We start from the raw sequence: 127,659 nt of genomic DNA, 5'->3' as shown, positions 1-127,659 counted from the left end.
TGTATTTTACTGAATTTACAAATTTCCTTACTGATAAATATGTAAGCTCTAATACCTAAGTTTTAAACTGTGTATTTTCCCAGTTGCCAGGGGTCTTGCCTCTTTTTGTTTTTAGTCCAGATGAAGCTCTTTTTGAAATTCATGTTCGAACATATTTTGGTTGATTTTCTATTACACTTACGTCACTCACCTTTCTCTAAGGGCCAGGGGAGGACTTCCTGTCCTCTCCCACCCACTTCTCTCTTACAGGGGCCCTCAGGTCCCCAGGGTAGAGCAGCCTCGCACCTCCTGCAGAACCAGGGAGGCCGCCCTCAGCCACCTGCTCCCTCAGGCCTCCTGCCTGATGACCGCAGGGGAGGCCGCTTGGGACGTGTCCTCCTTCTCAAGGTCAATTCCACTTCGGCCCTTGAGCCCCCTGATTATTGCTACAATAAAATCAGTAATGCCACCCCGTTCTCCTCCATCCAGACTCCCTTTCCTGACCTTCCCAGATGTCCCTCACAGTCCCTGCCCTCAGAACACCCCCTGCCCCGGTCTGGGGAGAGGACACGGGAGCTCCCCGTGGACGTAAATGCCCGGATGGAGCAGAGGCGGGGACCACGGGGGGAGGCAGCTCCTCATCTCACCCCCCAGCCCAAGGAGCCTGCCTTCAGCTCTAGCGTGTCAGGCCCGCTGTCCTCCCAGCAGCGTCCAGGTGGGGAGGGGGGCTGCCTGGGGAGAAACAGAAAGGACAGTCCCTTTTCCAGGGGCCACTCGGGAACCAACGTCTGAGGGTCCTGAAGTCACCACACCCTCCTGAGGAAGTGTCTGGGTTAACAGCAGCCTTAGAGCATTTGCGTCCCTCAGATCTTTGTCCCCAAGTGTCCCAGCTGGTTTCTGAGGGCCCCAAACCAGCCTGGTCCCTTCCCGAGCCCTTCCCCTGTGGCGCCCCCTGCAGGGCTCTCCTCGCCTTCTCCTGACAGCTGGGGGTGCTCAATCCTGGCTCCCAGGCCCCCCCAGCGCCCTCCACCCCATCATAACCTGCCAGCCGCCCTCTGTCTAGACCGGCCCCTGCCTCCAGCCCGGGCTTGGGGCTCAGGGAAGGGGCACAGGGTCTGCTGGGCATGTTGGGAGCTGCCCCCCAGCCAGGACCCTCCTCGTTGCCAGAGACCTGCCATTTTCCCAGTCGCTCCTCCCCCTGCGTGTCCCCTGGGACTTGGAGACGCTGAGCCCAGACCCAGCTCTGGGAAGGGGCCTCCGTGGTGGTGGAGGAGTGTGAGTGTCCCCAGGAGGCGCCTGTCCTGGTGGGTGACACTGCAGGAATGGGCGTGTCCCCCCCATGGGCTGGGAAGGGACAGGGGAGGTGTGGCTGCAGGGGAGGGGGAGGGCTGTGCCCCCAGGTCCCCCACCTGATGGGATGCCCCCCCAGGGAGGCGGAGCCAGAGGCAGGCGGGGCTGCCAGTGCAGAGCCCCTGGGCGATGCCACCCCGAAGTGCCCCTTCCCGCCCCAGGAGTGCTCCCTGTGCTCCTGGTTTAAGGTGTTTGTGGGGGTTTGAGTGACTGCAGCACAAACATCCCCCCTTCCAGGTCCAGGAATCCCAGGACAGAAAGTGCTTCTAAGTTGCTAAAGAACAAGAGGAGTCTATTTTGTGTTCCAGCCCCACAAGCTGAGGGGACCTGCTACAGCTTTGCTTTTCTGTGGAGAAAGGGCTAAATGGCCAAAGCCTCCAATACCAGTGTTTACGACTGGTGATAGCCAGTGGGTCCTGCTCTTGACATCAACGGAGCGCTTCTGAAATCTCAACAGGAAAGATGTTTTGCTGGAGTTTTGTTTTGTTTTTTTGTTTTGTTTTTTTTTTTGGTCTTTTTGCTATTTCTTGGTCTTGGGCCGCTCCCGCGGCATATGGAGATTCCCAGGCTAGGGGTCCAATCGGAGCTGTAGCCACCGGCCTACACCAGAGCCACAGCAACTCGGAATCCGAGCCGCGTCTGCAACCTACACCACAGCTCACGGCAATGCCGGATCCTTAACCCACTGAGCAAGGGCAGGGATCGAACCCGAAACCTCATGGTTCCTAGTCGGATTCGTTAACCGCTGCGCCACGACGGGAACTCCTGCTGGAGTATTTTTAATAGCTGAGTTTATGACATTAAACTTGTTTCCTCTCATGACCAGTGTCAAAGAGTTTGCTTACATCATCCACAGCGATTCAGTCGGGTTCAATCGAATCTTTTTTGTATCATTTGAGATATTAATATGAATTTCAGTGCTTATTCTATCAATCAGAAATTGCTTTAATAGATTTTCTGATTTTTGATTTATCTTTTCATCCTTAGTATAAATTCTTACTTTTTAAGAATATTTTTATACTACCAAATTCTGTTACAAAGTTCTGTCCTATTCTATTTTTTTTTTTAATTTTTTCTTTTTAGGGCATAATGCATTTCCCCGGGCTAGGGGTCAAATCAGAGTTGCACCTGCCAGCCTACGTCACAGCCACAGCAATACTGGATCTGAGCCTCATCTGTGACCTACACTGTAGCTTGTGGCAACTCTGGATCCTTAACCCACTGAGCAAGGCCAGGGATCAAACCCACATCCTCATGGATATTAATCAAGTTCTTAACGCACCGAGCCACATCGGGAACTTCCTATTCTATCTGATTTTATTGTACATCTATATTCATAAACTAGATTGCCAAACATTTCTTTCCTGTACTGTTCTTGCCCATTACTCATATCAGATTTTACTTATAGCAGATTATTCTAAATTTGTAAAATGAGTTGAGTGGCCTTTTTCCTTCCACTAAGATATTTTGAATAAGATAACAATGATTGAAGGCAGTGGTATTTCCTTGTAAAATTGTCTGGAACTATGGTCTTTTGGACCAGAAAACTTTTTTTTTTTTTTTTCATTCTCTGGATCCATGTCAGGGCATCTGTCAGCCTATTTTAATTTTAAGATGACTGTATTACCTTTTTTTCCTCTCCAGTTTTGTCAAAATAAAATTGGCATGCAGGACTGTTTTTATTTAAGGAGTACAGCAGAATGATTTTCCCTACACACGTCATGAAATGACTCTCACAATAAGTTTGGTGTATACCCCTCAACTCATATAGATAACTATATTAAAGACATAGGAACAATTTTTTTCTTAACTTATATTTATTTTAAAACTGGGAGTTTGAACCTTTGGATTTCCTTCATCCAATTCACCCTCCCCACACCCACTGCCTTTGGTAAACTTTAATCTGATTTATTTTTCAATGCGTTTGTTTGTGAGGCATAGCTAATGTATGATAAATGTAAGTTTCAGGTGTACAGCATAGCGATTCACAATTTTAAAGGGTGTATTTCATTTGGAGTTATTATAAAATGTTGAGTATTGCCCCACATTTTACTATATATCCTTGTAGCTTATGTACTTATGCATAACAGTTTCCACCCCCTAATCCATTACCCTTATCATGCTCCTTCCCCCTTTTCTCACCTCACTGGTAACCGCTATTTTGTTCTCTATCTCTGAGTCTGTTTCTTTCTTATTATGTACATTGGTTACTTTTATTTTTTAGATTCTGCACTTAGGGATATCATAAACTATCTGTCTTTTTCTGTCTGACTTATTTCACTTAGCAGAATACCCTACAAGTCCATTTGTGTTGCTGCAAGTGACAAAAGTTCATTCTTTTTTATGGCTGAGTAGTATTCCATTCACAGCTTCTTTAGCTACTCATCTGTTGAGGGACACTTAGTTTGCTTCCATATCTTGGCAATTATAAATAATTCTTCAATGAACATTGTACTGAATGTATCTTTGCCTTTAGTTTTTTTGTAGGTTTATGCAGGGTGATATACATACCCAGGAGTGGAATTGTTGAATTATTTAGTAGTTCTCTTTTTAGTTTCTTGAGAAGTAGTTATACTGTTCCCCATAATGGCTGCACCAATTTACATTCCCACCAACTGTATATGAGGATTTCCTTTTTTCTATATTCTTGTCAACATTTGTTATTTGTTGTCTTTTTGATGATAGTCATTCTGAGAGGTGTGATGTGATATCTCTTGGGGGTTTTATTTGCATTTCTCCAATGATTAATGATGTTGAGCATCTTTTCCTTTGCCTGTTGGCAATCTGTGTGTCTTTGAAAAAATATCTATTCAGGTCTTCTGCCCATTTTTAAATCAGGTGGTTTGTTTTTTGATACGGAGTTGAATAAGTTGTTTATATATTTTAATTTTTTATTATTTTTGTCTTTTTAGGGCCACATCCATGGCTTATGGAAGTTCCCAGGCTATGGATCGAATCAGAGCTATAGCTGCTGGCCTAGCTTCTGCATGCTATAGGTGCAGCCAAAAAACAAACAAAAACCCCAAATTAATATACAGAAATATGTTTCACTCATATACACTAACAACAAACTATCAGGGAAATTAAGAAAACAATCCTATTCACAATCATATTAAAAAGAATAAAATACCTAAGAATAAACCTCAAGTGGTAAAAATCCTGTACTCAGAAAACTATAAGGCACTAATGAAAGAAACTGAAGACAACACAAATAGATGGAAAGATATACCATGTTCATGGATTGGAAGCTCCTGAGCCAGGGATCAAACCCACAACACAGCAGCAACCCAAGTCATAGCAGTGACAATGCCAGATCCTTCACCAGCTGAGCCACCAGGGAACTCCTGTACATTAATTTTGTACCCTGAAACTTTACCAAAGTCATTGATGAGTTCTAGTGTTACTTGGATGGAGTCTTTAGATTTGCTATGCACACTATGATGTCATCTAGAAAGAATGACAGTTTTACTTTTTCCCTTCCAATTTCGTTTCTTTTTCTTTTTTTTTTTTTTTTTTTTTTGTCTTTTTGCCATTTCTTAGGCTGCTCCCGTGGCATATGGAGTTTCCCAGGCTAGGGGTTGAATTGGAGCTGTAGCTGCTGGCCTACACCAGAAGCCACAGCAATGCGGGATCCGAGTTGAGTCTGTGATCCACACTACAGCTCATGGCAATGCCAGATCCTTAACCCACTGAGCAAGGTCAGGGATCGAACCCGCAACCTCTTGGTTCCTAGTCAGATTTGTTAACCACTGTGTCATAATGGGAACTCCAATTTGGTTTCCTTTTATGTCTGTTTCTTGTCTGATTGGTGTGGCTAGGAATTCTAATACTGCATTGAATAAAAGTGATGACAGTGGGCATCCTTGCCTTGTTTCTGATCTTAGAGGAAACACTTTCAGCTTTCCACCCCTGAGTATGATGGGCTTCTCACATATGACCTTTATTATGTTGGGGTATGTTCCCTTTATACCCACTTTGTTGAGATTTATATTTCTTTATAAAACTGTCAGGAATTATGGTTAGTAATTCCATTTTTTAGGCAAACAATAAATACTTGTTGGATCAAAGAATTAATGAATAGATAAAACATATTTTTAAAGAAGTCTGTCCCATTACCCTTGTTTTAATGAGACTTTGAAAAAATATTTTCAGCTGCACAGTAAACTTGAGAGAGAGGTGCAAAGATTTTTCACATACCCCACGCCTCACAAATGAACAGCCCCCTGTATTATCATCATCACTCACCAGAATGGAAAAAGTGTTACAATTGCTGAATCAAAATTGAAACATCATAATCATCTGAAGTCCATAGTTTAATAAGGGTTCATTCTTGATATTGAACAACTAAGGGTTTGGACAAAAGTATAATGATATATACCCATCATTATAATATTACATTTTACAGAATATTTTCATGGGACCAAAAATCCTCCATGCTCCACATACTCATCACTACCCCTCCACTGATGAACACTACTGATTGTTTTAGCAACTACTCTTATTTCGTTTGTTTGTTTTTTTGTTTGTTTGTTTGTTTGTTTTTTTAGGGCCGAACCCACAGTATATGGAAGCTCCCAGGCTAGGGGTTGAATTGGAGCTACAGCTGCCAACCTACAACACAGACACAGCAACACAGGATCTGAGCTGTCTGTTACTTATACCACAGCTCACAGCAACGCCAGATCCTTAACCCACTGAGCGAGGCCAGGGATGGAACCCACATCCTCATGGATCCTAGTTGGGTTTGTTAACAGCTGTCTTAATGTCTTCAGTTTTAGTTTTTTCAGAATATCGAATACTTGAATCCATAGATGTGCTTTCAAAGGGAAGTGAAAATGGAATTTGGATTGTGTTTAGGTGCTTGTGCTGGATGGCAGAGGATGAAGTAGAAGAGACCAAGATAGACTCTTTCCTAGAATCTATACCATAAGCAAAGAAAACCCACCTCCTGAGAACTCGTTTGAGAAAACAAAATCCCATTATGCCTCTCTGAGTTGTTCTCATCAGGATAGTTCAGACACTTGTAATGTTGTTCTACAGGGAGTTGGTGGCCCTGCCCAAAAGTTTGCGAAGAGACCCTCAAACCTTCAGATCTCCAAAGGAAATAAGAGGGCATACAGTTGAGGGTAACTTCAGCTTTGGGGGTTGTGCTATTCAGAAGGATGCTATGCTTTTTTTTTTTTTTTTTTTTGTCTTTTTGCTATTTCTTTGGGCCGCTCCTGCGGCATATGGAGGTTCCCAGGCTAGGGGTCGAATCGGAGCTGTAGCCGCCAGCCTACGCCAGAACCACAGCAACGCGGGATCCGAGCCTCGTCTGCGACCTACACCACAGCTCACGGAAACGCCAGATCGTTAACCCACTGAGCAAGGGCAGGGACTGAACCCGCAACCTCATGGTTCCTAGTCGGATTCGTTAACCACTGCGCCACGACGGGAACTCCTGCTATGCTTTTTGATCCTACGAATGTCACGTACTGCAGGAAAATGTAGCCTGAGTCTGATGACCCCACAAATAATGTGGGCTTTACTTTTATTCTTTTCATAACTTTTTAGGAGACCCCAGTGTAGTAAAATCTACTGTTGGCTAGTGGGAATCAGAGGAAATTTAACACATCATCACCTAATGTCTTTTATCATCCGCCACATGGCCAGAAAGTTTAGCAGAAAGCCAGGATAGCATCCCCTTTCTGCGTGGGTAGAAGTTTTTCTTGGGCAGGCAAGAAAAATAGGCAAGCCTCAAACAAATGAGAATCCCTCTTATTTTGAAGACCTTCACAATGGGTTCCAACCACTCTTACTGATGCCTGAGGATCCAACTTGTCCAATTTAAACTAAAACAAACAAACAAACAAACAAACAAAACACAACAAACAAACAAACTCAGGCTCAGATAAAGAGCCTTTATTCAAAATGTTTATAGCAATTAGCAGAATGATCAAACCACGAGACTGGCAACATCGAAAGCTCACGAGTAAGAAATTTACTCTTGCAGGGAAGAGACAGAAGACTGGAGAGGTTGGGGTGGGAGTGTTGATGGAGTGACCAGATAGATGACCAGGAGATGTCTCTTCTCATGGTCAGTTGATTCTGGAAGTCTTCAAGGAAGATTGTTCTCATTTGCAATGATTGTCCACCCCTAGGTGTGAGGCAAAGATCACTAATCTGTCAGATGGAGAGCAGTTGAAGTAGATTTTGGTTAAGTCAATTTAACTAGCATTTTCTTTGAATTAATAAGTTGGGGGAGAATTCAGCTATCATTAGATATAAAAGACACAATTTTGAGGCACTGTGTCTGGTTTTTCCTGGGTTATATATTTAGAGTGTATATCACATAATACATTAATATATTAATATTATGTAGTATATTATAATATATAAATTATAATTAATATTAATATTTATATAGTGAACATAATGTACATTTCATATAGTATGCCACATATGTACCTTCTCCCATAACCATGTATCTTTGTTACTTATCAACATCTGCAATATATATACATATCTGCTAAATACACATTTAGTATAGCATACTATGTGCATTACACATTTTAAATATATACACTAAAGTATCAAAGGTTTTGCTATAAGATCAAGAAAGGGAAATATTATATTGGGGGGAAATCTGAGACACTATCAATGGAAAAATAAAATTTGTTAAAGAATTCTCATGTCTGGTCTTCCCACTCCCAAGATCAGGGAGACAGAGATGCTGCGATAGAACTGGTGTCTGTTTCCGCAGAGGCTCACTGATCGCACGGACGTCCCCACCCAGGGATGGCCAATCTTATCTAACATCATGTAGGCAGCCTCACACCCAGCTCCCACACAGCCATGCACCAACTGGAGAAGGTGCATGAGCAGGCATCCTGCCCCCTGACACATACCTTATGAATCCCCATAGTAATATATGTCAAAAGAAGATGCCAGGTGGCCAGCCGTTCTGCTGTACTTGATGCTCAAGGCATTGGAAGAAGATTGATAGGTGAGGCCTATACCTGAACAGAGCTTCCCATAATTACCAGCACCTGGCAGTCCATCTTGGACTTCCACATACTCCTTTCCGCAGGCGAGGCTGGTGGGCAGAGGGAAAGGCAGCATCGGCATTGGGATCCTGGTCCCTCCTGCAGGCAGCCGCCCCCTCCTGGGACTCGACACAGTCACCCCCCTTTGCTCAGCAGACCTTCCAGGCCTGGTGGCCCCCAGGGAAGGAGAGTCAGCCTTCGGAAGAGGGGACAGTCGCCCAGGGCCCTCCCGCCTCCCCCTGAGGACTTGCCTCCACCTGGGCTGCAGGGGACTCCCACATCCCCTGGGCAGCCCCACTTATGGCTCAGGGAAGCCCACGCAGGATGCTGGGATCAGGAGTCACTGTCCCTCAGGCCACTTGAGCGTCACGACACAGCCCACCCCGTGGAGTGTTTCCTTGGGCAGCAGCCACTGTGTCAGGTGAGGCCTCAGACATGACATGTGACACCACTGCTGGTTCCCCCCTGCATCCCGATACATGGGGCCCAGCCCCCCAGCTTGGCCTCCAGGACCAGCAGAGGCGAGAGGGGCGTCCACCTCCACGTGCTTGGGCCAAGTGCACGTGGATGGTCACCCTCCTGCTCAGGCCTCCCGTCTCTGTCTCCTGCCCCTCAGACCCGACCCCAGCCTGTCATCCTCACTTAGCCACCAGCGTGTCCCCCACACAGGAGGGGCCCGGGCCTCTCTGGGCTAAAGCAGGACACGGCAGGGACGTCTCACCAGGACACACACTTGGCTGACTTTATACCACTTTGCTCTGGGACAGACTGATTCCTTTCTTGGAGCCAAGGATGGTCAGATCCAAAATCAGTCTTTGCAAAAGTCCACTGGACAATAAGGGGAAGTTTTCAGAATAACCCGTCCCTCTGACCCTTCTAGAAATGGTGATGCTTTTGATAATGAAAATGATAACACCTGACCCCCTCACCCTGATGTGGTCTGGGGAGACGGTGTCAGCCCTGCTGTGAGGCAGCATCTCTAGTTGTCCTCATGCTGCCGAGCAGCCCCTGAGCCTGGTGGAGGTCCTCGCCCTATGTCTGGAGGGGCAGGAGTCCTGAGTTACAAGGTAACCGGAACCAGCTCAGCCACCACTGTCACCTAGGTCACTTGGTCTGAAACTGATGGAAATGAAGCTTCCATGTTAAAATCTATGAAAACAAACCTAGTATAGAAACACTGCAACTTATTGCTACATTGGTAATTCCTCTAAGACCTTTATATTTCATTCACTATTTCAACTGTTTATTTATTCTTACAATCATAAATTCATTCATTGTTTTTTTTTTTTTTTTAAAGTCTCCCATTCCAGGAAAGGCAGACCAAGACTTGATAGGAATAATATAATGCTGTGAATTCCACCCAGAGTCTTGCCTGGAATCATGGATGCAGACAAATCAGAGAAAAATCTGTCCTCCTATAGATGGAGTCAGAAAAGGGGTATCGGGTATGTCCTTGAGTAAAATCATGAAACAGAAAATGAGGCCTCTAAGCAGCAGGCAGGTGAGTCAGGAAGAGGTGGGGGATGATTCCGGGCCGAGGGGACCGTGGGAGCAAAGGCTCAGAGCTGCCCCACAGGGTGCTGGGTCCCCAGCTCAGGGTGCGATGGCTCAGCTCAGAGAGGGTGGGGGAGGGGAAGAGGTGAGAAGGGAGGGGGGATCCAGGGGTGTCATGAGGGCTGGGAAGGTCCATGTAAGGAGAGCAAACTTCATCCAGCGGGCAGGGGCCACTGAAGGGTGTCCAGGGGGAGAGGAAGGAAGTCAGGATGCATGTGGATGAGTGTGCGGGATGGTTCAGGGTGAGCTGGAGGAAGCCAAGAGCCACCCCTTTCCATAAAATGACAACATCAGCCAAGGAAACTCACGCCCTGAGCACTCACTTGAGATATGGTATTGCCACAAAAACTCTGCTGCCCGGTTTTGCCAGGATGGTCCAGATGCAATCAGTTTTTGGCCCTTCATAAGTGGAGATCCTTCCAGAGAGGTCTCTGAGGACACCCCCACATTCATGAGGCCCTGCAACGGGAGAGAGGGTTCAGGTGCCCAGAAGCAGCACCTGGCCCCTGGGGAGGCTGCGCCATCCCTGAGCCCTGCAGCCCTGTGGATTGTCCTTTCTCCACGTCCACCAGTCACAACCCAGCATCCATCCTCCAAGTCTAATGATGCACAACAACACGGTTTTAACGTTTTACTCTTTTCAGAATCTTAGAGGGGGCGTTCTGTTCATGGCTCAGAGGTTAAAAAACCTGACTAGGATCCATGAGGATGTGGGTTCGATCCCTGGCCTCAGGGGGTTAAGGATCCAGTGTTGCCATAAGCTATGGTGCAGGCTGCAGATGTGGCTTGGATCCCTCATTGCTGTGGCTGTGGTGTAGGCTGACAGCTGTAGCTCCGATTTGACCCCTAGCCTGGGAACCTCCATATGCCGCAGGTGCGGCCCTAAAAAAAAATTATAAAGAAAAATACCCATTAGTACTATTTCTTTTGACCACTGAAAATAGAAGAATTTATTGCTTCTTCAGCAAACCATTCATTGTCATTGACAGTGTCTCCAACGGGAGGTGAGCCCATGGAGACAGAGCCCTCAGCCTGACCCCCTGCAGGGCATCCTCCTGCAGCCAGAGAATGAGCAGGAAGCGAGTCTCCTGCCCCAAAGGACCCTAACCCCTCAGAGCCTGAGCCCCACTCACTGTGGGGACCTGCACGGAGGGGCTGCAGCGCCTGCTCAGCGATGCCCCAGCTCACATCTGGGAGTGAGCAGACAGAGGGCACTGCCCCAGGCCTGGGGCCCCTGCGGAGCTCAGGCGCTGAGGGGCTCAGCCAGGCCTGGACCTGGGACCCCAGGTGCACCCCCACTCTGCCTCCTCCTGCCCCGACAGGAGACGCCCCCGCCCTCTGCCCCGACCCCTCACCATGACCCCTGTCCTCTCCCTCGAGGTCCCATTTCTGACCCTGAACGTGGTGCCGCCCCTCGGCCTCCTGAGTCCAGCCACTTGGGGGGCTCCCTCCCCTGTGACGCCTGCGCTGCGGAGACCAGGCTCCTTCTCCTTTCCCCCTGAGCTGCTGCTGGCTCGGGAGAGGGGCGGGTCGGGGTCTTCAGAGGCCTGGGGAGGTGGGCTTAGGGATGGTTAAGACCGAAGCAGACTGTTAGGTGGGGAAAACCACGGTCTTTTGGCCAAACGGGTTCCTGGTACATTGGATTCCCTTGTGGAGCAGCCGTGTGTGTTCGAGCTCCGAGCACATCTCTGTGTGAGGAGGGGACGTGGGGACGTAACGTTGTCAGCACTTACTTCTGTTCCGTGCACCTGAAACCAGTGTGGCTGAAAGACACCAAAACAGAAAAACACCACGACAACGGGCAGTTAGAGACGGAAACTGCACACTCCGGGGAAGAGGACCCGAGCGCCCGCCCGGGATGGTCTGAGCAAGGGGAGAGACGTCACTGTCCTCATCCCGGGGACCGTCCTGGTCTCACAGGCGAAGGGCGGGCGGAGGGTCTGGGGCTCAGCCTCCAAATCTCACGCCTTCAGCTGTGGTCTCCTTGCTAGTCCAGCCCCACTCAGTGGAACCGTCACCTGCCCTCTCTGGAGCCGCAGTCAGAAAAGTCAGCTCTCAGGAGGGGGACGGACTTGTCCCATAAGCCTGGGGAATTTCCTGGTCTCAGCACCCATGGTCTTTTCTCCCATAAACCAAGATGATTGGTCGCCCTTAAAGAACCTGAACATTTCTTGCCTATTCTTGGAGACCAATGATGAATTTGAGATTACAATAAAAACTCTGAATAAAATTTTCAACTGATTACAATAAAAATTCTGAATAAAATTTTCAACTCCAGGAACCCTCTGAATGCGTGGGAGTTTCACTTTGTCATGGACCCAAATTGGGTGCTTGGATCAAGGGTCGTGATGGCAATCACACAGCTTGTGAGGGCTCCCTGCACGGTGGCTTGTGCTTCTGAGGTGACAAGTGGGCACAGATCTGGCGTGGCTGTGGCATAGGCTGGCAGCTGCAGGTCCAATTCGACCCCTAGCCTGGGAACTTCCATATGCTTCCATATGCCACAAGTGAGGCCATTTAAAAAAAAAGAGCATAAATGTCAACCAGGACACTGACAGTCCATCTCCAGCTGCCCCTCCTGGAACATAAGGTGCATTGGATCAGGGAGCACCAGGGAAACCTCCCCACATTGGGGTGTCTACCACGGCTGCTCTCAAAAACGTAAATCAAGGTTGGCCTTACAGCAAGTCTCAATTGCAGAACAGAGACATCCCATCACTTCACAGGGTGTCTCTCGATAGGCCCACATCCATTGTGAACTCCCTGCTGAGAGTCTCAGGTCCAGGCTTCAAAACATAGAAAACGTGCAGCCCCTTGTGTGAGTTTGGGATGTGTGACCCCGAATATAACACTCTGGCAAACTGATGACTTGAACTGAAGGCACTTGAGAAACAGCAGATGCAGGAAGGGCCCTGATGGACCTGATTCTCCATAAAAGCTGCCCAAAACCCAGAACAACTCCACCTGAACCTGGAAGAGAGGCAGGTCCTCAGCCCATGAGCCTGGAATGGAGGCCGACAGGGACCTGAGCTCACACCTGCCCTTCCCCTTGGCCCCCATGGCTCCTGTCACCACCCACAGTCCTCTGCCTGGGGAGGGGGGCGAACAAGGAGGAGGAGGAGAGCCTGGGGAGGGGGCAGCCCCTGAGCTGAGTGCAAAGGGCAAAGGTGAGCAGGGGGAGGGGGAGGAGGGAGGAGAGTGAGGACAGATGAGAAGAGGCGCCTGAGCAGAAAAGGGGGCAGAGGATGAGGGGGACAGAACTGCACAGAGAGCAGCAGGGAACCGCAGGCAGATGCTTCCCTGAAGAATGGGCGCCCGTGCCCCTCCCAGCATCCACAATCAGAGCGGGTCTCCCTGGGGGGGTCCGGGCAGTCCCAGAGCCCAGCCCCCTGCAGGGGAGGGACTGTCCCTGTCAGCACAGCCTCAGCCCCTGCTGGGAGCTGCTGCTTCCCACTCCTCATTCCTCAGCATGTCTTGCTGCCAAGTCTCATCCTAGGGCAGAGGCAGAGCACCTCCACCTGCCGGGGGCTTCTCCAGGGGCCCCGCTTCCCCCTCAGATGCCCCCGGCCCTCAGGTCAAGCCAGGGTCCCCCCTCCAGCACCCACATAGTCACCCCGCTGAGAACACCCCAAAGCCCAAGCTCCTCTGCTTCACCTCCTCATCCAGGTCTGGGCTGAGCCCTGGCTGCCCCCCCCCAGGGCATCCTGGGACTTGTGTTAAGGCAGGAGGGAGGGGGCAGGGAGGGCAGGGAGCCCAGGGGAACCCAAGGACACAGGGGCCCTGAAAGGGTTTCCAAACCCAGGGTCATAGCCAGGCTGTTGGCCCCCTCCTCCCCACCCAGCGTGAGGCAGGCGTCTTGTTGGAGGGGAGTGCCTTGCAGACTGTCACCCCCAGAGCTTCTGGGTCTGCACCAAGCACCCTGCACAGACCCCCTGAGCTGCAGAGGAAGCAGAGAGGGGCCAGGAGCAAGGGCGGGGCCCGCCTCACCTGTACTGAGCAGTAAGGCCCAGGGGATGGCGCTGCCCAGCTTCATCTCAGCAGCCTGGCCCCAGCCTCAGCAGTGAGCCTGGCCCTGGAGGCTGGGGCTATATAGACCAGCCGCTGCAACCTGATCTCCTCCCTCCCCCTGGGGCCCAGGCCAGCAGGGCTGCAGGGGCTGAGGTGCTGGGGGCCTTGGCTTGCTCAGAGGGAGGGGTGCCTGCTCAGCACCCTGGCCTTTCTCACTGGGTCCTTCCCCATCTAGGCTGGGACACAAGGCCTGCTTTCTTCTCTTCTTGTCCCCTTTCTGTCATCCTGGATGAAGGGTAACAGACTGGCCACAAGCACCAGGACCTCCTTCCTGTTGGGGAGCCGCCCTGCCAGGGGTTAAGCTACTGCACTTTCACCTCCGTGAACCTGCATGAGCCTCACACCACCCTGGACAGGACAGGAACTAAGAAGACCCATAGAGACCAAGGCACTCGTCCAGCGTCACAGGGTGACAGTGGCTGAATCAGGTCTGAGTTCCCGGGCTGCCTGGTCTCTCTAAGAGCCGTCCCGTGTCCCTCAGGGCAAAGCCACACAAAGAGCCCCCAGTCTGCTCCAGGTGTGGGTCGGCACTGGCGGGGCAGCTGCAGTGCACACCCCTGTGTGTGGGCGTGTCCACAAGGATGACACGTGTGCAGGTGTCGCCACTTCCCTATTTATACTGAGACCACATGGCTCTGTCCCTGAGAGCTCCCCAGTTACAAGAACCCAGCAGACCTGCAAGTGCAAGACAGTTGAGCAGGTTCTCAGCACCTGTCACAGGGTTTTCCACCAGGTGTTTCCCCAAGGAAATGAAGACTCGGGTCCACACAGGAAATTTCCGGGAATATTCACAGCAGAATTACTCCAAAAAGAAAGAGAGGAGAGACAGCCAAAGGTCCATGCACTGCTGAAGGGATAAATAAATCACGGTCTGCCTCTAGAACGGAAGTCATTCAACCATGAAAAGCCATGGCCACCAACAGCCTCCAAGGACCGTCACCACCTACACGCCAGCCAGGAGGCAAGAGAGCCCATTGTGCCGACATTAAACGACTCTGAATTTTACCAGTCTTTCCAAATGCCTTGCTGAATAGAAAGCTTCAAAATAATAAATCTTTTTAAAATACGTATTTCTCCTGCTGCCTGTGGACTTCATCTCCTTTCTTATGCACCTAGTTCAACTGCTGCTTTTTTGTGAAATACGGATTTATCCATATTTTTGGCCAGCTCTCTATTACTTTTTTTTTTGGCTGTGCCTGTGGCATGCAGAAGTTCCTGGGCCGGGGATCAAGCCCAAGCCATAGCAGTGACAATACCAAATCTTCAACTGCTAGGACACCTGGGAATCCAATTTTCCATTACACGTCCATCACTCACCTTTCTCTAAGGGCCAGGGGAGGACTTCCTGTCCTCTCCCACCCACTTCTCTCTTACAGGGGCCCTCAGGTCCCCAGGGTAGAGCAGCCTCGCACCTCCTGCAGAACCAGGGAGGCCGCCCTCAGCCACCTGCTCCCTCGGGCCTCCTGCCTGATGACCGCAGGGGAGGCCGCTTGGGACGTGTCCTCCTTCTCAAGGTCAATTCCACTTCGGCCCTTGAGCCCCCTGATTATTGCTACAATAAAATCAGTAATGCCACCCCGTTCTCCTCCATCCAGACTCCCTTTCCTGACCTTCCCAGATGCCCCTCACAGTCCCTGCCCTCAGAACACCCCCTGCCCTGGTCTGGGGAGAGGACACGGGAGCTCCCCGTGGACGTAAATGCCCGGATGGAGCAGAGGCTGGGACCACGGGGGGAGGCAGCTCCTCATCTCACCCCCCAGCCCAAGGAGCCTGCCTTCAGCTCTAGTGTGTCAGGCCCGCTGTCCTCCCAGCAGCGTCCAGGTGGGGAGGGGGGCTGCCTGGGGAGAAACAGAAAGGACAGTCCCTTTTCCAGGGGCCACTCGGGAACCATCATCTGAGGGTCCTGAAGTCACCACACCCTCCTGAGGAAGTGTCTGGGTTAACAGCAGCTTTAGAGCAGTTGTGTCTCTCAGATCTTTGTCCCCAAGTGTCCCAGCTGGTTTCTGAGGGCCCCAAACCAGCCTGGTCCCCTCCCAAGCCCTTCCCCTGTGGCGCCCCCTGCAGGGCTCTCCTCACCTTCTCCTGACAGCTGGAGGGGGTGCTCAATCCTGGCTCCCAGGCCCCCCCAGCGCCCTCCACCCCATCACAACCTGCCAGCCGCCCTCTGTCTAGACCGGCCCCTGCCTCCAGCCCGGGCTTGGGGCTCAGGGAAGGGGCACAGGGTCTGCTGGGCATGTTGGGAGCTGCCCCCCAGCCAGGACCCTCCTCGTTGCCAGAGACCCGCCTTTTTCCCAGGCGCTCCTCCCCCTGCGTGTCCCCTGGGCCTTGGAGACGCTGAGCCCAGACCCAGCTCTGGGAAGGGGCCTCCGTGGTGGTGGAGGGGTGTGAGTGTCCCCAGGAGGCTCCTGTCCTGGTGGGTGACACTGCAGGAATGGGCGTGTCCCCCCCATGGGCTGGGAAGGGACAGGGGAGGTGTGGCTGCAGGGGAGGGGGAGGGGTGTGTCCCCAGGTCCCCCACCTGATGGGACGCCCCCCGCCCCAGGGAGGCGGAGCCAGAGGCAGGCGGGGCTGCCAGTGCGAGCCCCTGGGCGATGCCACCCCGAAGTGCCCCTTCCCGCCCCAGGAGTGCTCCCTGTGCCCCTGGTTTAAGGTGTTTGTGGGGGTTTGAGTGACTGCAGCACAAACATCCAGGAATCCCAGGACAGAAAGTGTCTCTAAGGTTCCTCCGGGAGCCTAATTAGAACAAAAACGATCTTCTGTTCTTGCTGCCAAGATGGAGCATCAGTGCCAGCTCTGCTTTTCTTGCGGAGGAAAGGCGACAAGGGCTAAAGTCTCCAATCCAACATATACTGAATATATTGACAGCCATTCTGCTTACTCTCAGCTTTAATGGAATTTAAAATTTAACTTAAAATGCCTTCTGAAGTCTCCATTCTAAATGAGATGTTTGGCTGGGTGTTCTTCGTAGTTGTGCTTTATGAAATGAAACTTGTTTCCTTCAGGGTCTAGGGTCTAGGAGATTTTTTTTTTTTTGCATCATTAATGCCTTTTGCATTTTGTTGGATTTGTTTCTGCATCCACTGAGGTGTTGTTATGAATTTCAGGGTTCATTCTCTTAATGTGAAAAATTACTTTTAATAGATTTTCTGCTTTTGAATCACCTTGGCAATCTTAGGATAATCCCTAAGATTTTTATAGGATATTTTTATACTACTAAATTCACTTTCCTAAAGTTCTACTCTCTCCTATTTTACTGGATCTTCTTTTGCATCTCTATTCATAAACGAGATTGCCTAAGCTTTCTTTCCTGTACTGTCCTTGCCCATCACGCATATCAGATCATACTCACATCAGATTATTCTACATTTGCAAAATGAGTTGGGTGGCCTTTTTCCTCCCACCAAGATATTTTGAATCAGATTATGATAATCATAGGCAGGGCTATTTCCTTGTAAGCCTGTCTGGCACCATGGCTTTGGGGCAGAAAACTTTTTTACTCTCGATACATTTGGGGACACCTGTTATCATATTTTAGTATAAGATCACTGTATTCCCTTTTCTCCTCCAGTTCTACTGAGATATGATTGGCACACAGGACTGTATAAATTGAAGGGGTACCGCCTAATGATTTTCCTTACATACATCATGAAATGACTATCACCATAAATTTAATAAACATCAATAAGTAAAGAGATAGGAAATTTTTTTCTTCCTTGTGAAGAGAGTTCTTGGGATTTATCCCCTCAGCAGCTTTCCTATGTAACCTACAGTAGTGTTAATTACACTTATCGTGTTGTTCTCTAGATCATATTTATTTTAAAACTGGGAGTTTGTGTATTTGGACTCCCTTTACCCAATTCCCCCTCCCCACATCCTCTGCCTCTGGTAACTATTAATCTGATTTCTTTTTCTTTTCTTTTTTTCCCCCTTTTTAGGGCCACACCTGAGACATATCGAAGTTTCCAGGCTAGGGGTTGAATCGGAGCTATAGCTGCCAGCCTACACCACAGCCACAGCAACACAGGATCTGAGCTGCATCTGCGACCTACACTGCAGCTCATGGCAACACTGGATCGCTGACCCACTGAGCAAGGCCAGGGATCAAACCCTCATCCTCATGGATACTAGTCAGGTTCATTTCCGCTCTGCCACAGTGGGAGCTCTGTGATTTCTTTTTCAATGCGTTTGTTTGTGTTCAAAGTATAATTGACTTACAGCACTAGGTTAGTTCCTGGTACACATGACAGTGATTCAATATTTCTACACATTTCAAAATGATCACCAAGTGAGCCTAGTTGCATCCACACCATAGAAAGATGTTGCTTAGTTATTGACTGTCTCTACACTCTGAATTTCATCCCCTGATTCATTTATGTAGTGACTGCAAGTTTGTATCTCTTAATCTCCCTGGCTTATTTCTTTCCTTTCCCCCTCCGCCTGCCTCTCTTCTGGCAACCACCTGTTGTTCTCTGTACCTGTCTGTAGCCCTGGGTCTGTTTTTTTATGTTGTTCATTTGTCTTAGATTACACATGTAAGCAAAATCAAACACTATTTGTCTTCTCTGTCTGCCTTATTTCCCTTAGCATAATACCCTCTAGGTGCATCCGTGTTGTTGAAATTGACAAAATTTCATTCTTTTTTTAAGATTGGGGTGTAGCTGATATACAATACCATATAAGTTTCAGGGGTGCAGCGTCGTGATTCAGAAACTTCAAGGTTGTATTTCCTTTGGAGTTATTAGGAAATGTTGAGTGTACCCCCCATGTGGTACTATATATTCTTGTAGTTTATTTATTTATGCATAGTAGTTTGTGCGTCTTAATCCATTACCACTATCGTGCCCCTCCCCCTTCTCTCTCCTCACTGGTAACCACTTCTTTGTTCTCTATTATCTGTGATTCTGGTTCTTTCTTGTGATATACACGAGTTGGTTTTGTTTTGTAGATTCCACCTATAAGTCATATCATCCAGTATTTGTCTTCTTCAGACTTATTTCACTTAGCAGAATGCCCTACAAATCTATCCATACTGCCGTAAATGACAAAAGTTCATTCTTTATATGGTTGAGTAGAATTCCACTGTGCGTGTATACCTACATACATCTAAGTATATATAAACATATATATCACATCTTGAGCTTTATTTGTTCATCTGTTGAGGGACACTTAGTTTGCTTCCATATCTCGGCAGTTGTAAAGAAGGTTGCTGTGAACATTGGACTGCATGTTTCTTTTCCTTTAGTTTTTTGTGGGTTTGGGGGATATAATTGTTGGATTATCTGGTAGTTCTCTTTAGTTTTTGAGACGTGTTCTTACCGTTTCCCATAATGGCTGCATCAGTCTATATTCCCACCAACTGTGTACGAGGGTTTCCTTTTCCCTACATTCTCACCACTGGTTTTGAAATTTTTGAGTCTGTTTCTGTTTTGTGACTAAGTTCTTTTGTATAATTTTCATTAGATTCCATGCATTAGTGATATCAAAAGACAAAAGTTCATTCTTTTTAATGGCCAAATAATATGCCATTGTATATATGTACCACATCTTCTTTATCCATACATCTGTCAATGGACTTGTCTTGATCTCCATGTCTTGGCTATTGTAAATAGTGTGGCAATGAACACTGAGGTGTATGTATCTTTTAAAATTATGGTTTGCTCTGGATAGATGCTCAGGAGTGGGATTGTTTGATCATATGCTAGTTCTATATTTAGTTTAAATTTTTTTTTATTAAAGTATAGCATATTTACAACATTGTGCCAATTTCTGCTGTACAGCAAAGAGACTCGGTTATGCATATGTATGCATATGTATATTTTGTGCATGTATGTGAAATCAATCTAGCTGGAAGAGTGGCTTGCTTTATTAATTCTTCTCTTTCCCAGAATAAGTACAGCAATTGAATATCAGTTAAGGGCTACTCATAAATCTGATTGAATTTTATTTTCTGAATAGAAATTAAAATAAATTAGGTATAGTTGATCTACAGTGTTGGTTCATTTCTGTTGCACAGTATAGTGACCCAGTACATATATATAAACATACACACACACACACACACACACACACACACACATTCTCTTTCTCGTATTATCTTCCAGCATGGTCTATCCCAATAGACTGGATAGAGTTCCCTGTGCTGTACAGTAGGACCTCATTGCTTATCCACTCTAAATGTAATAGTTTGCATCTACTAAACCCATTTCCTGCATCAGTTGGCTGAGGGCTTCTCAGAGGTATGAAAGCCACCTCCCCTCCTGGGACAGCTCAGACGTCCTCATACCAATGTTGCCCAGGACCAGAGGCCAGTCATGCTCAGCAGATGGTCTGTGAAAGCCTCACCATCACCCTGGAGGTGTGAGGACTCTGGCGTGTACATGGCTACCTGGAGTGTCTTCTGGGACTGTGCTTCAGGCAGCCGTGCCCTCGCAGGCTCACCAGCCTCCTGTTTATCACCTACCTCCATCCCTCCATCTTTCCCTGCTCCCTACTGCTGATCAAGGTGCTTCCTGGTGAACTGTTTACCATGAATTGTTTTTTCTAGGTAGATGCCAGGGGGGACCCACATAACTCACCCATCGAGACTAGAGGAGCTGTATTTGCCAACCACATCCCTAAAAGGAGCTGCCCACATGACGGAAAATTCAGGTAAAGTTGAGGAGTGGGAAAGATGAATGGATCTTTCTGCAGGAAAAACAGACAAACAAAAAACATACCCTTTGTTTTGTCCTCAGAAACAAGACGCTTCTTCTTTTTCCACCCCCCCCCACCCTGGAAAATGAACTTGTTTTTATTAATGAATGACATTCTGAATATTTTTGCTTTAGATACATATAAAAAATGAAATGAAAGACCATATATTTTTAAGTGATCCATATGGCTTTAATGAAAATATTCTAGACTTACATCTGTAAGATAGTTAACATCTACCCAGAAATGAATTGAACCCAGAATATTAAAGAATTAAAGTACCGCCTGTGGAGTACATGGTTTCATCTGAATTAATTTAAATTATTGAAATGTATTTGAGGGCAAAGATACAATGACTTGTTTTCTCACTGGTGAATAAAACAAGAAAAAAACTCTGGAGTTCCTGTTGTGACTCGGTGGGTTAAGAACCCAACTAGTATCCATGAGAATGTGGGTTCAATCTGTGCTCTTGCTCAATGGGTTAGGATCTGGCATTGCCAGTGGCAGCGTAGATCACAGATGTGGCTTGTATCTGCTGATGCCATAGCTATGGTGTAGGCCGGCAGCTGCAGCTCTGATTCTACCCCTAGCCTGGGAACTTCCATCTGCCGCTGGTATGGCCGAAAGGAAGGAAGGAAGGAGGGAAGGAAGGAAGGAAGGAAGGAAGGAAGGAAGGAAAGAAAGAAAGAAAGAAAGAAAGAAAGAAAGAAAGAAAGAAAGAAAGAAAGAAAGAAAGAAAGAAAGAAAGAAAGAAAGGAAGAAACAAAGAAAGAAAGAAACAAAGAAAGAAAGAAACAAAGAAAGAAAGAAACAAAGAAAGAAAATTCTGCTTAGAGATTTACTGCAGAGATTTCCTGGGAAATAGACCATCCATGGTTGCAAGCTTTATTATTTATATAATTTGTTCAGGACAACCAGTTATGATAGAGTGTCCAGTTTCCCTTGGTGAATTGTCTATTTTATTTTCTTTTTAAAAATTATATATATATACATAGTTCTTTATTAAAGTATAGTTGATTTACAATGTTGGGTCAATTTCTGCTGTACAGCAAAGTGACCCAGTCATACATAGGTATACATTCCTTTTCTCAGATCATCCCCCATCATGTTCTATCCTAAGAGATTGGACCCACTTCCCTTTGCTGTTCTCTCCTAAGAGATACCCATGAGAATGTAGCTGCTGCTCCTTGGTTTCTGCTGCTCCTCCCCTGGCAGATGGGATGGGAAGACAGGTACATGGCTCCAGCAGCCAAGCTCGTCCTCCAAGACCAGGGCCAGAGGCACACGTTGTGTCCGTCTCCATTGAAGGTGAGACAAGGAGCTGGTAGCCTTCTCCTCGTCCTGGGGAGGTCCCTCCACTTCTCTTTCTGGCCCTCAGAGCCCCTCTGCTCTTAACCCCTGATCTCCCTCCTTCATCCGCACTTGGCCACAGCTGTTTCCTGCTAATGGGAGTGAGCCAGCCAGTGAGGATACATCCAACAGGAACACACTTATGGTGACTTTTCTGTACAAGTTTTGCTGTTGATCCCACCTGAGCCTTCTCAGAGGCAAGGATGGGAAGACCCAAGCACCTTTGAAAAGGGAAAGGGCCAATGCAGAGAAATTTGCAGAAGAGTCTGTCCACCTGAAGTCTCCAGAAATCACGTAACACACAGGAAGTGCCCAGCGCCTTCAACCTCAGCCTCGTTTTCTGTGTTTCACAATCTTGATTCTTGCCCTTACTGTCTTTTTCAAGTTTACACTGGCAAAGTCTGCACTGAGAGGCTAAATCCTGTTTTTGTGGCTGCCTTCTATAAGGTGGGGGTACATCTGAGTCACTTAGTGTAGGTCCTGACCCCATGGTAGGTCTGGAGGAACAGGGCTCCCTGGGCACGCAGATGGCATCATCATTCTCGGCATCTGTTATGGGCTATGTTTGGCTAAAACTGCAGTTGAGGGAAACGTGACTCCCGTGTTAACATCTGCGAAGACTGGGAGAAACATCCAGGACCTTGCCAGAGCACTGAAAATGCATCTGTAACCCTGCACCCATTCACTCATTCATTCATTAAAGAAGTACAACTTGGAGTTCCTGCTGTGGCTCAGTAGGTTAAGAACCCAGCTCGTATATATGAAGATGTGGGTTCAGTCCCTGGCCTCGCTCAGTGGGTTAAGGATCCAGCGTTGTCGTGAGCTGTGGTGTAGGGCAGCAGCTATAGCTCCGATTCGACCCCTAGCCTGGGAACTTCCATGTGCTGCAAATGTGGCCCTAAAAAGCAAAAAAAAAAAAAGAATTACAACTAGGATCCTAAAGCTTAGAGTATCATCAAGCAGATGACAGATGATACTGTACTTAACCCACCTAGAGATTTACATGAGGCAAGTGAAGAGGCAGAAGGACAGAGGCTGGTCCACCAAGAGTCAGGAGGATGGGGAGGTGGAGTCGGCCCTTCAGCTCAACCTGATGCCCTTATGGGGATCCCAAGCCCTGGGCAGCTGAGTCTGGAAGTGTTGGAAGGATGACTTCCTGGCCGAGGGAACAGGGTGAGCAAAGGCACGAACCTGCCCAGCAGTCTGCTGTGTCCCAAACTCAGTGTGTGGTAGCTCAGCACTTAGAGGGGACAGAGAGGAGAAGAGGTTAGAAGGGAGGAAAGGATGGGGGGTTGGGGAGAGATTTTATAAAAGGATGCCAAGTGGGTAACCGTATCCTGAAGGCAGGGGTCCACCGAGGGGCTTTCAACAGGAAGGGCAGATGGAATCCGACAGTGTTGCGATGCCTGGGCTGGTGGTGGAGGGTGAACTGGAGGAGACCAAGGAAGGAGTCTTTCCTAGAGTCTGCAACCATATTAGCAAAGAAAACCCACCTCCAGAGAACTCACTTGAGGAAAAGAAATCCCACTGTGACTTCCTGCTTTGGCCTCTTTGGGGTGGTCCAGACACAGGTCGTGTTGTTCCCAGCCCAGGAGTTTGTGAAGAGGCCACCACAGTACCAGACCCTCCAAACTTTAAAAAAGAACATGGAGACAGCTGAGGTCAATTCCAGTTCCATGGGGGCTGTGCCATTCGGGAAGCCGGTATCATTTCAATCCTTCTAACTCTCAATCTGATAATATGCAACAGTGAAAACCTGAGTCTGATGACCCCACAAACACTGTGGGCTTAATGTTTTGCTGTTTTTTTTTTTAGGGCTGCCCCTGCATCACATCGAAACTCCCAGACTAGGGTCGAATTAGAGCTTCAGCTGCCGGCCACAGCCACAGCAACATAGGATCTGAGCTGCATCTGTGACCTACACCACTGCTCATGGTAACACTGGATCCTCAACCCACTGAGCAGGGCCAGGGATTAAATTGCATCTTCTTGGATACTAGTTGGTTTTGTTACCGCTGAGGAATGACAGGAACTCCTATGTTTTACCCTTTCCAGAACTTTTTAAGATACACTGATGTAGTATAATTTATGGTTGGCTGGTGGGAGTCAGAAGAAATAGAACATGTTTCAACAATTTTTTTTTTTTTTTGCGTTTTAAGGCTGCACCTGCAGCATATGGAGGTTCCCAGGCTAGGGGTCTACTCGGAGCTACAGCTGTCAGCCTACACCACAGCTATAGCAATGTTGGATCCTTAACCCACTGAGTCAGGCCAGGGATCAAACCCTCAACCTCATGGTTCCTAGTTGGATTCGTTTCCGCTGTGCCACAATGGGAACTCCTCAACAAATATTCTTTATCACCAACCACGTTGCCAGAAAGTTTAGCATGAAACCAGGTCAACATCTCCTTTCTGTGTCTGTAAAGGGATTTTTCGTGCAGGTGAGAGAAATAGTAAATAGACAGCCCTCCTGTGTCAACATAGACCCCAGACAATGAGACTCCCTCTGATTGTAAAAATCTTCAGAAGGGGTTTCAACTGCTCTCTGTGATGCCTGAGGATCCAGCACAGTGGCATGAGGATTTTCCAATGAAAGATAAAGAAATCCAGACTCAGCAAAAGACACTTTATTCAAAATGATTATAGCCATAAGTAGAATGATCCAACCAGAAGATTGGCAAGGATCTAAAGCTCAGATATAAAATGTAGCCCTTTGCAGGGAAGAGATGGGAAGCTGGAAAGGATGGAGGAGACAGACAGGGACGAGCGGATGTGATCAGACAGGTGACTGGATGTCTGTCCTTGTGGCCAGCTGATTCTGGAAGAGTCTTCAAGGAGTATTTTTCTCTGTAGCAATTACTGTCTGCCGTTCAAAGTAAGGAAAAGGTAAGGGGCCTGTGGGGAGGAGAGAAGCTTAACTGGAGTTTTGTTCGGCCAATTAAATAAGCATTTTCTTCCAATTGATAAATGAGGGATAAGTTCAGCTAATCATTGGTGAGAGAAAGAAACAATTTTAAGGGCCTGTGTCTGGTTTGCCCTAGATTCACTGAACATTTATATACATTTCATGTAGTAAAGTACATATCTATTCTGTTATATTATACCTACCTGATACATATATGTACATTCTGCATAGCATGCTATGTATAATACACACTTAAATAAATACCCTACAAAAAATGAAGGGATCATAATAAAATGGAGAGAAAGATTTTGCATTTTGAGAGCGTATGCCAAACAAGCGACGTTCTCAAAGAATTTTTAATATATGTCTCCCCAGCCACAAGATCAGGAGATGCAGAGAGGATGGGATAAAACAGCTGTATGTATTTGGAGAGACAGGGTCATCCTGAAATCTATCATACATCCCAACCCAGGGACCGTCACCCTTATTTCAGGGTCAGGGGCACAGCCTCATGCCCATCCCCCACACAGCCAGGCAGGAACAGCGGAGGGCCCATGATCTGGTCCCGAGGCCCGGCCACTTACCTTCTGGATCAGCATAGTAATATATTTGGAAGGGAGAGGCACGCTGGCCTGATGTCCTGAGGTACTTGATAGTGGCGATGTTGGAAGAAGATCGAAACACAAGACTTATGCCTCCACAAATCTTCCCAATGGTCTCAGATCCTGGGGGTCCCTCTAGGAGTTCCACGTACTCCCTCCCGCAGGTTAGGCTGGTGGGCAGAGGGGAAGGCAGCATCAGCATTGGGATCCTGGTCTCTCCTGCAGGCAGCCGCCCCCTCCTGGGACTCGACACAGTCACCCCCCTCTGCTCAGCAGACCTTCCAGGCCTGGTGGCCCCCAGGGAAGGAGAGTCAGCCTTCGGAAGAGGGGACAGTCGCCCAGGGCCCTCCCGCCTCCCCCTGAGGACTTGCCTCCACCTGGGCTGCAGGGGACTCCCACATCCCCTGGGCAGCCCCACTTATGGCTCAGGGAAGCCCACGCAGGACGCTGGGATCGGGCGTCACTGTCCCTCAGGCCACTTGAGTGTCACAACACAGCCCACCCCGTGGAGTGTTTCCTTGGGCAGCAGCCACTGTGTCAAGTGAGGCCTCAGACATGACAAGTGACACCACTGCTGGTTCCCCTCTGCATCCCAGGCACATGGGTCCCAGCCCCCCAGCTTGGCCTCCAGGACCAGCAGAGGCGAGAGGGGCATCCACCTCCACGTGCTTAGGCCAAGTGCACGTGGATGGTCACCCTCCTGCTCAGGCCTCCCGTCTCTGTCTCCTGCCCCTCAGACCCGACCCCAGCCTGTCATCCTCACTTAGCCACCAGCGTGTCCCCCACACAGGAGGGGCCCGGGCCTCTCTGGGCTAAAGCAGGACACGGCAGGGACGTCTCACCAGGACACACACTTGGCTGACTTTATGCCACTTTGCTCTGGGACAGACTGATTCCTTCCTTGGAGCCAAGGACAGACAGATCCAAAATCAGTCTTTGCAAAAGTCCACTGGACAATAAGGGGAAGTTTTCAGAATAACCCGTCCCTCTGACCCTTCTAGAAATGGTGATGCAGGAAATGCCTGACCCCCTCACCCTGATGTGGTCTGGGGAGACGGTGTCAGCCCTGCTGTGAGGCAGCATCTCTAGTTGTCCTCATGCTGCCGAGCAGCCCCTGAGCCTGGTGGGGGTCCTGCCCCTGTGGAAGGTCTGGATGGGAAGGGTCTCAGTCACAAGATAAGATCACTCATCAGAGCCACTGCTGCCATTGATGGAAATGCGGCTCCCGCGTTAAAATCTGTGAAGACTAACCTGCTGCAGACATGCTGGAGCTATTGCTACATTGGAAAGGCCTTCGGCGGCCGTATCATTTCATTTGCTCTTTTAATCATTCATTTGTTCTTCCGGTTGTTCATCCATTCTTTCACTCATTCATACACAATAGTTTAAAAAATATTCCTTTACCCCCAAAGTTAAGTCTCCCTTTCTCATAGGCACAAACTCAGACATGGGCAGGAGTGATATGATGCCGTGGATTCCACCCCAGGTTTGGCATGGGGTCAGGGATGGGGACACATCAGAGACAGATCTGTCCCGGGGCCAGAGTCGGAAAAGGGGTGTCGGGTGTGATGGAAAATTCCGTCCTCAGGTGAAGTCATGAAACAGGAAATGAGGCCTCTAAGCAGCAGGCAGGTGAGTCGGGAAGAGGTGGGGGATGATTCCGGGCCGAGGGGACCATGGGAGCAAAGGCTCGGAGCTGCCCCACAGGGTGCTGGGTCCCCAGCTCAGGGTGCGATGGCTCAGCTCAGAGAGGGTGGGGGAGGGGAAGAGGTGAGAAGGGAGGGAGGATCCAGGGGTGTCATGAGGGCTGGGAAGGTCCATGTAAGGAGAGCAAACTTCATCCAGCGGGCAGAGCCATTGAAGGGTGTCCAGGGGGAGAGGAAGGGAGTCAGGATGTGTGTGGATGAGTGTGCGGGATGGTTCAGGGTGAGCTGGAGGAAGCCAAGAGCCACCCCTTTCCATAAAATGACAACATCAGCCAACGAAACTCACACCCTGAGCACTCACTTGAGAGGCGGTATTGCCAGAACAACATGGAAGTTTGGTTTCACCTTGATCGTCCAGACACAGTCCTTTTGGGGCCCATCAGAGTTGAAAATCTTCCCAGGAGGGTCTCTGAGGACCCCGCCACAGGAACGAGACCCTACAAGAGAAGAGAGGATGCTTGGAGCCCAGAAACAGCGCAGGCCATGGGGGCTGTGCCATCCCCTGCACCCTCATTGACTGTTATAACCTCCCAGTTCCTGAAAGCACAGGTGAATATCCGGGATCAAAGCCTGATAACTCATAAAAAGATGTGTTTTTTGTTTGTTTCAGTATTTAAAAAAAATTTAACAGCCCCATACCCATCATGACCATTTATTCTGACCACTATGATAGGAAATTCAACACGTCTTCAGGAAACCATTCATTGACTCAACAATGTCCTGGATCAGAGGTGAGCCCATGGAGACAGAGCCCTCAGCTTGGCCCCCGGAGAAAGAGCAGGAAGCGAGTCTCCTGCCTCAAAGGACCCTGACCTCTCAGAGCCTGAGCCCCACTCACTGGGGGGACCTGCACGGAGGGGCTGCAGCGCCTGCTCAGCGATGCCCCAGCTCACATCTGGGAGTGAGCAGACAGAGGGCACTGCCCCAGGCCTGGGGCCCCTGCGGCGCTCAGGCGCTGAGGGGCTCAGCCAGGCCTGGACCTGGGACCCCAGGTGCACCCCCACTCTGCCTCCTCCTGCCCCGACAGGAGACGCCCCCGCCCTCTGCCCCGACCCCTCACCATGACCCCTGTCCTCTCCCTCGAGGTCCCATTTCTGACCCTGAACGTGGTGCCGCCCCTCGGCCTCCTGAGTCCAGCCACTTGGGGGGCTCCCTCCCCTGTGACACCTGCGCTGCGGAGACCAGGCTCCTTCTCCTTTCCCTCTGAGCTGCTGCTGGCTCGGGAGGGGGGCAGGTCGGGGTCTTCAGAGGCCTGGGGAGGTGGGCTTAGGGATGGTTAAGACCGAAGCAGATTGTTAGGTGGGGAAAACCACGGTCTTTTGGCCAAACGGGTTCCTGGTACATTGGATTCCCTTGTGGAGCAGCCGTGTGTGTTCGAGCTCCGAGCACATCTCTGTGTGAGGAGGGGACGTGGGGACGTAACGTTGTCAGCACTTACTTCTGTTCCATGCACCTGAAACCAGTGTGGCTGAAAGACACCAAAACAGAAAAACACCATGACAGCGGGCAGTTACAGACGGGTCAGATCAGAGAATGCAAAATGCACACCGCTGTGCAAGGACCCGAGCGCCAGGGACGGGGCTGAGCAGGAGGAGCGGTCACTGTCCTCATTCCGGGGACCGTCCTGGTCTCACAGGGGAAGGGCAGGCAGGGGGTCTGGGGCTTGGCTGGCAGAGACCCGCCCGTTCAGCTGTGGTCTCCTCATCTCACGTTTCCTTCAATGGAACCTCGATGAATGGTCCTTCTCTGGAGCCGCAGTCAGAAAAGTCAGCTCAGGAGGGGGACCGACTTGTCCCATGAGCCCGGGAATTTCCTGGTCTCAGCACCCATGGTCTCCTCTCCCATAATCCCAGACGGCTGGTCGCCCTCAAAGAACCTAAATATTTCTTGCCTATTCTTTGAGACCAACGAAGAATTGAGGTTGGCGTAAACACCTTGAATTTTCAGCGGAGGAGGCATGGAACCATCTGAATGTGCGGAAGGGTCACTGTATCATGGGCCTGCGTCAGGCGCTTGGGTCAAGGTCATGACTGCCTCACATAGCCTCCGAGGGCTCCCTGCACTGTGGCCTGTGTTTCTGGTGGGCAGAGATGCCCCTGGGTCACAATCCTGTGGGCATGAGAGCTGGACGGCTTTGGAAAATTTATTTACTTTCCCTAAGCCTCAGTCCATTCATCTGTAAAATGGGAATTTAGTAGTAACTGGCTCCTTGGGTTCCAGGTAAGAATCCACACGCACATGGCTCAGTGCCCAGCCTGGTGGGGACTCTCCACTCAGTTACTGGCCATCGCTAAATTTTAAGACATTCATTTTATGTCATAAACTGGGTGACATTTCTTTCTTTTTAGGGCCACATCCATGGCCTATGGAGGTTCCCAGGTCAGGGGTCGAAGCAGAGTTACAGCTGCTGGCCTACACCGTAGCCGCAGAAACGCAGGATCTGAGCCGTGTCTATGACCTAGACCACGGCTCACGGCAACGCCGGATCCTTAACCCACTGAGCAAGGCCAGGGATTGAACCCAAGTCCTCATGGATACTAGTCAGATTCATTACCTCTGAGCCACGCTGGGAACTCCCTGGATGATATTTCTTTCCTCAGTGAATTAGGAATCAACAAATGCCCTGAAAACAATTCTATATCTTTCAACCACAGCACTGGGAGCCCATCTCCAGCTGCCCTTCCTGGGCCCTGAGGCTGCACTGGTCCTTTGGGAACAAAAAAATACATCTCCTCGTACCCGAGGTGTCCATTAAATCTGCTTGCAAATTATGAATCAAGGTTTTACGGTAAGCAGGCCTCTAGGGCAGAATCCAAAACTTCCCTGTCACTTCAGAAGGCATCTCTGGATGGACCCTCATCTACGGTGAACTCCTCTGCTGAGACCCCTGGGACCAGGCTCCAAAACAGAGAAAACAGGGCTGCTTGAATGGGTACAGGCCACCGCATTCCAAATATGCCACCTTTGCATAGTGATGATTTGAACTGAAGACGCTTGAGGAACAGCAGGTGCAGGAAGAGCTCTGATGGACCCACTGCTCCCTACAAGCTGCCCACAGACTTGCCCAGGAGAACAGCCCTCCCTATACCAGGGGGAGAGGCAGGTCCTCAGCCCTCTAGCCTGGGATGGAGGCTGACAGGGACCTGAGCTCACACCTGCCCTTCCCCTTGGCCTCCCATGGCTCCTGTCACCACTCACAGTCCTGTTTCTGAGAGGAGAGGACAGGGACAGGGAGGAGGAGGAGAGCCTGGGGAGGAGGCAGCCCCTGAGCTGAGTGCAAAGGGCAAAGGTGAGCGGGGGGAGGGGGAGGAGGGAGGAGAGTGAGGACAGATGAGAAGAGGCGCCTGAGCAGAAAAGGGGGCAGAGGATGAGGGGGGACAGAACTGCACAGAGAGCAGCAGGGAGCCGCAGACAGATGCTTCCCTGAAGAATGGGCGCCCGTGCCCCTCCCAGCATCCACAATCAGAGCGGGTCTCCCTGGGGGGGTCTGGGCAGTCCCAGCGCCCAGCCCCCTGCAGGGGAGGGACTGTCCCCTTCAGCACAGCCTCAGCCCCTGCTGGGAGCTGCTGCTTCCACTCCTCATTCCTCAGCATGTCTTGCTGCCAAGTCTCATCCTAGGGCAGAGGCAGAGCACCTCCACCTGCCGGGGGCTTCTCCAGGGGCCCCGCTTCCCCCTCGGATGCCCCCGGCCCTCAGGTCAAGCCAGGGTCTCCCCTCCAGCACCCACACAGTCACCCCGCTGAGAACACCCCAAAGCCCAAGCTCCTCTGCTTCACCTCCTCATCCAGGTCTGAGCTGAGCCCTGGCTGCCCCCCTGGGCATCCTGGGACTTGTGTTAAGGCAGGAGGGAGGGGGCAGGGAGGGCAGGGAGCCCAGGGGAACCCAAGGACACAGGGGCCCTGAAAGGGTTTCCAAACCCAGGGTCATGGCCAGGCTGTTGGCCCCCTCTTCCCCGCCCAGCATGAGGCAGGCGTCTTGTTGGAGGGGAGTGCCTTGCAGACTGTCACCCCCAGAGCTTCTGGGTCTGCACCAAGCACCCTGCACAGACCCCCTGAGCTGCAGAGGAAGCAGAGAGGGGCCAGGAGCAAGGGCGGGGCCTGCCTCACCTGTACTGAGCAGCAAGGCCCAGGGGATGGCGCTGTCCAGCTTCATGTCAGCAGCCTGGCCCCAGCCTCAGCAGTGAGCCTGGCCCTGGAGGCTGGGGCTATATAGACCAGCCGCTGCAACCTGATCTCCTCCCTCCCCCTGGGGCCCAGGCCAGCAGGGCTGCAGGGGCTGAGGTGCTGGGGGCCTTGGCTTGCTCAGAGGGAGGGGCGCCTGCTCGTCACCCTGGCCTTTCTCAGACCCTCTCTGGGTCCTTCCCCATCTAGACTGGGATACGATGCCTGGTTTCTTCTCTTCTTGTCCCCTTTCTGTCATCCCGGATTAAGGGTGACAAGCTGATCACCGATGACAGGTGTTTGGGGAGCCGCCCTGCCAGGGGTTAAGCTACTGCACTTTCACCTCCATGAACCCACGTGAGCCTCACAACACCTTGGACAGGACAGGAACTAAGAAGACCCACAGAGACCAAGGCACTTGCCCAGCGTCACTGGGTGACAGTGGCTGAATCAGGACGAGGTCTGAGCTCCCGGGCTGCCTGGTCTCTCTAAGAGCCGTCCCGTGTCCCTCAGGGCAAAGCCACACAAAGAGCCCCCAGTCTGCTCCAGGTGTGGGTCGGCACTGGCGGGGCAGCTGCAGTGCACACCCCTGTGTGTGGGCGTGTTCACAAGGGCGACACATGTGCACGGCCGAATTTCTCTGTATTTTTGATGCCGAGACCACAGGGCTGAGTCCACTGAGAATCACAGTCATGGGAACCCAGCAGACGCCCCTGTGGACGACAACCTGTCAGGGTCTCAACAGCTCATACAAGGGTCTCCAGGGGGCCCAGGGTTTCACTGGATATTTACCTGAGGAAATGAAAACATATGTCCACGCATAAAACAGTTCATGAATATTCAGAGCTGCATTATTCATAAGAGACAGAGCCTGGAAACAACCCAAATGTCCATCCGCTGAAGAAGGGACAAACGAAACGGTCTGTCCATACAGTGGAAGTCATCCAGCCATGAGAAGCAGGGGCCGCCCGACTGGCTTCTAAGGAGCATCGCCCACCTACACACCAGCCGGGAGACATGCGAGTCCACTTGCCTGAAATCTAAACAGCTCTGGATTTTACCAACTCTTTCCAGATTTCTTGCTGATCAAAAATTCTATACATAGCAACAAATTTTTAAAATTTTGTATTTCTCCAATTGGTAGGAGACTTGGCTTCTTTTTCTGTTTCTAGTTCAAGGGCAGGTCTTTTGTGAAATACCTGTTCATCCATATCTTTGGGCCAATTTTTCGCTCATCTGTCTCTTAGGGACAGGGGAGGACTTCCTGTCCTCTCCCACCCACTTCTCTCTTGTAGGGGCCCTGAGGTCCCCAGGGTGGAGCCGCATCCCACCTCCAGCAGAACCAGGGAAGCTGCCCTGAGCCACCTGCTCCCTCAGGCCTCATGCCTGATGAATGAAGGAGGAAGAAAATTAGGAAGCTTCTCCCTCTCAAAATAACAGAGCTAATCTGCCTCCGTGCTTGAGCGCCCTGGTTATTTCTACTATAAATGCAATAATTCCTCCCAGATTCTTCGCTCCAGACTCTCTTTCCTGATCTCCCCAGATGCCCCTCACAGTCCCTGCCCTCAGAACACCCCCTGCCCTGGTCTGGGGAGAGGACACAGGAGCTCCCCGTGGACATAAATGCCCGGATGGAGCAGAGGCGGGGACCATGGGGGGAGGCAGCTCCTCATCTCACCCCTCAGCCCAAGGAGCCTGCCTTCAGCTCCAGTGTGTTGGGCCCACTGTCCCCCCAGCAGCGTCCAGGTGGGGAAGGGGGGGCTGCCTGGGGACAAACAGAAAGGACAGTCTCATTTCCAGGGGCCACTCGGGAATCAACGTCTGAGGGTCCTGAAGTCACCACACCCTCCTGAGGAAGTGTCTGGGTTAACAGCAGCTTTTTTTTTTTTGGCATTTCTTGGGCCGCTCCCGTGGCATATGGAGGTTCCCAGGCTAGGGGTCTAATCGGAGCTGTAGCCACCGGCCTATGCCAGAGCCACAGCAACGCGGGATCCGAGCCGCGTCTGCAACCTACATCACAGCTCACAGCAACGCCGGATCGTTAACCCACTGAGCAAGGGCAGGGATCGAACCCGCAATCTCATGATTCCTAGTCGGATTCGTTAACCACTGCGCCACGACGGGAACTCCAACAGCAGCTTTAGAGCATTTGCGTCCCTCAGATCTTTGTCCCCAAGTGCCCCAGCTGGTTTCTGAGGGCCCGGACCAGCCTGATTCCCTCCTGAGCCCCTCCCCTGTGGCGCCCCCTGCAGGGCTCTCCTCGCCTTCTCCTGACAGCTGGGGAGGCTCCGTCCTGGCTCTCAGGTCCCCCAGTGCCCTCCACCCTATCACAACCTGCCAGCCGCCCTCTGTCTAGACCGGCCGGTGGACGGCGTCCTCTGCCTCCAGCCCGGGCTTGGGGTTTAGGGAAGAGGCGCAGGGTCCATTGAGCATATGGTAGTGCTGTATTTATTTTTTAAAGGAATTCCTATATTCCTTCCCACAGTGGCTGTGCCAACTTACATTCCTACCCGCAGTGTAGGAGGTTTCCTCTTTCTCTACTCCCTCCAGCATTTATTATTTGCAAGCTTTTTAATACGGCCATTCTATCTAATGTGAGGTGATATAGCTCATTGTAGTTTTAATATATATATATATCTCTAATAATTTGTGATATGGAGCATCCATTCACGTGCGTATTGGCCATCCGTATGTCTGCTTTAGAGAAATGTCTATTGAGGTCTTCTGCCCATTTTTTGATTGGGTTGTTTTTTCCTCGATATTAAGCTATCTAGCTCCTCACACTGTCTTGATTACTGTGCCCTTATAGTAAATTTTGAACTCAGGTTGTGTTGGGCTTCCAATTTTGTCCCCTTGCAATATTTACTGGTCTCTTTGGAGTCATTTGTCTCCACATAAAAAGTTTTCCAAAAAGATGAGAAAAAAAAAAAAAAAAAGGAGTTCCTGCTGTGGCTTGGCAGGTCAAGCAGCTGACATAGTTCTGTGACATAGAGTCTTTGCAGATGTGGGTTTAATCCGTGACCTTGCTCAGTGGCTAAGGATCCAGCATTGCTTCAAGCTGTGGCATAGGTTACAGAGGCGGCTCAGATCCTGTGTTCCTGTGGCTGTGGTGTAGGCCGGCAGCTGCAGCTCTGATTCAAACCCTGGCCTGGGAACTTCCATATGCCAAAGGGGTAACCCTAAAAAGAAAAGGGAAAAAAAAAAGTTTTCAATCAGCTTTTCCATACCCACAAAATAACTTCTGGGATTCTGAATGGAATTGCATAAAATTTAGGGATCAATTTGGGAAGAATGAAGTCTTGACCATTTGGGGTCTTATTGTCCATGAACATGGATTATCTCCCTTCACTCAGCTGTCTTTAACTTCACTCAACAGACCTTTGTAGTTTTTCTCATACAGATTGTTTGATTAAAACCTAAACATTTCATTTGGTGCTAATGTAAATTATATATATTTTTTTCAAATTTGGCTTGTTCGTTATTAATCTATGGGCAAGCAATTGACTCATATATTAACCTTTTTATTCAGCAGCCTTGCTATAGCCATTATTACTTTCGGGAGTTTTTTTCTTTTGAACAAGTCTTTCATGTTCTCTAAGAGATGATCATGTCATCTGTGAACAGAGTTTATTTCTTCCTCACCAATCGGAATACTTTTATTTTTCTTCCCTTGTTGCACATCAGAAGCAAAGCTTTCCAGGATGATGTTGCAAATGAGTGGTGGGAAGGAATGTACTTGGCCTGAACCTGACATTCATGGGACAGATTTGTGTTTCTCATCAATAAGTATGATGTCAGCTATGGGGTTTTTACACATACTTTTCATCAGGTTGAGGAGGTTTCTCTCCACTCCTTTTTTTTTTTTTGTCTTATTGCTATTTCTTTTGGGCCGCTCCTGCGGCATATGGAGGTTCTCAGGCTAGGGGTCCAATCGGAGCTGTAGCCACTGGCCTACGCCAGAGCCACAGCAACGCGGGATCCGAGCCACATCTGCAACCTACACCACAGCTCACGGCAATGCCGGATGGTCAACCCACTGAGCAAGGGCAGGGACCGAACCCGAAACCTCATGGTTCCTAGTCGGATTCGTTAACCACTACGCCACGACAGGAACTCCTCCACTCCTTTTTTGCTCTTGAGTATTTTTAAGGAATGAGTGTGGAATTTTGTCTTTTGTTTTTCAAGCATTTTTTTTTTTCACCTTTCTGGAGTGGTAGGTTACAATAATTGACTTTTGAATATCCTATCAGGCTTGCGTCCCCATAATAAATCCCACATGACTGTGTGTATAATTGTCTTTAACACATGATTGGATTCAGTGTACTTTTAGTGAAGGATTCTTGTCTATACTAGTTTGAAATTATTTCAAAATAAATTATGTTTTGGGTACCAGTAGTTAGGTCTTCAATGATACCATTGATCACCTTCAGGATTCCTATTACCGTCGTTGCTGGAGTACTATTAAAAATTAATCTGGAGTGACTAGGTGACCCGTAGAGGCAGAAGCAGATTGGTGGTTGCAAGAGTCTCGGGTGGAAGGGAAAGAGAGGACCATTGACGGGCCCAGGGCTTCATTTAGGGCTCATGAAAATGCACTGGAACCAGGTCGAGGGGTGGGCACACAACATCTGCCCACCAAATTCCCCCCGAGGTACACTTTAAAGTGTTCCCTTTATGTTATGTAATTTCACTTCCTTTTAAAAAGATTCCACCAACAAACTAATCCAGAGTGAACTGCTGCTCCAGGTGTGGATTTTGATGGCCAACATGCCTAGCACTTTGTTAATTTCTTGGGTTGTAATTGGGTTTCACATGTCCATTTGGAGTGGGATGTTTCTTTTTTTTTGTCTTTTTTGTTGTTGTTGTTGCTGTTGTTGTTGCTATTTCTAGAGCCCCTTCTGCGGCATATGGAGGTTCCCAGGCTAGGGGTCCAATCGGAGCTGTAGCCACCGGCCTACGCCAGAGCCACAGCAACGCGGGATCCGAGCCGCGTCTGCAACCTACACCACAGCTGGCAGCAACGCCGGATCATTAACCCACTGAGCAAGGGCAGGGACCGAACCCGCAACCTCCTGGTCCCTAGTCGGATTCGTTAACCACTGCGCCACGACGGGAACTCCTGGAGTGGGATGTTTCTGACCCTCTGTGTCTCTCTGCCTCCCCTCCCGCAGCCCCGTCCCCATCCTCCACCCCCACACTCTCCTTTCCTGGTGTTATTGATTTTACAGTCCCCTCCATGTGCCTGTTTCCTGGGCCGAAAGCCCAGACCCAACTGAACCTCCTGCAGAGATACTGAAGAAAGGGCAGATCTAATTGGAGATCTAGTCAGAGATCCCGGAGCCCCTGGGCTGTGTCTATCTTCTGCCTCCCACAGTGGTGGCCCCAGTTCCAGCACAAGATTTTCATCAGCCTCCCTTGGCTGGTGGTCATTGGGTGGGTCCACGTGCTTCAGTCCCCTGGGGTTTGCTGGCTGCTGGCTCTTCCAACACATCCTATCAGGGGAGACACAGGGCTCCCCGCTCCCACTCGACCCCAGAGCGTCACCCCACTGGCCATTTGTGTCTCATCAGTTTTTCCAGATCTTGGAAACAGTGCTCTTCTATTTAAACCCATGTGAACTTTTGCTTCTTTCCTATGTTATCCGCATAGGTATGGGTTGAATTTCAGGGAGGTTTTTACCCAAAGTCAAAGGAATGTTTCTCAAAGTGGCTGGAAAGGCACCTCCTTAAAACTCACAGTCGAGAACAGTAAGGATTTGAAATCACTGCCCGGCACCAGGTCAACCAAAGGGGCTCTTGATTCAGTTGTTTCAAAACCAAGTAGTTTTCAAACAACTGAATCAATTTAAAATCAGTTTGAACCTATTTTCATGTTTACCCTGAAGGAATTCAGATCATGCCACCCCAAAGTACGTTTTGCATATTGACTATTTTGATTTAAAAACATTTGAAAAAAGGCAAATCCAAAAAAACCCCACAATATACACACACACACACACACCCCACTCTCTCTCTCTGACCTTTCCTTTTCTTAAAAGCAGGAGATAAGTTGCCACTGAAATGCATCCTCGCTGAACCAGAAGAAAATAACATTCTTATCATCAGGACATAAAGTTGAGTTCAGAGAAGTCCATGCAAAGAGATCTTGATGAAATAATTCGAATTATCTTCTATCCCCCACATCATATGATTACTTTTCCACAATTGCCTCTCTTTGTTGAACCGCACGTAAAGGAAAGAGATTTCCCATTTTTTTTGCGGGGGGCGGGGTGGCTCATTTCTTATGAAGTCTCCCACATCATGTAAAATTTCCATTAAAGAAGTCTGTAAGCATTCCTCCTATTGAGGTGTCTTCTATCAACGGAAGTCACAGCCCTGATTACATAAAACCCTAAGGTTAGGGATAAAGACAAACTTTGCCCCCCTCAAGCCAAACCTACTCGGCTTCAGCAGCCTTTACCTCCAAGGATGAGGTCGCTCTGCTTCCTCGTGTTACAGGAAGGAGTCGGGCACATCACAGACCCAGTGACAAGCTGAGAACAAGTCCAGGGACCAGGCTTGAGCCTCCTCTGCCTGATCTCCATTCCCACAAAGCCCAGCCCCAGGGTGGGCTCAGGGCCCATGGCTTTGCTGATGCAGCTCATTTGCAATTTCCAGCCTGTCCTCCTGAAATGGGCAGACAACCCCCAAACGCCTTCTCCCCTCTGTGAGCTAGAGCCCCCCCGCCCCCACAAGAAAGCAGAGAAGCACTAGCCTCCCTTCCAGGAATCTCTTCCCAAAATGGACATCCTGTTAGAACTGGGTCCTGTGACTCCCAGGCTCCAGGGGCAGGTCCCATTCCCATTTCTCCTGCTGGTGGAGCCCTCAGTACTGGGAAGTGAAGGTGACTGGTCCAACCCAGCTCCTCAGATGCTGCCAGGAGACATTATCCAGCCTACCCAGGGACACCCCCCCACCCCCCCCACACACAAACACCCCACAGGAACCCTGGGTTTTGATCCAGTCCTGAATGAATCCTCAGTTCTTCTCATCCATCTGTTCTTTGCCCCTAGAGACCAAATTCAGAAAAATGACCAAGACACACACCTGAGCCGAGGGTGGTCTCCAAAGTCCTGTGTCTGGGGGATGAAGGCAGGCAGGACCCACCTTGGATGCTGCTCTTTGGCCTGGTTTCCCGCCTCCGTCTCCATCCTGTCTGCTGCATCTGGTGGTTGTCATGGGAACCTCCACACCAGCTCCCCTCGACCCCTGCTGCCCCACCTCTAGGGTGACCAGCCCTCCCTGTTTGCTGGGGACAGAGGGGCTCTCAGGACATGGGACAGCTTCACTAAACCAAGAAGGTCTCAGGATGTTCTAACCCAAGAAAGAACATGATGGAAGATGGCATGAAAAAAAAGTGCCTATAATACATATGTACATCTATAGCTGAGTTGCTTTGCTGTACAGCGGAAATTGAAGGAACATTGTAAATAAAAATGCTACACTGTAATAAAAAATAGAATAAAAGACTATGGTGGTGCCAGTGGCGGTGTGAACTGTGAGTTGGCCGAGTTCCAGCAATTACTCAAAGTGATAAGGATGATTGATGACAGACAGTGCGTGAATTAAACACTACGTTCCAACCGCTTCCTTTGCGGGGAAACGTGATGCCCGCCAAACCCGTAAACAGCTTTATGTGTCTCTGATGGAGGCTCATGCCAGTAGGGACAGAGTCATGAAAACCTGTAGAGCTCAGACCTCAGCGGTAGTCAAACGACTTCGGGAAGAGAGAGAGAAGAAGGTGGATGCTTTTACATGATTAAAGAAACTTAGAAAAGAACAGACCAACTTGAAATGGAAGCAGTCAGAACTGAATGTTGAAGAAGTGGCAAATGACGTGAGCTGGAAGGTATTTAACGAAAGCTGCCAAATTCACTTCAAGCTGCCAAAGAACGAAAACAAAGAGACTTTTTTAAGAAAAGGACTGGTCATCTCATGAGCATGACAGACATCAGCATGGTGGGCTTCCTGGAAGATTTCTGAGCCAAAAGTCCAGAACCTTTTATTGATTCCAGCCCCACTTAGCCAAGATCTCCAAGGATAAATAATTCTGATAGTTATGGAGAAATCTACTGCTATTGTATACGGATTCTGTACAAAAAAAAAAAATGTTTTGTAACTATTCAAATAGTTTTCCGGAGGAAAAAAAAAAGAAAAAAAGAAGGTCCCAGGAAAATAAAGATGAGCGGTCCCCCCTTGAACAAGGGCGGTCTAAATGGGGATCCAGTGGTCAAAGCAGAGGGGACAGAGGGTTTATTGGTCAGCTGGCCAACCCCATGCAGCAGGGTCAGCCACGTCCCCCGGCGACCTAGCAAGAGATGCTGTCACAAAGGTTTGAAAGGCCGCAGCTTCCTGCACTTCCTGACCCTCCACTGAGCCTGCTCCCCTCCCCCAGCCCCGGGGGAGGGGGCTGTCCAGAGTCACTGAGCAGTCTCTGTAGGGAGGTGTCTGTCCTGTTTCCCAGGGGAGCTCCTGCAACTTCACTGTCTCAGCCACACCCCCAGCTTGAGGCCACCCCAGGGCCCCCAGGCCACCCTCAGCCACCTCTTCCATAGAGGACAGTTAGCAGGAAGGCCATGCAGCCAACTAGGCCCCCGCATTCTGTGGACAGAGGCCATCGTGGGCTCACAGGGGAGGCAGGTTGGTGTAGGTCGGGGGTCTGGCCCCTCATAGCCTCCTCGCCCAGGAAGCCCCCACGGGCTGCACGTGGAGGCTGCTGGGCAACTGTCTCTGCCCGTCTGTCCTCGGCTCCCTCTACCCTCTCCTCAAGCTCAGGGGAAAGACCAAGCTCAGCCCAGTGGTGGCATTCAGCCTCCCCTGTCCTCTGAGCAGCAGTTGCCGAGCACCCCGCTTGCCCAGGGCCGTGGAGGCCCCCGTGTCTGACTTCTCTCTCATCTCTGGCAAATTCACTGCCTCCTGGGAAACCACCCCATCCCTCCATTTCTTCTGAGCTTCTGGGGTCCCGCGTAATTCCAATTCTCCCTGGAGACCAAGAGCAAACCAGAATTCTGGTGGCCCTGTCCAGTGCACCCGAGATCTAGGCCCTAGGAGTCAGCTCTCCTCCCTGACACCCTGAAGTTCTGGATGAGCTGACAAAAACTGAAAGATACACAGGATCATGGAGAAATGGGCGCAATCATCTGTTTTATCTTATTTTACTGTATTTTATTTTGTTTTATTTGTATTTTTCCAGCCACACTCATGGCATATGGAAATTCCCAGCCTAGAGGTCTAATCAGAGCTGCAGCTGCCCGCAGTCCCAGCAACGCCAGATCCAAGCCGCGTCTGCAACCTGCACCACAGCTCACGCCAACGCCGGATCCTTAACCCACTGGGTGAGGACAGGGATCGAACCTGCATCCTCACAGAGACTTCATCGTGTTCTTAACCCGCTGAAACTGCAATGGGAACACCAATTTCTGATGCGGTTAGCATTCAGGTCTTTCTCTAGTCTTCCCCTTTCATTTCCTGCTTTGGGCAGAACCAAAACATGCCGCTAACCAAGGAGGACACCTTACCTATTCGGCAGAAGATTTTGGAAGCTACAGGACACCCCGCCCTGGCCCCCCAGGCTTTCTTCTTCCTTGCGAGCGTTCACCCTATCTGTCTGCCTAATTTGAAGAGATCCCGGGCTCAGGTGACACACTGGAAACAGTGACCAAGCCCACACGTGCTTTCAAAAAAGTTCTTTATTCAGCTGGTCCTGTAATAAGCAAAGGCTAAGATATACACGACAGGCCCCGGAAGCCCATAAAAGATCAGAAAGTAAGTTCTATCCAGAAAAGTGCTGTTGCCTCTAGTGCGGCTCATGGCTGCAGGCAGGATTTCAGGTTCTGGTACCTGCTGGCCTGGCGTTTTGTCCCAGCACCAAGGCGGTGTTTCTGGGAAAACCTACTCCCATCCTTCTCACCCACCCCCACCATGCACCTGGGCCAGAGGAAGCGAGTAGGGTGCTCTGGGTGCCCAGCTCTGGACCCTGGTTTCTTCCTTCCTCCGGGGGCTCCGGAGCTCGGGGACCTCTGAGCACCGTGCGCCCTTCCCTGCATCACGTCTTAGAGATCAGAGGCTGGCCGTCGGCAGCATGGCTGCGCCTCCCCAGGGTGAAGGCTGCCACGGCCAAGACCACGACGAGAAAGATCCCAGCAGAGATAGCAGCACCGTCGTAGCTCCCCTGGGCGCTGGCCTTCTCCTCCAGGTCAACCGCTGGCTGGTCTGGGAAGGAAAGGAAAGTCAGAATCAGAATGAGCCCACTGAGTTCCCGCTGCGGCTCAGTGGTAATGAACCCGGCTAGGATCCATGAGGATGCGGGCTCCCTCCCTGGCCTTCCTCAGTGGGTTAAGGATCTGGCGTTGCCATGAGCTGTGGTGTAGGTCACAGATGCAACTCCGTTCTGGTGTTGCTGTGGCTGTGGTGTAGGCCAGCAGCTGCAGGTCAGATTTGACCCCTAGCCTGGGAACTTCTATACACTGCAGGTGCAGCCCTTAAAAAAAAAAAAAAAAAAAAAGAATGAGCCCAGCAGGAGAGGAAGGGGGTTCCCCAGGCAGGTGACAGAACCCAGAGCTGGCTGTCCGGGGGGAGGGGAAGAAGGAAGGGCGAGGGAGGGCCTTTCAGGAAACTGAGGCCAGACCCCACGGGGCAGCTGATGTCAGGGTCTTGTCGGCCAGAGGGGCTGGGAAGCATTGTGGGCAGAAGGGCAGAGCCGGGCTTGGGGAGGTCAGGGGGTCAGATGTGGCTGCAGGCTCCTGATGACAGGAGGGAATGAGTTGGGGCCCTGAGTCCATTTGGGAAAAGGCCACCAGAGTCCCAGCAAGAAGGACACAGGCCTTAAGCTCCTGCAGTGGTGCTGGGAAGAGGGGGGAGAGGAGGGTTCCCACAGGCTCTTTGCCCGTCCCCCACACCGCCTGCCTGCTCTCTGCAGCTCCAGCCCCCATGGGGGACAATGCAGGTGACCGGTGTCTGCCCTGGTCCCTCCCACTGGACTGGACGCTGCTACGGGGCAGGGATTTTGATCCATTTAGTCTCCCGGCACAAAAGAGGCCTTCAAAAGATGCGTGGAATGTTGAATACATGATAGGAGCATCTAGAAGCAGCCAGATGTGGGGAGGGCCTGAATATGGGCCCCGAAGAAGCTCTTTTGTGGGCAGAGAGTCCTGTGACTGTATGCAGGAGGGTTTGTGACAACGACTGTGGCCCCATGCCTGCCCTGTCACCAAGCCACCACATTGGTTGACCTGGCCTGGCGTGGGTCAGAAACCGTGGGGGGCCCTCTGCAACTGCTCCTCCACACCCACGTCAGAACAGCCAGGCAGGAAATCTGCTCTCCATTCCAGACGAGGGACGTGAAATGGCTTTTCCAATGTCAACCCCTGGAAACAGCCAGAATAAACCAGGCTGCCTGCATCCCCATAGCCCCACCCAGACCCTGATTGCCCTCCCCCAGGGCTATGGCTGGCCCTCATCACGCGTATTAATCTGACGATTAATGTTAATATTGGTGACAATAATGACAGTAACAAAAATCATTGTTCTCTGTAGTCTGTGACTTGTGCCAGGTAGGGGCCAAAGTAGTGTCACTAACCGTATTTTATGTCACTCTCTCAACAGTCCTAAGAGGTAAGTACTAACATGTTATGTACAGATGAGCTGTGTGAGGTTGGTATCTTCAGAACGTGGGGGATAAAAGTGTCAGGAGCATTTGTACCAGGTTGGAACTGTCTTTATCTTTTCTTCTTTTTTTTTTCATCTTCTTAGGGCTGAACCTGTGGTATATGGAGGTTCCCAGGCTCTGGGTCACACTGGGGCTACAGCTGCCAGCCTACACCATAGCTCACGGCAACACCGGTCCTTAACCTACAGAGCAGGGCCGGGGATTGAACCTGCATCCTCATGGATACAAGTTGGGTTTGCTGCGGCTGAGCCACGAGGGGAACTCCATGTTAGAACTGTCTTGATCAAAGCCCCTACGGGCCACCCCTATAGACCAGACATCCTTGGGAGAAGCTGGGAACCTGGTCTAGTTCAACTCTGAATCTCACAGCACAGCACAGGGTGTCTGGCTTGCAGTAGGTACCCAACTGGAGGGGGGACCAGACACCCACAGAAGCATCCCAAGTTCCCATGGTTCCCATGCTGTGCCCGGGCAAGCGGTGGTGGGGGGTGGCGGTCACCTACCCAGGCTCCTCTTCTCAGCGTGCAGGGTCTGCAGCTGGATGGGTCCCAGGACAACATCCACCTTCTCCTGGTAGGAGCCCACATCCCTCTTGGACCTCACCACGCAGCCTCTGCGGCAGCGGGAGGAGGAGTCGAACGCCCTGCACACGACCATCTTACACTGCAGGTACACGGAGGGGAAGCGGCTCAGGAAGTGGAAGGAACTGAACTTGAAGCGGACGATGCGGGGCGACGGCTGAGAGTAGGACTGGTAGGTTTCGTCCTTCACACACCTGGAAGGCGAGAAGAGTGGCCGTCAGTGAGGCTCACTGGCACCATGTGTTTGCACCCCGGAGGTGCTGGCCTGGACCCCGCAGCCCCACCTTGGGACCCCCTGCTGCCTCTCGCCTGCCTACCTTCGGAGTGTGGAATTTAACCCCCAAGCCCCAACTGCCAGCTGAGCCCTCACCCTGTCGGTGTCACTTCTATGTGAGCCAACTGTGACCGAGCTGCCAAGGTCAAATTATAAAAGCAAAGATGTGGTGTAGACACCAATGGACAGAGATGAAAGACAGGAGCTAGAGTTGCTTGTGCTGATGTCCTAGGACCCCTGTACCAGCTCGGAAGAGGCAACCCCCCTTCTCCAGAGTCCGCTCAGGCCACCAAGGAGGACTATGGTGGGGCAGCCCATCCTGGGCGCCCCCGGCCTCACCTCTGCATCTTGAACTTGGTTGGAACCAGGGACAACATTCAGGGCAACATTCCCTGTAGACCACCTGCTGGGCAGGCTCTTTGCCTGGGGCCCCATCTACTCATTCAGTCCTCCCAGCAGGCTGTGAGATGGGCTTCGCTATGCTCATCTGATGGCTGAAGAAAGTGGCTCTGAGCGGTGCCATTGCTGGCGCAGAGTGATGCAGCTGGTATGCGGCAGAGCTGGCATCTCAATGTTAATCTGTTTCAAGGTCAATGTTTTCCCCACTACATGCATGACTTTAATATTAAGGCTTGTCTGGACTTCAGTCACCTGGTCTAACTTCACTCCACAGCCACCCTGCCTGGTGGTCACTGGTGGGCCATTCAACACTCCCGACACCCAGAGATGATACCCTGACCCATCGAGCCTGAGCCCCTGGGAGCACGAGCCGCCCTTCTTGAGCTCTGGGCAGGTCGTGCGTGAGTTATCAGGTAAAGATTGACGTACACCCCGTGAGGATTCTCCTTACCCGCTCCGGATGAGGTCGTAAGTCAAAGATGTAAAGTCATTGGGATGTGGTGATGCCACACAGGTGTCCACAAATAAGGCCAGGGAGGCGTTGGCATGGAGGATCTCAGCCTGAAGGTACAGATTCTGGTTCAGGTCCACGTAGTATGGGCTGCTCCTCACGGGATATAAGAACGAAGAGGATGTAAAAAAGGAAATGTTGACGTCGAAGTTGCCGTACTGCACGTTCTGGACCTCGAGGGTGTCGTTAGTAATGTACATGGTGTTAACCCAGGTGTTCTGGAGCATTCTGCAGCTGACGTACATGTGGAGGTCCTTCTTCCTCTTGATGATGCCGCTTGAGACAGCCGCTCTGAGGGAGTTGGAATAGGTGATGGTGTCATTGTCCACCTGGGAGAGGCAGGCAGGAGAACAGCGTCAGGCACACGTCACCTGCTAAGGGGACCTCCTTGCCGTTTCCGGTTAGAATGAGAGAGGCGTCATGCCCCGAGATTTCAAAACCCTCCCAGAACCACCCAGAGAGGGCACATGCCTGTTGACATGGCTGCCCTTGCCTGGGAGGCACGTGTTTCACTAGTAAGATCCCTCCTTTCACACATGCCCTTCCCTCTGCCACAGGATGCCCCGTGATGGGGACCACGGTGAGAGCCAAGGGTTGGCACCTCCAGGGAGCCGCTGCTCATGGAAAGATGGGTGTGTTGGGTGACCCCTACACCTGCTAAAAGACTAAGCTGAGTTTGAACTCTATGGCTCAGGGTCCTCCTGGCTTGTACTTGTTTCATTCTCACTGTTGCCAGTGAGGCAGTTTTGTGAGAGGGGCTGATGGGATCAGCTTTCACTGGGCTCTCTGCATGGCTCAGTGGCTATCTGAAGCTGCCAGAGCGAAAAATGACAGAGATCTAGGGTTATAGCTGCTGTAGGTCTCTGTCTTCCGGGGCAAGAACTCCCCAGAGGCTCATATGGACACCTAGGGGGGATATACCCATGCGGGGGCACTTCCCATCATGCTTTGCTTCTCCGCTCCCCAAACTGCAGGACAATTTCCCACTGTGTCTTTCTCCAAGCAGCAAACTCAGAAGAATGTGGGTCTCTCATGCCATTGAATGTGCCCACCGTCTTGTAAGAGTGACCCTTCCAAGGAGTCTTGGCACCTGGTGGTCTGTGAGCGTCTCAAGGAGGATGCTCACAGGATGGGTTAGGGTCAGGCAAGGATGTCTAAGCATCTCTCTTTTCCCAGGGCCTGGTGCGGTGTTAATGACAGCTCAGTAGCATCAATAAAGATCCATGGAAAGAAGGAAGGGTCCAGGGACAGGATCCCAACAAAAGCAGTGTCATGATGAAGGATGGGGCCAGGGACAGCCAGCCCAAATGGCCAAAAAACACAGGTGAGCAACTGTTCCATGGTCATATGATCATCTGGCCTCAGGTGAGGGGAGCCCAGGAGCGGCATCACCAGGTGGAGACTAGGGGGCCCTCTTTCCCTCCCAGATGCTCTGATGATCACAAAGCAAACTTCTCTCCAGGTACGAGTTCCCACCAGCCCCGGGGGACTTTGTAAACACAAGTCCCAAAATAACGCCACAGTGGCCCAAATAGACATATTAAAACATCAGAGAGCCTTGCCCTATTTTACAAAAAAGAATAGAAAGTTTGTCATTTAGCCATGTAAATGCTGTCAGGAGCAAAAGTCATTCCTGGCCATCTGGGAGAATAGACAAATTCCCTTTTGAAGCTGGTGCTAGTAAAACATAAATCTGATTATTCTTTAGGACAAAATGCGTTGGAGGGGCTTTCATTTCAGGTCTTCAGTTGCAGAACTCATCTCTGAGTTTGTCCCTTCCAGAAAGGGGCAAAGGACTTGAAGAGGAAAGTTATCAAGTATGTTAACATGGTTTTGTCGCCCCAGGACCCTTGCCTCTTCTCTGAGGGCTGTTTCCCTTTTCTCCTGTTAGAGGGAGACTCTGGCCTGCAGGGGGCGCCAGAGCCACACTTTGAATTTGGGTCTGGAGAAGGCCCTAGAACAGGCTCTAGGTCTTCCATCTCTTTATGGAAATATACACAGATGCCTTTATAGTTTCTTTCTTTTCTTTTCTTTCTCTCTCCCTTTCTTTCTTTCTTCCTTTCTCTCTTTCTTCCTTTCTTTCTTTTTGGGCTGCACCACCCATGGCACATGGAAGTTCCCAGGCTAGGGGTCACATCAGAGTTGCAGCTGCCTGCCTACACCACAGCCACAGCAATCTAGATCCAAGCCGTGTCTGTGACCTACACCGCAGCTCACAACAACACGGGACCCTTTAACCCACTGAGCAAGGCCAGGGTCGAACCCACATCCTCATGGATACTAGCTGGGTTCGTTATAGCTGAGCCACAATAGGAACTCCTATAATTTCTAAAAAGAAAAAAAATGGAGGACTTTATATTTGAGTGCCAGTGGTTATCGAAATAAACCATATAAATGTTATCATCTTGCTCCTCCTTCAAGGAGCAAGGAGCTCCTCCTTCAACTGAGCTGAGGTGGCTTCAGTTTAACTCTGTGCATTTACATGAAAGGTTTTTGAATCCACACTTGTCTGCAGTTGCCAGGGCCAAGGTGGATTCTGAATGCCTTCCAAACAATGGACACGGAAGGCAGGCTTATTTCTTGATCATGAGAAGCAGTTCTGATTTTAAATTAAAATTCATTATGGGAGGTCTGCTCTGTGTGGAAGGCACTCAGGGTGGAATGGCAGTAGGGTAGACACGTCAACTAGGACTCTCCACCTTGCATCCTTCTCGTGTGGTGGGGAGATCTCTCGTCTATTCAGCCACAAGGGCCAACATTGGTCAGACACCTGCTAAACGGGCTGCCTGGAGGATTTGCAGAAAGCTCCAGCCTTTGAATCTGGGCTCTACTGTTCCTGATCACGTGGCCCTGGGCAAGTGGCGTAAACCCTGTAAGCCTCCGTTTCCCCATGAGGAAATGGGAACAAAGTCTTATGGGCTTCTTAGTTCAGTGCCTGGTACACATATTAGCCATTAATAATCTGATTACAAAGGCTTAGGCGCCACACCAGGGCACTGGGAGTTGCAAAGATGAATGGAACATAGGTTGACCCCGGAGGCGTGGTTTGGTGGGAAGACAGGCATTTACATAAGCAGAGAAGTAAGAATAAGCACGTGCCGCCCACCACCAGCCAAGTTAGACGATCAGGGTTGGCTGGGGCTTTGGAGCCACTAGTGCAGATGAAGCAACATGAATGGGACGGATCAGATGTTAGAGTCTCCAGGCTGCACATTTAGAACCAGAATGGGTGGTCACTTTTGATAGCCTGACAAACTCGTGACAAACCAGAATCCCACACGACTGATTTATAGGGCGAAATACCAAAGCCAGTTCCACTAGATTGTTTGCGTGGCGCAACCTTCTCCTCGTGTAAGCCTCCCTGGCCCATTCAGCCCATCTCAGAAAGAGATCTGGTGTCTGCAGTGACTCTGGTGACCCCAATGCCGACTGCAGACCCTCAGGCCCAGGCACCCACCCACAGCTGACAAGCCATCTGGTTAGTGTCCTCATCCTCTCCCACTGCTTTTTGTGACTTGGCAGAGAGTGAATAGCATCCTTGAGGGCCCAGCTTGGCACACGGCAAATGCTCAGTATGATTTTAATGAGTGACGAACCCTTTGATTGTGTCTGTCTCACACTTCGTACATGTTTGAGCATCTTGTGCCATATATTCACCACGGTCCTAAACCTAATAAAACTATTTGCATTGTGGAGTTCCCGTTGTGGCTCAGTGGGTAAAGGACCCGACATAGTGTCTTTGAGGATGTGGAGTTGATCCTTGACTTTGCTCTCTGGGTTAAGGATACAGCAGCTGCAGCTCGGATTCAACCCCGAGCAGGGGAATTTCCATATGCTACAAGTGTGGCAGTAAAAAGAAAAAAAAAAAGTGTTTACACTGTGTATTTCCACAGACAAAATTCTTAAAGTGATGACTTTAGATTCATCAGAAATTCAGAACCTAGAGTGGAGAGTTTAAAATAAATCTACAATTCTTCCAGTAATAAAAAAAAAAACAATAAAAGAAATCTACATAAAAGCAAATGCAACCACTGTGAGTGAACCATTCCGTGGGGTTTGATGGAAATCAGGGAGATGTGGCCATAAGATACTCACCATGGCCATTAACCCAAACCGCTCTATTTTCTGACCCTTGGTAGGCAACACCCCCTTGCCCGGTCCGCTGGGTCTCAGATATCTCCATTTCCAAAGTTCCCAGAAACGGAATCACAGGTTAGGTAACCTCGCAGGTCTGGCTTTCACTCAGCCTAACACTTTCTGAGAGTCTCAGAGTCTGGCATTGGCTCTACCACTTCCTGGCGAAGTGGCCTTGGGCAACGTGCCTGACCCCTCGAAGCCCAGGGTCCCTCTTTTTCAAGGGGGCTGATGCTGACGGAGACCCGTACCATCTTAGCGGGGATCTGGGGAGTCTGATACAGACGGATCTCAGGGTCTGCCACTTGGTTTTGTGGCCACGCCCACGGCATAGGGAAGTTTCCAGGCTAGGGGGTGAATCAGCGCTACAGCTGCCAGCCTACGCTGCAGCCAACGCAACACCAGATCCAGGCTGCATCTGCGACCGACACCTCAGCTTGCAGCCACACCAGATCCTTGGCCCACCAAGTGAGGCCCAGGAAGGAGCCCGTGTCCTCGCAACAGAGACAATGTAGGGAAACACGACAGGAAGTCCTCAGTGTTGGATGCTTGTAGGGTGACAAGATCAAGGCAGTTCCCAGGACACAGGGCTTTTCCGTGCTAAAATCTGCAAAGTCCCAGGCCAGCCAAGACAGTCGGTCACCCTAGGTGGTAACAGCTCAACAAATGGCAGCTGCTGAGGCTGATTTCCTGTGAGGCTAATAAAGCTTAAGGTTCAGGGGCCCCTGTGCACAGGTTCTTTGAAGGCTTAGAAATGCATTGGCTCAGCCCTGTGTTTCTATAAGATTTCTGAAAGTAGGATATGTTTGCATTCTTTCCATGAATGAGGCACCGCTTCTCTCACTCAGCCCAACCCCAACCTGCATAAGCTCCAGGCCCTTCGAAACCCTGAGCTGCCCTGGGAGCTGCTATTGTTCCTGCCGACATGATGGCAGCCTGCCAGCCACCCTCTCTGCCCGGCGATGCTAGGAAAACTCCCTGCTGACCTTTCTTCCTTCTCTTTGCGTGTGGCTGCAGCTACGTCATGGCACCAAGGAACAGATTTATGTCCTCACCCTAAATGCGTTCTGGTTATGCCCTAGTCATGTCTTCTGGGTCCCCAGAATCCAAAGCACAGCACTCATCACAGCAAGAAAGCTGGCTCCGGGGGAGCTGGGAGGCGGGGGAGGGAGTCCAGGCTTACCTGCTGGATGGTGCCACAGCTGGAGTAGGGAATCGTGAATGTCACCTGGGTGGACGTAATCTGGGGCTGACACTGGTAGTTCCACTTCCAGCCGGGAATGACAAGGTCCCTGGCAGAGTAGCCCAGGGATTGGAGGTAGCTCGTGCTGACGCTGGCTTGCATGTGATTCTGCAGGCAATGCAGCCCTGGGGGCCAGGGGAGACAGTGCAGTCAGTCTGGGTCCCCTGAGCCCACATAAAGGCACAGAGATCCAGGTGGATGGTCTGCCTCCAGACACAGCCAACGCCACTCCTGGTGCCCTGTGGCTCAAGGCAGCCTCATGAGAGTCCTTCGAGGGCACAGGGACTTAGGGTTCCTCTGATGGAGAAACGGAGGCAGGATGCGAAATGCACTAGGTGCTTGGCCAATTACACTTGGGTTGAAATGTGGGATCTTGTGAAATCTACCTCCTTAGCTCTGTAGGCCCCTCAGCCCCAGGGCAGGTCCAAGCCTAAAATCCTGACTGCAAAGGACAGCTAGCCCAACACCTTGCCCTGCCCCGGCCCAGCTGTAAATCAGTCCATCTAACAGCTCAGCTGGAAGTGCCTGGGAGACCAGCTTGGTTCATCATCAGGGAGCGACAGAAAGTGCTAGGTCTCAGGACAGAGTCACAGCATCCTACACTCTGGGACGGTCACCAGGCCTCAGGTGGTCCCCTCTACCCTTGGCGCTGACATCTCACTCTCTGCTGAAAGCATCCTGCCCCATCTACTTCATCTCTGCTGTCCACAGAAAGGCCAATATGCCACCCATCGGCCACTTCTGGGCAGCTAGAGTCCCAAGATCCACTTCCTCTTGACCCCTTCCTGCACCAGCTCAAGCCTGGGTGACCTGACAAGGTGGCTCTCGTTTCTCATCTCGCAGCCACAGGATGGCTGCACAGAAGGCTCTGTGAAGCACCCCAGCGCTGATGACTTACGGGTGCTCTCAGGGGAAGGACTGGAGTAGTAGTTAGCCTGGAACCCTGCCCTCGTGACACTGACGTCGCTGATGAAGCGAATGGACATGAAGTTGGACGAGGAGGTGAAGGAGCCACTTGCCCCATTGCAGACCCGGGCAAGCAGCGGGGAGCTGCGGTAGGGGCCGTCAAACACCTCAATGTAATCGAAGTTACAGCCGCTTTCAAGCCTGCAGAAATGGAGCACAGTTTGGCGTCACTTTTTTTTTTTGTCTTTTGTTTTTTTTTGTTGTTGTTGTTGCTATTTCTTGGGCCTCTCCTGCGGCATATGGAGGTTCCCAGGCTAGGGGTTGAATCGGAGCTGTAGCCACCGGCCTACGCCAGAGCCACAGCAACGCGGGATCCGAGCCGCGTCTGCAACCTACACCACAGCTGGCAGCAACGCCGGATCATTAACCCACTGAGCAAGGGCAGGGACCGAACCCGCAACCTCATGGTTCCTAGTCGGATTCGTTAACCACTGCGCCACGACGGGAACTCCTGGCGTCACTTTTAACCAGAATTTGGTGCCAGGGGTCAGAATCACGGTGGGGGGGGGGCCACCTCTAAGCCAGAAACACCAACAAGTTTAATCACTGAAAATAATAGATTTTTCTTTTTTTACTGAAGTATAGATGCTATATAATATTATACATTCCAGGGGTACAATATGGTGAGTCACAATTTGTACAGGTTATATTCCATTTGCAGTTATTCTGGAATATTGGCTATACTCCCTGTGTTGTACAATTTAACCTTATAGCTTATTTTGTACATAATAGTTCGCACCACATAATCCTCTGTCCTGTCCCCACTCCTCCCTTCCCTCTCCCCACTGGTAACCACTAGTTTGTTAGATTTTTTTTTAGGGTCACACCCATGGCATATGGAGGTTCCCTGGCTGGGGGTTGAATTGGAGTTACAGCCGCCGGCCTACACCACAGCTCACGGCAACACCAGATCCTTAACTCACTGAGCAAGGCCAAGGATCGAACCTGCATCCTTGGGGTTGTGAGTCAGATTCATTTCCACTGAGCCACGACGGGAACTCCTGTTAGATTTTTTTTAAATTGGGCAGAGGTTTACCTTCCCATGACCTCGGTACATGGGTCTGAGTCCTGCTTCTTGGGGTCACACATTTGAGACCTGCTGCCCCTTCCCTGACAGCCTTCTGTATCATGTAAGACTCAGACTTTTTCTTTGATTAAAAAGATCCCAGTTTTCCATAGAATTTTTTAAAATCCATGAACGCATAGTGATAGGAATAAATAATTGAATAAATAAATACTGGGCAAGTCGGAGAACTCCTCTGATGCTTAGGTTTCTTATTTACGTGGGTGAAACCCCCCAACCCATGGATACTGAGGAGACTTGTCATGAGGCTCAAAGGGTATAACACGTGGGAAATGCTTCATAAAATGTCACAAATGGTGGTGGTCGATTAAGATGCTGGCTCAGAACCAATCATGGTCAACCTTCCTCCATAAACATTCCTGAGCTTTAAACACCGTCTCCCCCCAAATCCAAAGTGAATTGTAACAATGAAGAGATCAAAGGCAAATATCACATGATATCACTTACATGTGGAATCTAATAAAGAAAGATATAAGAAGACCTTATTTACAAAACAGAAAGAGACTCGAAGATTTTGAACCCAAATTTAGGGTTCCCAAAGGGGAAATGTCAGGGGCAGGCATAAATGAGCAGGCTGGGATTACAGAGACGCACTACTAGATATAAATAGATAACCAACCAGGACCTACTGTACAGCACAGGGAACTCGACTCAACACTCTGGGAAAAGAATCTGAAAAGGGATGGATACATGTGTATGTATAACTGATTGGCTTTGTTGTGTACTTGACACTAACACAGTGCTGTAAGTCAACTATACTCCAATAAACTTTTTTTAAAAAATGTAAAGCATTAAAAATTAAGAAACAGGAGTTCCCACTGTGGTACAGTTGGTTATGTATCCAACTGCAGGAAGTTCGGGTTGTGACTCAGTAGAAATGACCCCCACTAGCACCCATGAGGATGCAGGTTCAATCCCTGGGCTCACTCAGTGGGTTAAGCTTTTGGTGTTGGCTGTGAGCTGTGGTGTAGGTTTCAGGTTTGGCTCAGATCTGGTGCTGCTGTGACTGTGGCATATGCTGGTAGCTGCAGCTCCAATTCGACCCCTAGCCTGGGAACTTCCATATGCCGCACCTGCAGGCCAAACAACAACAACAACAACAACAACACCCCACTTCAACTATTCAACTGCAGCAACTCGGGTCGCTGTGGCTGTGTGGGTTCAATTCCTGGCCAGACATAGTGGGTTAAAGGATCCGGCGTTGCCACAGCTGCAGCTTGGATTCAATCCATGGCCCCAGGAACCATATGCCCCAGGTGAGCCAGAAATAAATAAATAATATTGTATCTTTTGCAAAAACCCAAGTGAATTTCCAAGGCAGAGACTCCCAAAGCCCCTGCAACTGAAAATCAAGAGGGAAAACTCTTTTGTTCAGTGATAGAGCTCTTAGAGAAGAAATTATGGGACCCTTTCCCCAGGATGCTAGGAAATACTGGTGCCTTGGCGTGGTCACCCCCCTCCTTGAAGTTTTGCTAATGTCACCTCTGCTTAAAACCACGATTCCCATCTCTAATGGTGAGGAACAGACAAAACCACTGCAGGAGTGATTTCTCCTCCTCGGCCTGACCCCCAGAACTCACCCAAAGAAGAGGGAGCAGAGAGAAAGGGGTTCAGAAAAACAGGCATGGCTGTTTACAGGATTCTTTGTGTTACTATTACTCCTAACAATAACCTCTCCTATCGGATAATGTCTTCATGCATTTTCATGTACTTCTGTCTTGTGACCTCCTCAGGAACCACCAAGGGGAGGAAAGTAGGGATGTTGTCCTCCTCTTTTGAGGTTCGGGAGAGCTAAGAGGCTGCTCGTGGTCACACAGCAAATTAGCAATGAAGCTGCAACTTTAAACCAGGGCTCTGGTGCTGGTCCCACGTCCACGACCGCCTCTGTGCTCGGTCAAAAATTGAACCCAGAAGAAAAAACATCGAGGGGGCAAACAAGCTGTCCCGAGGTGTTAGGTACCCTTTTTCTGCTTCCAAGTGTCCGGAGTCCCCCACGCACTTACTGGACATCTCTGAAGACCACGGTCACCCGATAGTTGTTCTGAACTTCGATGTCCCACACGCAGTTGGCGTTGTTCGGGTAGTTCCCGGGGTAGAAGGGGCTGTTAAAGCTCCCCGCCGCCTGGGTCAGGAAGCCTCCACAGGAATAATTTGCTGTTGGGACAAAATGGGAATGCTGAGGGGCCGTGGCGCCCGCTGCACAGTCATCTGGGGGAGACCTTTTTAACAATCCCCAAGACAGAAACCCAGCAGGAAGTGCCTAGACCAGGACTGTCCACTGAGGGTCAGTGGGGAGCCCCTCCAGGGAGGCTGTGCTCAGGGGCGTCCTCTCAGCATCCTCATCATCCCTCCCCGGTGTCGCTGTCACAGAGGAGAAGGGACTGGGGGTGGTCAGGGAGCTCAGAACTTACTGGTGGGAGGGGTGGTGGTGAAAGCAGGAACTGTGGACAAAGAGAAAAGATAAATGGTCAGTTTTCTGGCATCTTTGACCCAACCGTCGAGGGCTTGCTGGCCCGGTGTTGGAAATGTGTCAGCCCGGGGTCCACAGCGCCGTGCTGCACACAAGCCTTTCCCTCGGGGAGCTCACAGCCGAGAGGAGAGGATGGAAAGGAACGACTCCCAGCGTGGCAGGATGGGCTGTGATGGAGCAAAGCCCAGGAAGTGGCAGGAGCCTGGAGCTTTGGCGCCTGACCCAGGCTGAGCAGGGAAAGGAAAGTAATCACGGGTGTGAGGCCAACAGGTAGGAAGGGGGTCCCAGGCGGAGGGGGCAGCATGTGCAGAGGGACCTAGGTGTGAGGGTACCTGGCACATGTGGGGAACCTCGGCGTGGATGGAGTAGGGAGAGGAGAGACGGCGGGAACCAGACAGACCACGGCAGGGGTTCATGGACAGGCCGAGAGGGTGTCCTGAGCGGGGAGGGTCTGTGCCCGAAGGGCCTGAGCTATCAGTCCCCATGAGACTGGGACAGGTTGGCATTTCCTAAAGATGCGCCTAGTTGCACTGGGGAGAGGGGATGGGAGTGCAGGCTGCCGGAAGCTGCTGCTGCAGGAAGCCAGGTTGGGGCGGGGGAGGGCGAGGGGCAATCTGGCGGGGGGCGGTGGGGGGCGCGCAGCAGAGGCTCAGAGGCAGGCAGTCAGGAGCTTTGGGGGTCCTGCCCGAGCTCAGCCATGAAGCAGGCTCCTTCCAGCCCATGCGGACCAGGGTCTAGTGTCCCTGGGGAGGGGCAGGACCTATGCAGGGGATGACCTCGCCTAGGGACTGACCAGAGATCTGAATCTTAGGCTTTTCAGGATACTAACAAAGAGGATCCTAGAGAGAGGCCCAGCCTCAGAGGATGCCACGGGCCAGGAAAGGCAGGAGGGGCAAACTCTTGGGAGAGTGAGCGATGTGGCTGCAGCCCAAGGGCCAGCAGCAGAGAGGGGCAGCCGAGTGATGAGACAGAAACCACAGCCACAGGCAATTACAAGGTGTCGTTTGGTAGGTTCCTAAAAGGGACAGAAGGGACACATCGGTCACCAGAGTATGGCTGGAAATCAGTGAGTGCATCCTTGGTCCCCTGAGTTCCATCTATGAAGGCCTGTGATCCCGGGATGAGGCCTAAGGGCCACCCCCAATCCCTGCCCCGTCGTTACTTGGGGGTCATTCGCGTCACAGCTAAGGTTGTAACCCCATCATTTCTTCAACCCTTCCTACGTGCCCAGGGTATGCAAGCATTATCTGTTTAATTCTCTAACCACCATTGGAAGCAGGTTCTATGGTGATGATCTCTTGATAAACAAGGAAACTGAAGCTTAGAGAGATTAACTCATTGGTGAAAGTCATAAGCAAATGGGAGAGTGAAACCACGCTGACCTCAGAACCACCAGAGATAAAATGGGCCCTGCATGGTCTCCTGGAGTAGACAGGACGAGGGGACACACTGACAGGCTGCCTGCCTCCTCCTCCCCCCCCCTTGCCCCTGCCCCACCCCCCGCTGCTGGACCTGAGCCACGAATACCATCCGCTGCTGGCCTCCAGCTTCCACCAGCAGCAGGTCAGAGGTGAAAGGGCCTTCCATGAGTGATATCATGCGATACCTGAGCAAATGACTCCAGCGTCTTCACTGTGGCCACAGTTATGGGAGAACCAGCCTCGGTTCCGGCACTGCCAGAGAGTGGATTCCGTCCCCGAGCACGCCACGTCATCCAAGGTGATGGGGCCAGAGCCGGGGCCGAAATAGGCGTTTCCTGGGGCCAACTCTGCATTTCCACACCCCAGCTGTCTGCAGACCACTTGGGCATCCTGGATGTCCCAGCCATCATCACAAACAGTTCCCCATCGGCCACCTTGGTAAATTTCCACACGCCCAGCACATGAGGGGTAGGAGGAGTTCGAGTTGACCAATCTCAAGCGGGCGTCTGAAAGACACATGCCACTGAAGGTGATGGCCCTGTCCCCAACAAACCCCAAAGGCTGACTAACCCACGGGCCCTTCCTTATCCCCAGAGTCACCAAATGGCACTGATTATGGTACAAACAGCCACATGAATGGCTTAGAAGGGGCTCCAGACCCCCTCATCCCGAGATGGGGAGATGAGTTACCAGGTACCCCAGGACATCGGTGGCAAACCCAAGGCCGGGGGGTGTCCCCCCCACATCTTGCTGCCTTGGATTATGGTCCACTGCGAGATAAGGGGAAGGGGTAACGCATCCCCAAAGCCCTTCTTTGATTTCATGGGGACCACGATGCATGCAGAAGAGAGCGCTGCATAAATACACTGAGCCTCAAAGGTCAGGTCTGGTTTTCACTCACCTCTTCTTAAAAAAATTTTTTTTTCTTTTTACAGCTGCACCTGTGGCATACAGAAGTTCCCTGGATAGGAGCTGAGTTGGAGCTGTGGCTTCCGGCCTACACCACAGTCACAGCAATGCCAGATCCGAGCTGCACCTGCGAATTACTCTGCAGCTTTCAGCAACGCCAGATCCCTAACCCACCAAATGAGGACAGGAATCAAACCTATATCCTCTCAGACACTGTGTCAGGTTTGTAACTTGCTGAGCCACAATGGGAGCTCCCTAAAAATTTATTTTATTGAATATAATTGATTTACAATGTTGTATTAATTTCTGCTGTATAGCTGAGTGATTCAAGTATACTTATAGACATTATTTTTCCTATTCTTTTCCATTAAGGTTTATCACAGGATATTGAATATAGCTCCCTGTGCTACAGTAGGACTTGTTTATCCAAGCCAATACATAATAGTTTGCATCTGCTAATCCCAATCTCCCAATCTGTCCCTCTCCCATCTCACCTCCCCCTTAGCAACCGCAAGTCTGTTCTCTCTGTCTTGCACTCACCTCTTGGAAAAGAGTTATACCAAGCAGAAAAGCCAGGTTTTTGGACACTGCCATCACTCCGAAATCGAACTGTCATTCGGTTGTAAGAAGATGTGAATATCTGGCTGGTGTGATTACAAATTTTCCCCAGCGAATTATTGCTACCCGGTGATTCATCAAAGATTTCAATGTAATCATAAATGCAATTAATGTGCACCTCCAACCTGTATGAGAAAACGGATTCATGTCCACATCAGAATTTCTGCTGCTCAGGTATTTTATAGATATTTTGGACTTTATGAGTGATGCTATTGAATCTACGGTTTTTTTTTTTTTCTTGCTCTTCTTCAATCAGATCAAAGAACTTCTCAATATTGCCTGAGCTCCCTGGTAGAGATCAGAGCAACCTAAAATGTAGTCCATGGCACATGAGAGTGAAAAGCCTGCCAGCCCAGGACACAACCCAAACCCCAGGTGTGCTGTGGAGGATGCATCCAGGTCTCCTGGTGTCCTGGGTGTTACTTACTGTAAATTGTTGAAGCCCAGGTTTATGCGATAGCCAGAGTTCACCTCTATTTCCCAGACACAGTTGGCATTGTTGGGGTACAATCCAGGGTAGGATGGACTGGAAAATGTCCCACTGGCACTGGTCAAGAAGCCACCACAATGTGAAGAGGGACCTAGAGAGGAGAGATGAGGGCCATCTCCATTGTGGCCGGGTCTTCAGATATGCTGAGGCCAGCACTTGTCTTCTGGGTGAGAGTCCTTGGATTTTATCCTCTGTGCTTTCAAGAGGAGCCAGCTTTTCTTTGCACAAGTGCCCTCGCTTAGATCTGGTCCCACCTTAGAGATCTTGGTCTCAGTTTCTACGCCCCCATTGAGCCTAGAAGAGCGATTCTCTGGCAAGAGGAGATTCGCTTCAGGAGTTCCCATTGTGGCTCAGTAGGTTAAGAGCCCGACTAGTATCCTTGAGGATGTGGGTTCGATCCCTGGCCTCCCTCAGTGGGTTAAGGATCCGGCGTTGCTGTGAGCTGTGGTATAGGTCATTCCCACGGGCAGTGTATGAGTGTTCTGATTTCTCCATGTCCTCATCAACACTTATTATTACCTGATTTTTTATTCTAGCCAAGCTACTGGGTGTGAAGTGGTATCTCTTTGTGGTTTTGGTTTGCATTTCCCAAATGACGATGGCTAATGATGGTGGGCATAGGTTTATGGGCTTTTGGCCCATTCGTTGACTATCTTCTATGGAGAAATATCTACTCAGAGCCTTTAGTCATTTTTAGCTGGGTTCTGTGACTGTTTATTATTGTGACTGTTTATTATTGACTTTGTATGTTCTAGGAGCTCCTGCTACAGTGAAGTGGGTTAAGATTCCACCTGTGGCAGCTCAGGTAACTGCAGAGGTGCAGGTTCAATCCACAGCCTGGCACAGTGAGTTAAAAGATCCAGCATTGCCACAGGCATAGGTCCCAGCTGTGGCTTGGATTCAATCCCTAGCCTTGGAAATTCCATATGCCGCGGATGCGGACATTAAAAAAAAAAAAGGTCTTTATACGTTCAACGCAAGTCTCTTATGAGATGTGTAATTTGCAAATTTTTTTCTCTCCTTCTGTGAAAAAGCAGTGGTTTATAACGATAATTCGGCCTGTCAAATATGCCCACTTGGAAGTTTTATTTCTGTAGTAGGAAATAATCAAAGATAAGGCCAAAGTTTTAGAGACAACGATATGCATTACAGATTTCTAAAAATATAATAAACATGTATAAAATAAAAATATTATTGATGGAATTATATAAGTATATAAAATGTAATTAGAAAAATGAGAACAAGTAAGAGAGAAGACCAAAGACGCAATATTCGGCCAACTATGCAAACAAAATAAAATATTCTTTGATATTTAAGCAAAGAGAGAAGAATTTGGTTAAGGGCCAAAAAAAAAAAAAATTGTGGAACTTTATAAAAAGAGGGAATTGGGAATACTGTAACTTTTCTGAGCCACACAGAGATTTACCAAGGATATTCTTTTTGGAGTTCCCGTTGTGATGTAGCAGAAATGAATCCGACTAGGAACCATGAGGTTGCTGGTTCAATCCCTGGACTTGATCTGTGGGTTAAGGATCCAGCATTACCGTGAGCTGCAGTGTAGGTCAAAGATGCGGCTCAGATCTGATGGTGCTGTGACTGTGGTGTAGGCAGGCAGCTATAGCTCCGATTGGACCCCCAGCCTAGGAACCTCCATATGCTGCAGGGGCGGCCCTAAAAAGCGGGGGAAAAAAGGATATTCTTTTCAGCTCTAATACATCATCAGACATTGTGAACAACAGCAAAAAAAATTAACGACAAGAAAAAATATCAGAAGGAATTATTTCTTTTATCCTACAAATAGTAATTATTTGCCTAGATCATGGTATATCCATACAATCGAAAACTGTGCAGCCATTAAACTTTGCCGTGTAGAAATAATTTCAGTGCCATAAAATGCTAACTTTAAGGCCATCCACAAAAGTATTTATTGTATATTCCAGTGAAAAAGGATGTTATAAAATAAGGTGTAAAACATACTGGACTTTGTGTGCCTGTATGTGGAAATGGAATATACATTAGAATGCTAACATTAGTTACATATTCATCCATCCGTTCACTGTCCACTTCTTTCTCCAAACATTTATGGAGTACCAGACACAACGCTAGATAATTAAGGATGCAATGACGAAAATGGAAGACGTGATTTCTGCTCTTGGAAAATGAAGAGTTTGGCAAAAAAAAAAAAAAAAAAAAGTGTGACCCTTGGCCAACGTACTTCTGACTGTGTAATTCCCCAGCTGAAAACATTTCAACCGCCACCCCTGCCCTTAGGATAAAGCCAGGAGTTTTAACCTGCCCACAGAGCTCTGAATGATCTGGCCCTCCCTCGCCCAGCTCCCTGACAATCCCTTCTGCTGCCACCTTCCACTCATTCAAAAAGTCAGCTTCCTTCCCACCTCGATCTTGAAGGCATTCTTTCAGGCTGGCAGGCATTTCACCAAATGAACAAGCCTGTTTCTCCTGTAAGCCTCAGCAAAAGCGTCTCTTCCAAAGGACTTCTCTTAATCCCTTGAGCAAGTAAAGTCTCTGCTAAAGTGCCCCCTTGGCACAGTGACCTTTCCCTGGGACGCACCTGCCACAACTGGAATGACAGCAGCAATACAGGTTTAAATATTTAATACCTGCGTGAGTACATTAATATCGCCTTTTCATCATCCTGTAACTTTACAACCCTTCTTGATGGCGATACAACCATCCGTACAGCAAGGATGGCAAAATACTCAGCAAAATAAGAGTTTGTGTTTCTTAAGTCTTTCTATGCACCCCCGCTATAGTAAATTTAGTCCACTAAATCTATTTCTGCCTTAAAAATATTGAGGAGGTATGCAAAGTTTATCTATAAAAAGATTCGTCCTCACAGGGTCCTTTGTTTAAAAGGATAGTAAGAGAAGACGTGATGACAAGGAAAAGTAGCCATAACTTCTTTTCTTTTAGTTTTTTGTCTTTCTCGGGTCACACCCGCGGCACATGGAAGTTCCCAGGCTAGGGGTCAAATCGGAGCTACAGCTGCCAGCCTACACCACAGCCCCAGCAATGCCAGAGCCGAGCCGCGTCTGTGACCTACACCACAGCTCAGGGCAACACCGGCTCCTTCACCCACCAAGCAAGGCTAGGGATCGAACCCATGTCCTCATGGATACTAGTCGGATTTGTGACCGCTGAGCCTCGATGTGAAGTCCAGCCATAACTTTTCTCAAGAACAGTGGAACCATATCCATATCATGAGATAAAGAATTATGGGTAAGAGCGTATGATGATTTGTGAAATCATCCATTTATTCTTTGTCCCCCTTCTTCCTCTCAAAGCTTTGGAGACACTCTAAAGAGTAAAAGCCACAAAATCTATGCTTTTACGAATCTCTCCTCTCATTTGCATATCACAAAGGGCAGGTGATCTTCTTAGTTAAAATGAAAGTCATCTCCGGAGCAGGGGAGATATGAAGGCGGAGGGTGTGGAAGCTCCATGTCAGCTGTGGGTTGAGGGCCAGGGGGGGGACAGGGAGGGGCAGCCTGGGCAGGTTGTGTGTGCAGGTGGGGGGTGGGGGGTGGGGGGGCTGGGCATGTGTAGGCATCCGTGGCAGCCAGCCAGGCCAGGGGATAATTCAGGTGGAAAAATGTGGTACTTACCTGCTGCTGTTGTAGTTGATGGGTGCCACCAAGCTAGGAAGAAAATAAAGTGATTTTAGGATACTGTTGGGTAAAACATTTTCAATCTTATGACCATCACGTGGATGGACAAAGCAAATCCTCTGCCTTACTGCAGGACTTCTCAGAGCCTTGACCATCCTAATTTACACAGTGACTGGTCCAACGGGCGGGGAGTACATACTACTTCCCAATATAGCACACACCGGATATTTGTCCTGTGCCATAAAGTTCCCTTTGGACTTGCCCTCCACGTGATGGATTCTTTTACAGACAAATAGCTGCATGAGGGCTAACTGGCCATGCTTCCAGCATAGTCACAATTCCCTACGGGGTGACTTGGACTGTTGCTTTCATCAGAAATGATCCCAGGATAAACCCTGTCCCCCACAGGCTCTCTGACCTGGGAATGACATCAGGCAACAGCAGGAGACCAGAGGGGCCCTCCAGCCAGAGCTGAGGGAGCAGCCATGGTCCTGGGGACTCAGCTGGTCACCGAAACAAATCCCCAAGTCCTCAGAGGGGAACCACGCCCCAGGAAGAGTCTGCCTGTCTCCTAATTCTAGAACCCGAGAGGGTGGAGGTCCAGAGAGGACTCGGGCTCAGCGGTTCTGCACCCACTCACTTGGGATAGTAGAACCGATGTGTGCTGCTGCAAGAAAGAAGAAACAGGATCAGCCTCAGTGCCCGGGATGTGTGGCCAGAAACGGGACGGGTTCCTGAGAGAGATGCTGAGGGCCCGTCCCCTCCGTGGCCTGAGCAGGGCATCCTGGGAGTGGTCCAGGGGAGCTGAAGAGGAAACGTCAACCCCAGAGAGTAGTTTCCAGACAAGAAAGTTTGGGGGGTCGAGTTGATAAATCCTTAGTGTCCATTACACCTTGTCTATTTCCACGGGCCACCAGGGACACCAACTGCTGTGGGTGCTGCTGTCAGGGAAACTGCCCATCTTTCAGGGAAGCTCAGGGTGACAAGAGCCCGAAGGAGGGGCCCTTTCCTGGAGAAAAACATGCACTAAAGTAGAGGCACAATTTCTGGGAAGCCAACCTGAGCAGGTCACACCAGCGTCCTCGTGATGCCCACACTTGTGCAAGTTCCAGCCATTGTGGGGGCAGCGCCACACGTAGGTCTCATTCCCTGACCAGGCCTTGTCGTCCAGGACAATCGGCCCTGAGCCCTGACCAAACTGGGCACTTCCTGGGGCCGATATGGCCCGGCCACAGCCCAGCTGCCTGCAGACCCCGCTGGCGTCACTGGTGTCCCAGCTGTCGTCACACACGTGCCCCACGAGCCTTGGTACAGTACTTCTACATGGCCCTGACACCTGTCGCCTCCATTCACCAGCCTCAGGGCCAAACCCGATTCACTCCCTTGAAAGAGACAGGAAATTGCCTTCTGCTGTGTCTCCTGAAGGAAGAGGGCCTGAGGTCTGCGTGAGTCAGAACTCGCCCGGGGAAAGACTCTGAGTTCTAGGTAATGTTCCCCATCGAGGCACTTGACTGAAAGAAGCCGGTTCATCATCACTTATCTCCAAGGAGTTACCATATGGGGGGGCTGATCCGTGCAGGTTCTCTGGTTGCTGCCCCACCACAGCCCCCAGTGAAGAGCCCAACCCAGCCTTGGGAGGTAAGGGGGGACGGGGCAGCCCCCAGCCTGCCTCCACAGTGACCGCTTGATGGACTTGAGCCCCTGCAGCAGGGCACCACCAGAGACAGCCTCCCGGCCCCCGCCAAGGAGCCCCCTTCGGCTGCTCGCCCCTGCCCCAGCCCCTGCCTCATCAGGCCTGACGTTGTTCTGAAGGCTCCCGTTCCCCTGAGCACGCCCTCGTGCCACTGTCAAGCCCTGGCTTAGCCTGAGTCGAAGACAAACCCCGGACCCGCTGAATGTCAGCAGAGCACGTGGCGATGACTGGGGAGAAGGCGCCTGGTGCCAGCAGGCTGCTCAGAGTCCTTCTAGGACTTGTCCCCTGAAGGACAGGGACAGACTCCTTCTCCTGCTGGGACATCGACTTGGGGATGGCCCCTGCTCCATGGCAGCAAACAAGCTGAGCGGGAAGCCCAAACACATAAGCAAGGAGCGATAAGAGACGTGCAGAGGGGGACGGAAAGCCTTGCAAGCTCTGGATCCAGCTCTACCTGAAGACAGGCCCCCCACTCAACATCCTGGCTCTGGAAGACAATGCGTCCCCCTCTGGCTGAAGAGAGTTTCAGGCGGATCCTGCCACCTGCCAACATAGCCATCCTGCCAGATGCAGTCTCTAACCGGTAGGTGATGCTTAGCCATGTGCTGAGCCATCTGCTCGTTCTGTTCAGAGGAGGGAACTTGCCACAGTGAATGAGGTGGTGAACACAGCAGCCTAACCCCAGACTTAGAAAGTGCACCCAGGCCTGTTGATTAAATGTGAACACTGTTGGTTTGGCAGGGTCCCAGTGATACTTACTTTGGGAAGGAGTCGTTGTGTACCGCCAATCTGGAGGGGAAACAAAGCAGCGTTAGAAAGAAAGTGGGTAGGGAGTTCCAGTCATGGCTCAGCGGAAACGAATCTGACTAGCATCCACTAGTCCGTGGGTTCGATCCCTGGCCTTGCTCAGTGGGTTAGGGATCCAGCCTTGCCATGAGCTGTGGTGTAGGTCACAGACTCGGCTCAGATCTGATGTTGCTGTGGCTGTTGTTTAGGTCAGTGACTACAGTTCCGATTTGACCCCTAGCCTGGGATTTCCATATGCCAAGCACGTGGCCCTCAAAGAACAACAACAACAAAAAAAAGAGGGTAGAATCAAGATTGGTCTAGTGACTGTCATTAGGATCATGGCTAATGGGTTTGAGAAGCTTCTCTACATGGGGGAGAAGGAGACCATTTCTGAGACCTTGTAGTGAGCCCAAATCAAGCCATCAAATGCCTACCACGTGGCCTTGAAGCTGTACAACCCACAAACAACAACAGTCCCCATGCTCTAGCGGCAGAGGGTTTTTTGGTAAAATCCTCCCTTAGACTCTGCCTGCGGAACATGACATGAAAAATCTCTGTTCAATCCTCACACGTTCCTCTTGGTCCAGGCAATATGTTCAGGCAGAAATTACCCCAGGACACAGCTCCCCACCAGCCAGCCCTTTGAGGGAACAACGCCCTCAAGTCACTGGCCCAGACAGAGGATCCACCTGTTATGGTTCATCCACAGTCTCTCGAGTGACCAGGGTGGGTTCTGAGAGGTGGAAAGTTCAACAGGCCCCTCCGGGAGCTCCTGGTGGGGGCTGTGGAGGTGAGTGGGGACAGAGGGGACACCCAAGAGGCAAAGGCACCTGGACTCACCTGGCGTGACCGTGGACGAGTGCGGGGCATCTGTGAGAGACAGAAGGCAGATCAGACACGTCGCACAGAAGGGGCACAACTGGGCCAAAGGGGACGACGCTGAGCAGGTGAGATGCTCAGTCCGTGCTTGTCCCCTGCCCTGGAGGGGGGACCTCTGCCACCCACAGGCCTCCAAAGAGGCTCCTGGGAGGGGTCCAGGCAGAGCAGCCGCCCTTATTCCCATGTCATGGTGATTAGCTCTGCATCTAAATGAACAAGGTGACACTGAAACCAAGCCATAGATTTTATGGGTCCACTGGCAGCAAGAGAGAGGAGCCCAGCTCCAGCCCAAAATCCCACGTGGGAGCTGTCAGGCCCAACCAGAGCTTATGAAAAGATGTGTGTGACAAGCCCCTGTGCACAGCAGACCTGGTGACCAGACAGGGCATCTCAGGGCTCTGGAGGGGTTACGGTCCAGGACTTGAGATCCAACACCTGGGCCACCTGCGGTCCTGGCCCACATGCCTCTGGTCAGAGACCTCCTTACAGGGCTTTCCTCTTTATCTCAGCCCGGCCCTGTCACAGGGGGGAATAAAGCCTTGATTGTCACTTCCACTTTGGATCGTTCTAATTCACCATCTCCCCTGCCACCCAGTAGCTGAACACAAGCTCATACTGATTCTGAACAAAATTTTAAGAAGGAGAAAGGTAGGAAGTGCGTTGAGAGAAATCAGATTGTAAGAAGGAAACCAGGCCTCCAGAGAGGGACGCCCCCCCCCCACAGATTTGATACTAACCTGAGCAGATGACACCAGCGTCCTCGTGATGCCCACAGTTGTGCGTGTTCCAGCCACTGTGGGGGCAGCTCCACAAGTAGCTCTCTTGCCCTGAGCAGTGCAGGTCATCCAGGAGAATCGGCCCTGAGCCCTGACCAAACCGGGCACTTCCTGGGGCCGATACGGCCCAGCCACAGCCCAGCTGCCTGCAGACCACGTTGGCATCGTTGGTGTCCCAGCTGTCATCACACACGGTGCCCCAGGAGCCTTGGTACAGGACCTCCACTCGGCCCTGACACCTGTCACCTCCATTCACCAGCCTCAGGGCCAAATGCCATTCGGTCCCTAGGGGGCAGCACAAGAACACAGCCTCATGTCTCCTGAGGTCACAGGCCTCAGGCAGGCTCAGACTTAGGGGACTCCCTGTGGGCCACATTTCCCTGGGCAGGGAGTCATCCTTTTCAAGATTTATTTATTTATTTGTTGGGTTTCCAGGGCCACACCCACAGCATATGGAGGTTCCCAGGTTAGGGCTTGAATTGGAGCTACAGCTACTGACCTACACCACAGCTACAGCAAGGCAGGATCTGAGCTGTACCTGTGACCTACACCACAGCTCACGGCAACGCCAGATCCTTAACCCACTGAGCAAGGCCAGGGATTGAACCCCCATCCTCATGGATACTAGGCAGGTTTGTTACCACTGAGCCACAACATGATCTCCCAGGAATTCACCACCTTTGTATATGCCCAGGAGTTCATTTTCCCCACAGGGAAAAGAAGAGAGATTCCTATTCGGCCCAAGTTAGGCTGCTCAAATGAGATGCAGACACAGCCCGTCACCCCAAAAGGAGGTGAGCAGGAGGCAACCCCAGCCTCCCCAGGACACATCCAGGCTGGGGCGCCATAGCTGCAGGTGAAGGCCAAGCCCACCCCCTGTTTGGCAGCTTGTGAACTCCTGGTGCCTCTCGCTGGGTTTTGGCTGAGTCCCTGGAGATGACGGGAGGGGCAGACAGGACAGTTCAGGTGTTTCCACCCCCTCCCCAGGACAGCCGTCCACTGCCTGAGAGACCCAGGAGCTCCCGGCAGGATTGAGAGGACTCCAGGGAGCTCCCGTTGTGGCACAGTGGAAACAGACCCAACTAGTATGCATGAGGATGTGGGTTGATCCCTGGCCTCACTCAGAGGGTTATGGATCCTGCATTGCTGTGAGCTGCAGTGTAGGTCAAAGATGCAGCTCAGATCTGATGGTGCTATGGCTGTGGTGTAGGCAGGCATCTATAGCTCCCATCGGACCCCCAGCCTAGGAACATCCATATGCTGCAGGGGCGGCCCTAAAAAGCGGGGGAAAAAAGGATATTCTTTTCAGCTCTAATACATCATCAGACATTGTGAACAACAACAAAAAAATTAACGACAAGAAAAAATATCATCAGAGAGAATTATTTCTTTTATCCTACAAATAGTAATTATTTGCCTAGATCATGCTATATCCACACAATCGAAAACTATGCAGCCATTAAACTTTGCGGTGTAGAAATAATTTCAGTGCCATAAAATGCTACCTTTAAGGCCATCCACAAAAGTATTTATTGTATATTCCAGTGAAAAAGGATGTTATAAAATAAGGTGTAAAACATACTGGACTTTGTGTGCCTGTATGTGGAAACGGAATATACATTAGAATGCTAACATTAGTTATATATTCATCCATCCGTTCACTGTCCACTTCTTTCTCCAAACATTTATGCAGTACCAGACACAACGCTAGATAATTAAGGATGCAATGACGAAAATGGAAGACGTGATTTCTGCTCTTGGAAAATGAAGAGTTTGGCAAAAAAAAAAAAAAAAAAAGTGTGACCCTTGGCCAACGTACTTCTGACTGTGTAATTCCCCAGCTGAAAACATTTCAACCGCCACCCCTGCCCTTAGGATAAAGCCAGGAGTTTTAACCTGCCCACAGAGCTCTGAATGATCTGGCCCTCCCTCGCCCAGCTCCCTGACAATCCCTTCTGCTGCCACCTTCCACTCATTCAAAAAGTCAGCTTCCTTCCCACCTTGATCTTGAAGGCATTCTTTCAGGCTGGCAGGCATTTCACCAAATGAACAAGCCTGCTTCTCCTGTAAGCCTCAGCAAAAGCGTCTCTTCCAAAGGACTTCTCTTAATCCCTTGAGCAAGTAAAGTCTCTGCTAAAGTGCCCCCTTGGCACAGTGACCTTTCCCTGGGACGCACCTGCCACAACTGGAATGACAGCAGCAATACAAGTTTAAATATTTAATACCTGCGTGAGTACATTAATATCGCCTTTTCATCATTCTGCAACTTTACAACCCTTCTTGATGGCGATACAACCATCCGTACAGCAAGGATGGCAAAATACTCAGCAAAATAAGAGTTTGTGTTTCTTAAGTACTTTCTATGCACCCCCGCTATAGTAAATTTAGTCCACTAAATCTATTTCTGCCTTAAAAATATTGAGGAGGTATGCAAAGTTTATTTATAAAAATATTAGTCCTCACAGGGTCCTTTGTTTAAAAGGATAGTAAGAGAAGACATGATGGCAAGGAAAAGTAGCCATAACTTATTTTCTTTTTGTTTTTTGTCTTTCTCGGGTCACACCCGCGGCACATGGAAGTTCCCAGGCTAGGGGTCAAATCGGAACTACAGCTGCCAGCCTACACCACAGCCCCAGCAATGCCAGAGCCGAGCCGCGTCTGTGACCCACACCACAGCTCAGGGCAACACCGGCTCCTTAACCCACCAAGCAAGGCTAGGGATCGAACCCATGTCCTCATGGATACTAGTCGGATTTGTGACCGCTGAGCCTCGATGTGAAGTCCAGCCATAACTTTTCTCAAGAACAGTGGAACCATATCCATATCATGAGATAAAGAATTATGGGTAAGAGCGTATGATGATTTGTGAAATCATCCATTTATTCTTTGTCCCCCTTCTTCCTCTCAAAGCTTTGGAGACACTCTAAAGAGTAAAAGCCACAAAATCTATGCTTTTACGAATCTCTCCTCTCATTTGCATATCACAAAGGGCAGGTGATCTTCTTAGTTAAAATGAAAGTCATCTCCGGAGCAGGGGAGATATGAAGGCGGAGGGTGTGGAAGCTCCATGTCAGCTGTGGGTTGAGGGCCAGGGGGGGACAGGGAGGGGCAGCCTGGGCAGGTTGTGTGTGCAGGTGGGGGGTGGGGGGTGGGGGGGCTGGGCATATGTAGGCCTCCGTGGCAGACAGCCAGGCCAGGGGATAACTCAGGTGGAAAAATGTGGTACTTACTTGCTGCTGTTGTAGTTGATGGGTGCCACCAAGCTAGAAAGAAAATAAAGTGATTTTAGGACACTGTTGGGTAAAACATTTTTAATCATATGACCATCACGTGGATGGACAAAGCAAATCCTCTGCCTTCCTGCAGGACTTCTCAGAGCCTTGACCATCCTAATTTACACAGTGACTGGTCCAACGGGCGGGGAGTACATACTACTTCCCAATATAGCGCACACCGGGTATTTGTCCTGTGCCATAAAGTTCCCTTTGGACTTGCCCTCCACGTGATGGACTCTTTTACAGACAAATAGCTGCATGAGGGCTAACTGGCCATGCTTCCAGCATAGTCACAATTCCCTACGGGGTGACTTGGACTGTTGCTCTCATCAGAAATGATCCCAGGATAAACCTTGTCCCCCACAGGCTCTCTGACCTGGGAATGACATCAGGCAACAGCAGGAGACCAGAGGGGCCCTCCAGCCAGAGCTGAGGGAGCAGCCATGGTCCTGGGGACTCAGCTGGTCACCGAAACAAATCCCCAAGTCCTCAGAGGGGAACCACGCCCCAGGAGGAGTCTGCCTGTCTCCTAATTCTAGAACCCGAGAGGGTGGAGGTCCAGAGAGGACTCGGGCTCAGCGGTTCTGCACCCACTCACTTGGGATAGTAGAACCGATGTGTGCCGCTGCAAGAAAGAAGAAACAGGATCAGCCTCAGTGCCCAGGATGTGTGGCCAGAAACCCGACAAGTTCCTGAGAGAGATGCTGAGGGCCCGTCCCCTCCGTGGCCTGAGCAGGGCATCCTGGGAGTGGTCCAGGGGAGCTGAAGAGGAAACGTCAACCCCAGAGAGTAGTTTCCAGACAAGAAAGTTTGGGGGGTCGAGTTGATAAATCCTTAGTGTCCATTACACCTTGTCTATTTCCACGGGCCACCAGGGACACCAACTGCTGTGGGTGCTGCTGTCAGGGAAACTGCCCATCTTTCAGGGAAGCTCAGGGTGACAAGAGCCCGAAGGAGGGGCCCTTTCCTGGAGAAAAACATGCACTAAAGTAGAGGCACAATTTCTGGGAAGCCAACCTGAGCAGGTCACACCAGCGTCCTCGTGATGCCCACACTTGTGCAAGTTCCAGCCATTGTGGGGGCAGCGCCACACGTAGGTCTCATTCCCTGACCAGGCCTTGTCGTCCAGGACAATCGGCCCTGAGCCCTGACCAAACTGGGCACTTCCTGGGGCCGATATGGCCCGGCCACAGCCCAGCTGCCTGCAGACCCCGCTGGCGTCACTGGTGTCCCAGCTGTCGTCACACTCGTGCCCCACGAGCCTTAGTACAGCACTTCTACATGGCCCTGACACCTGTCGCCTCCATTCACCAGCCTCAGGGCCAAACCCGATTCACTTCCTTGAAAGAGACAGGAAATTGCCTTCTGCTGTGTCTCCTGAAGGAAGAGGGCCTGAGGTCTGCGTGAGAGTCAGAACTCGCCCGGGGAAAGACTCTGAGTTCTAAGTAATGTTCCCCATCGAGGCACTTGACTGAAAGAAGCCGGTTCATCATCACTTATCTCCAAGGAGTTACCATATGGGGGGAGCTGATCCGTGCAGGTTCTCTGGTTGCTGCCCCACCACAGCCCCCAGTGAAGAGCCCAACCCAGCCTTGGGAGGTAAGGGGGGACGGGGCAGCCCCCAGCCTGCCTCCACAGTGACCGCTTGATGGACTTGAGCCCCTGCAGCAGGGCACCACCAGAGACAGCCTCCCGGCCCCCGCCAAGGAGCCCCCTTCGGCTGCTCGCCCCTCCCCCAGCCCCTGCCTCATCAGGCCTGACGTTGTTCTGAAGGCTCCCGTTCCCCTGAGCACGCCCTCGTGCCACTGTCAAGCCCTGGCTTAGCCCGAATCGAAGACAAACCCCGGACCCGCTGAATGTCAGCAGAGCACGTGGCGATGACTGGGGAGAAGGCGCCTGGTGCCAGCAGGCTGCTCAGAGTCCTTCTAGGACTTGTCCCCTGAAGGACAGCGACAGACTCCTTCTCCTGCTGGGACATCGACTTGGGGATGGCCCCTGCTCCATGGCAGCAAACAAGCTGAGCGGGAAGCCCAAACACATAAGCAAGGAGCGATAAGAGACGTGCAGAGGGGGATGGAAAGCCTTGCAAGCTCTGGATCCAGCTCTGCCTGAAGACAGGCCCCCCACTCAACATCCTGGCTCTGGAAGACAATGCGTCCCCCTCTGGCTGAAGAGAGTTTCAGGGGGATCCTGCCACCTGCCAGCATAGCCATCCTGCCAGATGCAGTCTCTAACGGGTAGGTGATGCTTAGCCATATGCTGAGCCATCTGCTCGTTCTGTTCAGAGGAGGGAACTTGCCACAGTGAATGAGGTGGTGAACACAGCAGCCTAACCCCAGACTTAGAAAGTGCACCCAGGCCTGTTGATTAAATGTGAACACTGTTGGTTTGGCAGGGTCCCAGTGATACTTACTTTGGGAAGGAGTCGTTGTGTGCCGCCAATCTGGAGGGGAAACAAAGCAGCATTAGAAAGAAGGAGGGCAGAATCCAGGTTGGTCTAGTGACCTGTAATTGGTTCCATAGCCTGGAGGGGTATTGACTTAGACCTCACAATGTCCCCATGTCAGGAAGTAAGCTGAGCGTGAAGCCCACCGACATGAGAAATTGGAGGTAAGACGTGCAGGAGGAAAAAAGGTATTGGAATTTCTAGTTCCAACTGGACCTGAAGACCAACCTACCAATCGATCTCTTCTATGTAAGCCTTTGCATCCTCCCAGCCTGCCCAAATTAAGACAATATGAGCTGGGATCCTACCACCGGCAAACAAAGGCATTCTGAGCATTACATCCCCATAACTTATGGGTGACGGTATCCATAATTCTGGCAAGTGGAGGGAATATGCCACATTGAATGGAGGTGGTGAGCACGGAGGCTTCCACCGAGATTTAGAAATTATATTCACGGAGTTCCCTTTGTGGTGCAGTAGAAACAAATCCCACTTGTAACCATGAGGTTGCAGGTTCGATCCCTGGCCCGGCTCAGTGGGTTAAGGATCTGGCGTTGCCGTGAGCTATGGCGTAGGTCACAAACGTGACTTGGATCCCGCATTGCTGTGGCTGTTGTGTAGGCCCGCAGCTATAGCTCTGATTAGACCCCCTAGCCTGGGGACCTCCATATGCTGCGGGTGCAGCCCTAAGAAAGAAAAGACCAAAAAAAAGAAAGACAGAAAGACAGAAAGATGAACAGAAAGAAGGGAGAAGGTGGGTAGGGAGTTCCCATTTTGGTGCTGCAGAAACAAATCTGACTAGTATCCATGAGGACACAGGTTCAATCCCTGGCCCCACTCAGTGGGTGAGGGATCCAGCGTTGCCATGAGTTATGGTGTAGGTCACAGACTTGGCTTGGATCCTGTGCTTCTGTGGCTGTGGTGTAGGCTGGCAGCTGCAACTCTGATGGGACCACCAGCCTGGGAACTTTCATGCCATGGGTGTGGCCAAAAGAGAAAGACAGAAAGAAGGAAGGGAGGGAGGGAGGGAGGAAGGAGGTGGGTAGAATCCAGGTTGGTCTAGTGACCTGGAGCTGGGGTCAAGGACAGTGGGGTCTGAGATGCTTCACGGCCTGGGGGAGAAAGAGGCCTTTTCTGAGAGCTTGCTGTGAGCTCAATCCTGCCCTCAAATGTGCACACATGGCACTGAGGGGGTACTGTCCCCAGAGCAATCCCCGTGCTCTCCTGACGGAGTGCTCCCGGTAAAAGCATCCCTTAGACTCTGCCTGCGGAACATGACATGGAAGAGCTGTAGTCTCCCCTCACACAGAATTCTGGTTCTAGACAATATTTTCAAGCGCGATGACCCCAAGACAAAGCACTTTGTCACCAAGCCCTCTGAGGGAACAATGTGTGTCCACACTGTCCTTAAATCACAGAGCCTGACAGAGGATCCAGGGGTTACGGCTCATCTGGAGCCATCTACATGCTCTAGAGTGACCACGGCGGGTACTGAGAGGGAAGCTCCACACGCCCCTCCTGGAGCTCCTGGTTGGGGCTGTGGAGGTGAGTGGGGACAGAGGGGACACCCAAGAGTCAAAGGCACCTGGACTCACCTGGCGTGACCGTGGACGAGCGCTGGGCATCTGTGAGAGACAGAAGGCAGATCAGACACGTCGCACAGAAGGGGCACAACTGGGCCAAAGGGGACGACGCTGAGCAGGTGAGATGCTCAGTCCGTGCTTGTCCCCTGCCCTGGAGGGGGGGGCCTCTGCCACCCACAGGCCTCCAAAGAGGCTCCTTATGAGAGGTCCAGGCGGATTTCCAACCAGTACTTCCAGTGTCAGCTGATGAGCTCTGTGTCTAGATGACAGCGTTGACACCAAGCCAGTGCAGCCACAGCTTTTATGGGTTCACAGAGGCAGTAAGACTGCAGAGCCCACCTTCAGGCTTAAATCCCATGTGTGAGCTGATGAACAAAGCTGTGCCTGACAAGCCCCACAGGGGCCACTGCCCTGCGCACAGCAGACCTGGTGACCTGACAGGGCATCTCAGGGCTCTGGAGGGGTTATGGTCCAGGACTCGGGATCCAACACCTGGGCCACCTGCGGTCCTAGCCCGCGTGCCTCCGGTCGGAGGCCTCCTTACAGAGCTTTCCTCTTTATCTCAGCCTGGCCCTGTCACAGGGGGGAATAAAGCCTTGATTGTCGCTTTTAGAGGTGACCTCTGTTCTCATTCACCACCATCATGCTGGCAGCTTGACAAAAGCTCCTACTAACTTAGGAAAATTGGTGATTTTAAGGAAAGGAGACACGTAGAAAAATTTGAAGAGGATCACAATATAAGAAGGAAAGCATGCCCCCCGAGAGGAACCCCCGCCCCCAGACTTGATACTAACCTGAGCAGATGACACCAGCGTCCTCCTGGTGCCCACAGTTGTGCGTGTGCCAGCCACTGTGGGGGCAGCTCCACAAGTAGCTCTCATGCCCTGAGCAGCGCAGGTCATCCAGGAGAATCGGCCCTGAGCCCTGACCAAACCGGGCACTTCCTGGGGCCAATATGGCCCGGCCACAGCCCAGCTGCCTGCAGACCACGTTGGCATCGTTGGTGTCCCAGCTGTCATCACACACGGTGCCCCAGGAGCCTTGGTACAGGACCTCCACTCGGCCCTGACACCTGTCACCTCCATTCACCAGCCTCAGGGCCAAATGCCATTCGGTCCCTAGGGGGCAGCACAAGAACACAGCCTCATGTCTCCTGAGGTCACAGGCCTCAGGCAGGCTCAGACTTAGGGGACTCCCTGTTGACCATAGTGTCTAGGCAGAGATTCACCTTTGAACATGGCCATGAGTTAATCTGTATCACCAGGAAAGGGAAGAGGTTTTTCCTCCCCAAGCCCAGGCTGTCAGAAGCTCAGCTGTTCTCACTGTACCTCCCAGCTCTCCTATAGGAAGTGCTGGGGGGTTCACAGGACCCCCAGTACCCACAGGCTAAAGGGTCGTGTTTCCTCTGCAGCAGATACACATCAAAGTGACCTGATATGGCCCCGGAAGGGGAACATGGAGTCCCCTGTCCCAACAGGTTTGCACCTGCCCCTCCAGGTTCCTCAGGCAGAGACCCGGGCCCCTGGCCCTACCAGAGCCAACATACACTGGTGAGGACCACACGGGCAGGCTCTAAGCTTGGACAGTAGGACCCTCTTGGAGACAGAACACCAAGCTCCGCCTTGGAGCACCCCTTGCCCGTTGGCACCTCCCCAACTTGAGTCAAGGCCCGTGGAAGAGATACATGTTCAGGCCTGAAGCTTGGTTCAGAGCCCCACCCTGGAGAGCTGAGCGCCCCCCTCTCTTACACCTGCTGCACCCTTTGTGGATCAGAGACGATCCTCTGGGTGCAGCAGGGTCATGAGCCCACAGGGACCCCTCATAACAAACGTTACCTTCTGCTGTGATTGTGGTTAAGGGTTCCTCCGTGTGAAATGAAGAAGCTGCAGAGTGGGGAGAAGAAGAGGTCACTGGACATGGGTCCTCCTTAGGGAAGGGGTGACCTCCTGCCTCTTGGCTCTGAAACAGGAGACGGAGATCCGGAAGCCCTGCCCCAGTCCCAAGGCTGTCTTCCTTGTGAGGCAGAGTCCATCTCTCTGCCACTCTGCCAGCCCTCAGTCAATGTTGGAGGCCACCAGGGATGTTCTGGTTCCTGCCAGCATCCTCCCGCCTCCTCTGCTGCCACAGTCTCCATCCAAAAAAAAAATCACCCCATTGATGAACAACCCAAATCTCTTCCAAGGTTAAACTCCAAATGCCAACTGCCTATTGGCTCAAAGGAATGACCAGTATCTCCCATCACTGAGACATTCCTGAAGGTGGCCCCAACTAGGAGGAAAGGAAGGCTCCAAGCTGCTTGGCCAAATACTGAAATAAACCAGCTCCAAAGTGAGTGCCTGGACCGACACGCTCTCTTGGGGAGCGTGTTCTCCTGTGGTGGTTGGAATATCACGGCTACATCCTGGGCTCGGTGACGTGTATGCATACAGTGGTCCACGTCGTAACTGCCAGACGTTGCTCTAAAGATGGGCAGATTGACTCCCTTTGGGGGCTCACATAAGAGGCAGCATCCTTCGAGGTTTCCTTGTGGATTAAAGGACCCCTTAGTGCTAGAACACCCACCAGCCCTCTGCGAACAACAGAGAAATGTCGGGATTTGCTAGGTTGGGTTGGGGAGAAGTTCTCTTCTGCACTGAAAGCATAAACATCCTTCGTTTGGCATTTGATCTCCCATAAAGAGGATATGTTGGTTACTCCTCAGTTTGATTTTGGTATAGATTTAAGTTTTAAAGACTGGAAGTCCCCGATCCTTCCCTGCATTTAAAGCGCAGAGGAGGTACCACTTAGGAAGGTATGTGATCACCCTGGGCTGAGGACAGTCGTGATGCTGCTTGAGGGGTGGTGTGCCCGGGGTGACTGCATCAGCAAGCTCTGGAGGGGCTGAGACTGAAACTCCCCCCCCCCAACTTTAGGACTTCGGCCAAGTGGCTCTGAACCTCCATTTCTCTTTGTGTGAGAAAGGAGAGTAATACCCACCCCAACATCAAAGAAGACACACCTTAGAGGAGAGAGAGCGGGTAAGCTGCCAAGTGTTACGTATATGTGATATTGAGGAGCACAGGAGCCCCTGTCCTCAGAGTGACACAGGTGACAGTGCCAGAGATGGTGGCATGACCTGAGCCCCCAACTCCAGCATTCTCCCTGCGGCCACATTCATGGTCCTATCACCCGCTGTGGGAGCAGCTTGACAGAGGGCTCCTGTCCCAAGCAGCACACGGTGCCCAGGAGAATGTTCCCTGAGCCCTGATGGAAGGGACCCCCACCCAGGAGCGACACTGAATGGTCACAGCTGAGCTCCAGACAAATGACATCTGCATCCCAGGTGTCCCGGGTGCCATCACACTTGGTGCCCCAGCAGCCATGCAACAGGTGCTCTACCCGGCCCTGACACCCGTCACCTCCCTTCACTGGCCTCAGGACCACCTTTTATTGACACAGTGGAAAGCCCCCCTATCCCTCTTTCTGCTCACCCCCCACCCCCGGCTCTCATTACCCAGCACGCCCTGCCCACCTGTCCCCTCTGACCCCTGTCCCCTCTCCTCAACCAATGTTTCTCCTCCCTTGGGACTTTACACATCACAGCTCCCCCAGGCACCACCTTAGCTCTCCTCTCTTGCCCACCTGAAGGACCTCATGTAATCTGAGAGCTTTCCAGGAAGAGGACCCCCAAAACCCCTCTCTGATCCTGGACAGCCCCAATCCTAGACCAACATGTTCAGAGCCTCCTGGGTCCCCATCCTCATCCCACACTCAGCACCGGCTCTTTCTTCCATTGGAATCAAGCGTCATCACGGTCCACCGCGCTGTGTAGGAGATGAGGGGTAGCAGTTGACTCGTCGTGCTCCCCGCCTCTTACGTCCAATAGCACCCAAGTGGTCTTTTCTTTTCACTGCGCTGCAGTTTTGCCAGGTAAGACCTTCCTTCTCCTGAATCTGGCCGGGGTCCCCCACTCAGCTCCCTCCTCCTCCTTTCTCGAATCCAGCCGCACCCATTGATGAAAGCAGTGTGCATGAAGTGCTTATACCAAGCCAGTTCCCGTGCTGAGATGCTTCATCTGTCTCCCCGAGATCGTCTCAAGTTTTTTTGGGTTTTGGGGGTTTTTTGGTTGTTGTTGTTTATTTGTTTGTTTGTTTGTTTAGAGCTGCACCTGCAGCATATGGATGCTCCCAGGCTAGGGGTTGAATCTGAGCTACAGCTGCCAGCCTACACCACAGCCACAGCAACGTAGGATCTGAGCCATGTCTGCAACCTACACCAGAGCTCACGGCAATGCTGGATCTTTCACCTGCTGAGCAAGGCCTGGGATTGAATCTGTGTCCTCATGGATACTAGTCAGATTCGTTTCCACTGAGCCACGACGGGAACTCCCTGTCTCAAGTCTTATCTTCTTGGAGTATAGGTATGTTCAGTCACTTTCCTGTTCAAAATGCCTCAGTGTCTTCTCCATTCCCACCAGTTCAAGATGGGCTTGTCCAAGAATGGGCCTCAACCTACCTTTTGAGCCCCCTGTGAGGGGCTTCGAGAGCCTTGATTCCCACCATGAAGATGACCATGACCAGAGAGTCAGTGGCACCAGGCTCCTGCCTGGCATGATCCTGCTAAATCATCCACAAGGAAAACAGGCAGCAGGTTCTGAGGGATCCAGCCCAGCCTGCTGACCGCCCAGCATCCTGACAGCAGGAGCTTCATCAGTGGTTAGTCTGAGATCATGAGAATGTTTGGTCAAGGAGTGACCAGAGAGTTGGAGTGCGATGGAAGAGAAGGGCACAGGTGGCGTCTATGGTTGTTGTCAGGAGAGGGCTCAGGGAGAGGGAGGGAAGGCCAATCGGACTGTCTGGGGGGTATTTCCAAGGTGCATTCTGGGCTTCCTTAGCCCTTTCTGCTGCCTCCCGTCCCTCCTGTGAATGGTCCCTGCCAAAGAGATCTCAGTCTCCCAGCCTCCGTCTGTCCCCTTCGGGGGCCAGTCACCAAAAATCTGCTCCTCAAGTGCCTCCCAGGCCACTTCTGGACTCCCAGGGCACACTCTGAAAGGACAACACAGCCAAGACCCAATGGGGGGATCGGCTGTCCTAAGTGAGCACACGAAGGGTGCATACTCTCACCGCAGAGAAGGAAAGATAAGACTTTTAGTAAAAATTGTCGACAGAGGCAAAGGCACCTGTTCCGGGTTCAAATCTCTGCCTGGCCACGTACCCCCCATGTGACCCCAGACATAGAACTTGGCAATTGGTCTATCTTCGCCGAAGTTTCCCATCTGCACAAGGGGCGTAATAATGCAACTTACCTCAAAGTGTTGTTGGGAAGATTTCACAATAACAGCACTTACCATGTGCATTAGTCGAGCACTTATCATGGGCCACCAGCATTTTAAATGCTTTTTAAATTTATTAACTCATTTCATATGTGAAAATAATCTTGCCCAGAGTACAAAGCAAGGGCTTGGAAGATGTTAACTATCTTTCACATAACTGGCATTAATGGTGAGAAGAGGCACTGATTTTTTTTTTTTCATCTTTCTCTCCTGACACCGAGTTGAAGCTGATCTCATCCAATGAAGGACCAAGAGGCAGAGAGAAGAAGGAAGAAGAAGGACAGAGGGGATTGGCTGAGGGCGTGTCGGGGACATGCCCAGGTCTCTGCACCCCTCGACCCCTCCCTCTCCATCCCTGCATTAAAGGACAAGTGCTTGGTCTGTGGCCAAGACGGCACTCAGCCTCCAGCAGCCAACAGCAGCTACCCAGCCAGTGAGCAAAACCACGGGAAGACAGGGAAAAAAAAAAACCCTATCTTATCATTGTCTGTAGTCTGTGGAATCCACTGGTCTAGAAAAAAACCAAATTCATTTTAGGCAATTCCATTCTTGGTAAATGATGGGCAGTCACAGAAACTGGCTTGAGGTTCACCTTGCAATCCTGCCAGGGGGCGCTGTGGTTCCATCTTGGGTTTGTATGTTCTTGCTGAAAGTGGGGTTTTGCTCTAGAAGTTTAACGCAAGTAGGTTGGAAGTAATTTTAGATATAATAAAGTGCGTGTCTCTTTACTAGGTCTCCTAATGCTAGTTATAGTTGCAGGATGTAATCTAAACTGGTTGTTAAACTGGTCGTCAAGAAATCTGGGCGGTGGATGAATCCACCCCCCAGTCTGAAATTTGAGGAAAGTCAGCACTGGGAATGGCCACTGGGGGGCCCCCCTAAATAAGGAAATATTTTGGTGTCAGCGCTCCTGTTCCCTACCATGTGTATCCTGAGAAATTTCCACTGTATCTTGCAGAAAACTGAAATTTAGAGAACCTGGAATTTTATCATCAGTGAGGCCTTACTCCACGCCCTCCTCACTTCAGGTCAACCCTCAGCGTACCCTCATAGTCCTTTAAACTCAATTTTGGTTTTTTTTGTGGGGTTTTTGGGTGGGTTTTTTTTTGCCTTTAGAGCCATACCCAAGACATACGGAAATTTCCAGGCGAAGGATCCAATCAGAGCTGTGGCTGCTGGCCTGCACCACAACCACAGCAACGCCAGACCCAAGTTGCATCTATGACCTATGCCACAGCTCATGGCAACACTGGATCCTTAACCCACTGAGCAGGGCCAGGGATCAAACCTGAGCCCTCATAAATACTGAATACTAGTTGGATTTGTTACTGCTGAGACACAATGGGAATTCCTCAATTTTAGTTTTTGAGTTACTTTTTTGAGATCAACTATATTTGTGAGGATGGATGTTTCACGACATATGTTTCTAGAGGTCTTCCAAAGCACAAAAAGAATATTTATTCATTTTAAAAATAGAATAATTGTAGCCAGTTAGCTTGGTTAGAGAGTAGTCTACTACTAATAAAAAAATAGAATAAAACTTATTCTATCTTATAGGCACTTTATGGATTCATTGGATCCTTTTATAAATCTAATTTTTCCCATATCTTCAAATGTTTTGGTATTTCCTCATTCAAAGGATTAGTTCACCACTGCTCATTAATTATTAACAATTATTTATAAAAGATATATAATAAAAAAATGGAAGAATGGCAGAATTGCCTAAAAGGAAGATGAAATAGTGAAATTTTCTCTCCCACTTACAGACCAGGACACTGAGGCACAAACATCAGAACAGTAGCCCAGGAGTTCCCGTCGTGGCTCAGTGGAAACAAATCTGACCAGCATCCATGAGGATGTATGTTCGATCCTTGGCCTCCATCACTGGGTTAAAGGATCTGGTGTTGCTGTGAGCTGTGGTGTAGGTTGCAGACACAGCTTGGATCTGGTGTTGCTGTGGCTCTGGTGTAGGCCAGCAGCTATAGCTCCGAATTGACTCCTAGCCTGGGAACCTCCGTCCGCTGTGGGTGCAGCCCTTAAAAGCCAAAAACAAACAAAAAGGTACCCCAGGGACACACAGATTCCATCTTCTGTCCATGTTTTTTTTCTTGTCTTTTTGGGGGGGGGTGGGGGCATACCTGTGGCATACAGAAGTTCCCAAGCCAGAGATCGAACCCATGCCACAGCAGTGACTCAGACACAGCCTTGACAACACCGGATCCCTAACCTGCTGATCCGCCAGGGAACTCCACTGTCCATGCTTTTGGCTATCACCCAGTGCTGCCTTTTGTCACAGCCACTGCCTGCCATCAACTCACTTTGTGTGGTTCTTGCAAGGAAAGCGGTCTGTGCTAACCCACTTTCCATAAACCAACCCAAACTGAGTTTTCAATGGGAAGTGACCCAGGAGACATGACCACTGTTTTTCCGTTGATTTTGCAGCACCATGCTAGCCTAAGCAACTTTCGATAAGAAGATCATTGTGGCTTTCCTCTGTCACAGCATCCAGCTTATTTCATCCTCTCAGGTACAATCTTTTCTGCCATGCAGACTGCATCCGTCTCAGTGGGGTTTAAAGATTTTTGTAGATGGGAGCCTTGTCTGAGCCCTCTTCGTGGGGTCTCATTGTTCCTAAGCAAATGGCCAGCCTAAAGGTATGGTACAGAGGGACAGGGTGCCACCAAGCGGAGATGGTGTCAGATGGTTCATTTCTTGTTTGTTTTGTTTTTCGGGAGGGGTGGCCCCATGCCTGCAGCAGACAGAAGTTCTGGGGACGTGGAGTTCCGTCCGTCATGGCTCAGCGGTAGCAAACCCCACTAGTATCCGCGAAGAAGATGCGGGTTGGATCCCTGGCCTTCCTCAGTGGGTTCAAGGATCTGGGGTTGCCATGTGCTGTGGTGTAGGTCGCAGACATGGCTCTAATCCTGTGTTGCTGTGGCTATGGTGGAGGCTGGCAGCTGCAGCTCCGATTCAACCCCTAGCCTGGGAAGTTCCATATGATGCGGGTGCGGCCCTAAAAAAAGGACAAAACAAAACAAAACAAAACAAAAAGAAAAACAAAAAAACCCCACAGAAGTTCCCAGGCCAGGAATCAAGCCCTGGTCACAGCAGCAACCTGAGCTGCTGCAGTGGCAATGCTGGATCCTTACTGTGCCACAAGGGAGCTCCAAGACTGCTCATTTTTAATGCGTTGGTTTAAGACGTGACCAAGGATGAGCATCCCAGAGATTTTCCCACGGATACAGCTCTGCCTGCACCACCCCCAGGCCGATTTAGACAAGGACTTCGAAGACAAATAAGAACCGAGTCTGACTGCAGCGGCCGCCCTCTCTGCTCTTTCCCTGCTTGTCCCAAAAGACAGACAGTGTTCTATCGCCAAAGGCAGGGGACATTTCCAAACTTTGTTGATCAGAAGGTTTTTTTCTCTAGAACTTCAGAAAGTGTGGGGAATGGGACCTAGGGGGCCTGTGCTGGCTAGATGCCCTGTTAGGATGGCTGACCTGGGGGGGTGTGGGTAGCTGCAGTCAGTGGAAGTCTGTACCACTCCCCTCAAGGTCCTGACAACTGCAACTGTGGAAAACAGAACAACTCTTCCTTCTGCTTCTGGCTGGCTGGTTCCTACCCCAGCCCTGGCCTCCATTCACCTGTGACTTTCTCAGGGCTCCTCTCACTGATGGCTTGGTCACATCTCCACTGCCACAGACCTCTTATATGGCTGTAATTGTAACTGTGTGCTCAGCTGATTAATGCCTTTCTCGCCATTAATCCCTAAGTTCCTGGAGGCAGGAATCATATTCCCCTGAAACAACAGAAAGCCCGCACTGGAGCTTCTCCTATTTAGGAGGATCCTAGTAGGACTGCTTCTTGCCAAATGAGGTGGCACAGATATTGAGGCCATTTTGAAAGATGTTTGAAGGTTCAATGTTAGTAACACCTATGGAAAAGTCTCTGCATCAACAACTCTGACTTATGATGTAGCCAACAACCATTTGGGAAAATATCAAATCTAAATTTACTTGGCATCAAGCAAAATATAGACATTAAGAAAAATAAGTTTAAAAAAAGGTAGCACTTAAAATATACACACATATCTTCTGTCCTTGCTTTGGAATTTCTTGGCAAAGTCATGTTTCCATAATTACACTGCAAACATGAAAACTTGAGTCCTGGACCCGGCAGCATGGTTGCTCAAGGTGTGGTCTGTAGACCATCTTTATTTTCAGTTATATAAAAATGTAGATTCCTGGAATTCCCACTGAGGCACAGCAAGTTAAGAACTCAGCATTGTCTCTGAGATGGCATGGGTTCCATATGTAGCCTGGCACAGTAGGTTAAGGATCTGGCATTGCCACAGCTGTGGCGTAGGTAGCAGCTGCAGCTCAGATTTGATCCCTGGCCTGAGAACTTCCATATGCCATGGGTTCAGCCGAAAAAGAAATAAAAAAGCAGATTCTTGAGCCCCAACCCAGACCCTCTAAATCCAAGCCGGGAGCAGGGAGGTTAATTCCAAAGACCTGACTTCAATAAAATATGCTAGTTGATTCTGATGTGCCCTGAAGTTTGAAGCAAAGGCAAAATACTGCTTTAGAAGAACCTAACTGTAGTACCACATGGTCCACTTCATGCTGTGGCTGAAAGAAGATTCTGTTGCCTTGTATTTCCATTAAGGACACAAATCATATTCTTAGGCAGCCCTCATACCATTCATTAAAGTCCAGTGAGGCAGGGCTTGTTTGTAAGATATACATGTCTGCATAGAATGAAAAATAAATTTCAAACCAAACACAGGATATTGTTTTCAAATCACTTACCATGGGTTCCAGGAAGATCTGATTCAGAAACTGTAAAGGAGTAAAAGAAAAATCAGCACATATGTTTCATACACAGGGACCCTAATTAAGAGAGCCACCTCTGAGCCATTGTTTTTCTTAGAGTTGACTCTGAAGTCAAGATATAATAACTGCAGGTAGATCTGCATCAACAAGTCTGGAATCTGCTTTTGAAATGTCATGCAAATGAATACAGATTTCTTGAGGCTCTAGTGTGTGCAATGAGAGACCTAGGCTCGCTTCCAAGACAGCCATATTCGTTAAAAAAGAATGAAGTAAGGCCATGTGCAGCAATGTGGGTGGACCTGAGATTATCACACTCAGTGAAGTAAGTCAGACAGAGAAAGACAAATATCCTATGATATCACGTATATGTGGAATCTAAAATATGGCACAAATGATCTTATCTGCAAGAGAAACAGACTCGCAGACAAAGAGAACAGACTTGTGGTTGAGGGCAGGGGTGGGGCGTAGAGGGATGGATTTGGGCTTTGAGATTAGCCGATGCAAACTATCATATCCACAGTGGATAAGCAACACGGTGCTACAATACAGCACAGGCAACTACACTCAATATCCTGTGGCAAACCTTAAAGGAAAAAACAGGAAAGATAGTGTATATACCTGTGTGTAACTCAATCACTTTGCTGGACAGCAGAAATTAACACCACATTGTAAATAAAATATACTTCAATAAAATACATTTTAAAAATAAATAAAATGGCTGCATCCCTGCATCCCAAAGGTCTACCCTGTGACTTCTCTTCTCCTTCCTCACACACAGCCGAGGGGGCTGAGTTTTAAAGCTTCGTCATAACAGATGACTTTGAACTTTTTCTAACCCGGGGGCCTTGGGTCATATTCAAGAGGTTTGCACGTGTCATCTCACAATCCTCACACAACCCCGTGGGGAAGCTGAGGCTAGGGAAGGGGACCCACACCAATGGACCAGAAGGTGATGGGGGCGGGATTTGTGCCCAGACTGTTGTGCTTGATCACTTCACTAGTCTGCCTCCCAGAATATATATTTTCAGTACTTGTATTCTTTGGCCCAAATCATGGTCTGTGCTTTTGCTCAGGCAGGTGCACTCCTGCACACGCAGAATGCCAATTATCGAGGAATTAGTGCACAGAAGCCATTATCATTTAAAGCACCGGCTGAGGCAGGGGCAGTCCTTGTTCCCCCAAGACTTGTTAACAATTCTAGAAAAGAAGAGAAATGTGATTTTGTCCAGCGAGGCTCAGCTAGATGCTGCTGTCCCCAGTCTCCCCCGCTGCCCTGTGGTCTATAATCCCTGCTGGACACCCAGCGGGGCAGCCTCAGAGGCAGAGGTCTTAGGAAAGAGGGGTGGCTGGACAGAGACTTGCACGGGCCTGCCTCATGGTCAGGACAGAAACTCGCGAGGAAAGGGCTGAGTCCCAGTGGACCCCATCGGAGGAGGTCTTTCCCGTCCTACATCTAAAAGCCAGCAGGAATCTCTGCAGCAGTCCCTCCCGAGTCCCTGAGGGTGGCCTTGAGTCCCACCATCACCCCACGGCAGAGTTTATTAGAGTTACCAGAGTTGATTGTCTGCGTCTCCCAGAAAGTAGTTTCTGTGATTTGTGTTCGGTCTTCAGTGATCGATTCTGTTTGCGTTGTTGAAGATACTAAGAAAAATAGCCCAATGAGCGCTCTTCTGAAAACGTTAAAATCTGAACACCCCACCGCCAACCCCCACCAGTTCATTCAAGCAGAGGAAGGCGCTGCTTTGGAGGGTAGCTGGACCCGCCACTCATTAATTGATTCACTGGGAATACGGCCGGGTCTGACCACAAGGGGCACTGCGCCAAAATTCAGGGAGAAAGATGGGACCCTGCGTAGAGGGGGAGGCTCAGTGCTCTGGAGCCCGCAGGCTGCAGAGGTGTGGTTGACCAGATACTTAGAGTGCACCTCCTGGTGACTCGAGATGCATATGCAATGTGGAGAGACCCTCTCCCACCTAGTCAATTCGCGCATCCCTCACCTCATCTATTTCTCTTTCCTTAATGTCTGTATTTTGCTTAACGTCAAGTAAAGTTAGGTTTTTAAGGTTTTTCCCAAATGGTTGTTGGCTACATCCTAAGTCTGACTTGTTGACGTAAAGACGTTCCCATAAGTGTCCCGAAAGGGACTGTGTCCACGGTATTTAAAAAGAGCAGCTAGATTTAGCCAGGCTGGGGAGGGGTGGGTGAGAATAAGATTGCCTTCCAGGTAGAGGGAACAGCATGAGCACAGTCACCATGACAAGAGGTGGCCTTACTGCAGTGCCCTGTGAAGGGGGCAGAAAAGGTAGCTCTGTACTATGAGCTATCCTGCCGCAAGGGATCCTGCAAAACGAGCAGAACTAAAACCACGAGGTGGAAAAGAGCAGGGAGCATGTGGGAACCGAAACCCAGGTGGGTGTTGTCAGGCAGGTGTGAAGATGTCAAGATGCTGGGAAGTACAGGCGGGGCGGTGGGGGTCCAGGGTGCCAGGGCTGCGGCGGCACTTGGACTCAGGCCCGGGCACCGCCTTGCACTTTCTCCCTGTTCCGTAAAATTCCGCACCTGCCCTGGACTGAGTTACGTAACTGCCCAGTAGGGAGTTTGCGCAATAAAGACGGGTGGCAGCGAAGAGAGCTGGCGAGGGAGTATTTAGACCTCTGTGTGGTCTATGTCAATGAGAACAGAAGTGCCTCCCCTGGCCAAATGTCACCCAATTAAAGACGTCTCACCGTGACTAAAAGTCCCATTAGATTTCCTCCTTTTTAAGGCATTAATCATTGCCAACCCCCCGATAAACCGTGGAAAGAGATGTATGAGCATTAACAATTTACGAGGAATTAGTTTGTTAGCAGTTACTCCTTTCTTATTTTGCAAAACATTAGCCTTAAAGAACTGGAACCAAGGAAATGAAATTAAAAAATTCTTTTGCTGGTGGAGTTCCCGTCATGGCTCAGTGGTTAATGAACCCAACTAGTATCCATGAGGAGGCAGGTTTGATCCCTGGCCTTGATCAGTGGGTTAAGGATCCCAAGTTGCCGTGAGCTGTGGTATAAGTCCCAGACGAGGCTCAGAGCTAGTGTTGCTGTGGCTGTGGTACAGGCTGGCAGCTACAGCTCCGATTTGACCCGGAGCCTGGAAACTTCCATATTCCCCGGGTATGGACCTAAAAAAAAAAATCTTTTGGTGGGAACCCTCTCTTCTTTTATTGAGAATGTAAATTGGTGCAGCCACTATGGAAAACAGTATGAAGAAGGTTCCTCAAAAAATTAAAAATAAAGTTGCCATATGATCCTGCAATCCCACTCCTGGGCATATATCTGGACAAAACTATAATTTGAAAAGATACATGCATCCCTATGTTCCTAGCAGCACTATTCACCATCACCAGGACATGGAAACAACCTAAATGCCCATGGACAGATGAATGGATAAAGAAGATGTGGTACCTACATACAGTGGAATATTACTCAGCCATAAAAAGAATGAGATAATGCCATTTGTAGCAACATGGATGGACCTAGAGATTATCATACTAAGTGAAGTAAGTCAAAAAGAGAAAGACAAATCCCATATGATATCACTTATATGTGAAATCTAAAATATGACACAAATGAACTTATCTATGGACCAGAGACATAGAGAACAAACTTGTGGTTGCCGAGCTGCTGGGGCGAGGGGTGGTAAGGATAACTTAGATATACATAAAAATGGGTAAACAACAAAGTCCTACTGTACAGCATAGGGAACTATGCTAATATCCTATAATAAGCCATAATGGAAAAGTATCTGAAAAAAGAATATATATTAATCTACTTTCAGAGCTGCCCCTGTGACGCCTTGGGGCTCTGGAAGTTATTCGAAAATTAGGATAATTTTTCCCTGTCTTCTGAAACTAATGCATGTAGCAAAACGTGACACTAAGGAAAAAAGTTGGGGGTGTGGAAAGAAGAAGGAAGAAATAAATGAAGGATGAGAAAGAGAGAGGGAGAAAGGGAAGGAGGAAGAGAGATGGAAATACAGGTAAATAGAAGAGACAGAGAAAAGTAGAGAGAACCAGATAGGGAGATAATAGACTGGCCAATCATCCTGTTTGCCTAGCATCTCAGTAAAATGACAGCGAGATTCAATGGTCTCATTGATTTGCCCAAGGGCTCTTTCTTGTACCTTTTATCACTTGACACTCTAAGAATACAAAGAAATACTTAAGTAACTAAGCTTCAAGTCATTTCTCTAAAGCAGTGACAGACACAAACTTGGAATCATAATAATCTTATCTGTGCTCAGCTGCTTGATTGGATTTTGCTGGGCAAATATTAATTTTCAAGCCCAGACACGCCTGCAGAAAAGAAGGCCCATTCTGAGCATTTGCAGGGCAATCGTGTCTGCCCATTTTCATGCTGAACCAATGGTGACAGAGTTTTAGGGCCTCTTAATAAAACACAACTTTAATTTTAAGAAATTTCCTAAGACCCATCAATAATGTCCTTACTTGAGCGACTCCCTGAAAACCTTGACAGAATGACAGACTCTTTCTAGCTACAACCACTGCATTTCTCAGGCAGAAACCAAACAAAACCTACTTCCCACTTAGGATTATCAGTAAAGACCTTCCTCCCCCTTGATACAAAACTCCCCTTGGGACAGAAAAAAATCTAGCAACAAGAAACAAATAGATACAATTTGCCATGATTCGGATTTGCAACCATGAAATGAACAAATGTAAAAATTAGGTATCATACCTGTGGTTAGAACTTGACTCAATAAAAGACATATTCCAAGGATGACTGCGGAGGTCCCCATTTTGCTGGGTTCTCAATTTGAATGAAAACGCCTTGACATTTATAGGTTCTCAGCTAAAAGGGGGCGTGTCTTCCCCCGGTAGTGGATTTCTATTGCTGCCATAAATCAATATAAAGGAAGTGAAGGACTTTTCTAACAATCAGTGGCTAATCTGTGGGAACAACTTAGGTGTGTTCAACTGATTGTCGTATGAACAGACTGGCTATTCCCCAGCTGCAAAAGCACTGACATTAGCCATGCAATTTCCAACTTCCTTCTAGGTGAACCTGGAAGACTCTGAGGCACTCCCTGAATATAGGCTGCATTTGAACCTTGGAGAATGTGGATGGATTTGTGGGACGTCTACTCCAATGTTCAGGGCCGAGCAGGATGTGGGCTGCTGAGCAAATACAGGGCAGGATGCCAAGGGGGATAGCATGTCTTCAGAATAATTTGTCCTGGCAGGGCACTCTTCTGTGAGCCCCTGGCCTTGGAGAATCAAGGAGGGCATTAGTGCAGATATGGCTGGAGAGGAAAGACATGCAGTGTATCCATGATGGACCAGCCTGGCACCAGCTCTGGCCCCCTTCTTCTGGCTCTCACACTAATTCTCAGCCCAGAAGCTGAGAAATGTGTCACCACAATCTGGACCACCTCCCATCATGTCAGGATTTGATTTCTTTTCTTTCTTTCTTTCCTTTTTTTTTTTTTTTTTTTTTTAGGGCCATACCTGCGGCATGCGGACGTTCCCAGGTTAGAGGTCTAATTGGAGTTATAGTGTGGTGTAGGCTGCTGGCCTATATCACAGCCATGGCAATGCCAGATCCAAGCTGTGTCTGAGACCTACAGCACAGTGCACGGCAATGCTGGATCCTTAACCCACTGAGCAAGGCTGTGGATTGAATCCTAGTCCTCATGGATACTAGTCAGGTTCATTACCACTGAGCCACAATGGGAACTCCCCTGGATTTCTTTTTTAATCCTATCATTTTTCCTGTCATCCCCCAAGTTCCTCTTCTCCCCTTGATGAGAATAGGCACATTTCTGTGGGATAGCTGCATTGTTTATCATTTTCCTAATGTCAACCCAATAGCTGAAGAGTATCAAGTGACAAGAGAACCAGGGTACACCTCTGCTAGGGAGTGCCTAAGGCCAGCCAGCGCATTGGACTCCTCTTAAGGGGGTCGTGCTTGTTCGGATCCTGAAGTGCTGGGCTGAGAATGACTGTGAAGTGCTGGGTTTGGGATCATCCAAAAAAAAAAAAAGAGTGCTGTGCTCGATTAGTAATGCCTGCCCTGAGCACAGCAAAGAAAAACAGAGGTAAGAGTACAAACTATTCATGAGGGAGGAGGGGGTAAAAACATCCCTTCCCCCCGCAGCCCAAGCACACCACCTGGTCTTAGAGATAGACCTGCATGGTGACACATGGGGTGAGTATTAATTACCACAAGGGGTGAGTATTAATACAAGGTGCTATGGGAAAATACAAGGGAAAAAAACAAAACAAAACTGCAAATCAGCTGGCAGAGGCAGTTTCTCGAGGAGGTACGACTTGAAATATAAGCAGGAATCTTTCAGCAACCAAGCATGGGAAGACCAGCTGAGGAGCAGAGGTGACCTCCCGGGACTGTGTAAGGATGTGGGGGGTGTGGGGCATCCTGCCAGGAGAGTGGAGAGGGAGCCCCAAGCACAGCTCAGCTCAGACCAGAGAGCACAGCACGCTTCCTCGTTTTTGTCATTGTGGTGCTTCCATCCTTTCCCCCCTGTGGTTGGCAGTAAAGATCCTAACACAACAAGGGCCTGTGTGAGCTCTTTGTTCAGATGATGTACCAGGAAGAGGGAAGCAGAGGGAATCGACCTGGCTTTTCAAAGCCAGCTGGAGAGGAGTCCCAGGTGATGGGAGGTGTCAGCGGAGCAGAAAGGAGGTGGGGCTCCTGGACATGCGGGAGGAACACAAAGGGGCTGCAGGCCACCTGCCACCACCATGTGGGCCCTTCATCACCAGGGCCAGCCCGCCACCCCCCAAACCCTGTCCCCAGGCTCTTTGTGTCCTATGGCCCTTCATCCAACCCCGTCCAGAGTGCTCTCTATCTTAGGTACAGAGGAGGGTTCTGGAGTCCCTCTGTGGCTCAGTGGGTTAAGGACCTGGCATTGTCCCTGCTGCTACTTGGGTTACTGCTGTGCTGCAGGCTCAATCCCTGTCCTGGAAACTTCTACATGTTGCGGGCACAGCCCCCCAAAAAATGAGCGTTTCTGGGAGACCCACCCCTCCAGCAGCATCTGCTCCCTCTCACAGGCCCCACCCTTCCCCTGCCCACTGGCTAGAAGCATCTGCGTCAACAGCATGTCTGGCTGGAGGACCAGACAGAGCTCCATGTCCTAAGAAACACTGCCATGAAGAACAATGGGAAGAGGAGGTCCTGTCGTGGCACAGCGGCAACGAATCCGACTAGGAACCATGAGGTTGTGGGTTCGATGCAGCTTGGATCCTGCGTTGCTATGGCTGTGGCGTAGGCTGGTGGCTACAGCTCCAATTCGACCCCTAGCTTGGGAATCTCCATATGTCATGGATGCAGCCCTTAAAAAAAAAAAAAAAGCAAAAAAAAGCAAAAAAAAAAAGAACAGGAAGAAAGAAAATGTCGTAAAACTCTGAGACCCAGTCCCCAGACCCCATTTCTCAAAGACCTTCCCCAGGTGGTTATGACCCTGATGACCACCTGTTCCTGCAAACCTCAGAAGGGGGAGCCATGCACTTGACCTCAGCCTGGGAGGCATGGCCTTCACAAGGAAGAAAGTTCTACAGGGGTCACACATGGTTTTTTTTTTTTTTTTTTTGGCCGCACCTGCAGCATGTGGAAGATCCTGGGCTAGGGATCAAGGATCGAACCCTTACCACAGCAGCAACCCAAGCCACTGCAGTGACAATGCCAGGTCCTTAACCCACTGGGCTGCAAGGGAACTCCATATACGGCTTTTTTTTTTTTTTTTTAAAGAAGCAGAACCCTTTCCTAAATTGTAATTCACAAGGAAGGGCCAGATCTTAACAGGTCGGTGGAACCATTCTGACTGTGTCGGGGAAGTCCCTGCCAGCTCAGCCCTTGTCTCCTCCTTTCTGTCCTCGCCACCAGCCCCTGTCCCCCTAGAGGGCAGCCTGTGACAGAGTTGGGAATTTTCTGATGGAGACCAGCCCCTCCCTTTGGAGGACCAGGAACTGGAGCCACAGCAAGGCTTCCCGGGTTGCCAGGGGCTCTGCTCTGATGCTGAGCTGGGGTCCCAGTTGGACACCCCTGAGAAGGCACCTGCCCTCAAGGTGGATTATCTAAGCCCTTTTGTTGCCAGAGGTTGGCTCTACACCCTGCCTGCCACCCCGGCCCCTCCCACCTCTGTGAGGTCTCTGATCTCTGAGCCCAGGAGCCCTGTGACCTGGGACAGACCTGGTTGGAAAGTGCGGGGAGATGTGGCCTCTCAGGCATCGCTCTCTGCGTCCAAGCCCTGGGAAGTCTGTGTAACCATGGCTTCCCTTCAGGTGTCAGGTTGACCCCTAAAATCTAATTGTACTCTCCCTGAGTAGCCTGACATAATTGTGAGCCATTGTTACCACTGTAACAACCCTTTGGGCCCTGTGTATGTAATACAATGTTGCAATGTCACTCAGCTTTGTCCTTCCCACAAGGTTCCAAGGGACCCTGCCCCACTCCAGCTCCACCGTGTTGGAGGGCGGGCTGAGCCTGGTCCTTTCCCGCTGCTCCTCTGCAATTGCAGAGCCACCAGCAGAACAGGTGCTCAGCAGAACAGGTGCTCAGCTGGCACTGGCTGTTGAAGGTGGGCATCAAGAGCGCCCCCTCCCCCGCTCCCCATGGTCACCAATAGGCTTGAGCTGGTGACACGGAGGTCCAGAGAGAGGAAGTGATACACGGATCCTGCCCATGTCCGGGGAAGGAGAAGCTGCCTCCCATCAGAAGGATGGAGATTTATAAAAACCAATGGGAAACAGAAATGAAGAATTGTTGATGCTAGTGATCATTAAACTGTGACGAAATGAGAAAAAAAAAAAAAAGGATGGAGAGCAAGAGGGCCAATACAGCTCCCTGCTCCTCAGGGTGCAGCCCAAGTGCAGAATCTTCCAGCAACGACCACAGCCCTCTGATGATGCTTGATAACAATCAGCTCATCACCTTCTTTTTTTTTTATATTTATTTATTTTTTATTTTCCCACTGTACAGCAAGGGGATCAAGTTATCCTTACAGGTATACATTACAATTACATTTTTTCCCCACCCTTTGTTCTGTTGCAACAGGAGTATCTAGACACAGTTCTCAATGCTACCCAGCAGGATCTCCTTGTAAATCTATTCTAAGTTGTGTCTGATAAGCCCAAGCTCCCGATCCCTCCCACTCCCTCCCCCTCCCATCAGGCAGCCACAAGTCTCTTCTCCAAGTCCATGATTTTCTTTTCTGAGGAGATGTTCATTTGTGCTGGATATTAGATTCCAGATATAAGTGATATCATATGGTACTTGTCTTTGTCTTTCTGGCTCATTTCACTCGGTATGAGATTCTCTAGCTCTATCCATGTTGCTGCAAATGGCATTATGTCATTCTTTTTTATGGCTGAGGAGTATTCCATTGTGTATATATACCACCTCTTCCGAATCCAATCCTCTGTCGATGGACATTTGGGTTGTTTCCTTGTCCTGGCTATTGCGAATAGTGCTGCAATGAACATGTGGGTGCATGTGTCTCTTTTAAGTGGAGTTTTGTCCAGATATATGCCCAAGAGTGGGATTGTGGGGTCATATGGAAGTTCTATGTATAGATTTCTAAGGTATCTCCAAACTGTTCTCCATAGTGGCTGTACCAGTTTACATTCCCACCAGCAGTGCAGGAGGGTTCCCTTTTCTCCACAACCCCTCCAGCACTTGTTATTTGTGGATTTATTAATGATGGCCATTCTGACTGGTGTGAGGTGGTATCTCATGGTAGTTCTGATTTGCATTTCTTTTATAATCAATGATGTTGAGCATTTTTTCATGTGTTTGCTGGCCATCTGTATATCTTCCTTGGAGAAATGTCTATTCAGGTCTTTTGCCCATTTTTCCATTGATTGATTGGCTTTTTTGCTGTTGGGTTGTATAAGTTGTTTATATATTCTAGAGATTAAGCCCTTGTCGGTTGCATCATTTGAAACTATTTTCTCCCATTCTGAAAGTTGTCTTTTTGTTTTCTTTTTGGTTTCAGCTCATCACCTTCTTATCTTCCTCCGAATCTCGCTCACCGTGGTCTATGAGGCCCCACTTGACCAGCACCTGTAGTCTCTCTCCCCAGCGCCCCCTGACCATCTTCCAACCCCAGGGCCTTTGTACTTGCTGGTTCCTCTGTCTGGAACACTTTTCTTGCAGAAATCTGTGAATCCACCCTCTCTTCTCCTTCAGATCTTTCCTGATGTGTTACTTCCCCGGGGGGGACTCTCCTGACCACACCTCCCCGGGACCCCAGCCCCTCCCTGGCTTTACCCCCTAAGCAGCCCTTCTCACAGCACCTGGCCTCCTTATAGTTTACTCTTTTACTCTTGCACCCACCTGCCCACTAAAACACAAGCTCCATGAAACAGGGATTTGCATCTGTTTTGTTTACTGCCCTAGCCCCAGAATCTAGAACAACACTTCACACAGAGTAGGTGTTCCAGAAATATTTGTGGAATGAGTTGACTAAATGAGGGTAAGCAGATCTGGAAGAGGAGGACCAGAACTCATTACACAGATCGTCCAAGTGAGGTCGGCATTAATTTAACCCCAATGACTTGCTAAGGATTAAGTTATCCACTCATCTCTTCAGTCAGCAAATACGGACTGAGTACCTGCAATATTCTAGGCCTTGCTCTTAGGTAATAAGGCTGAAGTCCAAAACCAGATAAGTGTGACCCCTGCCCTCATGGGCTTTATAATTAGTGCAAGGCAGACAATGGGCAAGAGATAACCACTTACGAGAAGCATTTCAGATCCAGATAAGAATTATGAAGGAAATGAAGGTGATGAAATAGCAAATCTCTGTGGTGGGGAGGGCTATTTGGAGAAGGTGGTCAGAATCTCACAGTAGCTCAATAACTCCTTGGGCGATTCCTTATCTGAGGCTCAGAGAAGTTAGGTAACTTACCGAAAGTCACACAGCTAGGAAGCGGCAGGGCTAGAACTTGAGCTGAATTCTGACTCCAAATCCTGGTGTTTTCCCACCAGACCCCCAAATCGTCCTCTTTCTCCCAAACAACTGTTCTCATCCAAATGGCAGACTGTGACGTGCCCTCCACAAAGGATGCCTGGCTGTGCAGAAACAGCAAAGGATTGTAGGCTCTGAGGTCATCAGAATAAGTGCCAAATTTTTGGACCTATGCCCTGTGAAAGACGCTAAAGGGAGAGTATTTTCAAAGTCATCACTAGGGAGTTCCTGCTGTGACTTAGTGGGTTAAGAACCCAATATCTTGTTCATGAGGATGCATGTTCAATCCCTGGCCTCGTTCTGTGGGTGAAGGATCTGTCATTGCCTCAAGCTGCAATGTAGGTCACAGAGGCAGCTCTGATCCAGTGTGGCTATGGTGTGGGCCAGCAGCTGCAGCTCCAATTCAACCCCTAGCTCGGGAACTTCCATATGCCACGGGCGCGGCCATTAAAAAAAAAAAAAAAAAAAAAGATGGAGTTCCCATCGTGGCGCAGTGGTTAATGAATCCGACGAGGAACCATGAGGTTGCGGGTTCGACCCCTGGCCTCGCTTAGTGGGTTAAGGATCTGGCGTTGCCATGAGCTGTGGTGTAGGTCACAGACACAGCTCAGAAGATGCGTTGCTGTGAGCTGTGGTGTGGGCCGGTGACTACAGCTCCTATTTGACCCCTAGCCTGGGAACCTCCATTTGCCGTGGGTGCAGCCCTAGAAAAGACAAAAAAAAAAAAAGTGAACACTAGGTCTAGACCAGCAGAGTTGGAAGTGGTAGAGGCAGCTTGCAGTGGAGGGGAAATCACAGATCAGAGCTGTGACCATCTCCCCAGAGTTCTTTACTCCTTAACGCTTTCCTGTTAAGGCGCCTAAGCTGAGTGAAGCCCAGCGCTGCCTCTCCAAGGGGATTACTGCCGCTGAACAGGGGACCCTGGAGAGTGGAGGTCCAATGACAAAGTGAAGGAAGCCCAGGGCAGAGGGGACAGTGGGGATGGCTGTTTCAGGCAGAGCCTCCCATGGGATGGCAGCATCATGGAGCGTTCGCCTTTTCAAGTTCAATTCGCCCCAGTGCGATCAGATTCTTGGAAGTCCAGTTGACACCAATTGTGCTCGCCAGACACTCACTGGCGAGCCAGGAGACCAATTCATTCCTTTACAATAGGAGTATACTTTGACTAAAGAATTATTCTGCTTGAAAGATCAAATTATACACTGATAGTTTGCTTGGGAAACAAAGAATGAGAAGAGGGAAACTGAACGGTGTCCAAAAGAAACTTGTATCAAGATAATGGAGCCTGTCATTACCCCTTCTTGGGAGGCATCTGCATAAAGAACTGTTTGGGGTTCCCCTAAATGCTTGACTTCTTGACTCCCTCCCAAATTCCAGACGTGGGCCCTGATAAGAAAGAGCCACAGGAGCCTCAGATAGACCACCTCCTGCCAGAGCACGGGTGAACTTGGGCCACAGCCAGGTTGGTTCATTTCATAGTTATTCACGTTCAATTCAGTTGCCTCAGAAGGGTGGCATTTGACAGTCTTTGTTAAATTAAGGGATCAGAGCTCAATTACTTTAGGAGATGTCTCATGGTCCAAAGAGGCTGATGGGGAGTTCTTGTTGTGGCACAGCGGAAACGAATCGGCCCTAGTATCCATGAGGATGCAGGTTCAATCCCTGGCCTCACTCAAGCATCTCTGTGAGCTGGGACGTAGGTCACAAACTCGACTCAGTTCCTGTGTTGAGATTCAATGTTGCCGTGAGCTGTGGTGTAGGTCACAGATGCGGCTCGGATCCTGTGTTGCTGTGGCTGTGGTGTAAGCTGATGGCTATAGCTCTGATTCACCCCCTAGCCTGAGAACCTCCTAAAAAGAAACAAAACAAAACAAAACAAAACACACACACACACACACACACACACACACACACACACACACACACACAGATCCTGTCTCTCTCCTGCCAAAAGCCACCAGGAGCGATCCAGGGTGTTCCATGGAAAACGGAGCCCACAGGAAAGCCTCTGAGCAGGGATCATGTATCCCGTTACCCCAGGATAGTCTCACCTGCTTCTTACTTCCTATCCTAGGGCTGTGGCTGCAGGAACATCCTACACTTACCCCATGTCCTGGTGCAGATGAGATGGTGTGGTCACCCCACCATCACCACCACCCACCCACACACACCCACACACACACACACACACACACACACACACACACACACACCAGGCCCCTCCAGCCTGGCTGGCCTTCCTGCCTGTCTCAGCCGCACCACGATGCCTTTCCCCTTGGAGTCTGGAACTCTCTGCCCACCGCCTTCTCTCCTCTTCAGTAAGGAGTCTGGGCCTGTTGAGTCTGTGAAACACTGAAGCAGAAGAGGCATCACAGCAGGCAGGTGACACTGTGAGAAATGATCCCCATTCAAACCCAGGCCGACCATCCCCAGGGCTGTGGATCTTCCCACGGCTCTGCGGCCCAGGACTGGAGAAAACACGAGGGGAGCCCAGCTCTTAGCAAAGCCGGCAGGGCCCCCCTCCGGCCTCTGGGAAGCCATCAGGCCCAAGGCACCTCCCTCGGTCTTGGAGATGTCACCTCCACCCAGGCTCTCGTTCTGATTCCCAGTGGCTTTGAACAGCAATCAAAGTGGACCAAGCAGAGGGGCCCATCTCCCAAAAGCAAAACTTTAATTAAAAAAGGAGGGTCTGGGAGTTCCCATCATGGTTCAGTGGAAACCAACATGACTAGCATCCAGGAGGACACAGGTTTGATCCCTGGCCTGGCTCAGTGGATTAAGGACCTGGCATTGCCATGAGCAGATGCGGCTCCGATCCCGAGTTGCTGTGACTGTGGTATAGGCCTGCAGCTATAGCTCCGATTCCACCCTTAGCCTGGGAACCCACATATGCCATGGGTGTGGCCCTAAAAAGACAAAATAAATAAATAAATAAATATTAAAAAGGTGGGTCTGGTTGTTCCCGTTGTGGTTTAGCGGGATAAGAAACTGTCTAGTATTCATGAGGTTGCGGGTTCAATCCCTGGGCTCGCTCAGTGGGTTAAGGATCTGGCCTTGCTGTGAGCTGTGGTGTAGGTTGCAGACCCAGCTTGGATCCTGCATGGCTGTGGCTGTGGTGTTGGCCTGAGGCTGTAGTTCTGATTCCACCCCTAGCCTGGAAAATTCCATATGCTGCAGGCGTGGCCCTAAATAAAAAATTAACTAATTAATTTTAAAAAACCAAAAACGAGGGTCATCTGTCGCCCCACATGCTGTGGTCCCAAAGTGAGCTCAGGCAGCAGGTATGGCCCCTCGGCTCCAGAGAGCTGGTTCACATCGGCTTTGAGGCAGTGGTTCAGATCTACTGCTTTGCTCATCAACAACCACTAAAGTCAGTCTTTGTGGGGGCCTTGACAGGTGGTATTTAAAATCACAGCATGTACTATAACTCAGAGGAAATTGGAACAAAAAAAAGAGTCTTAAATGGGTACAGAGCACTGACAGGCACTAACCATCTAGCCAAACCAAAGAAAACAGAAATGCATAAAGAGCAGCAGGGCCATAATGGAGTGCTTACGCATGGCCAGCAAAGAAGGAGACGTGATCGGTGCCCCCCCCCCCAAAGCTATCACGGATGCTCAGACTAGTTCCTTGAGTAAGAAGGGCTTTGTTCATAGTTCCTTCTTCCTTGTTACAGAACAAGACCCAGAGAACCAGTGCACGTGTGTGTGTGTGCGTGTGTGTGTCCTGCACACACACATTGGCTTTATCCCCCTGGAGATGGCTGACCCACCATTTGGGTGGATTTCATTGAATGAACATGCTTTTTCTGTAGCCTTTGATCAAGCTGAGAATTTAGCCCCTGGGAATCCAGTAGGGAGGTGCGCTCAGGCCAAGAGTGCCAGGTTGGCTCTTCTCCAAGGTTGGGGCGGTAGAGCTGCGTGCCCTCTGCCACCTCTGGCGTCACTCCCAAGGCACTGGTGGCTTGGACTCCACAGAGGGGGTCCCTGCGAAGCAAGCCAGGGCTTAACCCTTTCTTCCCGCTGAAGGTTCCAGGGCACGGGGAGGGCTTTGCCCCTTTCTCACTCAGCCGGAGAGACTTATTCGGAATTCTCTCCCTTTCTCCATGGCTGCCTCATACAATCTCAGAAAACTGGATTAATCCCTCTTGCCTCCCTCCATGAAGCCTTTTCTTTCCACACCCATGACATGGGCCCCTCTCACTCTCGGTCCTCCACTAGCTCACACGCCACGTTGGCCTGGACCCTAATTATTCCGTGCGCCACCGTCTTGAGTGCTCCTTGTGAAATCAGGGACCACAGCTTCCACTCCACCAGCGTGGCACACCCAGCAAGCTCCCCAATAGCAGCTGAGGGTGAATTGCTCTCACGCTGCCAGCACTCTATTCTTGACCACAAAACCTCATGTGTATTCTTCAGGTGAGCCTGAGCCCACTCCACAGATGAAGAACACTGAGGCTCACAGAGGTGAAGCACTTCTCCCACAATCATGGTTAATAAGTGAGCAGAGTCAGGAGAGCTCAGGACACAAACCCATGACTAGCTGACTCAGATCTTTTAAGCCCCCCAGGATACTCACTGCTCTTGGCTGAGACTCCCTGGTGGCATGTGATGATCCTCTCATAGACGGTACAATCTCATAGACTGCCATGCTGCAAAACAAACTGATGCAATTTTTGAAACCACATACAGTGCCACAGCAAAGAAAGAAACGTCTAATAGGACCGTGAGAAAAAAAACTAATGGCAGCCTAGGAAAACAGAGCCCGGGTAAAATTTCAACACGAAATTGAGAAATACCATAAAACCCTCCACTAGAGGACTTCAGTTGCTAGAGATCAACTGGAATTGTGGCTCTAAGTTTCCCAGAAGCCAAAGCAAAGAAGGAAACAAGATCAGTGTAAGATTTGGCCCATCTATTGTTCTTAGAGGCACTACTTTTCTTGTTCTCAAGGCCTGAAAAAAAAGTCTCCCAAAAGGCCTCAGGGACTGAGTACGTGGGTGAAGAACAGCAGCTTTCACGTCATATGCCCCCATCCCTGGGGTGCTATGAGTGATGAAGCGGAGGGTGAGGGTCTTGGCTCTGCTCCAGCAGAATAGCTCCCCTTTTCTGAGTAACTCTCAGAATGCTGTGGTGGCCTACAGAGCCCAGAGATAAGCAGATCCTACATTTCAATTCATGGCCAGCAGAAATTCTGACTTTAACTTTATTAAAATCTTCCATCTTGTGTTTTCCTAGCACCCAGAACTCCCAGGAGACTTTCACTTTTCCATGCAATCAGCCATACAAGAATCTCATATAAGAAGTCCCACATCTGGATTCCCCAGCCCTTTCTCCTCTTCTTCCTCTTCCTCACTGCTAGCAGCCCTGGGTCGGGTTTTCAAGCCTTGCCTGGGCTTTAAAAAACCTCCAAGGAGGTAGTTTTTCTTCTAACATTGTTCTCTTCTCAAGAGTTCTTCTGTAGTGGGATCGACTGGGAGTTTAGAGTTAGTGGGTGCAAACTCTTGCATTTGGAGTGGAAAAGCAATGATATCCTGCTGTACAGCACAGGGAACTATATATCTAGTCACTTGTGATGGAACATGATGGAGGATTATGTGAGAAACAGACTGAGTCATTTTTCTGTAACCCAGAAATTGACAGAACATTGTAAATGGACTGTAATAGAAAAAAATCAAACCCTAAAAAAAAGAATTCTGCAGACTTTGCTATACACTCGAAGTTAACAGAGTATCATAAGTCAACTATACTCCAATAAAGTTTTTAAAATCCACTGATAGAGGAATGGATAAAGATGTGGTACATACACACAATGGAATAGTACTCAGTCATGAAAAGGAATGAAATAATGGCATTGGCAGCATCATGGATGTACCTAGAAATTATTGTGCTAAGTGAAGTTAATCAGTCAGTGAGACACAAACATCATATGCTATCACCAAAATGTGATATCTAAAGAAAGGATAGGGTGAACTTATTTGCAGAACAGAAACAGACACAGACTTTGAAAAACTTAAGGTTTCCAAAAGAGACAGGTTGTGGGGGAGGGATGGGTGGGGTTTGGGATGGAATGTTCTAAAATTAGGTTGTGATGATGGTTGTACAACTATAAATATAACATTCATTGAAAAATTAAAATTAAAAAAATTTTAAATAAAAAAATAAAAATAATTATGCTGTAGAGCTCTTTTCTCTTCTCAGGGAAAAATGTGACAACCTATACAGGGAAAGAAAGGGTGTGCCTCCACATAAAGCACACAAAATGTTCTTGACTGCAGTAGGACATAGATCTCCTATATCTTGCCCTTGGATTTAATAACTGTGTTAAGACGGGAAGAAGGAAGAAACATAAATTATCTCAGCCGAGAAAATTTCCAGTGTCAGAAATGTTGAAAATAAAACCAAAAACTCGTGTGTTTGATTAATTAACAACATTGTTTGGTTGGAGAGGATTTTTTTTCTTTTTTTTTTTTAATGGGACAGCTCATTTTCTCAAAATTTTTTCTTCCACTTTTTAAAGTTTTATTGAGGTAGAGTTGATTTCCAATGTTGGGATGTTTTCTGCTGTGCAGCAAAGTGACTCCATTATACACATATACACACATCCATTCTTTTTTTTCTTCTTCTTCTTTTTGGGGCCTCCCCTGAGGCATATGGAGGTACCCAGGTTAGGGGTCGAATCCGAGCTACAGCTGCCGGCCTGTGCCACAGCCACAGCAATACGAGATCCAATCTGCTTCTGTGCTCTACGTCACAGCCTGAGGCAATGCGGGATCCTTAACCCACTGAGCAAGGGCAGGGATCAAACCCTCATTCTCATGGATACCAGTCGGGTTCTCAACCTGCTGAGCCACAACAGGAACTCCACACACGTCCATTCTTTTTCATAGTCTTTTCCCATATAGGTTATTACAGAATATTGAGTAGAGTTCCCTGTGTTTTCTAAGATTTCTAAGATTTCTTCCCGATACAAAAAAGAAAATTTAAAGTCATCTACTCAACATGCATAAAAGTTCTGTATCTTCCCCAAGTCTCCTGACCCTCTCCCTAGTCAAAGGTCTTCCCCCTTCATCCGCTACCTCCTTACCTGTTTCTAATGGAACTTAGGACCTTACAGTAACTTGATAACCATGGCTTCTCCAGTAGCAGATTGAAAAGAAAGCTTACAGATGAGATAAGAGAGCCAGATTTTTTTTTTTTTTTGAAATTGCCTTCCTGGTTGAATCAGAAATCACCTTGCTTCCATTGCCCTGTGGCCCAAAGGTGAGAAGGGCCCTCCCTGGGGTTGGAGAGACAATATAACTGTGTTCTCCAAGCCCTCCTGGAAGCTGTCCTCATTGAGCTGTAGAAACTTCACAGGGCAAGGACATATTAAAAGTCCTTTCGGTTTTTCAGCAGAGCGACATGCAGTGGCTGGCTGATGAGGTTGCTCTAGACTGATTCCAAAATCAGAGGTCGCCAAGCTGTGCTGGGCATTGGTTTAAAATACAGATGCCTGGGAATTCCTGCCATGGTGCGACGGAATTGGCAGCATCTCTGGAGTGCCGGGATGCAGGTTCAATTCCCGGCCCCATGCAGTGGATTAAGGATCTGGTGTTCTTGCAGCTGTGACTCAGTTCTGATCCCTTGCCTGGGAATTCTATATGCTGAGGGGCAGCCAAAAAAGAAAAAAAATGCAGATACCTGGGTCCCCCACCCCTAAGATTCTGATACGCTAAGTTTGGCATTGGATCTGGAGATCTTTCTGCTTAGATCTTCCAGGTATTTTGTTTCTTTCATTTGGTTTTGGTTTTGGTTTTTGGCTGCACCTGTGGCCTACAGAGGTTCTTGAGCCAGGGATGGAAACTGCGTCACAGCAGTGGCCTGAGCCACAGCAGTGACAATGCCAGGTCCTTAACACACTGCGCCGTCAGGGAGCGCCTTTCCAGGTAGCATTGATGAACAACCGGGAACTGAGAGAGGCTGGCTCTGAGCATGGCTACCTGGCTGGCAGCATGGAAGGATTTCACATTGTGGCAGCAGCAGAAAGATTCATTAGGGAAAAGCAGAAAGTGGTATGGAGTACCAGGCAGTGGTTTCAAACAGCTTACAGGAGTTCCCGTCGTGGTGCAGAGGAAATGAATCCAATTAGGAACCATGACATTGCGGGTTCGATCCCTGGCCTCGCTCAGTGGGTTAAGGATCCAGAGTTGCCTTGAGCTGTGGTGTAGGTCACAGATGTGGCTTGGATCCCACGTTGCCGTGGCTGTGGTGTAGGCCAGCAGCTGTAGCTCCATTTAGATCCTTAGCCTGGGAACCTCTATATGCTGCGGCTGCGGCCGTAAAAAGCAAAAAACAAAAAAAACCAAACCAGACAAACAACTAACAGAAGACTCTGCATTTAATTCAGTAGAAGATGGGGAGACTTGGTAGGGTTATTTTTTTTTATTATTAAACTTTATTTATTAGAATATAGTTGAGAATAGTGGTGAGAGATGTATTTTTTATTTATTTTTTTTATCTTTTTAGAGCTGAACCCAAAGCATATGGAGGTTCTCAGGCTAGGGATTGAATCAGAGCTGCAGCTGCCGACCTACACCACAGCCACAGCAACACGGGATCTGAGCTGTGTCTGCAATCTACACCACAGCTCATGGCAACATGGGATCCTTAACCCACAGAGTAAGGCCAGGGGTCAAACCTGCATCCTCATGGATACCAGTTGGGTTCATTACCACTGAGCCACAACGGGAACTCCCAGAAGTACCATTTTTAAATGTTACAAAATAATAAAATGAATGGCTTCCTATCATAACACAGACTCCCACGTATTCCCAAAGGCTTTATGAGTCTCAAAATAGCTGCAGGAAGGATTCTTATTATACTTTCTCTATAAAATAGAACTGTTCTGGAAACTTTATGAGCAACATTTTGTGAACAGAACCCACTGTATGAAAACTGGGGAAAATGGCATTAAAGGAATCCATAAGATCCCACTTGTACATTGAAAAATCTTTGGCTAGTCATTGGTGGAGGGGGCATAAATCAGGTTTCCGTAGCATCGAGATGCTCAAAGTTTTCGTTTACTTTTTTTTTTTTGCTTTTTGTCTTTTTAGGGCCGTACCAGCAGCACGTGGATGTTTCCAGGCTGGGGTCAAATCAGAGCTGTAGCCACCGGGCTATAGCACAGCAACGTGGGATCCGAGCTGTGTCTGCGACCTACCCCACAGCTCACAGCAACACTGGATCCTTAACCACTGAGTGAGGCCAGGGATCGAACCCATATCCTCATGGGTGTTAGTCAGGTTCATTAACCACTGAGTCACAGAGGGAACTCCTAGTTTACTTTTTTGCTTTGTTGTTGTTGTCTTTTCAGGGCCATACCTGCAGTATATGGAAAGCCCCAGGCTAGTGGTCAAAGAGGAGCTGCTGGCCTCTGCCACAGCCACAGCCACACCAAATCAGAGTCGTGTCAGTGACCTACACCATAGCTCACAGCAATGCCGGATCTTTAACCCACTGAGCGAGACCAGGGGTCAAACCTGCAACTTCATGGATCCTAGTCAGATTTACAACCCACTGAGTCACAATGGGAACTCCTAGTTTACTTTTTCAGATTAGTTGAACTGTTCTTTCTGTTTGGGCTGAGAAAGAAAACTTTTTGTTATTAGTAAATGAGAGTTGCAACATTTATTTCAGGTTCTCTCTTGTTTCTCTGTTTTTCCTTTTTGCCATACCTATGGCATCTGGAAGTTCCTGGGCCAGGGATCAAACCTGTGCCACAGCAGCAACCAGATCCACAGCAGTGAAAGCACAGGAGCCTTAACCCCCTAGGCCATCGGAAGTCCCAGAAATGGAAATTAAAGAGGCAGATCTGTTGTCCTTATAACAGGGGAACAGAGGAGCCCTGTCTTAAACCCACCGCACAGCACAGCTCCCTTCAAAAGTTTTCAAGACCCCTTCCCCCCCTTGCTTGGAAACTGTCCACCTGCAGTTACAGGTCCCCTTAAGTCACAGAGCCCAGAGCTGGCAAGGACCACAGTGACCAGCCACATCCAATCCTCCTCCGATTTCACAGATGAGAAAACAGAGCTTCAGGGGGGGTCCAACCACACCCCCAAATTCAAAGAAGTGGGTCCAGCCCCTCCTGCCTCCCCTGGTCACCCTCCCTCTGAGAAGCCCTGTCCCCCACCAAAGGGGCTGCTGCAGGCCTGACCAAGCAGCTTGTCTTCCAGACCTCTCAGCTGGGGAACAATTGTGACAGGAAGGACAGGGCGCACAAGGCAACCACGGGGAAAGGGGGAATGTCAGGCAGCTTCCAAGCAGGACAGGTGCCATCCCCAGGTGAGTGTGTTCCAGAAGGACCAAGCCAACCCTATCGGCAAGAATCCACGGGCCCCCCACCACACCCGGAAGTCCCAGGACAAGGGGCAGGTTATCTGAAGGCTCTTTGTGTGGCAGGGACTGGGCAAAGGTTGCACAGAAATGGGGGGCAGCTTCCTGCTTCTGTTGCCAGCTCAGATTGCCCAACACCCCTCTGTCACCTCAGCTCTGACACCCTGCACTGTCAGCGCCTGCAGCCTGTCCTGCCAGCTTACAGGGCCTCAGTCTTCTTGAGTTTCTTCCTGTTCACTCTCCTTTTTTTTTTTTGCTTTTTATGGCCATACCTGCAGCATAAGGAGGTTCCCAGGCTAGGGGTCAAATCAGAGCTGTAGCTGCCAGCCTACACCACAGCCACAGCAAGGTCAGATCCAAGCCACATCTGCGACCTACGCCACAGCTCACAGCAACAACAGATCCTTAACCCACTGAGCGAGGCCAGGGATTGAACGCGCATCCTCAGAGAGACAGCATTGGGTTCTTAACCCACTGAGCCACAATGGGAAGGCCTCCCTCTCTTTTTGACTTGCTTTTCCGGAGCTAAAGCAGCCAGTCTCCCATCCTCCTCTATGTTTGCTTCCTTGAGGCCCTTCATCCTCACTCTCTCACCAGCTCACTCCACTCAGAATTCAAGCTGGATCCTGCCAAAGAGCCAGGCCTGGGGCCGCCCCCACCCCACTGGTCTCTGCCATCTCTGTCCTGATTAATTTCCTGTTGGCCTGTGCCTGGAACAGGAATCCCTCCCCGAGTGTCTCCTTCATGGCCTTCCTACACCAGCCCCACTGGGTTTGTCTTTGCCTTGGGCTGTGTCCACAGTGCTGCACCCACCCACCTAGCGCCCCAGGCTTCGGGTGAGGCCTCTGATAAGGCACCCGGCCAGGGCTTGCTGGCTGCGCCTTGTTCATCCCCAAACACATATTTGTAATATCTGGGGACCTTTGGACAAGAAGGAACTTACTAAGAAACCAACTTCTCCACTCCACAATCTTCAGATTAGATCACCTCTTTGAACCACCCCCCCCCCCCCCGATGGTGAAACAGTTTGAAAGACAATCAAAAAACAGGGCTCCATGACGCCTAGCCACCCTACTTCAGGACAAATAAAGCACAAAAGTCATGAGAATAAGAGTTGTTAAACACTGCCCAAAATAAGGAAGTGTCCCTTTGTCCCAGCACGATTAGGGCACAGTTGCCTCCATCTTCCTCCAAGACCTACAGAAACAGGAATGGGCTGGAATGGCCTGTGTTCAGGCTTCTCTGCCTCTTTACCCTTGGCCTGAATCAGCACATGTGGACAGGTGGGCAGGCACAAAGAACAGAAAAGATATTCTAGAGGAAGCCAGCTATTAAATTAAACCTGTCATTCAGAAATTTTGTTCTTTTTTTAATTTTATTATAGTTGATCTACAATTGAATTTTTTCAATACTCATTTTGAGTATTATAAATAATGACTTTTCTCATGTCCATATGTTATATGAATTTACCGCCTACCATCTAGAATATTTCATGGTTCCTTTCCCTGTTCTAAGGGACCACTTCTGTGGGCTTCAAAACATAACTGTTTTATCATTTCATCTTTTCTGATTTCATAAACTTTTCTCCAGTCTCATTCTGGCTTCTTCTTTCTCTTCCAAAGCTTCTTCCTTTGTCTCTCTTCAGATGGTGGCATAACGGTGGGCGAGAGCATTGTCACGTCCTGGCACATCCAGTCCCACTCTTCCTTGAAAGGCACTGATTACAATCCCAAACTTCCTTTTTCAGGTCTTCACAGAAAAGAAGAAACAATTGGTACCTTAAGCATAAAGGAGATTTTCCTCCCTAAATGCAACGCATTCCACGAGGTCCCCGCATCCCTTCTTGCTCATACAGCCTCCCAGAGTTTCTTGCCCTATCTTCTGTCCCCTTTCCCGAGGAGCCAGAACCATTCCACCATTTGCCTTTTGAGGAGTTCTGCTGTTTTCTTCATTCTCTTCCAGTGTGGTTTATAAGAATTGAGCCGTCACAATGTCTGTAACAAGAAAGGATGAGCCCTCATTTTTCTGTTCCAATTCAAAAAAATCTGGGAAGGACTCTGACTGGCCTAATTTAGGTCTGATGCTCACCCCTGAGCCAATCAGCAAAGGCAAGTGGCTGAGGTCTCTAAGGACATGGCAACACCCACTCCGCTGGATGAAGCAGTTTCCAGAAGCAAAAGGAAAAAATTAAAAGAATTGAAGAGGCAGTTCCCATTACGGCTCAGCAGGTTGAGAAACCGACAAGTCTCCATGAGAATGCAGATTCAATCCCTGGCCTTGCTCAGTGGGTTAAGGATCTGGCTTTGCTGTGAGCTGTGGTGTATGTAAATCGCAAACGCGGCTTGGATCCTGCATTGCCGTGGCTGTGGTGTAGGCCAACAGCTGCAGCTCCAATTCAACCCCTAGCCTGGGAACTTCCATACGCCACAGGTGTGGCCTTAAAAAAAAAAAAGAAGAAGAAGAAGAACTGAAGAAAAAATACTCAAAACAATAGACACCCACAATAAAGTATCTGTAAATCTGCATGTAGGTGTGGGAGCCGTGATAAGGCCACTGCCTGAAGATCTGTTAACACCTAATAAGTTCGTAGAACTGAAGTTATCAAAATGCCAAAAGCTGTTATACTAAGATGGTAAATGGTAGATACTGAATACCTTTTTTTTTTTTTTTAAGGGCCACACCCGCGGCATATGGAGTTTCCCAGGCTAGGGGTCAAGTCAGAGCTATAGCTGCTGGTCTACGCCAGAGCCACGGCAATGCAGCATCCAAGCTGCATCTGTGACCTACACCACAGCTCACGGCAACGCCGGATCCTCAACCCACTGAGCAAGGCCAAGGATCAAATCTGCAACCTCATGGTTCCTAGTCGAATTCGTTTCCGCTGTGCCACGACAGGAACTCTGATACTGAATGTCTTTATATTTCTCCAGAAAAAGTTAGAATTAAGTATAAAGTTTGGAAATTTAAGGGAAAGAGTTAAAAATTTTAAATGCAGAATGCATAGCTTCCACATCAGCAAACGAGGGGAAGGGGAATATGAACAAACTTCAGTCTGATTGAAGGCGGGATGGGAAAAAATGCAAACAAAAAGGATGCTAAGCACAAAATACTTTTTTTTAATGTTTAAAATAAGTTCAAACATATGAAAAATCACCATAAATGTAAATGGATTATGCCTACTTTTTGAAAGAAACCAACTATGCCAACTCTTCATTTGTAATTTTTTTTAATGGCCACACCAGCAGCATCTGGAAGTTCCCAGACCAGGGACTGAATCCAAGCCACAGCTATGACCCGCACCACAGTTTTGGCAAAACTGCATCCTTTAACCCACGGTGCCCGGCTGGGAGTCAAACCCACACCTCTGTAAGGATCTGAGCCACTACAATCAGATTCTTAACCTACTAGGCCACAGAGGGAACTCCATTTGTATTTTTTTTAAGTCAAGCTATAGCCTATCTGTAAAAGTCATGCCTAAAACAAAGTGACATAGAAATATAGGGAAAAGATACACTGTATAAGCACTAAACAACAGCTTACATAGTGATATTAATTTGCAGTAAAATGTGATAAAACTTATAGTAAAATCATTAATATAGATAAAGAAGTATGTTACATGGTAATAAAAAAGTTCCATCAAAATCTGATTGCATCTACCAAAATAATCAAAGCATAATAAGCCAAAACAAACACTCTTGTAAGTAGAAAGTAAAAAAACCACAATCGCAGTGGGAGATCTTAGGTTTTTCTCAAACACTTGCAGATCAAGCATGTATAACATTATGAGAATACGGAAGAGGAGTCCCTTCGTGGCATAGAGGTTAAGGATTCAACATTGTCACTGCTGTGGCTCAGATTAGATCCCCGGCCCAGGAACTTCCACATGCCGTGGCCACAGCCAGAAAAAAAAAGAATATAGAAGAATTGTAAATAAGAAGAAGCTATCGGAATTCCCATTGTGGCTCAGCAGGTTAAGAACCCAACTAGTATCCATGAGGGTGCAGATTTAATCCCCATCCTTGCTCAGTAGGCTAAGGATCTGGTGTTGGAGCAAATTGCACTGTCAGATCTGGTGTTGCTGTGGCTGTGGGGTAGGCCAGTGGCTACACCTTCCATTCGACTCCTAAACTGGGAACGTCCTTATGCCGCAAGTACAGGCCTAAAAAGACAAAAAATAAAATAAGATAAAATAAATTTTTAAAAAGGAAGCTAGTAGTCACAAAACCCTGATTAAAATCCAATCGCTAACACAATTTTAGGTAAATCATAAAAGGCAAAAGTGTCCTTTCTCTTATCAGCCCGAATATAATCTGAGGAAATAGCATGATTGAAAAATGATGACTCTTGAAAAACGATTATTTAATCATTAACCTAATACAAGACATATTTATAAAACTTGCCAAAGGGTGACCATTGCCTAAAAACAAGAACAAGGCAGTTTTGACTTTTTATCCTTCCATGGGTTTGGGAAAATCGTGTCAAGCTAAGAGGTATCTCCATGGCCTCTGCCTATTGGCCAGTGGCCTGGTCACCATTCAGGAACACTTTTCAGGACAGTTTGGCAGGAACTTGAAGAATAAAAGACCAGCAAGAACACTGAAGATTACGACAGAATGTCCCTGCTGCCTGTGATAGTCTCCACGGCTCATGTGATGTCCCTAGGCTGGTCTTTACCAGTTATCTCTGATCCAGAACATTCGTTGCCGCGACCGTATCCTCTTATACACACACATCCACATCTGTCTCTGACTCAATAGTACACCAAGCCTCTTAACTTTTCTGGGAAAGAGCTACCTCACATCAAAGGCCCTGCTTAGCTCAAAGAGCACAGGATCAATACCGCCATAAAAAATTAGATCTTTTACTATAACAAAAATACATATTAAGTGTTTATCCCACACTGATCCAAGAGTTTAGAACACGTTGAGTTTCCACAGCAAAAATATTTGAGAACCACAGTTCTAGAATCTTATTATCCTTATAGCCTAAATGGTTTCTTTTATAACATTTTACTTTCAGGGAGTTCCCATTGTGGCTCAGTGGAAACAAACACAGCTAGGATCCATGAGGATGCAGGTTTAATCCCTTGCCCTGCTCAGTGGGTTAAGGCTCCAGTGTTGCTGAGAGGTGTGGGGTAGGTCACAGACACAGCTTGGATCTGGTGTTGCTGTGACTGTGATTTAGATCTGCTGCTGCAGCTCCGATTCAACCCCTAGCCTGGAAATTTCCATATGCCACACTTGCAACCCTTTAAAAATAAAATAAATACATAAATGAACAAACATAACATTTTGCTTTCATTTAAGTCAGTTTCTGGAAGGGAAAAAAATGAATAATTAACCTGCATGATGCATTCAATAAGAATTTATAGATTGCCGGCTCCACATCAGCTCCTGGGACAGGTGTTGTGATTCAAAATGAGAATGGAGGAGTTCCCATTGTGGCGCAGTGGTTAACGAATCTGACTAGGAACCATGAGGTTGCAGGTTCGATCCCTGGCCTTGCTCAGTGGGTTAAGGATCCGGCATTGCTGTGAGCTGTGGTGTGGGTCGCAGACCCGGCTTGGATCTGGGGTTGCTGTGGCTGTGGCTGTGGCCGGCAACTACAGCTCGGATTAGACCCCCTAGCCTGGGAACCTCCATATGCCGTGGGAGCGGCCCTGCAAAAGGCAAAAAGACAAAAAAAAAAAAAGAGAGAGAGAGAGAATGGAGTTCCCTTGTGGCCTAGTGGGCTAAGTATCTGGCCTTGTCACTGCTATGGTGTGGGTTTGATCCCTGGCCTGGAAACTTCTGCATGCCACGGGTGTGGTGCAAAAAAAAAAAAAGAAGAAGAATACAAGGTCCCTGCTTTTAAAGAGCTTCTGATGCAATGAGGAGAACTATAAAACGGTAACAATACAGTGTGATAAGGTAACCAAGAAGGTTCTAGGGCCCCAAGGAGAGGCTTCTGGCTGGAGGGATTGGCACAGAGCAAGAGCATTAGTCACAAAGGTGGTGTTTGAGCCAAGCCAGGAAGAAAAGCAGGCAGTAGGGAGGCAGAGGAAGGGAGGGCGGGTGGGGAGGGCTTTCTAGACAAGAGGATTAGCATGTGCAAGGCCACCGAGGGAAGAGAAGCACAGGCACCCTGGGAGACTCGCCAAGGGCACATGGGATAGAGGAGGCATGGGTGAGAGATGGGCCTTCAGAAGGAAGCAGAAGCCTGATGGGGGCAGCCTGTGTGCACACCTGACAGGAGACAATGCATACTGGGCTCTAGAAGGAGGCTTGGCCTCATCTCTACAACGATTTCTCATGGTTCTGGAAGCCTGTAATAACCACTTCTTGGCTTTACCTTCTTTGGGCTTGAATCAATTCTTCAGACTGTTGACCTGTTTCCTGCTGCCATCAGACAGGTCTAGAAGCTTCCAATGCCCCTTGTCTATAGGACCAAATTCCAAGTTTGATATTCAAGGCCCTCCACTGCCTCCACGCAATCTACCTGCCTCTGCACACTCTTTCCTCTCCCGGCCAACTCGTGCTCTGGCACCAGGCCTTCCTTTTCGTCCCCTCTTTTCATTTGCTTACAGCAGCCAGCTCGCCTGCTCCCTTCCCCATCCTCTGAGACCCATCTCAAGCTTTGGTGGAGCCTGAGAAAAAAATCAGCCTGCTAACCAGGCGTTTCCTGTATGACATCTGCCATTGTCAAATTTCTTATGAATTTACTTCGCATCTCTTGAGCTAAACGGTAAACTCCTAGAGGCAGGGAATGTGCTCATAAAGACATATTCTCTGTTTCAAAACGTGGACCTGAAGTTCCCGTTGTGGCTCAACAGGCTAAGAACCCAGCATAGTATCTGCGAAGATGTGGGCTCAATCCCTGGCCTTGCTCAGTTAAGGAGCAAGGATCTGGCATTGCTGCGAGCTGCAGCATAGTTTTGTAAATGCAGCTTGGCTCCCACATTGTTGTGGCTGTGGTGCAGGCCTACAGCTGCAGCTCCGATTCCACCCCTAGCCCGGAAACATCCACATGCAGCAGGTGTGACCCTAAAAAAATTAAAACAAACAAATAAACAAATAAAACCAGAAAGTGGATTGGGTTAACACGGGTCAGAACTTGAATTGTGCTCCATCTTTGTTAAAAAGGAGATTCACATCTCCCTTTAGGGAATATTAAAAATCCAGCACCTAACGGAGACGACAGAGTTCAGGGGAGGGACAAGGACACGTGTTCTCACTGTGAGATTCAGACTGTTTCCTAGAAGTTCCTGCACAGCCAAGATTATCTCTTGGCCACCAGTCATGTTGGCAAATGCTGATATCCATCAAGGTTTGGATGGCTAAACAGTGAGATGTGGCAAATATTTACCACTGAAACTGGTCATTTATGAGGGGGATTTCCCCTTTTACCATATAGATTTTGGCATTGCTGGAATTTAATACACAAACACAAAATATAATCATAATAATAAACAGCTATTTAAAGTGGGGTTTTTGGAGTTCCCGTTGTGGCTCAGTGGTTAATGAATCCGACTAGGAATCATGAGGTTGCGGGTTCAATCCCTGGCCTTGCTCAGTGGGTAATGGATCCAGTGTTGCCGTGAGCTGTGGGGTAGGTCGCAGACACGGCTCGGATAATGCGTTGCTGTGGCTGTGGTGTAGGCTGGCAGCTACAGGTCCCATTAGACCCCTAGCCTGGGAACCTCCATATGCTGTGGGAGCAGCCCCAGAAAAGGCAAAAAGACAATAAATAAAATAAAATAAAATAAAAATAAGGTGGGGTTTATTTTTTTAGTGCAAAGTGACTAGGAAGCTTATAAAAAACAATAACCTAGTTGGATGTTGTTTTCTTGGCCAAGAAATCAATAACGAATTAATCATGGCCTTAACAAATGGTAGGAAAGCCAGCCATAAAAAAGAAGGAAAGAATTCCATTTGCAGCAACATGGATGCAACTAGAGATTCTCATACTAAGTGAAGTAAGTCAGAAAGAGAACGACAAATACCATAATGATACCACTTATATATGGAATCTAAAATACGGCACAAACGAACCCATCTAAAGAACAGAAGCTGGAGTTGTTTCCTCGGCAGTTAGCGATCCCGACTAGGATCCATGAGGCTGCGGATTCGATCCCTGGCCTTGCTCGGTGGGTTAAGGACCCAGTGTTTCCATGAGCTGTGGTGTAGGTCTCAGGCACAGCTTGGGTCTGGCATTGCTGTGGCTCTGGCCGGCAGCTGTAGCTCCAATTCCACCCCTAGCCTGAGACCTTCCATATGCTGCGGGTGAGGCCTTAAAACTCAACAAAACAAACAAAAAAACAGAAATAGACTCACAGACATAGAGAACAGACTTGTGGTTGCCAAGGGGGAGGTGGGAGGGAGCAGGATGGACTGGGAGTTTAGGGTTAGTAGATGCAAGCTGTTGCATTTCGAATGGCTCAGCAACGAGGTCCTACTGTGTAGCACAGGGAACAATATCCAATCGCTTGTGATAGATATGATGGAAAATGTTACGAAAAAATTTATATATATGGCTCGGTCACTTTGCTGTACAGCAGAAATTGGAACAACATTGCAAATCAACGATACCTACTTTTTTTTTTTAAAAAAAATGAAATAAAACCCCAAATGCTAGAAAAGCAAAGTTGATCCTTATAACACTGAAGGAAACATTTCTTTTAGCATTAACGGTGTCAGACTTGTTGGAATTTATAAGGACTTTGAGGAACATGTGCTGGATGACTCGATGCTCTATATAAACCTATAGTTTTTCTCTCAATGCATTTTTCTACTGCAAAGAGAATGTTCAAAAATAGTCTGTGGACCATAGGTCCTGCAAACCAACCTAAGCACTTGTACTGATAGGTGGCAGAGTTTCTGCCCAGAACAGCAGTTTGAGAATCAGGAATCATGATGTACTCCACAAAGGTTTATTCCGTCTACTGTGTGCCAGGCATGGTACAGGGAGCAAAGAACACAGGGGCTCTGCCTTCCAGAGGCTTCCAGCCCAGAGGAAGAACACAAATGAGCAAACATGTAGACAAACAGGGGAAAGCATTCTCCCCTTTATTCATTCCTATTTTATCTGAGTCTATTATGAGCAGAGGCCCAACATGCAGGAAGCAGAGCGGTGAGTTCCTGCTCTGCAGTCAAGGTCACTCACTCTGCACCCAACCTGCCCTGGAAGACTAGACAGCGGTGACGGTGGTAAGCTCTACTAGGCTCCATGCACTGTGCCTGGGATCTCGGCGGCATTATCTCAGCTATCCTCCCATAGCTTATGAGACAAATACCAATGTTATCTCACACCCACTTTACAGATGAGGACACTGAGGCTTGGGAAAGTTAAGTAAGTAGCTTGTTATCACAAATCATAAGTGACAGGGCTTGGATTCAATCCCAGGTCTACCTGCTTAACTACTACCTCATATTTGCTCTTCCTATCAGCGGAAGCACTTGCTAGCTCCTTGGGAACCAAAGAGCCCTATGATTACAGAGAGCCTCTAGCTGTTCTCTCTGTTAAAATCAAGTCCAAAGCCTGGTACCAGAAGGGCCCAAAGGTGCCTCCAGCAAAATCTAATTTTTTAAAAAAGGGAGTGGTTCCCTTGCGGCACAGCAGGGTAAGGACCCAGCACTGTCACTGTGGCAGCTTGGGTTACTGCTGTAGCATGGGTTCAATCTCTGGCCCAGGTACTTCCACATGTCACAGGCACAGCCCAGAAAAAAAAAAAAAAAAAAAAAAGAACCAGCCGGGTTTCTAAGACCTCATAATACTCAGAGCTCTGACGCTGGTGCATTCATATTTCAAAGAGCCATTGTGCATCCTAATTACAGGTAAACAGGTGGACATAATAGTCTCTGTTGACTCTTCTCAGGTCTAGTCATTTAGTTATGGCCTCTGCTCAAGGGCGGAAAATTTCCCCACCCCCTTGTCATGATCCAAAGCTTATAATTCAACTCAGTTGAACCCTAATCTAATGTAGCACCTACTACTTACAAGTCAATAGGGCTGCCCAGGCACATGTGGGCGGGTGCCTGGGAAGGTGATCACGAAGGGGAATGAGACGCTTCCTACATCTTTCCTGGCGAGACAGAAGGATGGAGGAGCCATTCGATGTAATCAATACCATCCTAAACATGAGGCACAAAGCCTAGTTCTCAGTGGCTTATGGAGTCAGATTGAAGACCGATGACAATGATGAAGAGCACCACTGTCCCCCCCACTTAACAAGGACCAACATGGGGTGGGCATGTCATACGCACGGTCTCAGAACACCACAGCTATTCTAGGAGCAAAGTTCTACTGGCCCCTTTCAGAGCTGAAATAAAGTGGAGAAAATTGCCCAGTGGCACAACGGTCGTACTACATGGCTGATCGAGAGCTTCACCTCAATTCTGTTTGCCTCCAGAACCCTTCACAGCCCCTCTTGTAAACCTTTGGCTGTAATGGGAATAGACTCTGGTTTATCTGTTTCATGTACTTGGTCTTGCAAGAAGCATATTCCAAAAGGTAATTTTTAAAATTTATTATTATTATTATTATTAGTTTTGCTTTTTTTTTTGAGGGCCACACCCTTGGCATATGGAGGTTCCCAGGCTAGGGGTCAAATAGGAGCTGCACCTCCAGGCCAAAGCCACAGCCACAGCAGCGTGGAAACCGAGCTGCGTCTGTGATCTACACTACAGCTCCCAGCAATGCCAGATCTTTAAGCCACTGAGCGAGGCCAAGGAACCTGCATCCTCTAGGATATGAGTCAGGTTCTTTGCCACTGAGCCACAACGGGAACTCCAAAAAAAGGGAATTTTGAATGCACAATGTAATTCTAGATTTGAGCACTATACAACATGGACCTGTGATCTAAGAAGAGTTAAGGGCTGTGTGAAATCAAATTCATATTTTATGGCAAGACAAGAAAAATTTAAACATGAAATTTCTTCTCTGCCCTTTGGCTTCCTCTCTTCCTCTGTTGCCAAAACTTGGCCTCTGTCTGCTGGTGCCAAATACAAACACAGAGACAGGGTTTTGGGTGAAGGAGAAAAAGACAGCTTTATTTGCCAGGCAAAGGAGGCCACAGCAGGCTAATGCCTTAAAGACTGTGTCCCTCTTTGGGAGAGATTAGGAGGTGGTTTTATAGTTCGGGGAGTAGAAAATAGGGCCTCAGATACGGATCAGGGTAGAGGCAAGCTTGCATTGTTTCTCCAAGCTGGTGTTTAGTGGCCCCAGGACTGGTTCTAGTGGTCCTCCTTCTTTCCGGAATGAAGAATGCTTCATCAAGTTTTCCATTTATTGGAGGTTTTAGTTCTGCAGAGAGGCTCAAAGATATTGTTACGTATATTCCTGGAGGAGGAACCAGGATCCTGTCCTAAGTCTGTGCTATGGTCTCTTGACGGCTCCTTCCTGGTCTCTGCATCCCCTCCCTGCCCTGTTGAGCAACTGCCCTTTAGAACATGGAAGGCCATGGAGGCTGAAACTCCTTCCCTAAAAACAAGAAATGGGGGACACAGAAAGGCTGGTGCCCAGGAGCCCCACCCGGCCCTGCTTGCTTTCGCCTCCACTGTGCGTGGTGTATCTGCATTATGCACCACCCAGACCTCCTCATCAGCGGGAATACCTGCTCAACTGTAAGGAGCCGCATTCTCCCAGCACCAGCAAGACAGCTCCTTAGGAGGTAACAGTCCTTCTTGATCTTGTAAGGGGTACCTGGCCCACCAGATGATGCTTAGATCCAGATTATGTAAATTGTCAATATGTGATTGGATGTACAGCTCTCTGTATCAAAAACTTACATAACTGGGCCTTGACGTCTAACTGGTGAAACAGTTCTCAGAGTTTTCTAAGAGGCTATTCCCAGGTTATAATCTTCAAATTTGGCTCGAATACAATTTTCCATTTCTTTCTTACATCGACTGATTAATTTTGCATCGACAGCTCCATGCTGAGCTGCCTTTTCAACAACCTTTTAAAGAAGTCTACCATTCAGTTTCCCATTCACTATATCATAAGCAATTCGCATCTGGTACCCTAAGCCCAGAGCTAGTGCTCAAGACGCTCAGGAGCCGCCTAAAATTAGCTGATCAAACTGATTTCCTTTGCATGAAAATAAGCACAAGATAGCGTATCAGCCTCCTAACGTCCAGTGTAGGGACATTATCCAGTGTGTTCATCTTTATTTTATTTTGGCTGCACCCACGGCTTGAGGAAGCTCCCAGGCCAGGCATTGAACCTGCGCCGCAGTTGCAACCTGCACCACAGGTGATCTTTAACCTGCTGCACCACAAGGGAACTTCCCAGCGGGTTCGCCTTTATACTACCAGTAATCATTTACTGTGTGTCGTCACAGTATAATTATGCCAGAAATGCGCAGTGCAAAAATTATCTGCCAGAAAGACTAGTTTTCATTGCTCCGATAAGTACCAAATTGCTGATATGTAGGTTGTTAATTAGATTGTGGGGAAGCACCATATGTCCCGAGAATGACTTTATTATTCTGAATCACTTTGATTCCCCAAAGTTTTCCAGGCGAAGTCCAGCATCCTCTGTCTTTTAAACGTCAGGCTCCTAAGAGGATACTCCCTATCAGGCCCTGAAGTAGTATATCGATGACATAATGAGTTAACAGAGTACTAAGTGTTCATTTAGGGAATCTGACGTATGCTGGATATACCATAAAACACTTAGCTGTGTTACTCCTAATAATTATTAATAGAGGGCAATTAAGAGGTATCTTTTATTCAGACTGTTCTGTACTCTAGAGAAATCGAAGAAGAAAATCAATCATAAGAATTCATTAGTCCAGCCCAGGTGTACTAAAGCCCCAAGCTTCCTGCTAAAAATGTTCCTAAAACTCTAAGGTTGTTAATATTTTGAAAAGTTTTTTTGTCTAATAGACAGAAAACTCAAACTTCCTCAAAACTTACGTAACATCGGAATCAAGGAGTCGTGGCAGGGGGGAGGGATCTTAATATTTGCTCAGGTAATTCTGATACAGTGATCTTAGAGATTGCACCTTAAAGGGATGCAGATGAACATCTGGATACGGGCCCATCCCCTCCCCTGGCAGGATGCCCATTAGCCTGCCCATCATCAATGCCCTGGGGCTGACCCACCCCCAGGGTGAGGAACAGTGATGCTAATAGTTTGGTTCTGGTGCTTTGCTATTTTTTTCAGAGGCAAAGGCTAAGGTCTAAGGATAAAGGCCAGTTTAACTTCTGGGAAAGTGGCTAATTAGTTTAGCTAGTAAGGCAAAGGTGGCGATAAGTGATTATAAATCACTGAGGCAGTTTCCCAAGCCTCTTCTCTTTCCAGAAACTCCCAGCCCCTTGGCCTCTAGCCTTGGCCTAACCCCTCCCTCCAGGCTCTCACCAATCCTCCTCTCCCTCTATCTCCTGGGCTCCAAGGCCTCCTCTCCCGCCTTCTTGTCCTGTGGAGTTAAGTTGAAAGAAATGTTTTTCTTTGCCGTTCCTTTAAAAACCACAGATGCCTATTTAAATTTCATTTAAAAACGTGGACTCAGTTTATTTGCATTTTCTTCTGTACATTGTTTTCTTTGTATGATGGGGACCCTCAGTCACTAGCTCATTGCTGATCACCACCCCTCCCCCCCCCCTTTTTTTTTTTTTTTTTGCTTTTTACGGCCGAACATGCAGCATATGGAAGTTTCCAGGCTAGGAGTGGAATCAGAGCTGCAGCTGCCAGCCTACACCATAGACACAGCAATGCGGGATCCGGGCCTCATCTGTATGTAACCTACACCACACCTCATGGCAATGCCAGATCCTTAAGCCACTGAGCAGGGCCAGGGATCGGACACACATTCTCACGGATCCTAGTCAGGTTGCTAACCGCTGAGCCACAAGGAAAACTCCTGCTGCTCACCTCTTTTGTGCCAGGTTTTGAACCAGGACCTCTAAAAATACAAAGATAGACAAAAAAAAGAAAAAAAAAAGAGTTCCTGTTGTGGCACAGTGGTTAATGAATCTGACTAGAAACCATGAGGTTGCAGGTTCGATCCCTGGCCTTGCTCAGTGGGTTAAGGATCTGGCGTTGCCATGAGCTGTGGTGTAGGTTGAAGACTCGGCTCAGATCCTGAGCTGCTGTGGCTCTGGCATAGCCCGGTGGCTACAGCTCCAATCAGACCCCTAGCATGGGAACCTCCACATACTGCGGGTGCAGCCCTAGAAAAGATGCAAAGATGAAAAATAAATAAATAAAAATACAAAGATTTTAGATGCGGTTTTCCTGAGGGCAGGGATGTATTTTACCCAGGACTGCATCACTTTCCACGGAAATAGAGCAAGTGTTCAAAACACAGATACTGAATTAAGCTGGTTCAGGCTTTAGAAACTTACATCCTGGCTAGGGCGGTGGATAGACGTGCTGGGGGAAAAAATCATGATACAGACTGGAATTCATTTTCCATTGCTTGATAACAAATCACCACAAACTGGGAAGTTTAAAACAACACACATTTATTTTCTTATGGTTCTGGAGAGCAGAAGTACAAAATGGGTCTTATGGGCTAAAATCAAGGTTCTAGCTGGGCTGCATTCCTCTTAGAGGCTCTAGGGGAGAACCCACTTCCGACTTTTTTTGGCAGTGGGTGGTGAAGGAGAGAAGAGTGGCTTTATTGCTTTGCCAGGCAAAGGGGGACATAGCGGGCTCACGCCTCCGCAAACTGTCCTCCATTTCTGCCTTTTCTAATGTCTAGACACCCCATATTCCTTGGTTCACGGTCTCCTCCTCTGTCCTCAAAGAGCATCCCTCCAACCTCTGCTTCTGTAGTCACATCTGCTTTCTCCCCTTCCGGCCCTCCTGCCCCCGTCTTATAAGGACACTTGTGATGACCCTGGGCCCACTCAGGTAGCCTGGAATAATCTCCACAGTTCAAGATCTTTTATTTAATCCAAACTGCAAAGTCCCTTCCGCCACGTAAGGAGATAAATTCACAGGGGATTAGGACGTGGTCCTGCGGGGCGGAGGCAGAGGGTTTTATCCAGTCTACCTCGGACAAGCACAGACCTAGGCATCCAACAAAGAGGGTTAGGGGTGGGGGCCCTGCCCAATAGGGGTTGGATTTTTATTAGAAAAGGCCTCACACAATGGAGGATATAGCCAATGTTTTATGAGAACTATAAATGGAGTATAACCTTTAAAAATCATGAATCACTATATTGTACCCCTGTACCTTATATAATATTGTACAGCAACTATACTTCAATTCTAAAAAAGGAAAAAACCCAACTTTCTAGGCGAGCAAGGAAGGGTAGGTCCAGGTGGTGGTAAGAGCATGAGTTTTGGAGTCAAGCAAACCCGAAGCCTCAGCTTCCTCCTGTGTAGGTCAATGTGACATCTAGTCCCCTGGATTATGGGAGGATTAAATGAGATAACATATGTAAAGTGCCTGGCAACATGGTGAGTGTGCCAGGTGACTAATATGTAGAACCAGGAAGGAGGATTTGGGAAACGCTGGAGTTGATTCCACCTTAACTGCTCACTACAGACTATCTCCCTCAAGGACCAAAGGACACAGCAAAAGAGAAATTGTCAGTGAAAAATGTAGCATCCTAAGAGTGACCAAGAAAACATCAGTGCCACTCTCCTTCCCAGCGTTTATAAGTTCAACATCCAGCTGTCGGATCGCCTGCCAAATTACTCGGCTACTTCTGTCCAGAATAAAAAGAAGTGGTCAAACCAGAGGAAATGCCCTTGGCTCCAATCAGGAAACTGTTTCCATAGCAACTCAGCACCACTGCTGGAGCTGGCAGTGGCCATCTTGGGCTGTGGCTGAGATGCTAGCACCCATTACCAGGAAAATGCACCCTCCTTGGGTTTCTTTCAGATACTGTGAGACAGATAAGTCCGATGGGGACAATGGGTGATGATTCAGTGATGTGTGGCTGAGTGGTTTCTCCTTTACACTGACCCCTTCTGACCATCTATCAGTTTGCTTCTGCATGATCTAGCCTATTCACAGATCTTGTCAAGGCCTGATGAAGAGTAGCCTTTCAGGCGTTCCCATTATGGCTCAGTGGTAACACACCCGACTAGGATCTATGAGGATGCAGGTTCGATCCCTGGCCTCATTCAGTAGGTTAAGGATCCAGTGTTGCTGCAAGCTGTGTCATAGGTCACAGATGCAGCTCGGATCCCGCATTGCTGCAGCTGTAGCGTAGGTCTCAGCTATAGCTCCAATTTGACCCCTAGCCCGGGGACTTCCATATGCTACAGGTGCAGCCCTAAAAAGACCAAAGAAAAAGGAGGGTGAGGGAAACTGGAAATCAGAGGCAACACCTTGTGAAAAGCTGAGAAACCTCAGGCCAGGTGCATCCTCAAGCCTTCAGCTCTTTAGAGTCATCCAGATCTCTGAGGCTTAAATATAAAAGGCCAGCATCCCGTGCCACCTACTGAGGGCATTAACGCAGTCCCCATGGTTTCTGTAACTCACACTGGAAACCACCACTGGTTTCCGCTTCCTGTATCCACTGAGATCAGTGGCTGGTCTCACCAGGGTTTTACCATCTCAGTTTTTCGCTCCTCTCCGCCAAGCATTGACCTAAAGTTTCCTCAACAAATCTTGACCCATGTTTGGGAACAATGGGAGGCGTTTACAGAAGATGGAGAACTTTAAGTATAAAGACCTCTCCCGGCTCCCCCACTGACAGGAATGGAGTAGGGCCGTTACACAGGTTGCTGTGCCAGTCCCAATAAAGGACCATAAGTAGAGAGGGGAACCTAGGGGACTTTGGGAGATCACTGTAAGTAAATAATTGCTCAAGAAAGCCATCGGAACAAGGCAGGCTTGCTTGACCAGTGGAGGTGCAGAGATACGCCTCTGGTCATTGGGTGGGAGATGGGGGGAAGCCTGCATTCAGGTTCAGACCAAGGGCGGGAGTTTAAGGACCACCCTTCTGCTGACATGATTAAGCACCATGACAATCCTAGTTTGACCTTATAGGGTCGAACACTCTCCTACTGGGTACCAAGGAGGAGCTACGACTCCAAGAAAGAGGAAGAGGCAGTCTTCTCCTACCCCCACTCCCCTTGGATTATAAAACTGTAGCCCCCCTAATCCTTGGGACAGAGCTTCCTTGCCTGCCAACTTGTATCTCTCACAAGTGCTTTATCTTAACAAATCTATTTCTTTTTTTTTTTAAGGTAGGATTTATATTTATTTATTTAGTCTTTTTAGGGCCGCACCCATGGCCTATGGAGGTTCCCAGGCTAGGGTTGAATCAGAGCTATAGCCTCCAGCCTACACAAGAGCCATGGCAACATGGGATCCAAGCGGTTTCTGTGACTTACACCACAACTCATGGCAACACTGGATCCTTAACCTATCGAGTGAGGCCAGGGATTGAACCCACGTCCTCATGGATGCTAGTTAGATTTGTTTCCACGGAGCCATGACAGGAATTCCAATAAATCTATTTCTTGCCTATCACTCTGTCTCTCACTGAACTCCTTCTGGGTGGAGGCAGGAAGAACATGAACCTCAGTGAGTCCAGACAACGGGTGAGTGATTCTAACTTAAAAACTGTGGGTTCGAGTCCCAGTCTGGGTTCTGGCTGGGTTCAAGTCCTAGGTGCTGTCAGTTTCACCCCCATCAGGAATTTCCCACTGGCTCCCGTCATGATCTGAACCTCTTCACCCCTCCACTCTCCATTTTTCTAGGCTTGTTAACCTCTCTTTTAGGGCCGCCCAGGAAAAATCCAAATCCCTCACGTTCTCTTCGCTAAAGCTGTTCAGCCACGTCCTCCTGCCTTCTGCTCTAGATCAGGAGTTTCGCTGGAGCCAGAGCCTTCCAAAGTCTCCCCCAAACATAGAACCATCTGCTGTGAAGTGCGCGAGGCCATTTCCCAGGGTTGCACGGCAGGTGTAGGCAGCTCTAGATTCAAACAGCAGTGTCTCCTCTTCTGGCCAGAGCTGTAGAACCGCATCCACTGAGTGGCCTTGAAGAGCATGTGCCCACACCAGTGAGCCAGCACGATGCTGCCTTCAAAGTGAAGGGTGCTCCTGGAAGAAGAGGATTTTGTGTCTCACAGACCCTGGAGTCAAAAAAAACCCTGCCGTCAACTCCTCTTACTAGCTGAGCGTCTGGGACAAGCCAGTTAGTGAGGAAAACTTCACTTTGCTCACCTCTAAAAACGGGCCGATAACACTCAAGCTGCAGAGTGTTATAAGGACCAAATATGAGGAGTTCCCTTGTGGCCTAGTGGTTAAGGATCCGTGTTGTTACTGCTGGGGCGAGAGTTCAATCCCTGGCCTGGGAATTTTTGTCACTGAGGGTGCAGCCAAAAAGTTTTAAAAGGACTGAATACGAGAGACAACACCCCCCCCTTTTTTTTTTTAAATTGAAGTAGAGTTGATGTATAATAAGTTACAAGTGCACGATATAGTGAGTCACAAGTTTTAAAGTTTATACTCCATTTATAATTGCTATAAAATATTGGCTCTATTCCTATAACACAGGAATATATACAGCCAATATAGCTCTGCACCTTATTTAATTTACATACAGTTGTTTGTTCCTCCTAACCTCCTACCCCTGGACTGCTCCTCCCTGCCCCTCCCTACTGGTAACATTTGTTCTCTAGATCTGTGAGGTTTTTGTTATAGTCTCCAGTTTGTTTGTTTTTTAAGATTCCACATGTAAGTGATATCTTTCGGTATTTGTCTAACTTACTTCACTTAGCATATTGCCCTCCAAGTTGATTCACGTTGCTGCAAATGGCAACATTTCTTTCCTTTTTATGGCTGAGTAGTATTCCATCTTCCTTCTCCATTTATCTGTTGATAGACCCTTAGGTTGTTTCTGTATATTGGTGATTATAAATAATGTTGCTGTGAACATTGATGTGCATATATCTTTTTGAATGAAGATTTTCATTTTGGGGGAATAAATACCCAGGAGTGGAATGGTTGGATCATACAGCAGTTCCATTTTCAGTATTTTAAGAAACCTCCACAATATCTGCACCAATTTACATCTTCATCACCAGTGTGTGAGAGTTCCCCTTTGTCCACATCCTAGCCAGCCCTGAGAGGAAACACACTTCTATCTTCAGCAAACAAAGCCATTTATTTTGTGTGTGTGTGTCTTTTTAAGGCCACCCCCAAGGCATGTGGTTTCCAAGCTAGGGGTCCAATCGGAATAGTAGCCACCGGCCTAAGCCAAAGCCACGGCAATGCAGGATCCAAGCCATGTCTTTGACCTACACCACATCTCACGGCAATGCCAGATCCTTAACCCACTGAGAGAGGCCAGAGATTGAACCCAAGTCCTCATGGATACTAGTCAGGTTCGTTAACTGCTGAGCCATGACAGGAACTCCAAACAAAGCCATTCTTGTCATTAGTATCACTACTTGGCAAAAACTCTTTAATCCATTTTTATTTGTTTACAGCCACATCTGCAGCACACAGACGTTCCTAGGCTAGAGGATGAATTGGAGCTGCAGCTGCTGGCCCGCACCACAGCCACAGCAACACCAGATCCGAGCTGTTCCAAGACCTACGCCATGGCTTGCAGCAAGCCAGATCCTTAACCCTCTGAGTGAGTCCAGGGATGGAACCCACATCTTCATGGATACTAGTTGGGTTCTTAATCTGCTGCGCCACAATGGGAACTCCTTTAATGCATTTTTTAAAATTTCATCCTCTCAAAACTCTACAAGAGAGGTGGACACAAGATTCATTAGCTCCACTAACGTGCACACGTGTGTGCACACACACACGAGCACACACACACTCACAGAATTAAAGGTTCCCCTGGCCAAGCTGCCCTAGCTAATAAATGGCTGAGCTTGGACCAAAACCAAGGTGCCCCACGTTCTCCCCAGCAGAGCAGCTCCTTGGCATGGCTTAGAATCCAAAGCCTCCAAGCTGACACACTGGGCGGCCAGAGGTGGGATGGGAGGGGAGTGGACTTCCTTCTTAGGTTAACTCGATTTTTCCAGCAACTGGGTGTGGCTGATGTGGACACTGACCCAGACCTCAGCACATTCCTGGGAGCCTTGGGCTGCACAGTTCTGGCTGCATCAACTGCAAGAACAGTTACAAGCACACAGGTGCTTCCCATCGAGGGGCCGCTTTTCTTCTCTCTGGACCAGATGAAGTGGTGGAACAGGGTCCTTAACAAAGTCCAGATTGAGCCTTTTCACGGGGAGTTTCCCCTTTGCTCCTATGTTTTACCGGTTCCAGTGTTGTGCCCCACTGCCTTCCAAGGCAAGCTTAGGAGTAAACACACAGTATGACAGTGGACATTCAAGGGCTCCGGAATAGAGGCCACGGGGAGAGGGGACAAGGGAACAGAGGTGGCTTGGCCCGCGGGGCCCATGGCCAGTTCTGGCAGTAGGGTGGGCTTGGCTCCCTGTTTGCTTGAATCAAGTCTGGTGGTTGCAAGAAACAGAAAGTAAGTGGGAGGAGCTCACGCACAGAGGGAGTTTCATTACGCAGCCAGGCTGTCGCGAGGTCTCCAAGTCCAGGCTACAGACGCTCCCAGGAGGGGATGAGAAACAGGGCTTGGCTGCACGGAACCCCCTTCTCCCCTCATCTCTGCTCGGTCAGAGTGCTCCCACTTGCCTTTTGCTTCATTCCATCTTTCCTCTCACTCCTTGGATTTTCTCAGCTTCACAAGGAAAACTGGCTGCCGGCAACTCTCTCATTTGCATCTGTTCCTGTAAAGAGATCCACAACTTTAACCCAGAATCTTTTTTTTTTTTTTCCCTGTCTTTTTAGGGCCACACTTGTGACATATGGAGGTTCCCAGGCTAGGGGTCTAAACAGATCTGTAGCCGCCGGCCTACACCACAGTCACAGCAACACGGGACCCGAGCCGTATCTTCGACCTACACCACAGCTCACGGCGAGGCGGGAACCTTAACCCCCTGAGCGAGACCAGGGATCGAACCTGTGTCCTCATGGATACTAGTCAGGTTCGTTTCCTCTGAGCTACGATGGGAACTCCCAGAATCTCTTAATTCCAACCTAAAAGCCAACAAATTGGAAACAGTGCTCGACACTGCGTTTATACAGCAATTTATCTAAGGCTGAAGCCACTACATCAAAAAGTGGCTGTCCACAGCAAAGGACAGCAGAGGGCTGGGGACAGGGTGAGGGGGGGTGTGGAAACCATCACCACGTCTCAGAGCTCCCAGGGCCCTGGTCCCCTCCCTGTGCCAGGAGGCAGGAAATGGCTGTAGAAATTAAACAGTGGAGGCCCAGTGCACCGTTTATGCAAACTGGGTGAAGAGATGGTTCCAAAAAAGTTGTGAATGGGGAGAGGGCACCGAGCAGAAAAACCAAGAGATGTTCAGTGCACAGCTGTTTGTGTTTAAGGCAAAAAGCCTCCACAGAGGGTAGCCCATACTCGTTTCTGGCACACGCTGTAGCCCCAAACATTTCAGCAGGAACTCAGCCCAACCAGGAATCTATCATCAAAGATGCGAAACAGGAACACATTCAGAGAATGACCTGGATGGTCAGGGGAAGGGCGAATGCATGCTAGTAAGGCTGCCTTTCTTTCTTAGACTGTGGATGCTTAGCCTAGAGAATGAAAGACAGGAATAAGGATGAGCATAGCTGCCCTTAAATGTGCAGTGGCGGGACAGGGGGGTGGGGGTGTTCCAGGGTGCCCTAGCAGGTTTAGGATCTGACACTGTCACTACTGTGTCTCTGGATACTGCCGTGGCGCAGGTTCGGTCCCTGGAGCAGAAACTTCCACATGCCATGGGTGCAGCCAAAAAGAAAAAAAAAAGTGCAGCATTTGGGGGTTCACCAGGGGTTGGATGGCTTGTACGACCCTTGCCGGCAGAACTGGGGCAAAAAAGTAGAACTTGCCAGGACACAGATTTCTGGCCCAATATAAGATTGAGCTGCCTTTGGGGACAGGAAGGAAGGGACAACCTGTGGTGGTAACTCGTGAAGGAAGTTAGGTTAGATTCCCTCCAATCTTGGAGGGGAGCCCCCTAGCGCTGACCCCCTTCACGGGGCCACTAGCTCTCCTTTCATTAGGCCACTTGGAAAGGCTGCTGTTGCTGAACATTGGATACCAGACACAGTGTGTCCTGCAACAGGACTCACCCTGGGGGCTGGAAGACCACTCCCTGTAGGTCTTAAGGAGACTGTGGCCAGGGGCCAGGGGAGACGTCTGTACATGGGCCCCTCACATGGGCTCCACAGGTAGGCAAAAAGTATAATGATTCCCACTTTACAAATCTAGACACCGAACCTCATCATTATAAAGATCCATCAGTCGGGAAATAGAACAATTAATCACAGCCTTATTCATATGATGGAGTACTATGATGGAGATATGGGAAAGATATCTGTATCCCAACAGGATACATCTCAAAAAAACAAAGTTGTATAAAAACAAAGTTACAGGAAAATACCCACTATAATATTGTTAATAAAATTCTTAAAGTCCATAAAACAATACATATTGCCCCTAGATATGTATGCAATATATAAGTGTATGAAAAAGTGACACACCACATTAATAACAGCAGTCGCCTGTGAGGTGAAGGAACAGAAAGAATGGGATTGGGTGAAGGTGAAGTTCAGATATATGTGTAGGGCATTTCCTTTTTATGTGTAAAGAAAGAAATATAGGGAGGTCCAGCTGTGGCTCAGTGGGAACAAACCCGCCTGGTGTTCCTGAGGATGCCGGTCTAATCCCTGGCCTCGCTCAGTGGGTTAAGGATCCTGCACTGCTGTGAGCTGTAGTGTAGGTTGCAGATGCGACTTGGATCTGGCATGGCTGTGGCTGTGGCCAGCAGCTGCAGCTCTGATTCAACTCCTAGGCTGGGAACTTCCACCTGCTGCAGGCACAGCCCCCCCATCCCACCCCCCCAAAAAGCAAATGTAGCAAAGTGGGAGCAACTGTTAAATCTGGTTTGATGGAAGACA

General features: G+C 49.3%; 3 protein-coding genes and 1 pseudogene across 4 annotated transcripts; 1 reads left to right on the top strand and 3 right to left on the bottom strand.

The window, feature by feature from the left end:
- Positions 1–7,215: 7,215 nt before the first annotated feature.
- On the bottom strand, positions 7,216–13,972 carry LOC125116289 (carbohydrate-binding protein AQN-1). 2 transcript variants are annotated; one of them, XM_047761378.1, is made up of 5 exons: positions 13,896–13,972; positions 11,642–11,671; positions 10,232–10,367; positions 8,217–8,404; positions 7,216–7,491 (listed from the first exon to the last, which is right to left on the bottom strand). In XM_047761378.1, the coding sequence occupies exons 1-4, from the start codon at positions 13,939–13,941 to the stop codon at positions 8,218–8,220; spliced, it is 399 nt and encodes a 132-aa protein (XP_047617334.1). In that variant the 5' UTR covers positions 13,942–13,972; the 3' UTR covers positions 7,216–7,491; position 8,217. The 2 variants fall into 2 exon arrangements, with proteins under 2 accessions (XP_047617334.1, XP_047617337.1); XM_047761381.1 differs by having other exon boundaries at positions 7,216–7,465.
- A 10,655-nt stretch (positions 13,973–24,627) lies between these two features.
- LOC125116285 (carbohydrate-binding protein AWN) lies at positions 24,628–31,409 on the bottom strand. Its single transcript, XM_047761374.1, has 5 exons — positions 31,335–31,409; positions 28,667–28,696; positions 27,530–27,665; positions 25,505–25,692; positions 24,628–24,910 (listed from the first exon to the last, which is right to left on the bottom strand). Exons 1-5 carry the CDS (start codon positions 31,378–31,380, stop codon positions 24,846–24,848), a joined length of 465 nt encoding a protein of 154 aa, XP_047617330.1. The 5' UTR covers positions 31,381–31,409; the 3' UTR covers positions 24,628–24,845.
- A 6,758-nt stretch (positions 31,410–38,167) lies between these two features.
- LOC125117011 (protein MIX23-like) lies at positions 38,168–39,365 on the top strand (annotated as a pseudogene).
- Positions 39,366–41,097: 1,732 nt separating this feature from the next.
- On the bottom strand, positions 41,098–88,414 carry DMBT1 (deleted in malignant brain tumors 1). Its single transcript, XM_047761369.1, has 22 exons — positions 88,147–88,414; positions 84,962–85,051; positions 83,387–83,416; positions 75,100–75,147; positions 74,059–74,382; positions 73,277–73,306; positions 71,649–71,678; positions 69,191–69,223; positions 65,922–66,245; positions 65,146–65,175; positions 64,276–64,305; positions 61,821–61,853; positions 58,132–58,285; positions 57,627–57,829; positions 56,363–56,683; positions 54,698–54,727; positions 54,290–54,440; positions 51,135–51,343; positions 50,177–50,361; positions 44,800–45,188; positions 43,598–43,869; positions 41,098–41,638 (listed from the first exon to the last, which is right to left on the bottom strand). The coding sequence occupies exons 1-22, from the start codon at positions 88,205–88,207 to the stop codon at positions 41,472–41,474; spliced, it is 3,144 nt and encodes a 1,047-aa protein (XP_047617325.1). The 5' UTR covers positions 88,208–88,414; the 3' UTR covers positions 41,098–41,471.
- Positions 88,415–127,659: the final 39,245 nt, after the last annotated feature.

The sequence above is a fragment of the Phacochoerus africanus genome, chromosome 15 (assembly GCF_016906955.1).
Source record: "Phacochoerus africanus isolate WHEZ1 chromosome 15, ROS_Pafr_v1, whole genome shotgun sequence".
Taxonomy (NCBI): Eukaryota; Metazoa; Chordata; class Mammalia; order Artiodactyla; family Suidae; genus Phacochoerus; species Phacochoerus africanus.
Note: the sequence above shows the minus strand (reverse complement) of the source record. Positions and strands in the feature narration are given on the sequence as shown.

Excerpts from the sequence above, each read along its gene's own strand:
- LOC125116289 (XM_047761378.1), bottom strand. The coding sequence starts at position 13,941 with ATGAAGCTGGGCAGCGCCATCCCCTGGGCCTTACTGCTCAGTACAG. Across the intron at positions 11,672-13,895 it reads GGCCTTACTGCTCAGTACAG|CCACACTGGTTTCAGGTGCA; the intron begins GTGAGGCGGGCC and ends GGTGTCTTTCAG. Across the intron at positions 10,368-11,641 it reads TTCAGGTGCACGGAACAGAA|GGCCTCATGAATGTGGGGGT; the intron begins GTAAGTGCTGAC and ends CTCCCGTTGCAG.
- LOC125116285 (XM_047761374.1), bottom strand. The coding sequence starts at position 31,380 with ATGAAGCTGGACAGCGCCATCCCCTGGGCCTTGCTGCTCAGTACAG. Across the intron at positions 28,697-31,334 it reads GGCCTTGCTGCTCAGTACAG|CCACACTGGTTTCAGGTGCA; the intron begins GTGAGGCAGGCC and ends GGTGTCTTTCAG. Across the intron at positions 25,693-27,529 it reads CTGGCAATACCGCCTCTCAA|CCTAACCTGCGGGAGGGAGT; the intron begins GTGAGTGCTCAG and ends TCTGCCCACCAG.
- DMBT1 (XM_047761369.1), bottom strand. The coding sequence starts at position 88,207 with ATGGGGACCTCCGCAGTCATCCTTGGAATATGTCTTTTATTGAGTCAA. Across the intron at positions 56,684-57,626 it reads GTATAACTCTTTTCCAAGAG|ACGCCCGCTTGAGATTGGTC; the intron begins GTGAGTGCAAGA and ends TGTGTCTTTCAG. Across the intron at positions 50,362-51,134 it reads TCCTTCCCCTGAGAGCACCC|GGCTGCATTGCCTGCAGAAT; the intron begins GTAAGTCATCAG and ends CCTGGCCCCCAG.